Source organism: Eublepharis macularius, chromosome 2 (genome assembly GCF_028583425.1).
Source record: "Eublepharis macularius isolate TG4126 chromosome 2, MPM_Emac_v1.0, whole genome shotgun sequence".
Classification (NCBI taxonomy): Eukaryota; Metazoa; Chordata; class Lepidosauria; order Squamata; family Eublepharidae; genus Eublepharis; species Eublepharis macularius.
The window spans coordinates 172,340,146-172,484,324 of record NC_072791.1 but is presented as its reverse complement, the minus strand read 5'-3'; the positions used below and the strand labels follow the sequence as shown (position 1 = coordinate 172,484,324).

Below are 144,179 nucleotides of genomic sequence, written 5' to 3'. Positions count from 1 at the left end.
GTGAATCTACAGTGGTACAAGATACTGGTGTTGTGCCTTATGGCCATTGGTTTGTAGTAGTGGTACTGAGTGACTCAGCATACATAGACATTGGTGATACAATTCAGCAGAGGGATATACCTTTAGGATATTGTACAAGGATGACGATACAGATTGAAATAAATGCATATGTACATTTTAAAGCCTGCTTAATTTAACAGCTTTTCATATTCCTATGGGGATTTTTAAAATCATGGCATATTTTTGACCTCTTCGTTGCATGAATATCTCAAGAGAGTTGAGATCCATAGGTTAGATTTTTGTGCTTTTCAAATATAACAACGCATGTTATAATAAGCAATTGCATTATTATAATAGGAAGCGGCACTTAGAAACACCTAGGTGATTTTAATGTTTGGTTTCATAGACCATTAGTCTCAGTTTTGGAAAAGCAAGGAAGACCTTGAATAAAAAAAACCCAGCATTGTTCCTACTTCTGTTATTGTGGAGGGAGGAGAGAGGGAGAGAGAGAGAGAGAGAGAGAGAGAGAGAGAGAGAATAGGATATATAATAGTCTGTACTCTGAGCAAAGTACAGGAATATGGAAATGTATACAGTCCTTAATGTTTTGCAGTCCTTAATGTAAGTATGAGCTGACTGGTTATCTAGAAGGGTCAGCATGCATAACATCGATTTTGTCCCATTAGTATCAAGCTATTCTGGCAGGCTGCCATCAATCACAAAGGAAAATGATATATAAACCAGGGAATTAAGATAATGCAGAAGGCTCATAAAAATGGAGATTATTTGCACACAATGCAGATTTAGCTGTGGCATCTCATTCTGCCTGAAGCCTACAGGCCAGTCAACATTAACTCCTTTAATGATACGTTTGCCTTATATAGAAGTCTAGTTGCAAAGCAGACATAAATTTTCCTAGAGTTAAAATGGTTTAGCATGCTTGTGGTCACACATATACAGACTTTTCTTTGTGTTATGTATTAACCTTTTCTAGCATTAGTGTTCACTGAGTTCATTGGGATTTCTAAATCAAAATCGTGGCGGCGGCGGGGAGATTCACAGGAAAGCTCAATGTGTGGCCAGTGGTGGTGTTGTACAAAGACAGATCACTTTGACATAAGAGAAATTATATCCTATTCAATAGATAACCTATGCTTGGAGCAACAGGAAAACTTATGGAGTGTTCCTGACAAGATGAGAAGCATAGAGTCCGAGCAACTAAACTATGAATCAGAAATTACCATCAGACTCTGATCTGCAATGTAATATTACTGAGTCTACAGATAAAGACCAACTCAATAATGAATGTCCTAGAAGTACTTCAATATATGTTCACTACAGTTATTGAAATATCATGTTCAGCAGTTTCTAAGCCTTCCTTTAGAACAAACTAAAGTCACGTGATGTTAGGACAAGTCCACAAATTACCCTTTACTTATCACTGTTAAATAGAGGTAGGCACGGACCGGGAAAAACCCATGGGCTATGGGTCCGTGGTCCATGGCGTTTCATGGACCCACAGACCACGAACTTTTCACAGTCCTGCCCTGTTTGCAAACCAACCAGTTTGTCAGTCTGGGAAGGTGCCGGAAGTGTTTTAACCCCCACTTGCTGCAGCTGACTGGAGCAACGCTAAACGCTCCGCCTTGTTCCAGACAGCTTGCCAGCATCTTGCACGGCAGGGAAACAGCCCTTCAAGTGCCAGCTGGCCCATGGAGGGGGGATCACTCCTTTGCGGGGCAGCTGCCATTTAATGCACAGCAGAGAAATGGCCCTTTCTGGGCTTCACTGTGCAAGCGGCAGGGAAAGGGCCTTTTAAACTCCAGCTAGCCCATGGTGCCAGGCGCTATAGGACATCCTGGCTAGACCACAAGAGGGTCTAAGCCCTCAAGTGCCGCCGCTTTGGCATTTGCAGTGGCTGGCAGGTGGCAGTGAATGCCAGCACCTGCACCACCAGAAGGATGACCCAGGTAAGTGGGGTGGTGGTGGGAGGGCAGGCACCCTTTAAAGGCCCTGAAGCTTCCCAAAGCAATGTGAATGGCTTCGGGAAGCTTTGATTCAGTATTTCTGAATCAGAATCATCATACTGGCCCAGATTCAGAAATACCAAATCTTTACGAATCAGACCAGGTTCAGGGTTCTTTTCCGAACCAGGAACCCGAAGCGCACACCCCTACTGATCATAAGTAGGACTGTATTAAGCTGTGTGTATTTTTAATAACAACAACAACAATAATAATATTCAATTTATATACGGCCCTTCAGGACAACTTAATGCCCACTCAGAGTAGTTTACAAAGTGTGTTATTATTATCTTCACAACAATCACCCTGTGAGGTGGGTGGGGCTGATTTAGCTCCTAGAAGCTGTGACTGACCCAAGGTCACCCAGCTGTCTTCAAGTGGAGGAGTGGGGAATCAAACCCAGTTCTCCAGATTAGAGTCCCGCTGCTCTTAACCACTACACCAAACTGTCTCTCTGTATTTCAAAACAGAAATTTTGCTCTCTATATTTTACAGAAAGCATTCAAGCAATGGAACTGCAATGCAGATCAAATCCATTTTTAATGTCTTAAAGTAAATCAAACCTTTCTCAAGATGAGCTCTGGTTCATACAAGATGTTTGTGAAGAAACTGACCACTTTGCTCAAAAAAGTTAGGCTTGCCTTGATCAGAGTCTATATGAATTGTAGGTAAATAATATCAGGTTGAGAACGAGTGATTCCACACACGTTGGATAATGCACTTCCAATCCTCTTTATAGATCATTTGGAATGGATTTTTTTGTGTGCGGAACAAAAAATCCACCTCAAACGATTGATAAAGTGCATTGAAAGTGCATTATCCAACGTGTGCGGAATCAGCCATGATTTCCCCCAAAGCCTGCTTTGCAGCTGCTGCTAATGAGGGGTCTTCAACTATGAAAGGACCCAACTAATTAGGCTCATCTAGCCCAACTGCATTTCCAAGGACCAGAGTAGTATGAGCTCACCACAAGAATATGTGAGTTGACATAGCTGCAGAATGTTAACTTATATGTCATTGAGGTGCGCTGATTGGTCACTGAGATCTTCTGTGATTGCTATGCCCTTGGGACATAAAATGGAAATTCTGCTATTGATTTTGCTCTTAGCCATGCCTTGTTCTGTGGGACCTCTTTGAGGCAACATTTGGACTAAAACTGTCTTTGTGCCCTGGTCTCTGAAACTTGTTGCTGACTTAGAACGTTGTGTTACAGCTGTAAAGTGCATCCTGGCTTACAACAGCAAATATTCTGCCAGGGTAAGACTAGTTATATCTTTATTGTTTTATCTGTTCTTTTTGCACACTTTCCAACTATAGTCTTTTATGCATAATTTTAATAAACAAAAATACTCTTCATAACTGTGTGGTGATTCCTTGGTTCTTGGCTACAACCTAAACCAGTGCCTGGCTGGTTTGGCCATAGCTGACTCTCAGGTAGAGTCCAGTAAAGCCAGGGGCTTGTTTTTCCCAGCTGCCTTGCTGGAACTTAGGGAGAAAGGTGGCAAACCACGACTAGACATGGGCACAAACCAAAAAAATTTCTCGAATTTGCGGTTCATGGTTTGGTGCCGCCGCCAATCCCAAGGTCGCGAACTGCAACTAACATTTTCCGTTGCTGAACTGGTTTGCGGTTCATGGTTCGTGGGGCTCAGAACGGCCCCCATTGCACTTAGAGAGCCCATATTCTCAAGGAGTGTTTTGCAGGCTCTCCTACAGCCATCACCCAAGTTTGGACAAGATTGCAAAAGGGATCTTGGAGTTATACCCTCTCCAATCCAAGGCCCCCAGGAAACTCCCACAAAAATCCAATTTCAATTATACTCTCAGTCTCTCCCCGCAAAGGCTAGCAAGTGGCAAGCAACAGCTCTGTCACACTCCACTGCTCGCTGAAAGTGAAACCCAGCCTGGGAGCCCATGGCTATTTATAAGCACAGGTCCCATTGAGCAATGCAGGAGGTCTGTGTTTGGCCATCAGAGCTGCCTATCAGGGTTTGCAGGGATGAGATTGGAGTGCCCATGGCTACAGAACACCCCCTTCCCCCTCCCTCCCCTGGGTGTCTTCTCCCAACTTGTAACCGCTTTGCAGCTCTGTGGTTGGAAGGAAGACCTGCCGATCGAGGTAAGCTGGGCTTCGATTCGGGTTTCCAGGGCGACAGAAGGAGCGCAGACAGAGTTTAGGCATTCCCCTGGCTCCGTTGCCAGGGGAATTGATTGCTGGCGCCTGACTGTCTGGCTTCCCGAACCACGGCCGAACACACTGAACCAGGCTTCTTCCGAACGCAGGTTCATTGGATGAGGACAATCACGAACTGCCGGATTGCGATCACGCAGTCGCCAATTTCGTGGGTTTTTGAAGTTCGTAATGCGGTTCGTGCCCATCTCTACCCACGACCCCCCCTCCCAGTGTCCTCAGGGATGTTCTGTAGGACTGGGACTTTAATCCCCAGGTCTGCTGACTCCCCTTGGCCCTGTGCACCCCTGTTTATTTCCTTATGTGCTCTACATTTTTTAAACATAATAATCATAGCGGTCTATACACTCTATGCAAACTATGAGTTCCTTTAGCCATATCATGTCTCCAATGGTAACTATCTCAACATGTGGACAGGAGATGTGTATCAGAGAATGTTGTTTTGGAGATTGGGAACATGCCATGGGGTGGTGTTAAAAGGATTCTCTCTCCCCTCCATAGTTTGCCATGATGCTGGAATTAATCAAGCTGCATGGAGCATTAATGAGGAAATGCTTCTAATCCATGGTCTGGAGTGAATTTGGAACACTTGGTTTGGAGGCAAGTGGTAGCCTATTCCATAGTTGGCCTCTTTTGAATATCAGGGCAAACCATTAAAGGAAGGGGGAAATCTGAACATGAGATGGAAAAAGGAGGAAGTCTGCAAGCTCATGGCACATTCCCAACAACTAAGCCTTTGTTCAGAGACTGATTTTTGTGGTTTCTGAGTTGAGCCATTTTGTGTTAAATGTATGAAAATTCAATCTATGGCTATTACAACTCATTCAATGATTTAATCATTCAAAGTGATGAGCATGTGTGTAAAGCAACCCAGAGTGTAAAATTTACACTTTATATATAACAAAGCCACAACTTTTTTGAAAAAGGAAAAGCAGCCCTAGGAGTTTTGAATTTTGATTGAGGACCTAAGAAAGACAAGCATTTGACCATGCCTTATTAGCAATTTTCTGCTCAAAATTCCTCCACGCTATTTCCCCTTTCTTCAGTGTTATGTTTGTTTGCAAGGTTAATTGCGTATCTGGGTTCCCATCAGGGACAGAGCTTGTGAATGGGCCATTTTTAGTGGAAAAACAGCTAGTTAAGCATATTCTTTCATTTCTCAATGCAAGTTCTCGGCCTCATAAAATTGCTTTTCAGGCCCCCCCCCCCAACTTTATGAACTTTATTATAGACACTTGTGTATAATGTGTGGTTTGCCCATGAGAATCCTTAATATTGACTCTTGAGCCAATCAACTCTTTCACCACAGTTCATCTTTAGAAAGTATACAGCTGAGCCTCCAAAAGTTGTCACTAAGTGCTAGATTGAGACTTTCAAAATAATTTGACAGATGCCAGCCCATTTTAGGTGCATTGTTTACAGATTTAGTGCTCTCACCATATGAGAATATAATGACATTCTTAACTCCTATATGGAGATTTTTTTTCTCCCAGTTGTGTTATTGCATCTTAGTTGATTGGTTCTTGATATACAAATCTGCATAAGAACGGTATGTTTGTTTCTCAATTACCATACAACATGGGATTCCCTAGGCTCTGAATGGTTCACAAAGATTATTAATTTTCCATTGTCTTCATATTTGTTTCTCAATAGCTGTGCTGTGCATATGCAAATATATCCTAATTGGCTTCTCTAATCTCCCTATTCTGACTGGCTTTTTTTCTCTAGCATTCTAAAATTAATTGACAGGGGCAATAAATCCAGTTTCATTTCTCTCTTCTTCTGAGTGGAGACTTACAAAATGCAGTTGAAATCTCATAACCTTAGTGGTTCAGTTTTATCAGTCTGACAGTAAACTAAGCTGAATTACACTTTCTAAGCCTGTTGTCTTCAATAGATCTAAGATAAAAGTATAAGAACATAAAAAGAGCCCTAAAAGATCATTAAAAGGACTATATGTTTCCAACAGTGGTCAGACAGGTGTCTCTGGTAAATTCACGAGCAGGGCATGAAAGTAACAGCTCTGTCTTATTGTTCATTCCATAAGAGCTGGTATTCAGAAGCATGCTGCCACTCGAAAAGGGAGGCTCCGGTTGGCTAAGAATATTTGTGCAAGCTTCCACCATCTTAAAAGTGGCATTTTAGAAACTGGTTTGTTGCCCCAAGTCTGTAGGGGGTATTGACCATCTACCCCCCCATATATGAACAACCACACATGGTTAAGCCACACCTCCACCTCCGTCAGATGTTATATGGTTTTTATACGGTGAGCAGGTGTTTTATTAGAAAGCTGTATTAATTTATTGTGATTTTATCTTGCATGTTTTATCTTCTGTTGTAACCTGCCCTGAGCCCACTTGCGGGGAGGGTGAGATATAAATATAATAAATAATAATTAAGAAGATGTAAATAGGAATGTGGTCTCTAATGCAAAACATCCTGCAGCATATCCAATACCTTTATTTTTTTTTTACATACATAATATGTGGTTTGGAAGTAGAATTAATTTCAGTGGAATGCAGTTCTATCTGTTAAGAATGGAATGCAAGATTTCAGTTCTGAGTTTAACAGTACACACTCCCAAATTCTCTGAATCTTGAGAAATTCTGTGGTCAGTTCCCTTTAGAGAAGAGAGAACTGCAAACTTCTGTAGGGTTGCTTAGAGGAAAAAAAGCCCTATCCTTTTAATAGAAGTTTAATGGGATGTTAGTTACCATGTGATGCTATTTATCTCGTTGCCATGAAAAGCTTTAATTACACATTAAGCCTTTATTAAAGGGACAAAGCAGACCTTTTGGCAACCCTAAACTTCAGGTATTTTGGTAGCATTTGCTTTATTTTCCAGCAGAGGGGAAGTGGCGCTGCTACAGGATCACCTCTGCAGATCTCTGGTGGGTACTTCAATAGTCCATCTTCCATTAATTTCTCCCCATGAAAGAAACATCCACAGTAGTTATGGACCACTACTTTTTTTTCTTAATTACAAAGCCTGGCTCCAGTCTCTTTTGGGAAAATCCATTTCAATGCCAGGGATTACTTCTAAGAAGATATTCTTAGGATCAGTCTGTAAACTATGCATTGATATTGCTGAGAACGAGGATAGCCCATAATAGGGCTGCAGCCTTTAACAGCAGCCCAACATCCAGACTTGCTTTCAGACCAAAGTAAAACCATGTGTTTTTTTTTAATGATTCACAGACTGAATCCTAGCTTGCCTTGACAAACTCTAGTTTTAGATGTTTCTCTGTCCCCTAAACACATTATTCCAGGTTGCATTGCAGTCAAGCAGCACCCGATTGAGGGAAAGCTTTCTTTTTGTTCATTGGCATTACTTCAGCACCAGAAATCCAAGCACATTTCCCTGGCCTGTTCCTTACCAAATCAGAAGTTATCCAGTTAAATTGTACCATACATGTTAATGCACACACTTTCCAATGGTCTTACAAAAGAGCTCCCCTGCCAGAGTTTCATCCCATATTTCTGGGGATGTGTCCCTGGGAAAACTGCCTACAGCTTGCAGCACACTTCCTTGCCAGCCCCCGCCCCCCCTCAGTGGGAAATAGGGCAAAACTGAGGTTTGGTGCTCATGGCAGCTGCACCACTATGTTTGGTGGATCATCTGGTCAAGCAGCTCTGTCTTGCAGGATTAAAACACTATGCAGCAGTAGCAGTAGTAGCACTAGATTGATCAGGTGTAGTAGCACAGCCAGGTTCCCTTGCTGGGGGACCCAGCAGCCCTCTCCAGGCCCCAGGCTTTGAGATCAAGATGGCAAAAGGCAAGGTCATGCCAGGGCCAAGCACAGAACAAAATAGCCAAGGGCCGACATTCTAGTTGAATGCCACTCCAAGTGCAAATGCATAGCTAACTGAACCAATCTTTATCCCCAAAAGCCTGGCAACAGGGCTAGGGAAATTGACTAATCAAAATATCTCAGTGACTTAAGGGCTTGGTCCTCTATAGCTGAACCAAACCCTCTCTAGCTCACACCAGCATCCTTCCTCAAGTGAAAACCAAGGTGGCTCCAGATAAGCTAATAAGATGAAATGTTACATGGCCATGATGGCCCTGGGTACCTCTTCTCCCCTCCTTAGCAATTTGAAGGGAGCCGTGCACCTATGACTGCTAACACCGACAAGCTTTGAAAGGGCACTGAGGATGAAACTAAATTTTTCTCGCAGGCACAGATCAAAAGACTGCACATCTGATCAAGCAGGCATAACTATTGGCATGTTAGGCCCAAAGCAGGCCTGTTCACCTCACACCTTGCTCAGTACCTTGCTGTGCTGTGAATGGCTCGTCCTGTCTCCCCATGCCCTCTGGGAGCAGTTTTCAAATGCACATGGGCCATAGTCGACAGAATGAGAGAAGAACCCAAATCCTCGGCTCCCTTGGACCATCATTCTGTTCAAACAACATAAGGTTAACTCAAATGTTCATGAATTTGATGGTTGTTGGGGGTTTTCCGGGCTGTATTGCCGTGGTCTTGGCATTGTAGTTCCTGACGTTTCGCCAGCAGCTGTGGCTGGCATCTTCAGAGGTGTAGCACCAAAAGACAGAGATCTCTCAGTGTCACAGTGTGGAAAAGATGTAGGTCATTTGTATCTACTCAGGAGGGGTGGGGTTGAGCTGAGTCATTCTGTAAGAGTTTCCCAGGGTGTGGAATGCTAATGGTGGGAGGCTTCACTGTATCCTGAGGAGGTTCTTTTGCACATGGATTGGTGCTTGATGTGCTAATCTTCTCTGCAGGGCTATTGTCGGGTGTGGAGTGTTTTGTTGGCCTGGTGTTTTTCAGAACTGGAGCCCATGCTCTGTTCATTCTTAAGGTTTCTTCTTTCCTGTTGAAGTTTTGCTTATGCTTGTGAATTTCAATGGCTTCCCTGTGCAGTTTGACAAAGTAGTTGGAAGCCTTATTCCATCATTGTCTGACAACCAGTTACTTCCAATGGGACAACGAATTCTATGAACAGATGGATGGGGTGGCCATGGGGAGCCCACTCAGCCCAGTTATAGCAAACTTCTACATGGAACATTTTGAAAAAACAGCTCTAGAATCAGCACCCCACAAACCCAGTGTATGGTTCCGGTTTGTGGATGATACATTCATCATTTGGAGCCATGGGGAGGAAGAATTGAGGGAGTTTTTGAATCATCTCAACAACATCCACCTGAACATACAATTCACAATGGAGAAAGAAAGTGAGGGAAAACTCTCATTCCTGGATACCTTGGTCATCCGCAAAGCAAACTTTCAGTTAGGTCACAAGGTCTACAGGAAACCAACTCACACTGATCGGTACTTACACAAAAACTCCAATCACCACCCCTGACAGAAAAGAGGCATAATGAAAACATTAGTGGATCGTGCAAGACGGATATGTGAGCCTCCTCAGGATACAGTGAAGCCTCCCACCATTAGCATTCCACACCCTGGGAAACTCTTACAGAATGACTCAGCTCAACCCCACCCCTCCTGAGTAGATACAAATGACCTACATCTTTTCCACACTGTGACACTGAGAGATCTCTGTCTTTTGGTGCTACACCTCTGAAGATGCCAGCCACAGCTGCTGGCGAAACGTCAGGAACTACAATGCCAAGACCACGGCAATACAGCCCGGAAAACCCCCAACAACCATCGTTCTCCGGCCGTGAAAGCCTTCGACAATACATCGTTCATGAATTTGTTTATTAATAAATCCAAACTTTTAAAGAAAAGTAACATATTTTTATTTGTTGCTTTTTAAGGTCAACAAATTAAGACCTAAGCAGCCAGAGATCATAGTGCTGTGAAACCATTTCCACTTTCAGCTCAGAGCCAATGTGGTATAGTGGTTAGAATATCAGACTAGGTTATGGGAGATCCGGGTTCAAATCCCCATCTGTCAGGGAAGCTGGCTGGGTGACCTTGGTCCAGTCATACACTCTCAGCCTAACCTACCTCACAGAGTTTTTGCTGTGAGAAGAAAATAGAGGAGAAGGGAGTGATGCGTTAAGCCCTTCTGTCTAAATGGAGCGAAAAATGTGGTGTACATATCTCAGAAAATATATTTTTAAAACACTGTAAATATACATTTTCTTGTCAGCATCTAATCTGTATTCTGAATTGTTTGACAATTTGCCTTCCAGTTTCTGAACTTCCATTGTGTTCTGCGTTGAGGAAATAAAACAAGCCCTTACTAGGGTTGCCAAGTCCTCTTACCCTCCTGGTGGGAGGAGGGAACACTGCACTCACCTTTTCAGATTCCTCATGTGCATGCTTCCCATGGGCACAATGACATCACTTCCAGGAGTGATGGCATTGTCCCTGTGGGGACTGTGCCTGCTGCTTGCTGGCCCAGGAGGTTTTCTGCCTCCAGGGCTCATTCCCTAACGTCTTTTCCCTCCGCTGGCCAGGTGAGTGGTGGCAGGGGGAAGAAGGTGAGAGCAGGAGATCCCCCACCTCAACTAGGGGACTGGCAGCCCTAGCCCTCACAAGTGCCAGTATGTAGAACTGAGTTTTGAAGTCCTCTTTTATGTATGACAACAAGGAAAACTTGCTTACAAGTGTGTGCAGTGAATGTACTTAAAGCACAATTTCTTTATTTTAGCAAGCAAGCCTTTATTGGCATATATAAAATATAAAATTGCTTGCTTGCTTCTTTATTTACCTCCACCTTTTTCTTCAACAATGTCTCAAAACAGCTTATGTCATTCTTTTTTCACCCATTTCATCCTCACATCAGTCTTCTGAGGTAGATTAGGCTAAGAGTGTGTGACTGGCCCACAGTCACCCAACAAGCTTCCATGTGTTCTGACTCTGGTCAGGCCTGATTCAGATATAGGTGTGCACTTAAGAAGCCCTAAGCATCTTAGTTAGCTTTCCTATATCAAATCATATAACTCCTGGCAGGAGGTATGCCACAAATGACATTGTAGGTTTGTTACCAGGCATAGTATACAGGTAAATTTAATTATAGAATTTCTACTTTCATTCTAAGCCTTTAGAATAACATGATTATTCGGGATTCTTAATATTAGCTAAATCAGCAGAAAAACATACCATCCATTATAACTACATAGATGATTAAAAGAGAACAATTACTTGAGTCCAAGAAAGTACCTCACCCTCAGAGATAAGCAGTTCATTGGCAAGGACCACCCTTCTAGGAAGAAGCTCCTGATCAAGCTCTCATGTTTATAGGGTTTCAGAACCATCTCCTAACAATAACGAACTGTCCTGCTTGATAACAGCTCACATTCTTAGCTAAACAATTACCTCATAATTTCAAACACCATACAAAGGGATCTATTTTTGAAACATCTTCTTAATATATATATGTATAAATGGTTAGTTCATTCTTGCTACTTTTACATCCATCATTTGGCTCAGCTAATACATCCATCCTTGAAGCATATCTTTACTTCTGTGAAATTGGACATTCCTGTCATTCTCAGATGATCTCTGCACCTGAGCTTCAACTCATGGTATCTATAAATACGGGTTAGAGGGCTCTTCTAATCTACACAAGGCCATACAACTGTGTTACTCCTTTGTTTCATGCTCCTCTCCAAGGTTGTTCTGTTCTGGGCCTCCAGATTCCCTTTGTGGCTCGTCTAGATGTGAGGCCAGGCTAGTCCTGTTTCTGTGTGTAAAGACTTTGATCTTTTTGGTCAAATCCAAGAACACTACCCCTATATTTCTAGCTATATCTGTGGCATATAGTAGAGTGAAGATTTGAATTTGTGCCTCGCAGATCCTAGTCTGACACTTTCTACCCACTATACCAAACCGTGGTTTTCAATGTGATATGAAAATTTTATCAGTCAGAATGGCTGGAGCAGCAACATTTGTTAGCTGAATTGCCTCAAAGTTATGGGAATTAATAGGCAATGGGCATATATTATGGGATAATAACCTGTGCATACCAGGGTCGGAGTTTCCAGAGCACGCACAGTGAAGAAGGAGACTAATACTTTAAAATGAATCACAGTTTTTACTTGAGAACCTTTAAGCTTACAGGGTCCAAGAATCACACATTCAATACAGAACTAGGAAATCAGAGGGAGGAAAGGGTATAGAGACAGTTGCATTAGTAGTAAAGATAGTTGGTGGGCAATACATTACCTGTCTGTCGAGATGCAGAGATTTGGCAGTGAGGAGCAGAATGCCTAGTGGAGTGACCAGCACTACATGAGGTGGGATGGAGTGGGAGTGAGATCTTGAGGGCGTCCAAGCATCTGACTAGTGACCAGAAAGAGTGGTCTTAAATAGTCAATTTCTATCCCGAGGCAAGACTCAGGGTGGGCTCCATGCCTTGTAAGTGGTTCTCAGGCAATTTAACAAAAGTAATTAATGTGCTGTTTTAGTCGGACATAAGGAATCCAGGGTGGACACTTTGGAATCTAATGTTTGTTTTTGTGACACCTCAGAAGGGACAAAAGGGCAAGGAGGAAGGATAGGTGGGGGATGATTGGATTTTCCGATAGTCCATAGCTTGATGGGTTGGAGCAATTATCTTGATACAAGATTAACAGAGTCCAGAGGCATCTTGCTTCACATCTTTGTCTTTGGCCAGACAATGACATCTACATACAAAGAGGCACACCTAGCAAGTGGTTCGTGACAAGAGCGCTGGCATGTTATGGCTCCCACAGGAAAACAGTTGTCCTATTTGTCTTCCTTTTAAACTGTTTCTGGAACACAGCTTCTCCTGGGAGTTCTGGTCCACTACTGGTCCCGGTTCCAGTAGGGATCTCAGCAGTGACTGGCATCTCGGCAAGCAGGCACATTGATCTGGGTTCAGAGTGGCTACTCCAGAGTGGTCCCAGGGAGGGTTGCTTGTGGGCACTGACTGAGGGGGTGCCCTGCCAGTCCCATGACGTTCCCTTTCCGTGCATAGGATTGGCCTCAGTGCCAAGTTGTGCACAGTTCATATAACGTCAATGTCCAGGTTTCTTTGAGGGGGTTCCAGGCAACACATAAATTTTAAAAAAATTCTTGTTAGGTGGATTTCATCAGCAAGCCTTGGATAACATATCCAGCAAATGTCTGCAGCCCCTTACTACTAGTACAGCCCTAAGAAGAATTATGCCCTTCTAAGCCCACTGAAATCAATGGGTTTAGAATGGTATAACTCTGTTTAAGATTGCACCATGGATCAAAGCAGGCTGCATTTTTCTTCGATGCTCTGTAAACCAATTATTTTAAAGGTTCCAGAATAATGTCAGTCTACCTGCTTGAGTTGATACTTCTTTTCTTTTGCTGTATTTTAAAACCATCACTCCCAAATTCCTTTAACATATCCTTTCTAGCATAGAAGAGCTATGTTAATAATCTTAACATGTCCTGCTCAGTTAATATTTTAACCAACTTTCATCTGTTTCATAAGTGGCCAGAGAAATAAAGTTTGCATTTAATGTCTTTGAATGTGAGCTCATCAGCTTCAGCTTATCACCTCCACAGGACATAATAGAGTCACTCTAAAAGAATCCATCAACTTAGGTGCTTTGATCTCTGCAGACTCTGATTATGAACCTATAGGATTAAACATTCAATTCAGTGCAAGAAGACTCTGTGAAATTTTTTCATCACTGATGGCAAAGTATTGAATTTCATACTGTTATTGTTGGAGGGCGGTGGGGGTTTTTTGTTGTTGTTTTTTGCCAATTAACTGCATGGAACTTCTGGAAAAGATCTATTTCTTTGAATTTTCTGTCTTGCGCAAATACTCTTTGCTTGAATGATACATTGCATGCCAGCCAAAGGAAGTGAAGAAATTATTGCTAATGGGTACCTTGTACTTTGCGCCTTGTTAGCTTCTGTAGTTGAACTTGCATATCCATCTCAGTAATTATAAAGCCTTTCAGCCTTCACTTCAAAAATCAGGTAATAACATTTGCTTTGAAATAGGGTGGAAGAAGATGGTGCTCTTTGGATACTTTAGAGAAAAGGCTTCTGCTGTGTCACTCCCAGAGGGACATTTTTTTTTAAAAAAATACATGCTTCTCATCTATAATATGGCAGGGACAGAGTGTGTAACACATTCTACTTTGTGGTTCAGAAGACTGATATTTTATAATTCTCTAGTCCGAAGATCACATTGGGTTTTAAGAAACATGGCTAATTTGGGCTGAATCCACATGTACCTGCATAGCACTAAACTGTCGGAATGCCAGCGTCTTCCTGGCGTGATTTCTGACATCATCGCACCACGAGAGCAGCATCGTGGCGCGATGATGTCAGAAATCGCACTAGGAAGACGCTGGCATTCCGACAGTTTAGCGCTATGCTGGAACATGTGGATTCAGCCTAAATCTTAAGCTGTGTTCATCCATGACATGTGCCCTGCTTTTCTTTCCATCATTTCACTACCCACTGCTAGTCTCATAGTAACCAAGAAGTATGAAAGAACCGGAGTTCCCCATGTGGCACCTGTGGGCATAGGATTGCGGTGCTTCCTGCCACTATGCAACTGGCTGACAGGGGAGGAAATATTGGGAAACTAGGAGGAAGACAGACAGCATTCTGATGTGCATTCCTTATTCACTTAGAAGTGACATCAGCACATCACCAGGAGACACTAGGGATGCTGTGGTAGTTTTGCCAAGAAGCCAGAGCATCAGTGTCCCCTATCAATGTGTTGATGTCACTTCCTGGCCTATGGGGAGTGATGTCAGAGTGTTACCAGCAATGTAGTGACATCACTGGTGTGTGCCCTCCCCAACTTGACAAGTCCTCCCTCTCTCTGGCTGTATACCTTCATACATTTATAGGGCAAATACTAGTTCACCAGGGCCATTTCAGGATGAGAAAATGAAGTATACCTTCATGCACGCAAACAAAAGTAACCACAAAGGTTCTTTTCCTATTAACACTGCAATTTTTTTCACAATAACCATTTCAAAAAACTGCAGATGCATATAATGTGCTTTTTTTAAAAATGGCAACTGGAATGACAGGGAGGTAGCAGCGCGACAGCTGGATCTTGCAAAGAATCAGTACAAACTCTCAGCTTTCTTTTTATTGCTGGGAATCATGAACATTTCAAACAACTGAGGTTCTGACAATAAGAAATGGGTTTAAAAGCTGTTCCATACAAGAAAGGTATCATCTTTGTTTAATGACTGAATTACAATGCTAATCTTATTTTTAGTGTGTATAATAGACATTGTGTATTCCGTGTCTGTTTGGTCTCCAAGCACATGAAACTGGGCTTGGATATTCAAAGACCAGCAAACAATAGTCTTTCATAATCATGCTAATGAAGTTGCTAATGCAAAGCCCGTGAAACGGCAGTCTCCCCAAGAAAACACTGCAGCTGTCTTTTAAGGCAGAATAAGACCATTCTTTAAAATGCAATTGCAAAATTAATTGTGTATTGTGAATTTTAAACATTGAATCTGGAGGACCCAAATCAGAACAGTGTTTATTACATACCTTTCTGTCAGAAGGAAAAAAACCCTAAACCATAGGGTTCCTCATCCAATTAATATTTTGTATAATAAATTCTAAAAATGGAATCTCCCTAGTATTCTGGCTGTGTGTGACAAAGCGAGGAGTAAAAATAGATTATTAGTTGTTCTAACTCTTTATCCTGTATTAATTTACATAATTATGAATGACATGCCTTCATCTCATTAAAGGATTAGTTATTTATCTACATATTTATATCCTCTTATATCCCCAATAGAGACCCAAAGCACCTCACAACATGAGAGATTAAGCATTTTCCCAGCCTTAGATGCCCATAGATTCCATTTGCCCTGTTGGGCATTCCAATGGCTGATATGGGTTCTCATATTGTTGCCTCAGCAGAACAAATAGTAGTTCTCAAGGACCACGTTTGGCTTAAAGTCTCCCCTTCCCTCACACTGAAGCTCTAATCTGAACCCCTCTCCCACCAAGTACTTTTAATGGAAAAAACACTGGGAGGTCCATTCATAGAACAGTCATGTCTGATTTGGCCCATAGCCAGTGAATGCTTGATTGCCTTCTTGGGAGCAGCAAGTAATTTCTTTAGCATTTATTGCCCCCCCCTCCTTGCAATGCACATCTTTAAGCCTTAAGCATCTTCTGTACTACAATCTTATGCTTAAGTACACTAATCTACTAAGATTTAGTGGTGTGAACTTTATAGCCTTTGTGGTGGAACAGCCCCTCTGACCTATGGGCACCGCTCTATTCTACCCTCATAGGTGTCTAGTAAACAGCAATCATCTGAGTCTCGGCTCAGTGATATGCCACACTCCAAGCTTTCCTGAGCCACTGAGGGGTATTCCCTCCCTCTTTTGGTCCTGGCTTTTATAGGAATAACCCTCTGAGAGGACTAGTATTCCCAGCTCCCCTTCCCTGCTAAAGCTCTGCTTTGTCCCTGCATCTCCTGCTATCCAGCAACTGGTTGCCACAGGGGCAGCTTACTGCATTTGCACCCTACTGGAGAATCAGTGATTTGCCAACAGACTGTCCTTCTCCTGGTGCCTTTTTTCAATGGCAATAAAATATCTACATGAATACTCTCAGCACGGCATCAGATTGAGCAAGGAATCCAAGTGGAAGGTATAAACTCACAATTCCTCTACCCCCTCTCTCTGTACTTGCACTAGCTGATCTTATCCTAAAGCAGGCTCTTTAATTTAAAAGTTAGGTGTTCTTGAAGTCTTTGTTCAGGCAGACAGCCCTCTGTCTTCTCCACATGGCAATGACAGCCTTCAGCTCCAATTATGAGTGCTCCTTCTCTCTAGATGGACTCAGCCAGTCTTTTACATCCATACCAAAGGGTTTTATTATCTCTATTTGCTCACCCATCTTGTGGATCAAAGAAGTCTTTCCCGAAATCTTCAAGAAGATATATTCTAGCCTCTTTCACCTCCCAAATCTTTGTCCCATTTTAGGCATCAGCATCTAGCTGGATGTATGAGCTGACCATTTCATTATCTCCTGAAGGGAGGCCATTAGCATTTCTGATGCATTGCTGGGTGAGGCTTGAGAGCAACTGACTCCTACCTGTTCTTTCCTATGACAGAAAAAAGAATTTTTAACAACTAAAGGTGAAAGTTTTGTACAGCCCAACCCCCAAATTACATTTTATTTTTCAACAGTCTTAAAAAAAATTCCCATACTTTTACTTCTAGATTTGTTACCCTATGACATCCTTTATTAACAAAGTTCTGTTGGGAAAAGAGCATGCAGACCACTTGAGCTGCACAGAATTTCTTTTTCTGGCATTAAAACAGAAGTGAAAATGGCATCCGGGGTTTACATACAAACCAAGTAAGATTAATATACAGAGTAAGCATTAAATATTTTACTCAGTCCATTAGTATGACCCAGTTACCTGAATACTTCATCCAATACTTCATGCCAAGAAAAAAAATCAACAGAATTAGAGGGAAACAAACCAATCTCTTATTGTTTATGTCTAACCAAATTTTAAATTTTACTGAACAAACATATATGTACAAGAAATATAAAAGATCCCTTTTAGTAAAAGAGCAGAGTCCCAAGACCCATTCATTTTTTATATGGTGAAGCTGTCACAAAATGACTTTTTATCTGGAATAAATTCCCTCCACTCAAGAAATCATTCCAGTGGCCTCCTCATCTCTTCTACAAGAATTCTGCATAGTTTTCAAAGGGAATGAGAAACCTGGGGAGAAAACAAATCACTTCCTTTGGATTCTCTTCCCTCCAATTTGGCTTATCTGTTGGATAGTGTTAAAAGTTCTCTTCCCCCTTAAATATCATAGTGAAAAGCAGGGCGTTTTTTCAATGGGAACGGCAGTGGAACGGAGTTCTGGTACCTCTTGAAAATGGTCACATAGCCTGACCTCCAGACAGAGGGGAGTTTAGATTGCCCTCTGCACTGCTGGCATGGAGTGAAATCTAAACTCCCCTCTGTCTGGAGATCAAAGGGTGGGGCCACCGGCCAGTGACCATTTTCACTGAGGGCAATTTAAACTTTAAAAAACTCCCCCCTTGTTCCAGACGACCCAAAGTGTGGTCCTGAGTTCCACCACTGAGTTCCACCACCTCTTTTCCCAGAAAAAAAACCCTGTTGAAAAGTAATCATATGTGAATTTATCTGGAGCTCTCCAAAGCATTTGGGATGGATCCCACCACGGAAGAGAAGTTTTACTTGCACAATTCCCTTTGCACAAGAGCTACTGTAAGATCAAGCACTGATTTTTCACTTCCGATCAGTGTTGATAATTAAAAACCAAACGCTATTTGATGCAGTCATTACATTTAATTTGAAGGTTCAATCTGATTATATTTAAGAAGATAATTATAAGAGGTTGATGATAAATGCAAGACAAGACACAGTCAAGTTGACTTAGAACAAGAGCTTAGAACAAATAACCAGTGCTTGTAGAGAGAGTGTTAGAAAAGCTAAAGCTCAGTATGAACTTAGGCTAGCAACAGATGCTAAAAACAACAAAAAAGGGTTCTTTGCTTATGTTCAAAGTAAGAAAAAGAGCAAGGACATGGTAGGCCCATTGCAGGGACAGGAAAGTGAAATTGTAACAGGAGATGAAGAGAGGGCAGAACTGCTCAATTCCTACTTTTCCTCAGTCTTCTCCTGTGAAGGAAATGGTGCTCAGCATGGCAATAACAGAACACATGATGGGAGAAGGGAGTTACAGCCTAAGATTGGCATAGGGCTAGTACATAAACATCTAGGTTATTTAAATGAAATTAAATCCTCAGGGCCAGATGAATTGCAGCCAAGGGTACTAAAAGAACTCATAGATGTAATTTCTAAGCCTCGGTCCATCATTTTTGAGAATTCTTAGTGAACAGGTGAGGTGCCAGAAGACTGGAGGCAGACAAATGTTGTCCCCATCTTCAAAAAGGGGGAAAAGGAGGATCCGGGAAACTATTGACCCGTTAGCTTGATATCTATACCTGTAAAAGTTTTAGAACAAATCATCAGTCAGTCCTTGAGCATTTAGAAAGGATGGCTGTGATTACTAAGAGCCAGCATGGGTTTCTCAAGAACAAGTCATGAAAGACTAACCTTATCTCTTAACAACGACAACAACATTCAGTTTATATACCACCCTTCAGGACAACTTAACGCCCACTCAAAGTCATTATTATCCCCACAACAATCCCCCCGTGAGGTGAGTGGGACTGAGAGAGCTCTGAGAAGCTGTGACTGACCCAAGGTCACGCAGCTGGCTTCAAGTGGAGGAGCAGGGAATCAAACCAGGTTCTCTAGACTCTTTTGATAAGGTTCCACGTAATATCCTTGTTGACAAGTTGGTAAAATGTGGTTTGGATCCTATTACTGTTACATGGATCTGTAGCTGGTTGACAGATCACACCTAAAGAGTGCTTGTGAATGGTTCATCATCCTCTTGGAGTGCCTCAGGGATCGGTCCTGGGACCTGTTCTGTTCAACATTTTTATAAATTATTTGGATGAAGGAATAGAGGGAATGCTTATTAAATTTGCAGATGATACTAAATTGAGAGGGGTAGCAAATACGGTAGAAAAAATGACTCCCCAAGGTTCAATCTCTTTGAAACTTGGGGGGGGGTGTCTTTAGATGACAGTTAGCGGAAGGTCCCCTGATAATTTTGTAGATTTATTTTGTAAAATGTCACCCCCATCTCCCTGGATAGCCCCCATAGTTTTCCCCATAGGTAATAATGGAGATCGGAGGTGGGAGGAGACAAACAGGCAGGAAAGAGTTGATTCTGGCTGACAGCAAGAAATGCTGCTGTGACTCCCAAAGTGGGGATTGCCTAACCCCCCTTTGCATAGATGCCCTCCTTCCTGGTGGGCTGAAGCACAAGATCTCAGCAGAAGTGTGGAACCCCTGTTTTTTAGCCCCCCCCCCCAATACATCCAATAGAGTAAACAAGTCTCCCTGTCAGAAAAGCTGCAGAGGAAGGTTTGAGCATGCATGAAAAGGTGCATCATGGGATACCATCTCTCGTCTGGGAGGAATGGGGAAGAAACATGTGCCAGTCCAAGCACGAGATCGAGTGTAGATCGAGTGCAGTGTGGCTGTGGTGTGCAAATGAACAAGAAAGCAACAGGAAAACATGTGTAAATGCGTTCACGTGTCTTATGCATGTAATTTGTCTCGTGCAGTTTGGTTCTGAGAGTTCTACTCTTTTCTCAGATCTCACAGGAGTAAGCCATCACCTTTGAACTTAAAAAAGATTTATAATTGAAACTAATTTTAATAAAGAGATTCAGTTGGTGGTATTATTTATTTCAAATTACAACTGGGGCAGAGAACAGGTTTGCATTGTGTTGCCTGTCTCTCATTGGCATTGCAACTTCTTTCAAGTTTATTCTGCATTTCCTCATGTTATTCTTGCTCTGGCATTTTTCTTCTGGAATTTTTTTTGTTTAAATCTCTAAAACCACTACTGAAATACCCCTATAGTGTCCAATAAAGTTTTGAAAAACTGAAATGGACTTTAGCTTCAAGTGATGTTAAATATTCAGTGACAGAACAAGAGATTTAAAATCTGCCTTTATTCAAAATCTATGGGAGTGTAATGCTAACACAGCTTACTATCTTATAAAAGTGAGTATGGTCATCAGGGGACCATCCTTTTATCTTAGATATTGTTTCTTCAGTACTATTTCTACATTCAGTGGTGGAATTCACCATCATCCTTAGTGAGGCACTTGAGAGGTTCACAAGATCACTTTTATATATTAAAGAATGAGCATATTTAACATCAGTCACCCACTTTTTCAAACACAGCTGAAATGCTAATTTATACATGAACATATTTTTAATACATTAACATTCAAATAAGGCAATAAGACAATTTCTTTCTATGAGGCCTTGAATATGTGACAGTCCTAGTTGTATAGACAAAATAGAAAGAGATGGTGTAATTTAAAGTTGGTTTCATATTAAAATATGGGGATGCAGACCTTTGTTCATAAGATGAATAGAATCATAGGGCTGGAAGGGACTTCTAGGGTCACCTAGTCCAACCCCCTGCACAATGCAGGAAATTCACAACTACCCCCCCAACTGCCCCAGTGACCCCTGCTCCATGCCCAGAAGATGGCAAAACACCTCAGGATCCCTAACCAAACTGGATTGTGGAAAATTGCTACCTGACCCCAAGGTGGTGATTGGCATTACCCTGGGCATGTAAAAAGGGTCACGAGAACTAAGTACTGATGTAACCCATTCTTCCCTCCCCCTCATGATCTGCCCAAGTTCACAGAATCAGCATTGCTGTCAGATGGCCATCTAGCCTCTGCTTAAAAACCTCCAAAGGAGGAGAGCCCACCACCTCTTGAGGAAGCCTGTTCCACTGAGGGACCGCTCTGTTAGGAAGTTCTTCATAATGTTTAGCTGAAAACTCTTTTAATTTCAAGGTGTTGGTTCTGGTCCAAACTTCTGGGGCAGCTGAAAACAACTCTGCACCATCCTCTATATGACAGCCCTTCAAGTACTTGAACGCGGTTATCATATCACCTCTCAGTTGTCTCCTCTCCAAGCTAAACATACCAAGCTCTTTCAACCTTTCCTCATAGGACTTGGTCTCCAGACCCTTCACCATCTTCGTTGCCCTACTCTGGACATGTTCCAGCTTGTCTATATCTTTCTGAAAATGTGGTGCCCAAAACTGAACACAATACTCTAAGTGCAGTCTAATCAGAGCAGGGTAGAGCAATGCCATTACTTCACATGTTCTGGACATGCTTCTGTTGATACAGCCCAAAATCACATTTGCCTTTTTAGTTACATCACACTGCTGACTTTTGTTCAGTGTACGGTCTACTAAGTCCCCTACATCCTTTTTGCACATTCCAAGACAAGTCTCCCCCGTCCTATAATTATGCATTTGATTTTTCCTACCTAAATGCAGAACTTTATATTTATCTGTTGAAATTCATTTTATTTTATCTCACTTTTTCAGCCTGTCAAGATCATCCAGTATCCTTACTCTGTCTTTGACTGTATTTGCTATCCCTCCCAATGTAGTATCATCTGCAAATTTAATAAGCATTCCCTCTAGTCCTTCATCCAAATCATTTATAAAAATGTTGAACAGGACAGGTCCCAGGACTGATCCCTGAGGAACTCAACTTGTCGCTCTTCTCCAAGAGGATGAGGACCATTAACTAGCACTTTTTGGGTGCGATCTGTCAACCAGTTACAGATCCACAGATTCCAGCATGTTTGTGTGATAGAGTCATCTTTAATAGCACTAGTGGATGGTCTCCAGCTGCAGATAATAGGGAAAATTCATCCCAGTTAATTCTATTAGTTCTGTCTAATTTATTTGATAAGGTTGACTATAAGAACATCTTGTTGAACTATCTACAGTCAAGTTTTTTTTGGAGTGACTAGCACCACTTCCACCACCATCCTTTTTTTTTTTATCAGATCAGAGGCAGGGAATTCCTTCTGAAAAGATGATTGAATATTTTGGGACATACACATTTTGGTGTTTTGTCTGATAAAAACAAAAGAACCCTAATGGATCTATCTACTCCAGTGTCCTGTTTCCCATGTGGCCAACCAGAACCTTCTCTCAGCTTGTCTTGGTTTATAACCTCAAGAGAAAGAACTTATTCCTGGACAGGCAGAAGACCATTACACTGACCAGACACCCACCACTTCGGTCCCATAGGGACATAACCATATTACAGTCTGTGTGATGCACTGGGTAACCTGGGCTGAATCCATACACCCGCGGAGCATCCCGGCGTTGCACTAAATGTTCGCTAAACACCCGGAAGTGTAGCATCTTTCTAGCAGGATTTCTGAATCATGCTAGAAAGACGCTACACTTTTGGGTGTTTGGCGAACATTTAGCGCAACGCCGGGATGCTCCGCGGGTGTGTGAATTCAGCCCTGATCTCCTTGCTGGCTTCTTACTTTCATAGGTAATTTATTTTATAGAGCTTTTTTAAAAGTATATGCTAAGATTGTTGAAAGTATCAGCTAAGATTTTTAAAAGCCCATGACAGGAACAGAGAGAAGCATTTGACTGCCTTATGAAACAAACAATAACCAGTACTCTACCATGGTGTCATTTCCAGGTGCAAAGTAGGAAGAATGCCTGGACATCACTAGCTGCCTATTTGTTTCTGGATGCAATGCGAGGCGCTGGTTTTAAACTTTAAAGCCTGGGACCCACATATTTGAAGTCCATTATCCTTTTATAGATGTAATGGCCAATGTAGAACTGCCTGGCATCTCCTTGGTGACTTCTTTTCTGGAGATGTATATGGCATTTTTAAGATCAATAGTCTTCTGTGCAATGGCACTTACCAGTCCAAAGAAGTACATAGGAAACCTTCTTTGTTTGGGTTTTAGAAACTGCGCAATGCAGCCTTGTTTCTGAGAGCTTTTGGTACCTATGTTCTACATTTATTGAGCGTTGTTGTTGTTGAACATCATTTCTGTGGAGTTCATTGGCTGATGTGTTGTGCCGATGTACTTGGAGTGACTGGACGTTATGGAGCTTTATTATTTTATTGTGGTCTTCTAGTCTTTTCATTGCTTTGTCTTATTGTTATATTTCATAATATTTTGGAAGTATCTTCATGAAGGGCATAAATTGCTAAAATAAGTAAATAAAAATCCCCCATATTATCAGCCCTCGCAAAAGGAATCCTTGGATGGCTTCCATGCCCATTTTCCTATAGCTAATAGTTTAATTCGCCCAACTTACTCAGCGGTCTACTTATAAAATAATAATAAAACACCCATGGTCAGTTCCAGGTTTTGGACAGGTGGGCAGAGAGTGCCAAGGGACCTCCCTCTGTACATCACCCGCCCCCCACCTGGTTCCAGCTCCTGCCACTCACTTGCATGTTTCCTATCTTCCTGTGTGTCCTTCCTCTGATCACAAGCCCTCCCACAAGCTACACATACAGCCACCAACATTGCCTACATGACCTTCTCTTGACTGCGCTTGATGATGTTGTTGATGGGGAGGATTACTGCCAGGGCCACCAGGAATGCTGTCACCATGCACCACCCACATGTCCTTCACCAAGATGATAGGCAGCATATACAGCTGGGAATGCTTGCAGAATGCTTGCAAGTTAGCAGTTGGGGAAGGGTGCATGGGTATGCAGCAGGGAAGGCCTACAGTTGAAGGTAATGGTCAGGAATATTACACTACATACAGCTGAGGACTAATGAGGGAGGGGGAAGTTCAGTATTAATACCTCACTGGAAATATCTTTGCCTTTGGAGCTTTTGGCTTCTGTAGCACTGTGCCCAATGACGAATGGCAGATTTGGTCTGTCATTTTGCAAAACCAATCCAGCAATCAAAACTGTGGGCTGAGTTAGGCAAAGAATGTGTTTCATTTACTAAGCTATCATGTGACCCTGAATATACAGATTGAATGAATATGAAATTGGATTTCCTAGAGACTCTGAAGAGTTAATCAAATTGTTTGTTTATAATAAAAATGTGGACTGAACTGACGGCCAACTTCTTCAGCATTTGACAGAACTCTTCAACTTTTCAGATAGCTCCCTCAGTCCCCAGAGGGATTTTAAAAGATCCTTTCTTTTTTATGTTCATATTAAGTAATTATTTATAGATTTCTTGTTACCTGGCAACCTCTGAAAGAACTCTTTTGGAAAAGGAGCTCAGCAGAATTGGTGCCTATTGAACATCTAGCACACAGTTCCTTTCCCCATTGTAAATAAGACCTCTTCTTGAATAATATGTGGAACAGAAAAGGATTTCTCCAGCTCACATCTGGAGGCTATTCGCAAGTGAAAAATTCAGCAAAACACTTATAAATAAAAACATTTTTTTAAAAAAAATTCAGTCTGGGACAAATTTTCAGTGCTAACTCATTGCCAGGGGAGACTTACTGTTTTCCTTTTAAAAATGAGCAATGATATTTTATTTTTGAAGAGTATTTTAGTCCTTATTAAAAGAAACCAAGATGCCTTGCTGATTGCTCTGGGGAAAGTCAATTAACTGGGTAGTAGTAATGAATGTTTGTTCATGTTTCACTGTATCTCAAGAGGAGCATTATGCAGAAGTGTATTCACTCCTGAAATATGAAGATGAAGTTAGAGTGACACTGTCATACAATGGGCAAATCTCCTTAAAGAATATCCATTTCATCCTAAGGGTCATTGTACCTGCTTCCTTAACATTTCCTCAAATCAACTTGTTTTTATCCATTGAATTTCTTCCCTTCTACAGAACTGTACTGGAGAAATGTGATTCTCTTAAATATAAAAATCTCACTTTGATTCCCTTCCTCACTATATTAGAATGTGATGTAATTACCCCTGCCCAATAGCCCAACATTCCCTACTGTTTCCATTTCTTTGTCCTTTCTTGCTTCTTCATCACTGCTTTCTTCATTTCTTCCCATTGTCTCAATTCCTATCTCCTATTTGCTGCTTGGCAACTCTCCCATCTCTCTTGTTCTTTTCTCCTTGCTATACCTGTATTTGTTTCTTCCCGTCCCGTTTATCTGGTGTCACTTGCTCAATTGCCCAGTTCTTACCAGCTGCTCCTGTTGCCTTTCTAGCACTTTTGCCTTTCCCCTCCCCTTCTGTAATATTTTTCCATGTAAATAGTTTGTGTTTTCTTTCTGCTGGTTACTGTGGAAGTTTGGAATGTACGTTGCTATGGTTTAAAATGTAGCCCTCTAAAGAGGGGGCATGAATGGATGAGTTAAGTATGCTTTGACTGGATGGTAGCTCTGCCCAAGGCACAGAGTGAAGTGGAGTTTAGTCAGAGTATTGAGGGAGTCAGTCAGGTTTAGTCAGGCTGTGTGGAAGTCCTATGCTATAAGTCAAAATGAGAGGCAGCAAAAATCTAAGAGAACACTAAGTAAATCATGGAGGCAGCAATATATAGATCACATAAAAGGGGGCAAAATGCCCCAGGTCTTGGCTTTAGCAGTGGGATATTGAGGTGAGGGGAAAAGAAAAGAAAGATATTGTTGGGAAGAGCACAGACACAAGAAAAAAAACCCAGAGTTTCTGGGAATGAAGAAAGACTGTATAGAGTTGGGAATCCCTCATGAAGGAAAATCTGTAGAGACTTTAAAGGTGTCCTGAGAGTACAGCACCACGTATTGGGGTACAGTAAAGTAGGAACTTCAGCAAGTTCTGAGATCATTTCTACATTCCCAGAGTACACAGAGGCTCTGAAAGAGTAGAATAGATTAAGAGCTCTGGAGCTACAAGAGAAGTTTAGGCTTAAGTAGCAATAGAAAAAAAATAGAAAAAGAAAAAAAGAAACAGTCTTGAGAAAATGCTCTCCTTTTTGTGATATATACACAAACATAGACATTCTTTACTTTTAGGGCTTTTTGTTTTTAGCCTCAATTTTATTTTATTTTTAAGTTTGCATAATTTCTGCAAACTTGGGTTTTCCTGAGTGACCCTGCTGATGTAGATTTTTTTGATCCACAAAATTTTTGATGGCATTCTTGCATATTAAATATAGCATAAAGCAAAAATGGACAGTTTAATGCAATTCTCCTTTGCAAACAGCCCCTCTCAGTGGGGCTTCCAGCTTTTGAGGCCCTTACTCACAATAAAAATGAAAAAACATGAGAAGTGAATAAGGTATTACAAAAAGACACCAAGATGTCAGAATGGGCAATAGAGCTAGAAAGACAGAAAGATCAGCACTTTCTGTTTCCTTACTTTGTTCTGCTACTGTCCCTTTGTTGTCTAGATTACTATTCTCGGGGAACTTTCTTACAGTCAACCCTCCTGTTTCTCCCTTTTTTGTCTAACCTCCACGAAGGCAAGATGTGCTGTCAACAAACTTTCTCTCTGTGTGTTATGTGTTGTCAAGTCACATCCAATTTATGGCAACCCTATGAATGAAAGACCTCCAAAACATTCTATCATTAACAGATTTGCTCAGATGTTGCAAACTGGAGGACATGGCTTCCTTTATTGAGTCAAGCCATCTCATTTTGGGTTGTCCTCTTTTCCAAGTGCCTTCAACTTTTCCTAGCATTATTGCTACGCAGTTATGGCATTCCTGTACAAATAAAAGCCTTCTATTTCCTAAATTAACAAGCCTTATGTGGACTTTGTTCCAAAATAGCATGGCAATTCCCCTGTGCAAAAACAGGCTCTTGTTTTCAATCTGAATATTTTTGTACGTTAAATTTATCAAATGTCAAAAATTAACAAATGTCTAAATCTGAGGTCCACTTTGAACTTGACCCCCAGACTAAATGTCCCTCCTGCCCCCCCCCCCCGGATCTGCTTGCAAATGTTGTTTTTAGTTAACTTTTCCCCACAGCTATGCTTGACAAAAAAATCCAGCTATTAGGAAGCCGGTCTGAAGGGAATTCTCAGGAGAACATGGCATGGGTTGGTAAAGCCAAGCTCTTTTCCTTCTTATTCCTGCCCAGGTCCTGACCACGCATTCCTGTTCTCTCAGCAAAAGTATATTTGAGAAACAGCCATTTGCTGAGATAACACCTAGTTCTGTCTTCAGATGTGGAAAGCCAGCAGGTTTTCCCATAAATGGCATGCTCTACATGGATAAATCAGCTCAATGGATACACAAAACCCACACAGTAGACCCCCTCCCATACACACACAATAGATATTGTGCTTGTACAATTGAACAGACAGTAAGTGCTAAAAAACCTTTTGTGCTGATCTGTTCCTAACCAAGTACCTGATATTTGTGTGATTTATGAATACTTACTTTTATTATCAGATATAATTGCAGTTCCTTAAGGAAAAATTAGATGGAGTTGTTGAATTTAAATGCCAATTGAAAACTGGCTGATGGCCATTTTTAAACTCCAACTCACTGTCAGGCTAAGTGGAAAATTCAAAATAAACAAGTAAATAAAGTCTAGTTAGGTATAAGCTTGTTTATTTGTGCCTTAGGTGAGTTCTGGGGGTCAAGTTATGTAAATTAAAATGTTGTGCTCTGCCCTGAGCCTGCTCGGCAGGGAGGGCGGACTAAAAATCTAATATAGTAAATAAATAAATAAATAAATAAATAAATAAATAAATAAATAAATAAATAAATAAATAAATAAATAAATAAATAAATAAAATTCTTACTCCAGAAGATCTTTGAGTAAAGCTGACTTCCTTAACTTGGTCAAATGGGATAAACCTGGAATGCCGTCTTAATGCAAGAGCAATGAAGTACAAATGATACCTTGAGATTTTTTTTGTTCAATTTATAGAACACAATCATGAACACAAATACTGGAATTTTAGATCCTTCTATACTTCCACGTAATTTCAGTGCTAATGAGAAAAATTAATTCTTGCAGAGTTTTGCAGCCATTTTCTCTGAAGGATGGCTCCCACCAAGCAAGGTAGAAAAGTACTAATTCACAGCAAATGCAGTGGCAACAGCTGCTAGAATACATGCTATATCTAAAAATTTGGCATCCGCTTGCCTTGCTACTATCGTTGTTATATCCAATGTAAATTACAGAGGCAGATGTATCATAATCTAGCAACTTGTTCTTAAGTGAGGCATTGAACAAGTGTTTCACATCTGTTTTATTAGCCCTGTTATTGTTTTACTACTAGAAGTATTACACAATAGAAAAGATTAGTGAATATTGGAAATGCATCATGTTGTCTTTCAGACCTTTGTAAATGAGCACTATACTCAAGTTAAAGTTCATTTATACCTCATAACAATGCAAGATAATCAATCCTTTGCACAACTGAAGAGTCAAGCTAATGGTTGCAATCAAAAGAAGTACTATTTACATAGGTGCTTCCAGACTCAAATCTTGCTCTTCTATGGCAGACCAAACAGCTTCCCTCCTACTGAATCATCTGTGAGTTACTGTGATTACTTTGGGAATGTTAAGAATAGGTGGAGAGCATAAGCACAAAAAGATGCCGTTGGAGGCACAGCCATCTACAAAATAGTTGCCATCATGGGAGCCTCATATTTAAATAGTTGTTCATTTTTTGGCATTTTATATATTTCACAACTTGTTTTAAGCATATCATGTGTTAGCATTTTTTATTTTTATTCTATTATAGCTAGAGGCTTTAAAAGCTGCAAGTGGTCCATGGTCTCTGGGCTTCTGAGATGGTTTGCTGCCATGGATTGGTTGCCAATCACAAAATACTAGGAGACTTCAAACCAAATATCCTCCTGTGATGGAGGAAGCTGTGTCAAAATGAGGGCTCCCTGCTCTTCTCCCTGTCAAGGACCCCAGGAAGTCCCCAGTTACAAGGGGAGTCTGTCCGGGAACTGCTTGCCCCCAAACCAGTAGGCTGCCACCAGATCCCTACTAAGACCTTACACTGGAGTTGGGGACCCCGGCCTCCATCATATCAGACTTAGGAAGTCAGCAGAGCAGAGTCTCTGACAGTTACAAAGGTAACAATGGGCCAAATTGTCCTAGGCACTATTTCAGATTGAAACGCAAACCAATGAATTGCCACACAAATGTAAAAATATAGTTTATATATTAATAAGTAAAATACAAAAGCTAGACAGTGTTTATAGCAGGATAATGAAATAACAAAGACTAATTAGCCGAAACGTAAACATACCTGACAGAATTTTTTGTCAGTGTAACACAAAGTTCAGCATCAGAGTTTCCAGGAATCAATGTATGATTGTAAATCCAAGTAGCCTACAGAAGAGCCATGTCTAAACCACAAACTCAAAAAAAAAAGAGCATAACTAACTGAATCATGATTTATTCCATTTTGGCCAGCAACATGGGGTGACTTGAGGAACCAATCAGAGCCTGCCAATAATGTGTGGAGATGACCTAGTTGGTAATTCCAATTTGAGAATTCCTGGAGATGTTGGGATGGAGCCTAGAAGGGTAAGAAGGGGCAGGATCTCATTAGGGTATGAAGCCAAAGAGTTCACCGTCCAAATTTTTTCCAGGAGAACTGAACTCTATGTCCTGGAGATCAGGTGTAATTCTGAGAGATCTCCAGCCACTATCTGTAGGCTGACAACCTGACCCTATGCAGCTGAGTCATGCCTTCTCAACAGGTTACTGGCTCCCTTGAGAACTAGGTTCAGAAGTTAATTGGATGAAATGTTTCTTTGGCCTTGGGCCCCTCAACTCCCCCTGTAGCAGTTTCAATGTTTGCACCTGTAGGTGATAATAAGCCTTGAGATGTCTCTGGAAATGAGCTCATTCTTTTTCATTAATGTTTATTCCGAAGTCTTGGAGACTGTTGTCAGGCAGGATTAACTTTTACTGTAACTTGGGCCCAAAGCAGACCTAATTCTTCGCACTCCCCTCAATTCATCTGAAGCTCCTTTTACTCCAATGGGATGGAGGAAAGCCAGGACTGGCTCTTTGCTTTGGGAAAGGAAATGCTTTGGGATAGATGGAAATGGTTGTCAAGATGGTGCCCATGAGTGCCAAGTCAGGAATCAGTGCTTGCTTATTCCTGCCAAAGAGGCTAGTTTTTTTCTCATTACAACAACTGCTGGTCACTTGAGCAATGGGAACTACTGTAGCAAAATATATCTAATAGAAAAGCCATAATAAATATATTAAGGTGCCATCAGGCTCGAATTTTGAGCGGTATATTCATGTTTCTTTTCTACACATGCAAATCACTTTTTGGATTGCTGCCATAATGCCAAAATGTGTTCAGCTCAACTAAACATGTGATACGTATTTTTTATAAGTTTTCTGGATTACCTAGTCTAGTTACTCTCAGGGTCCCTGTTTGCTTGTTTTCAAACCTGAAACTTTAATGAGCAGTACCAGATGAACTGCCTGTTTTTGTACACATAGACATCTCTCAGATGGAAACATCCCATGGTAGAAGATACCTGTTTAGCTTATGTATTTATTTCAAACAGTCGCATTCCATCTTGATGTAACCTTGAGGCCATTCAACAGCATAATTTTAAAAACCTCAACATCATTCATAAAATCACTAAAATTAAAGAATGGTAATTAGTAAAAAAAATAGCAAGTCAATTAACAATCCAGTCCCTCCCTTTCCCTCCCCTCCCTCTCCTCACAAATAAGCTCTAAAGCCACCCCTCTGGCACACAAAAGCTTGTTTCAACAGATGGGCCTTGCCCAACTTGCTGAATACTATTATCAGCAACAGAATATCATTATCAGCAACTCTTTCCAACTCCTGGGGCCAGTACTGAGAAAGCTGTTAAAAGACAAACATTGTGGCATGGCAATGGGATATCTCATAGCAACACCACACCAGGCTTTCCTGTAACACAGAAAATGAGCTCTGTCACATTCTACAGTGCAGAGTCACCTTTCAGGGCTGTTACGAATCACCAGGCAGACTCCCTGCCCTCCATCACCAGCCATCAAACCATTCCGAAATGTCTTATGGAAACACCTCTTATGAGTAACAAAATTCAAGGTACTCTTTACCACTTCATATGTTAAAACTAATAGATAAATTATGGGGTCTTCTCACAGCAGTTTTGAAATTATCCAAACATGTCTACCATATCTTTTTTCATTGCTGTGTTCAGATGGAGTATTTTGAAAAATATGTCCTTTGCAGGTAAGCATGTTAGTAAGTGATACAAAGTGATACTTTGTAAACTGCTCTGAGTGGGCATTAAGTTTTGGGCATTTTGAAAAATATGTCCTTTGCAGGTAAGCATGTTAGTAAGTGATACAAAGTGATACTTTGTAAACTGCTCTGAGTGGGCATTAAGTTGTCCTGAAGGGCGGTATATACATCAAATTGATGATGATGATATTACCATTTAAAAAAGGGAGTGGAGATTTAGTGAAAAGCAGTCTCACTCTATCCATGCCCTGTGGAAATTATATGCCAAGCAAAGAGTAGCCACGCAATCCTGAACAGTTATTCCTTCTAAGCCCAATTAAGTGTCACTTCAATGCATTTGGAAGGGTGAAACTCTGGTTAGGGATGCCCTGTGAGTGAGCAACAGCTTTTAAGAGGCAGTTCAGTGACCTCCAACAGATGGCATCCGGGCTTTTTTTCAGCAGGAACGCGGTGGAACGGAGTTCTGGAACCTCTTGAAAATGGTCACATAGCCGGTGGCCCTGCCCCCTGCTCTCCAGACAGAGGGGAATTTAGATTGCCCTCCGCGCCGCCGAGCAGTGCAGAGGGCAATCTAAACTCCCCTCTGTCTGGAGATCAGGGGGCAGGGCCACCAGCCATGTGACCATTTTCTCCAAGGGCAACCCACTGAGTTCCACTACCTCTTTTCCCAGAAAAAAAGCCCTGGATGGCATTATCTTGCTCTGTGTTTCTTGAGCTGTGGGATGACTAGTGATTCTGAAATGTTGAACTATCAAAATACTATTCTCTCACCCCATTTTTTTTGTTACTTCTTTCTTTCATGTTCAACATCTTGGGCAACAGAGACTGCTGATACTATCTCCTCCCCAGAGCAGACTTGCTTAATTTTTTTTAAAAAGCAGATCATCACATCTGTCAATAATGGATTTCAAAGCCAAAATCCATGCAAAACCATTTATTAAGCCCAACGCCTCAAAAGGGTGGATGTTAAAAAAATTAAAAGGTGGCCAAGATCTTTCAGGCCATGATCCCAAGGCCTTTTCAAATGATTTGCTGACTTTAGTGGTTACATGGTACAGCTATAGAGCTGCCAAGCCCCCAGTCAGGGTGAGGGATTCCTTGCCCCAAGCTCCTGTTGGGTTTTTTTTTTAACCTAGTAGTGTTGCAGACATGATGGAATCACTTTGAGGGAAAACTTGGGTGATGGCATGTAGCTCTAGGAATCATGGAAAACTCTATGGTTTTATTTTATTAAATATCTCTGAGAAGCTTTAGAGGGAAGGGCAACACACCACAGCACTTTTAATTGCATCAGAGCTAAGCTCCAGGAGAGAGAGAGCCCTTCTCTCATGCCTACGGCAAACACTCTTAATTTAAACAGATTTAAAGGCAAACCACCACCACATGTCAGCTTTGGCCCCATGCTACCTTACATGCAATAGACCAAATTCCAAAGTTGGTTGGCTGTAGTGTGATCTCCCTTTCCCAATGCCATCCCACACTGCAAAAATATTTGCAATGAAGTGCTATTTGAGAAACACAAAAACTTCTTGGACGTGTGGTGGAAATGATTGCATGGTTCTTTCCTCAATGGCTTTCATTAAATATCTAAACGGTTGAAGCAACTGTTGCTAAATTTCAAGCTCTAGTGCCTATACAAGGGCAGCTCTTCCATTATGGGCTGAAGAGCAGTGCCCCCAAAGGAAAGGTGCCAAGAAGAAACAGCTGAATCATCTTGTCCATTTGTCTTGATTGTCCAAAATAAACCTGCAATTTAAACTCAAAACTGCAGGCAAGCGAGGGGAGGAGATATATTTCCTGTTGTTTGTTAGCAAATGGATGTATATTTGTTGTCTTTCCTTTGTCTATCAGGCATGAAAAGTTTTAGGTCTCATCTTTGTGTAGAGGGTGTGTTATAGCCCTGATAAAGAAGCCATGTCTCCATGAGTGAGTAAACAGTAATAGATGTTTTCCAAAGGGTATTAAAAGACCCCTCCTTAATAATATAGAGGAGGAAAGACTGGTTTTGCTCAATTCCTCTTCCTGACTGCAGCTTCCCATGCTGTGTGGCATTTTGTTCATGTGGGCCTCCTGACTGTTGGCATTGTTGGGGGTGGGTGACAAAAGGAGCTGCTAGGCAAAAGGGAAAGCGGAAAAGATCCTCTTCTGCAAACTCTTTGCACAGGCAGCTTACAGGATCCAACCTATCTTGATTAGGAAGCCTTAAAAACCAAAGTTCTGATTGCATCTTAGATCAGCTAGTCTACGTCCTATGATGGCCTGATCTCCCTGCATCATCCATTTTGCACTCTCCATTTACACAGGTAAAATAGGGTTGCACTTACCCGTAACTGTTGTTCATCGAATAGTCTTCTGTGGAGGTGCACATTAGCAATCACGTGTTGCTCAGAAACTGTGGATTACCAGAATTATTGTGAGAACAATCCAGGAAAAATTAATGTGGCAAAAAGACAATTTATTCCATACAATGCCATCTTAGTGTTCAGTTCAAACCACAAACTGTTTTGTCCAGCTGAAAACACAAATCCTTGCAGCATGGTGAATAATTGCATACAATTAAAGCCTAGAGTGCAATTTTGGGCATTACAAAAGAACCTCTCTCACACAGCTATTTAAAAGGTCCATTACAAAAATTTGTGCTCATTATGAAATGTCAGTTTCCAATTTCGTCCACAGGGCTCCTTTTCACTTCCAATTTGGGTGCTTCTTTCTTTTCATAACTATAGTCAAAAAGCTAAGGACCAGGGAAAGAAACCAAGAATGTGATGCCCGAGGGCATTTTTAAAATTTGACTCAAATCTACAAATCTCTTACATCGCAGTAGTGTTATAAGTCAGAGGTTTTACTCTGGTATAATTGGTGTGAGTAGTACAGCTTTAGAGTATTTAAAATGTACTTACAAGCCCCTCCTTAGGAGGTTCTTTTGTCCAAGTGGTTCACACTGTAGGACTAAATAATTAAGAAAATAATTACAGCTCTCAACAAAGGTCTTGCAAACAAGCAAAGCTGCTTTCATGCTGGAAGATAATAAATGTCACTTTATCTGAAACCTACATGACGCGCTAGCACAGTTAAGTCTCTTGTTCTGTGCCCTGGCTAACCAGTGTAAAAAAAAAATGATTATCCTACACTCAATAATACATAGTTTTAAAGGTCAGCTAAATTTGTGCTTCTTGAGAAAATGCTTTACAGCTTCTAAAAGGTACGTTTAATTTACCAGGTGATTGCTTTCCACAACCTTAAAAGAAACAACTTATTGCAAGATGGAGGGGGTAGAAAAATGACTTAAAAGAAACCAGGAGGAAATATGTTTATATAGTCTTCAGTAAGAATTTCAGTTGCCAGCATCCCAAGTAACCAAATACATTCATCTCAATTTTCAGTTGGTCAGATGGTTATTTTATTATTTGTTTGCTTGCTGTTAGAGGCATGCATAGAGGAAATTTCCATTTCCGTTTCAGATTTAGGGCTTCTGAACAAACTCTATTCTGTTATTGGTTTATTCCCGGTGGGCTGGTACCAGTTTGGATCTAATCCATTTGGGTTTTCTCATCATGTGTTTTGGCCCATTGAGCATGTGCAAGGCATGTGCTGGCTGTGCAGATGCACACGTATGCTATTCTTTTCAAAGGGGATTGGGAAAGTGAAGCTCTGAAGTAGCTGGTTTTGCACTTAAAGGCACAATTGTAAGCAGTCGGCCTGGCCTCCGCCATTTTAATATGGTTGCTTGTGATATTAAAATATCACCAGGCCTCTGGATTTAAAATGGCTGCTGTATTGCCACCAGAGAGCCTCTAACAGTTTCTGAATCCCACCCGGGAGAACACGGCATGCATGGAATGCTGCACAGGAATGCGGAGTGATTAAGAGGTGATTGGATTTGCAGTCCCGCCAGCCCCATAAGAGTCCAGTGCAACAAAGGTCTCACAGAGTCATCCCCACTTAACACATTCCTTTCCCTTCTTCCGTGATGAGATCTCCTGTCCTTGATTGAGGAGCTAATCAAATGACATTCATAAGTATATACAGTTGTTCCTGGGAAAGTACAGGCCCCACCTAAATTCCATCAACTTAGCTCCGGTGGAATTCTCTAACAAACTATCCCTTTTGTACAGCACTAGAACATGTTTTGCATTTGCTTTCACACACCTCGGCAGCTACCAATCAAGGTACTCAAACCTTTTGTCAAACCCAGGAACTGACTGTTGAAGCCTTTGTTCTAATGGCTAGGTGGGCTCTTCCACCTCAGGGCACATTTTACCTGTAAAGGTAGAGCCCTGACCTCATTCAAATCGTGCACGCTTCCTGAGAGCCAAGCTACAAGTGACACCTTACACAGGCTGGACACTAGTCAGCTTCCCTCAAGTTTTAATGGGAAATGTAGGTGTCCTGGTTTTACAGCTTGGCTCTCCATTACAGCTGCAAGACCAGGATGCCTACATTTCCCATCAAAACTTGAGGGAAGCTGACAAGTGTCCAACCTGTGTCAGGCGTCACTTGTAGCTTGGCTCTGAGTCCAAGCACTGCTCCCTTAGGGTCACTTCCCTAAGCCTCTCTCTCATCATACACACTTCAGGATCCACAAGCGCTGTTCCCTTGAGGTTTACCCTAAGCCTCTTGCTCTCTTGGCCAAGGACGTTGGCCATTTGAAGCAACTCTCTTCTCCCGCAGACTGGACCCCCCCCCCTCTTCAGGATAGGTAGATATATTTGCTCCCTCTCTCTCTCTATTCCCAATTTCTGGCATGCCATTTTGTTCTTAATAAAAGTTATTGTTGGCCTCATTTGCTTTTTAGGGAAGGGACCTGGTAGAAATTGGTGATAGATCCCTGTGGTTGCCGGCCTCTTGCATAGCCATTCCCCTTGCTTGCTAAATCCCCCACAGATCATTTTATTGCAAGAAGACCAATTCTGGTAACATCAGAATCACACAGAAAACAGCCCTCCCTCCAAATCATTGACCCACTGAATTTGAGCACACACACAACAAGGATTGACATTTATGGACCCCAAAGAATGCTTGAGGAAAAGCATCAAGCTGAGTGTTAGATGAATGTATATGCACACACTGTTCTTTTGGGTGGTGGGGGGAGGTTGGGGAAATGAGGCTTTATTTGTGCATAATCACAAACAGCAAATTTGTTATTAACCATTAGTCCTCCTTCTTAGTCCAAAAACATATTGATCCAATGAGTTTCTTGTCAAGCACAAAACACACACAACAATGGATGCAGAAGAAGTTGAGTGTCAAGGAATACACACAATGGCAGGAAACTTGCTGGCAAAGTGGTGGCAGTGGGCCAGCACCCAACCAGGTGAGTGCTCCATTGCCAACCAGCACAGCGCAGTGAATTTTTAAAAAAATCCTGCTTTATAATTGTGCCAATAAATTACCTTTGTGTCCTGCTGTTACCTATTGATATCATGTTTCCCTGCATTTTATAGTTGCTTTCCCACGACGAGGGGCAAATCTTACTTTTCATTGCTCAGGAGGAGCCACCTGCCACAATTGATACAGGTGGATCTGACTGAGCTCCGTTCTCAGCTCTTATCTTTGAACTTCAGAACCGAAAAGCCCAGAAAGAGCATGGTAGAGCTCTTCCCAGGCTTCAAAATTAAGAGTGCAGTGTCCCCAATAAAGGCTTTATCTCAAGCTCAGATTTTTTGTCACAGTGGACCTGCTGTCACACTGGACAGACCTGCTGGAACTGTGCTTGGCACTTCACTCAATGCCCTCTGCCTCTGTGCACCTCTTTGTTCTTTGAAAGTTATTGTGTTTTTGACCTGGGTAGACCATGCATACCACATTACCATGATCCTTTGTGTTTGGCCCTTGATCTATCTCTGACTTGACACTGGAACATAATGTTTACACACATACCCAAAAGATGATAGAGCACTGGCAGAGAAATGTTGGAGGGTGCTGCATGCCATCAACATGGGTGTCAGTGTTGTGTTTCACTCATAGTCTCCTACACCAGTGATTTCTCTCCCTCTTAAAACAGTCCACTGAAGTGAGATTGAGACCAGGGTGGTGGTGTCCTTTGGTTTTGTTAAAGGAATCTTGAGGGAATGAGGAATGACCCTCTTTCTTTTCTCTTTTTTTCTACTGTCCAGAGTCGGCCCTGTCTGCTCCAGATTGGGCCATAACCGCCACCCCCTGAGCCTGTGGAAGGTCGGGCGAGATCCCCTTCCCCACAGCCCCAGCCTCACTTACCTGCTGGAAACCAAGAGAGGAAGCTGGGAGAGGAGGAGCGCTGCGGGATCCAAGGGCTGGTGGGGAAAGGAGCCAAGGCAGAAATGCCACCAGGCCAAGACCCAGCAGGCAGGGCCCACCACATCGTTGAGCAGTGCGGGATCCCGGCCGCAAGCAGCAGGCCCCAACAAGCAGCAGAGTGGCACAGCAGCACAGCTAGCTGGGTGGCCATCAGAGTTCCCGGTGCCACCATCAGTTCCAGACCACCAGAGGCCAACCAGGGAGTGAGTCCCAGTGGGAGGGCCAGGAGGCCCCAAAAGAGGGTGGGCCACTCTGGGCACCGCGGCTCTTGCCTGACTGGCTGAGAAGCCCTAGGGGAGGAACTCTGGTATGATGGGCAGGGGCTAGGCCAATCTCCTGGAGGATTCCTAGGTGGGAAGGGGGTAAGGAACAGGCAAGTAATGAGGGAGGAGGGCGGATTAGCTGGCCATCACGGGAGGGGTGGATGGGTGTTGTAAAAGGGAGAGTTCCCCGGGAAGCTGGGGAGGAGAAGGTGGGCATGAGTTGGCTAGAGAGAGTGTGCAGGTTCATGACCCAGTGGGCAGGAGGAGGGGCTTGGTAACATAACCCCCCCAGCCCAGTCTGAGGCTGAGGGAACTCTCCCGGTCGGATGCCCGGGAAGACAGCGGAGAGTGGCAGTCAAGTGGTGGGCAGGCCAGCAGCTCACATCTACCAATAAAGTTGGGAGACCAGACAAGTTGCCCAGTCATCATTTTCCAACAAATGGGTAACCTAGAGTTTAAAAATGAAAGACAAGAAGCCAAAGCCACAGTCTCAATAAAGAAAAGGAAGGGAGCCCAGTCTTTAACCAGAATACTGATCTGGAAAGACTTTGGTGTCTGGGTGGAACTGTGCAGGGTGCAGAACCTTGCTTATCTCTGCTCTTTTAACAATGGATTCACAGTTTTAATTGGGCCCCAGAGAAGATGATAGAGTCTTTTCTTTGCATCTTGCAAAAATCAGATAGGTCAGTGAAGTAATGCCACGCTTTAGCTGCAATGGCTAGATGAACAATAAGAACTTGAACAGTAGTTTGGCCCCAAAATAGAAATTGAAAGGCAGGCATAAGCAGCATATTGCTATTGCAACAAAAAAAAATGAATTGGAGAATGAAGTAATGCTCTTGATGGATACATCAAGCAATATTGAGGGCATAATGTTCTGCTACCCTCCTTTAGTTTCTTTCAAACTGGCCATGAAATTCAACTGAAGTGCATCTTGACAATCTGGTGATGCATATTGTCATATGTTGGCAACACTCTCCTGCCACAGGTTTCAAAGAGAATTCCTGTTTGAATAGACTCTATTTTGAGCTAAGTTGGAGGCAAGTAAAACACCCAGGCACCACAAAATAAGCAGTTCAATATGAGACCATGTTAATATCATGTAGAGTTAATAAAATCATGACTTCCAGGTCCGAGGAATGGGCTCTTTGGGAAAGACTGTTTGCTTTGATCAAAGCGACAAATAGGGCTTGGAAAAACAGCCATGATTACATCATCACAAAACAATAGCCCAGTTGAAAGGCATAAGCTGCCTCACTGAGGTGAAGAAAAACAAAAAAAAATTATGAACCCACAGAAGCAGGAAAATTATTGGAATAAGCTATATTGCCTTGAGTTCTGCACCTCTGTGCTCATGCCGAGAAAACATCTAAATGTCACATATTATTTAAAGATAATCTTGGCTTCTTCGGCATGAGATTTTACCATGAACTTGGAGAGTTTCTAGCTTGCTTTAAATTATCTACAGCTTAGTAGAAACAAAATCAGAGGCTATGTCTCTACCCAGCAGTCAAGCTCTTCCTATATGTGTGTGTGTGTCTGCATGCGTGCATGTGCATGCACAAGAATTACATTAATAGATTGGGTTCCAAGCTGAAGATTTCTGAACCATTTGGCATGCTATGTGATGAATGGAAGAGAAGAATTAAGAAACTGAGATGCAGCTACATGGTTCTTGCACAAAAAACATGACTCTGAAGACATTCAAACATCATTTTACTTAATGTGTTGCAGATCAGAGATGGGCACGAACTGCATTATGAACTTCAAAAACCCACAAAATTGGTGATCGTGTGATCGCAATCTGGCGGTTCATGATCATCCATGGCCAACGAACCAGCGTTTCGGAGAGGCCTGGTTCGGCGTGTTCGACTGTAGTTCGGGAAGCCAGACAGTCAGGCACCAGCAATCAATTCCCCTGGCAATGGAGCCGGGGGAATGCCTGAACTCTGTCTGCACTCCTTCTGTCGCCCTGGAAACCCGAATTGAAGCCCAGCTTACCTTGATTGGCAGGTCTTCCTTCCAACCACGGAGCTGCAAAGCAGTTACAAGTTGGGAGAAGACATCCAGGGGAGGGAGGGGGAAGGGGGTGTTCTGTAGCCATGGGCACTCCAATCTCATCCCTGCAAACCCTGATAGGCAGCTCTGACGGCCAAACACAGACCTCCTGCTTTGCTCAATGGGACCTGTGCTTATAAATAGCCGTGGGCTCCCAGGCTGGGTTTCACTTTCAACGAGCAGTGGAGTGGGACAGAGCTCTTGCTTGCCAATTGCTAGCCTTTGGGGAGAGAGACTGGGAGTATAATTCATCTTGGATTTTTGTGGGAGTTTCTTGGGGGCCTTGGATTGGAGAGGGTATAACTCAAAGATCCCTTTTGCAATCTTGTCCAAACTTGAATGATGGCTGTAGGAGAGCTTGCAAAACATTCCCCGGGAATATGGGCTCTCTAAGTGCAACGGGGGCCGTTCCGCACCCCACGAACCGCAAACCAGTTCAGCAACAGAAAATGTTTGTTGCAGTTCGCGACCTCGGGATCATTGGTGGCACCAAACCGTGAATCACTGGTTCGTTAAATTTTTTTGGTTTGTGCCCATGTCTATTGCAGACCAACAAATTTTACTATTCTTAAGTTCTTACATGAATACACCATTTGCTAGTCAATATCACAAGCGGAACAGTGGCTTTCTAGTGTAGCCTGTTTCCTGGACCTTAGGAGAGGATGCAGTGGCATTATCATAGGGACTTTAAGTCCTTTATTTTTTAATTTCCTGGTTATTACAAATGATGACCCAACTTCAAAATAAAGTCAGGCATGTGGTCTGTTAGATTCCTTTATTGGGACCATTTCACAGATGATACAACACAAGCCCAGGTTTATTCACACAACAGGCAGATGCAGCCAATATCAGCTTCCTGATATGCATGCCTGTACGATGCCCCTTTGACACATACTAGGTTGAACCTCACCAGTTTTTCCATTAGTGAGAGAAGGAGGAAGGGCCCCTAATCACTTCCAAAAAGAGATTATGGGTCCAGAGTGGACAGAAACTACTTGGTTCAAGAGTTGCAATGAGGAAAACAATTAAGTGAGAGAGAGCCATCCCTGCCCCTCCAAAAATCCCAAACCTGGTAGAATCCAATCCACCTTCTGCCAATTTTAGACGTATGCCTAAGATATTTCAACTAAAAAGTAGTGGGTGAAGTGGTTATACTAGAACATACAGAATATGGCTGATTATTTTAATTACTTGGACATGTTTACTAGTGAGGAATATCTCTGGGGTAATTCAATTCACATTCCTGTAGGGCAGAGTTTCCCAACCATTTTTCCATGAAGGAACCCCTAAATTAATTTTTCATATCCCCTACCTATGAAAATGATTACAGGCCTGAAAAAGTTGATGGCAGGGAGTGCAATTCAATTATTTTATTATTTTATTAATTTATTTATTTATTTTATCGTATTTGTATTCCGCCCTCCCCGCAAGCAGGCTCAGGGTGGATAGCAGCATTAAAAACATTTAAAATATTTAAAAGCATCATACAAAAATATAAAATTAGCAGCACTCTGTTGTAATTTGTGTTGTGTTAATGCTCTGTAACAATACAAAATGAACAAAAATGCAATACAACTAAATATAATCTTAATAAGCACAATATTTTGAAAGATAGTTGGAATTTTTTGTGATATTTGGGAATATTTGAAATTTCCTGTTATAAATGTGTTATTTTTAATGAACATGAATTTTTAATTGTATTTTTAATATGTTGTTATCCACCCTGAGCCCGCTCGCAGGGAATGGGATTTCCTGTATACCTAAATCATGCTTGACAGATGCTTGGACCTTTTTTTTTTAAAGGTATTATTTTACTACAGTCTTAGAAAACCTTCAGCAGCTGACTGCTGTAATACATTGCCACTTCTGTATGCAAGAACTTCAAACTTCTCAGTGCCATTCCAGTATACCACTCAAGCAAATGCATATGTGAACATTACCTGAAAGGGTAACTATTATTATCTTCTCAGTATCCAAGAATCCATTCTTGTCACTAGCAATCTTTATTCTAAATGTCTAAATGAACTACTTGCCAAGTGAATGCACCTTTTTCAACTCCCTCAATTACACTCAAAGCAAGTTTCTAATTGAATCACTTTGATGGTCATTGTTGAACTGTGTGTCAAGCACCTTCATTGCAGCCACATTCCACAGGACTAGGCCTCTTTGATTATGGTTGTTCTGGTGGTCAGCATCTCAACTGCTTCCCACGGTTTTTATAAATTAGTAGAAAACCAATCTAAAGGGGATAGTCTCCAATGTGCAATGCCAAAAGGGAGGACACAAAATCCCAAGACACTATAAAGTCTTAACTCAACAATCACGAACCACAATCAGTATTATTTTACAAAAATAGAAATTCATTGATAAACCAACACCTTTTACAATACTTATCCGACCGACATCATATTAATGAAACTAGTCCACCAAAAGTCCTTCTTATATATATCTCATTGTGTTTTTTCTTTTTTCTTCTTTCAGGCAAGGAGACGCCATGACCACCCGGATGCCTTACGATGGTCACTGGTGTTCCTAAACGGACAAGCTGCTCCCCAAAGGTGCTTCCTGGAGGGTTGGCAATGGGTGCGTCGACATTGGCTATATCCCGTTTTGCTATCCTTGCTTCTTCACCAGCCTTATCACAGTGCAGTTTTATCTTTCATGAACAAATTTAATGCATTAAGTCAGCTTCTTCCATGCGGCAATACAGCTCAACCTGTAGAAGCTGACTCACCCAAATGGCAGAGCCAGCAGATGCTGCAGGAAAAGCATTGTAATAATGAAAAAAAAACCCCAGTATGGATGCAAAATGCAAAATCGGTATGGATGCAAAATGGATACATTTGAACCTCTTGACAAATGATCGGCCCTGTTTGCAACTGGGGAGCAGGACATGTGATTCCCCAAGCATGCCTAGAAAAAAAATTCTCTTAAAAAATCCATATGACTAGTATAGCAAATTCTCTTAAGGAGGCAGCAACAGTACCTGATTCCCTTCCATTGCAGTGGCCCACAACATGATGTATTTTGTTTGTGAGGCTCTCCTAATCCCCAGAGAGGATTTTTGGAACAAACAGCAGTCTGCTTGTGAACAGGAATGGCAGGAATGGATCAACTCCATCAACACGTTTTGCACATTTTCCCACTCAGTCATACTCTATGTCATATTCCTTCAAGTTTTTTAAATCAATAATTTTTATTGATTTTTAATATAAAGTATGCAGTTCAATTGAGATAAAACAACAAAGAAATTTTGTGTATAGGAAAGAACATATGTTGGTTCAAAATAGTTATGAATAGGTACAGTTGGTTCTTTTTTAAGTGTAAGTTTTATTTTTTATTGCTGTTGTGATCTGCAAGGTACTCTTCCTGGGAGGGCATTGTAGAACCTGCCTTTGTTCTTCAATAAAGATCAAGAACAGTGTAGAACTATAATATTTTGAATACAAGGTGACTGAACAAATGAATCAAATCTAAATTCTTTTAGTGCATATTAGGATCTTATAATCAATGCATCTTGCAAAGGTTGTCCATTTATCTAAGGTATATCCATTTATCTTCATATATGTATCCTCCCTGTAAGATAGCAGGATTTGAGTCCAGTGGCACCTTAGAGACCATGATTTTTAGAGAGTAAGCTTTCAAGAGTCAGAGCTCCTTTCTTCAAACACAAGTAGGAATGGCGATCCCTGAGCTTTTATATCTCAAGTGGATGGGGTGTTACAAGGAAGGGCATCAAGATGTAAAGGTACAATGCAGCTTGATTAGATGGGAGAGGTATAATAAAGGAAGATATCAGGAAGTAAAGGTGTAATGCTACTTGATTAGAGAACAAAATAGCATCTATAGTGAGATAAGAGTCTCTATTTAGTCCCAGTAGAGTTGCCAGGTCCCCTTACCCTCCCAGTGGGAGGTTCCTCTCATGCACACTCTTGATGGTGATGCACTGACATCACTTCCAGGAGGGATGTCATCATGCAGGCTGCAGCAGAGCTCCTATGCTTTGCATCAGGCTGATTCTTAAAGAATCGGACTGTTTGGGGCCGAAATCAGCCCGGCTTAAAATGTGAGAGCACTCCTGCGGCCTGCACAATAACATCACTCCTGGAAGTACATCATCACGCCTGGCCAGGTGTGCACCCTGTAAGGCCTGTTCCCCCACCTTTCCCCCCTGCCAGCCAGCTGAGTGGTGGTGGGGTGGAGGCTAGGAACTGAGGACCCCCCTTCCCCACTGGAGGACTGGCAACCTTAAGCCCCAGGGGGAGGGGTTCATAAAATCATAAAGTTGGAAGGGATCTCCTAGGTTAACTAGTCCAACCCCTGCACAATGCAGGAAATTCACAATTACCTCACCCCTCCCATATACACTCAGTTACCCCTGCTCCATGCCCAGAAGATGGTGGAAACCACAAAAGAAGGCAAAACACCAGCAATGTTAAGCACTAATAACAGTAAATAAATATATGTACACGCAATATATTCAGTCAAAGTTGTACAGTAAAGAACGAGTCAAATAAACGAGGCAAGTATACACTCATTACAGTCAGTTAACAGTCCGAAGAAATTACAGATGGTTGGACCATATGGACTGAAAGGAACAGCACTTCAGAGGTAAATTCAAAAAGGAGCAATGCCCAATCAAACAAGAAGTTCCTCAGTCCCGAAGAATCCAAGTACAAGGTGCCCAGAAGACATAAATAAACAAAGTCACCCCGCCCGGTCTTCCTCAGGGGCGGATAAGCGTCAGAATACTGGTGAAAACATGTGGCATTAATGTACAAACATAAACACTGCGTTAACACTAAAGTTAAAATACTGTACAAAACACGTACTCACCAGTGAAAATACTTGTGATAGCACCAAAGAATCAACGGTCCATAATGGCAATCCAGCACACCTGAGATACTAGCCCATGGGATTTAAATATAGTCGCCTAATTAACCACTTAAAGGGACATGCCAAAAAAACAGGGCGAGGGGGGAAACCCCAAGTAAGTGAAGATGGCAAAATGCTCAGGATACCTAGCCAAACGCCTGGGGAAAATTGTCACCTGGTTCCATTGTTCTGAATCTGTGAATGAACTCCATGTCAGCAATCTCAAGTTACGATCTCCCCTTTAAGTATCTCTGTTTGAGGACAGCCACTTTTAGGTCAGCAGTGGAGTGTCCTAGAAGATTAAAATGTTCTTCCACTGGTAACCTGGATGCCCACCTAAAACTATCCTCTTTCTATGTTGTTATCTATTCCCAGCTGTAGCATAACACATGTTGTGATGCAGCAAACATGAAGCAAAATTGTGATGATGTTGTGGGTAGGTGTAGACAACTGCTATTCCTTAGGTAGCTATGGCCCTTATCATACAGCCTTTGCAAACCATTTTGCCTAGTAGATTTTTATGCCATTTCAGACACAAACAGTTTGGCTGCCAGTTGCTAATTGATTTTGTTTACCTTTTCAGACAAATCCCATTTGCAACTCAGGGTTGAGCCATTTTTTTAAAAAAAACCCCTTTCCCCCCTATTCTCAGTTTTTCAATGTTTCCCATTCACTGTTAGAAATGTCTGTAGATGTCACTGTGACACTGAGGGCCAAGCTACACATGATGAATGACACTTGAACGGCAAGTGGATTGAGTGGAGGGCAAGTGAACAGGGAGAAATACACTTGCCGTTCAAGTGTCATTCGTCGTGTGTAGCTTGGCCCTGAGAGATCTCTGTCTTTTGGTGCTACACCTCTGAAGATGCCAGCCACAGCTGCTGGCGAAACGTCAGGAACTACAATGCCAAGACCATGGCAATACAGCCCGGAAAACCCACAACAACCATCGTTCTCCGGCCGTGAAAGCCTTCGACAATACAATGTCTGTAGAGCTTCTGAAAGTGTCACCTTTTTATTTTCCAACCAATTCCAATACATTCTTTTTGAATGTATATAGAATTAGCACTATAGTGTTATAGCATTGTAAGAATAGGTGCTGCAGGTTCTTTGAATTCCTAGCTTTCATTTTTTTAAGTAAGTCTCACCTCTTCTGTTGCAGAGATATGACTTTTCCCTTATATCTCCACAAGAGATGGGGCTAGAGACTTACTTTTTTTAGAAAAATGAAAGCTGGGAATTCAGAAAATTTGCTACAGCAATCTTTACAACTCCATAGCACTATAGTGATATTTTTGTGCCAACTTAAAAAAAAAAGATTGTAAAGGCCCTAGTGGCCCAGGAAGGAGGGGTAGCCACTTCCAGTGCCAAAAAATTGGCTCTGTTTGAAATGGCCACAATGATACAAATATGGTTCATAAATGGATGCATATCTCTTTACACAAAGCCCACTTTACATGAAGTCGGGGCAAGAATTGATAACAATGGGGCTAAAATGGAAATGTGAAAAGGGCCTAAGATTGCTCTTATTCACCCACAGTTAATAGCTATTAACATGTTTTTGCTGTTTTGCTAATACAAATGACAAAAAAATCTGTCTTGCTAGGGCTATATAGGGGCAACTTTTGCCCGTGTGACTTTATCTTAAGGAATGAGGCTTCCAACTCAAAACTTCCTTGCTTTTGAGCTTAATATGTGTGCATTGCATAAGTTTCTACTGAAGTATGATCAAGCCAGAAGGAAAGTGTGCTTGATATAGCACAGCATTCGAATGAAATCTGAGCATTAAAATTTGGATCTTCAAAGATCTGTGCTGAAATGTAATTTCATTTCCCAGTGCTTCAGCATCCTTGTTCTTGTTGCACCCTATCTTACAAGGTTACTCCATCTTTCCTGAATTTAAGGCAAATGAGCTGATGGAATAAAGATAGACTCTTAAGTATTAGATGACGATGATAGCAGCAGACAATCTGGTATGACTGGGAAACCTTCAGACCCTTGAATGAAGACATGGAACTGTTCTGTGCTAAGACAGAAATCAGCAAAGAAATCTTATGAAACCATTTTTAAAGTAGTTAATAATGTTTTTAAATAAACTACCAAGACTAAAAAGAGCATCAAAGCAGAACTTTTTCATAGTACTACCCAGTCAAAAATAGCAAACAATTTTGTATCTTACAGACTGATTACGTCATGACTTAATGAGCAGCTACAAAAAAAGACATAATAGTAATAGGAGAAAGATGTAATTTGCCATCCTGATAGAATTTGAAATTCTATATACTAAAATAACATCCACATAAAAAAGACTTATCTAATATATTTAAAAGAATCTAAACTGATCATAACCTCCCCCCCCGCCCCCAGTAATTTACATATGTTTCTTCATAAAAAGAAATCAGGTCAATGGAATTATGACAGTTATTTCAACAGATAGCGTTAAAATACAAATTATGAACTTCAATAAACCCTTGATGAGAAAATAATTCACATGTATGCATGAAGTTGCTGTCAGACAATTGAGTCTATTTATTTGCTTTATTTATACACTGCATTTTTCTCCAGTGTGAACCTAAAGAGATTTACATTGTTCTCTCCATTTTGTCAAGGCTGCTGACAAAGGCGGTCTTAGATTTGGTTTTGAGGACTCTGAGGTTTGTTGTCTTTGGAGATTTTATGTTTTTATTATGTTGTACTTTATAAGCTGTCAAGAGCAGCTTCTCTGGAGAGGTCGCATGAAAATATTCTAAATATATAAAAATATTAAATGTTTGTCAGTGGCTCTCCGGGGTCTCAGGTGAAGGTCCTTCATGTCACTTACCACCTGATTGTTTTAACTAGAAATGCCAAGGATTGAAGCTGGGACTTTTCGCATGCCAAGCAGATAATCTACCATGGAACCACGGCTTCCTCCCCAAACCAGCACTACTTCCTTTAATTTCGTATTTGTAACAACGGTCTTCATACTCTTTCTAAAAAATTGTCAAATTCTTACAACTGCACCTGTTGCACTCATAGGTAGCCTCCCCCTGTTACAATACAACAGTTCTCACCAAAAGAGAGGGAGAAGTAACCTTGTCATAGGACTCCTCCCTACATCCACATATCTGCTTTGAAGTAAAAAAGAAATCTATAGGTGACTTGATTAAGGATCTCCTAGTATTGCATCCTGTTTGCCCTGAGGCACTTGTAGTTTAAATTCTGGGTACACATACATCTTCTTCAGAAGGTGAAAACATAGCTTGTGATTTTTGTTGGGTGGGGGGGAGGCATGAGACAATAGAATGCAACAGCTACTCTGACTGGACAAATGTTTAACCGGTTAAGAGGACATTTGCTATTGAGTTATCCTAAACCAAGACGTATTTGAATCACAATTTATAGTTGCATATTTAGGTTTTGGAATATGAGAGGGATCAGTATTTTTGCAGAACACAAAACAGTGTTGATTAATGTTCAAAACATATGGCCATTTTACACATCACTTAGATGCAAACCAAAGAAGGTTACCACTCCATGAGCGGTAGACAATCAGAGTTCCATGACACCTGCACAATGTAGCATTTCAAACATGGGTTTCAGATGGGTAGCCATGTTGGCCTGCAGCTGAATAGCAAGATTCAAATCCAGTGGCACCTTAAAGACCAGCATGATTTTCAGGGTATAAACTTTTGAGAGTTAAAGTTCCTTCCATCAGATATCATCTATGAAGGGAGCTTTGACTCTGACAAAAGGAGCCTTGATTCTCAAAAGATTATATGAAAATCGTGTTAGTCTTTAAGGTGCTACTGGACCCCAAACGTGGGTGTATTATCTTCAGCTTTTACATTTTAAGTGTATAGTTTTAACATCTTTGGCATAAATCTAAAATATAATATTTGAACTAGTCTTGAGATTCTTGTAGCTGGAGGATGAGGCAGATAAGGGCTGCTGTAGCAAAGTGGTTAAGTGGCTAGGCTCTGAGCCAGTGCTCTGCTGGTTCAACTCCCACTACTGCCATGAACTCTGCAAGTGGCCTTGGGTAAACCACTCCTCTCAGCCCCAGCTCCCCAGCTTTACTGTGGGGAAAATAATAACACTGCCTTTGTTCACAGCTCTGAGTGTGGCACTAATCTGTCCAGAAGGGTGGTATATAAGCACAGTGTTGTTGTTTTATTAGAGCACAAAATACCAATGTTTCTGATAGACTGCAATGTCAAAAAGTAACTGAGTTTTCTTGTACACCCAAGTACCTATGCTATCTACAAAGATATTTCCTTAACCATGCTTCATTATTACAGCAACTTCCACTTATTTCAGATCAAGTATTGTATCATAACTTCTTCCCCCTATGTTGTACAGCTGTCTGGAAAGAGTTCTTGAAGAAAACAAGGTATACTTTAAGGGCATAAATCAGCTAGTAAAACATTGTGTGTGTCTGAAACTACACAAGTAGTTATTTAAAAAAAGGCTCTGTTGATGGGAGCAATACCCTGTTCTGGTTTCTATGGAAGGCATCTAGAAGATTCATGATATATTTACCAGTCATATAGTAGCAGCCACAGGTGGCAGTTTCAGTAACTAGCCAGGGGAAAGCTGTCTGACATAAAGCCCAAGAGCCTGATCAGGACTGATGGCATTGCTGATTCAGCTCAGACTACAGTGTCACACTCCACAGAAGTTACTGAACTATCTTTGGAACTGGGAAGCAATTTAACTTCATCATGGAGGTGTCAGGTAATGCAGGGAGTAAAGGAAGCTGGGGGCCCAGTGAACAGAGGAAGTGAATGTGGAATTTGGAAGAGAGGAGATTTTGATGGCAAGAATATTTAGGCTGGAAAGACGGGGGCCATCTTTGTGACCCAAGAGGGTTTTTAAGAGCAAGCAGTCACATATAGAACAGAGCAGTATGGTTCCCACTCTGTTTTCTGGAGTTCTTTGAATGAGAATCAATTTGCGTCTTTTATTTACCTGTAGGTGGGATACAAGATACAGGTTGGGCAAAACATTTGCAAAGAATGAACTGTTTTCCTTTGTGGTTAAGCTTATTTCTGAAAAATGCCAATACAATTTTTAAAGTACTCTTGCTACACTGAACAAAATATACTCTAGGACACATCTTTACCTCTCATCTTCAAGATATTTTATAAGTATGAACTGCAATATATTGATATTGATTGCAATACTTGAAAGGGTTTTCAAACATTTTTGTGGTTGCATTCTTCAGGTGCTCCATTTACAAAACCAAACAAACAGGCTGGTTTTCCACAACTGTTGTTTCAACTTCTTGTCAGCAGTAGCTAGCAAAATATGAAATTTAGCAAGAAAACCACAGTACATGAGGGACTGACCCTATAGCAAAATGTACATGATGTCCTGGGAGCAGCAATCTATAAAATATCTTTTTACACTAGTTTCATGAGGTCATGGGGAGGGGTATGAATGACAACTTTCAGCTGGAAAAAATACTGCTACTTTCATTATTGGAATAAGCCATACATGCAGAATCATTTAGGCAACATGATGCTTCTCATGCTTTCTCATGCCTTGCTGAGGTGATCAACCTCTTCCCCTTCCTTTTTTCTCAGGTTCTTGGGTATCGCAACAGACACTCTATTCCACCAGCATGTTTTCTTATTACCTACAAGTTTCAGTTATCCGATAAGATCAAGTATCAGATGTTACAGGAAGAAATGTAGATACACAATACAAATGATGGATCAGAAGCTTGTTTTTATGTTCTCATTCCATCATATGAAAAAATATTTCTCCCTCTTCTACTCACCAACAAAATAATCCCATATTTTAAAAAACACACTCTCTCTACCTGTAAGGGGGCAGCTCAGTCCCTTCCATTGCCATGTATTGATACTGGTGTGAATACTATCTGATCATCCTTTGTTAGGCTGATGGCATGCTAACAGTCCAGGATGATTGTTTGATATTTCATCAATGGGCACTAATGTCCTGATTGCTGGAGATCTGTCTCTAGCTCTTAAAAAGCGATAACCATCAGAGTTTGGGAAGGTGACCCCCTTGGATTAGTATGAAGGAACAGAGAAAGAACTTGTTGCCAGTAGTTCATATGAATTTACAGATAATGAGACAAAGATTTGGTGTTGTGTGTTGGCTAAAAGTGAAGCAGGTTTTTTATTTTTTTATTTTTATTTTTAACCCACCCTCCCCGCAAGCAGGCTCAGGCCGAGGTACAACATTGATTAAAATACAACTTAAAATCAGTCATAAAAACAGCAACAGATAAAATACTGTACCTCTTTTGAGTATGCCTTAGAGTAAAGGATTCTCTCTGGAATTCTGATACTCTCTATATGAGTGTTTATTTGCTTCCATGACGTTCTTCTTGGCTTTTTGGAAATAAGATAAATATTAAAAAGGTGTCATTAGTATGTGGAATGATTTTATTTGAATGAGATTGAACCCTGAAGCAATATCATCATACGAGGGAAGCATGTAATAATGCAAATTGTGACACAGGTAACAGCCAATTAGTAACCAATTCTGAACAACTACAGAATTAGGACTACAGGAAAAGTTTACCTGTACGAGTCTTTGCAAGTTTAAAAGAGAAGAAACCAGGCAGTCTTCCTGGGACAGGGAGCTTCAAAGGCACCACTAAGAAAGAAAGTGGTGGGGGCACCACTAAGACAGTCTTGTCCTGGTTGTTGACTAACCTGATCTACTTATTTCAGACATGCGGGAGTATAGAAAGGCAATCTTAAACTGTGGTCAGGAAAAACTCATATATGGGTTCGGTTTCGTTTTCCCGGCCATGTCGGACGCTCCTCTCCTCAGGTCCGGGAGGAAACGTCTGAGCAGCCTGACCGGGCAGTTGACTTGCGAGGGTTAACCCCCAGGACTCCCAGTGAGGGAGTCAGGGTCCGGAGCGCGGCGGGAAGAACCCCCTGAAAGCAATGCAGGGGGTAAATTGCCCGTTTGCTCCAACGGAGGCCGGCAGACTTGCGCAGCACATCGCGTGCCGCTGGGCCATGGAGAACGGCAATAAGCAGATTTAAGGTGAAAACCTGTAAGTAAGTGAATCCCTTCTGATTTCTAAGCGTATGCGAAGGATTGGTGGGAGTTGAAGCTAAGAAGGCGCGGATTTCTTCCCCTTCACAGAGTTTCGGAACTTAGCTGGCGCCCCCCCCCTAAGATGGCGACGAAAAAGCAGAGCCCTGCGATGAGTAAATCGATGATGGTGATGTTACAGGGGAAGGGGGAAACCCTGGAAGAGATGGTCAGACGAGCGGTCTTTGAAGCTATGCAGCCCTTTGTAGCGAAGTTAAATGAAATGGGGCAAAAGGTTGATTCAGTGGAAAGCGAAGTGAAAACCATTAAAGAAACAGCGTCTGGAGCAGAGCAATCTGCACGTGAAAACGTAGTACTCATGAAAGCAACAAGTAAAGAAGTGAAGCTCTTGGAGAATCAAATAATAGGATTACAAGTGGACCGTGCCCAAACGGTACTGCGTCTTCAGAATGTAAAAGAGGAGCAAAGTGAAAATTTAAAAGATTTGGTGTCGGAACTTTTGGAGTAATTCGCAAAGGCAACTAAAGAAGAGTTAAAAAGCGATACTTTGGAAGTCCGTCGGACATCTTCAAAATATGTAACGAAGCATCAGCTGCCTCGCGAGATTATTATTGACTTTTCATCTAAGAAGACTTGGGACACCATCTTATATAATTCGTATAATGTGGACTTGGACTATCTGGGCAATGTTAAGATATTGAAGGACGTTCCATTTTTGGCTTGTAAAAGAAGATTTAAGTATAAAAGACTTGCGGCTTTCCTGAGGAAATGTGATGTAAAATACAAATGGTTGTTTCCGGAAGGCATCTGGTTCAGATACAAGGATCAAACCTACAAGATAACATCGGATGTACAGCTGAGAGACTTTTTGTTTAACCATCAGGAGTCTCAGCAAGAAGAAAGTTCAAAGTCTGAAGGGGAGAGTGGGGGGGAGGAGGGAACAAGCGCAGCTATTTTAGCTGCGCAGAGAGAACTGAGACCGAGACGCAGGGGAGGGGGGGGGAGAAGACCTGATCCTGAATGTAGTCTGTATTTTATAAGATCTACCAATCTGATAGCATATTAGAAAGTTAACTTTAAAGAAAAATTGCAGTATGAAGGGAATACAAGACATGTAGATGTAGTGTGTGTTTTCTGTTTATATGTTGCTTTCCCCTTTTCCCCAGTCCTCTTCTTTCCTATATATTTTTGTAGTTCATTGTAGTTTTTTATGTTAGAAATTAATAATAATAAAAAGGAAAAACTCATATATTCTGTTCTTGCAATTAAGTGTTCTAATAGCAGGCATTTTAACAGTGAAATCCTAAGTGGAGTTACTCCAGTCTAAGCCCACTGAAATCATAGCACAGCAAATCATAGCATAATGATGCCATAGCATCATTAGCTTACAGCAGCCTTAGCACTTTCCCAGAAATCTTCCTTTCCAAATATCCCTTTTCCATATTTGGCCATTACTGAAGGCTGCCTTAAATGTCCTGCATTTCCAGTTAGGGAACGCTTGAACAGCCACTTGCTAAGCACATGCTCTGTTCTCTGATTGCAAGCATGAAGAAGATGTTTTCATGGGCTGTTCAGGAGCATTTTGAGCCTGTTTATTGGTTTTCTGTTCATGTAGTCAAACAGTGCAATCAGCATGTTCATGTAGTCATATAGTGCAACCATGCTTGCTGTTCTCACACAGCCCAATGCAAGTCCTAGTTTCTTCTTTACCCCATCGTCCAGTCCTCCTTGCTTTCCATTCTGCAGCCATCACATAAACAATCTTGGTGTATAAGACTGGGTTACCACTGAGTTTATTTTGCACATGTGCATTGTTGCAAAGCCCTATGGGAGTCATAGTATCTCCTCCTCCACATTTAGTTACCTGACCCATCCATTCATGATTTTTCTGGAGAATCAACTTCACTTACTGCACAGATGCCAAAGCAGCTTACAAGGAAGAAGAAAATGAAGCTCAAGTACCACAACCACTGCACAGCCATGACATTGTTCAGCAACTGTTCAAAGCGGATGGCAGACAGATCTGAGGCTTGAGATAGGAGTGATTGCAATTTAACACATTATGTTTTTCTGTCATACCCATTTGCCACAAAGTTTGTGACATCCCTATTTCCAGTATAGAAAGCACTTTTCTGTGTAGGAAAAAGTGAGGGAACTATGCATAGATTGTCTCTCAGGCCAATCACGTGTGATCCTGTTTTAGTAAACGTCCAACTGCATGCCAGAATGTCTGCGTGATACAGAGATTTCTGAGTCCTCTCAAACAGGGTACAAAGTCTTCTCTGTGAGGCTACTGCTCAGCTCAGACATCAGATGAGACAATGAGTTAACTACAGTTAGTCTGTAAAACCAGGATATAGCTTGCAGTTGCTTATTAAATAATTGCATTCCTCAGCATATGAAGACTACATCACCTGCATTCTGTACTCCTTTTACAGAGACCCAGCTAATATTCTACAAGGGCAGTGCTGGGGAACAAGCCAAGGTCAAACCAGAATGTCTACATTCATACATCACGCAGAAGTGTAGTTAATAGTAATCATCATTACAAACCAACTTTAAAACCTGAGTTCAGTTCCTGGTTTGATGAACTGTGACTAGGGTTTCCAGGTCCCCCAGCCCTCCTGGGGGGAGGTGGGGGACCTGGAATCTACCTGGTCTGTCATCCTTTGTGCACTTATGTGCAAAGTGCACACATGCTTCCGAGCCACGGTCACCCTTGGAGTGCTCCCATGCTCTGTGGGGGCCAGATCAGGCCGCTGCGGAGCAGGGGAGTGCTCCTGTGCTCCCACAGTGGCCTGATCCGGCCGAATCTGGGCTGATTCGGGCCTGAATCAGCCCAGATTGGGCCGAATCAGACCCGTGGGAGTGCGCCGTGCTGCCCAGGAGCGTGTCCCTGGGAGGTCCATGCCTCCTCTACCGGCCAGGTAAGCAGGGGGCAGGGGGTGGATGGGGGGCCAGGGGAATCCCCGTTCCCAGTGGGGGACTGGCAACCCTAACTGTAACTAACCGTAGTTAATGGAGCGGTCTGTATTTGTGTGATCATAGAAAGCACACTTAATTTGTTAATTAATTAATTATTTAAAGCCCAAGTGCATGTAATGACTGAATCAAGCCAATTTCATTTTTTTCCTTAAAAGGCAATCACTTTATTTTTACAGTGATTCCAAATTATGTCAATGCATTGAGATAGCTTCCTTCTTACGCTTAATATAATTCAAAATGATTCCACTGCTGCAAGTTTGCCCTAAAGCAGCAGATGTTGGCCCCTCTTCCAAAGTTTTTCCATGTAGTGATAGTCTTATGGGCATTATGCTGCTGTAAAGAAGACATTGGGAATAGGGGTGCTAGTGGGGAGAAGAGAGAGGAGGCCTTCTGCTGTTGTACTTGATCTCCAGCTGTTGAAGTGACCTTTAGGGTCCACAAGCATCTGGCAGGACTTAGCCCAAAGAGCAAATTTAGGACTAAAGTGGCACAAAAGATTAGTATTCCACTTGATAAGGTTATTTTTTGGCCTACAAATAATTGGCATCATGATGAGGTATAGAAATTAAAAATTAGACATAGAGTGCTTAATTCATATGAGCCTCTGCTCTGGAAATGTGGTTTCCATCTATCAAGAGGAATATCATGTTATTCTAACATTAAATAATTATGCAGTTCACACGTGCACACACACAAATGATATCTTGACTCTTTTTTGGTGCCTCTGTTCCTGCTTATGAATTTCAAGTCCCATTTTGATCATTTCCACCTGCAATTTACAGGCAAGCAGCCAGTTCTTCAGTGGTTTTTGAGACCAAGCCAGAGGCTCCTGCACTAATATGCATTTGCTTCTGCTTCTGCCAGGCCATATCCTCCGATACCAACATGGCTCTGCAGTGACAGCAATGAAGATAAACCACCCCTTGTTGTATTGGCACGCACATACACACACACACAAACAAACAAACAAAAGAATTACTGGCTGAAAACTGCCCCAGTTCTAAATCGCTAAAAGACTTACCTTTTTTAGGGGTAATGCATCTCCCTTGCTGCCACCAGAGAGACATCAATATTAAAGGGCCTGGTCCAGCCATAGCAGTAGATGCATTACTCCTGGCATCACCAATAGGGACTCATTAAAAACTTTGGGAAGCCAGGCAGCAGTAGAGGAGAAGTAAGAATAGTGGAGCAGAATACAAAGCATTTGTGGTGGGGGCTTAGGCTTGGCTGAAGGCAATCTGTCCAGGATTCCATCTTCAAGCTTCATTAACATCTTCTGCGAAACAATTAATAACCAGATTAGCTTTCTGCCACTCCTTGTCATGTGTAGACTTCAAAGTGATTCTTGTCCTTTTTTTAAAAAGTCATCATCCTGGCCTATTTGTATACATTCAGAAACACCATTTGCTAGATGGCACTGTCTTCAGGTGTGTTGATTAGATAAAAATCTGTCTGCAGCATATGGTTGTCATTTTATAATTGGATAGGGCTTCTGAGCATTTCACCGACTGCATAATAGGAAGAAATATTGCAGGCAAAACTTCCTTCATCCCTACATATCCAAAGCAAGAATGTTTGCTGAGGTTCTCCCTTCTATCTAAGCAGCTTTCAATGAGGGCAGTCAGGGGTGTACCAACCTGTAGTGAATCTAGTGATCCTGCTCAGTTTGTAAATGCATTGTTTATTTAAAAGAATGGACTATCTTGATCATCTGTAATGAACATGAGAGCTTGGGCTGAACTGTACCATAAAAGGAAAGTTTGGAAGCAGGTGGATGCCCAGAAACACATTGGCAGGCTCCATGGCACCCATGGCTCTGCACTGGGGATCGCTGCCCTGGACGAAGAGAATTCACCGAACCCTCTTCCTGCTCTACACTTCCATTTTTAAATGTGTTTTTAAGCTTTGTTTAATTGCTTTAATGATGCATTTTTGGTTGGTTTCAATGGTTTTTAGAGTAATTTTTGGTATATGTTTTTAATCTGTTTGTTGCCTACATGGCCCTGATGAGGGCAGAAAGGCAGGTGTGACGGAATGGGCTTTTAATAACTTTTTATTTCTGAATTTTTAACAATAATAATACAAGAATAATAGGATTCAAAATATGAATACTATATACATGGATTGCAGTGCAATCCTAAGGGGAGGGTGGAAAGGTCATAGAAGAGGACTAAGGCTTACATGGGTGCAACTTGCACTTACGTGGACTTAACCCCCTTCTGCCAGCGGGTGGGGAGGCACGCTACCGTATTATTGTACGGGCTGCCGCCTGTGGCCACACTGGGTAACTGAACAAAGGCGTGAGGCACAAGTCCCTGCGCTGGTGCAGGAGGGGGCGGGGTGGGGGAGGGCTGTGAGTTAGTTTGCTTCCTAAGCTGCCTCAGGCCTGGGAATACCCCCTGCAGTGGTGAAAACTTACACCTAGGAAAAAGGCAGCATAGCCCATAGGCGCTCATTGAACAGGAGAAATCAGGCCCCTCGCCCAGCGCCCAGCCCATGAGGCCTGATGGAGCATAGGATGACAACTACTGCAGGGACCAATCCACATGCATTCCTGTGGTGGGCAAGCCCCCCTTCACGTGCTCAATCAGCAGCCCAGGAACCCTACAAAAATTCTGGTTGGGCTGCCCATGAACCCAGGTAAGTGGGGAGGCAGCCAGAGGCTCTGCCCAGCAGCCTCTTGCTGTGGGAACTTAGTGCGAGGTGAGAGAGTGGGTGCTCATGGTGGTGGGCAACAAGTGCACTGAAGGGACCTAGCAGAAAATAGGGAGCACTTTGCATTCACTCAAGGGAAGAATAGCAAAGTCCAGAATGTCTGACTAACAACTGCCCAAGTCCCCTTGCAGGTTATCTGACTCTGGAGTCTGGGCGTGGGAAGGGGTGAGGGAGCACTGACAGGTAGATCACAACTCATCTGGGAGACCAAGGAGCATGGCTGTTTCAGCTCCTGGTGAAACACTCCTGGAGTGCCATTCAGGTCCAACCCAGGGAGCAGTTACACAAGGCAGCCCGCATCGCAACCTTGCCCCTGTGAGGGCAGGATAAGGAATGGATTTTGCGGCTCTTGACTGCTGTGTAAACTGCCTTTGCTCCCTTTCCAGCCGAGGAACATTGGCAAGACACATGTCCAGACGACCTCTTCAGCTTTTCCAGTTTAATAAAATCTGTGTTGAAAAACAACAAACTGTTCGTCTGTTTGCTTGCTTGCTTGCTTGCTTGCTTGCTTGATGATGATAGTAGCCCCCCAACTCCCTGTAGGGATGTCTCTTCACACATCCAAGTAAATGATTCCTGGCTCAGGGCTGGGATGGATGGGGTGGGCTCTGCTGCCAGAAGGAGCAGGTGTCCAGTGGCGCCTTGCGGCCCTGTCCAGCTTCCCTACCCCCTTCCCCCCTCAATGTAACTTCAGGCAGTGGGATGGGAATTGTAGTGTGGCCCATGGTGGGGTGGGTGTGGGTCCCACTGAAGACTCTCATTCTCTGACAGAGACAGAGTTTCTGGCATCTGATAAGCCAGGCAAATGACCACTGCATGCAGGGAAGGGGGAAGTGGAGTGACATCTTGGGGTCTCTGGGGCTCCTCCTCTGGGAGGATGGACTATCATCCATTTTGCTGTTTATGGAGGCAGGGATGGACTTGGGAAATATGGTGTGTGTGTGGCCAACAGCCCCCAGAGCAGTTTCTCTGGTCCCACAGGCCACCAGTCCACTCTCAGGGGCGTCACCCCAGGACTGGATCATGGCTCTCGAGCTCCAACCCACATTCTCCTTGCATCTTTGTGATTCAGTGATGTGTTCAAATGGAGCTACCACGTCTGAGGGCACCTGTCCCTCCCATCACCTCCAATGGGCCTTCTGGTGTCTCATGTGGTTTCCAATGGGCATTCCTGTCACTCATTGGAGAACCCACCCCCCTGCATCTCTGGGACCTGGGGGCTGATCCCAAGTGCTGCAGGCTGCGAGGGCGGCCCTTGCTGGGTTCTGTCACCTTTCTGGGCTTGCTTTTCAGGGAGGGAGTGCATCTTCCTTGGGGCAGCAGTGGCAGTGGTGGTGGCATTTGTGAGTGAGCGGTGTTTCTGCCACAAGCCAGCTTTTCTTGGGAATGGTGCACCCTGTCTGCACCATCAGTATCCCACCCCTTTAAGTAGGTACATTAATTGTATTCCATAAGTTCAACAGTATTGTTTCTGGATTGTGTTGTATTGTATAACCTATTCATTTTCTATAGTGGTAATAACTTTTTCCCAATACACTTGGATCTTTGGGCACGTCCACCAACAATGTAAGAACATGGTTGTTTGTACACAATGTTTCCAGCATCTAGAATCTTTACTTGTCTTTCTTTAAAAAAGCTTTAATAAAGTTAGATACCACATATAGATTTTATAGGTTTGACACTTAATATTTACAGATTTAGAGGTAAATAAACTAGATCAGAATGGACTTTTAAATGAAAGGTTTACTAAGTGTAACTCCCAGAGAGTGGAAGAGAAAGGGCTAAAAACTGCCTGAAGGGAGAATTATTTTAATAAAATTTTATTGGTGGGTATCACATCTTATACAATTTCACATTATTTCACAATATCATTAATTGTCCAATACATATTTATTTACTCATTATCCCCAATTCTGTCTATTTCCTATACCCCCCCCTAATCTCCCTTTCCATAATTGACTTCCAACAGCTTTGTATCCCCCCCCCCAACTACTCCTTGTTTACTTATATCCCCTACCACTTTTATCTTTATAATCCCCTTTATCCACCGGTAAAGATATTTTTAACTTCTCATTTTAATAATTCTCCAACGACCATAGCTTTCCCCTTAGGTCCCATTTTTTCTCTAAATAGTTTTTAACTTTCCCCCAAGTCTTCACGAATTCTTCAGGGTCTTCTTCCTTCAATTTGCGTGTCATTTTGTCCATTTCCGCCACATTCATAATCTTCTGAATCCACTCTTCTACTTCTTGTATTTCTTCCTTTTCCCAATACTGCGCATATAATATTCTTGCTGCTGTCGTCATATAAAAAATCAACACTCTATCATTACAGTCATATTTTTCTAAATTCAAACATAATAATAACACCTCTGGATTTAAATTAATTTTCTTTTGTAAAATTTCTGACATTAACTCTACTATTTTTGACCAAAAAGCCTTAGCTTTATCACATATCCACCACATATGGTAAAAGGAACCTTCATGCAGTTTACATTTCCAACATTTATCCGACATTCGACTTTTGTTGATCGCTAATTTCTTGGGAGTCAAATACCGCCTATACATCATTTTAAACACATTTTCTCTTATTGTAATACAAGTTGATATTTTCATAGTATGTTTCCACAAATACTCCCATGCCTCAATCCCAGTATCTCGGTTACAGTTTATTGCCCACTTGACCATCTGAACCTTCACTGTTTCCTCTTCCGTAAACCATTTTAAAAAGAGTTTATAAATTCTTGCAATCATTTTCTTCCCTCCTTCTAACAATATTTCTTCAATTTCAGAGTTCTTGTTTCTAAAATCTGTCTTTCTACGGTCCATCTCATATAAACCTTTAATTTGCATATATTGAAACCAACCGTATCGAAAGGGCAATTCTTCGTTCAATTTGATCCAATGTCTTCCAGCCTGGTCTGTTTTTAAAATGTCTTTGTATGCAACCCACTCCTCACCTTTATATACCAGCTCTGGATTTACAACTTCTGCTGGTATAATCCACAGTGGTGTTTCTTCACTCATATATATTTCTTATATTTTGTCCACGTCTTAAAGAGGCTTTGTCTCACAAAATGATGTTGAAACATTGCATCAGCTTTAACTTTGTCGTACCATAGATAGGCATGCCATCCAAACAAATTATTATGTCCCTCTAATATTAACAATTTATGATTTTTCAATATCATCCAGTCCCTTAGCCACGTAAAGCACACTGCATCATGATATAATTGTAAACTTGGCAACTGCATGCCCCCTCTTTCTTTTGCATCAAATAACACTTTCATCTTGACCCTGGGCTTCTTGCCTGCCCCTACAAACTCCGATATCTTCCTCTGCCATTTCTGGAATTCCTTTTGATCCTTGACTATTGGGATTGTTTGTAGTAAAAATATCATTCTTGCCAACACATTCATTTTGATTACTGCAATCCTCCCTAGCCATGACAAATTTAACTTATTCCATTTTATCATGTGTTTCTCTATTTCTGTCCACAGTTTTTCATAGTTATTCTTAAAGAGATCAATGTTCTTTGCTGTTATTTCTATTCCCAAATATCTCATTTTTTGAACTACTTCACAATCTATTATTTCTAGATAGATTGAAGGGAGAATTATTGACAGGCTGCTCCCCTCTCTCTGTGATTGGCCAGTGAGAAGGTAACAATTGGTGCTGACAGAATTGTTGAAGGAGTTGAAGTCAGGAGTCTGACAAGGAGGAGCAGTCTAGTAATCCTCTGTGTGAAGAAAAGAAAAAGGGAAAGTTTGCCCTAATTGGGACAGCTTTAGGTTTAAAGTAGCCTTTAGTTAAAGTACTTAAGTGTGGAAGCCAGCACTGATTTATATAGGCAAGTTAGAACTGGTGGGGGCAGGGGAGGTGTTGTTGGCAGAGGAAGTGGGTAGTAAAAGGAGACTCCCCGTCAGTCAAATGATCAGGGTTATGTCTTTTGGAGAATAATTCCTGCCCAGTGTCTAAAAAGGGGCCTTTGGCTCTGAGGAGGACCCTGAGTAAAGGGAAAAGAGTGTTGTATTGAAGTCAGAACACCTAAGCTGTAAAATGAAATCTAAGAAGAAACTTTGTTAAACCTAAGTAACCTAAGTCTGAAACTACCAACCTCTCACTTTTAAGATCTGTAACTATTGAAACTAAGCTTTAGGAAGATAATTGTGTCTAATGCTTGTAAAGTATTCTGTTCTACAATCAAAAGTTACCTCAGCTTTTCTTTCCTTGCCTACCTATTTACCAATCCTGCCTGTTTAATAAACCTGCTGTTTCCTTTGGAACTTTACTCAGCCTCTTGTGACATTTCATTTAATGATGTGGGCTATGGATTCTCCTCTACCATATATTTGGACTGGGATATAAACCAAAAATATGTATGTTTTAAAGTGTGAGGCAAAAGGAACTTAAGATTATGCCCAGAGACATGCTACCAGAGGCTGCCCGGCCACAGCAAGCAATCTTGACCATTTTGGAGGGGAAATCTGCCTCACAGTGGAGTGAGCAGGGCTTACATCATAACAGGATATAAAGTTTGTAAATAAATAATAAAATAAATAAATCTGTGATTGAGTAGCTGGGATTCTTACCAATCTGGACAATCACAGAGCATCAGTAATAGCAACGTGGGGCCAATCTTTTATGAGTGGCAACTGAGTTTCATATTTTTGTACACTAGTATTCCCAAAAGTGAACAAAAACACATGCAAAATGAAATATTAGAATGTCTCTGTGTGGCTTATTTTTGTCCTACTACAGAAGCAAATATTCAGTTATTGGTCTCCCAACTCAGTTGGGTATATCAAGCAGCCATTCTTATGAGTATGAATCTCTGGAATCTAATATATCATATGCCACTTGTACAATAAATAATAATTATGCTAATGTACAACATATTTCTTGAAAATCAGTTCTTAGACTCTTGGCCATAGCTCTTAAAAAACATTGGTGTTCTGCATCAGCATCAGTACAAAACTTCTGAGCCAGTTGTGGCATTGCTTGCTTGGGCCTGATAGTAATCACTTTGAAAACAGAGAGCTGGATCCTGTAACCCACAAACAGAAAGTACAAATGGATGTTGATCTTTCCTGCATTTCCCTCCCCAAGCAGCACATGAAAAAGTTGACTCTGGGAGTTAGATGGGCCTCATGGACAAAATATCATGGGGAGGGGGGCTGCAATGATGAAGTAGAATCAGGCAGAATCTCCCCTACCTCCCTCTTCCGCCATCACATGCTCTTGCACCAGCGGAAGCACCACTGACAGAAGAGGTAATTTTACATACTTTTCCTAATTCCTCTCTTCACTGCAACCTCTGTGTCCTGTATCATCTCTGGATCCATGGCATCAGCTGTTTGATGGGAAAGGGGAGGGTTGGTGAGGGGCAAGCAGAAAAGATCCACTTCAATGAGTACTGTTGCTTCTTGCACCCAGGATGTCATACTGTAAGATCTAGTAATATAACATGTTGGTTGTAGCATGGTCATTGCAATAAAACATGTTCATTGTGTGAGGATGTTCTTAGTTTGTTCCAGACTTATTTGTTTTAACATTGGTGTAATATTGTGTGCATGCTGTGAAGAGTTGTGGCTTGCCTCTCTAGTGTCTAGACAAAGATTTTTACCTTCTAATTTTAAAAAAATGTATTTCTGAGCTTTCTTTGGAAGAAAGTTGGTATTTCTGCTGAGGGATAAGTCACTGTGTGTTATCAAATACCTGAAGCTTGCCTCTTATTGTGTAAACCAATGATTTACATTTGCATAGTATAATGATAGGTTTCACTCTTCACTGCTAACACTTTGATTCTAATTAGCCAACTAACAGTGCAATCCTAAGCAGAGTTACACCAGTCTAAGCCCATTGATTTCAATGGGCTTAGACTGGAATAACTCTTCTTAAGATTGCACTGTAAGTGTAGCAAATAGTACAGCATCAATATAGTACAGCCTTCCAACAAAGAACTCGTCTACCACCAATTCAAGTAATTAATCAGATTTTAGAGAAGGATCATCTGCACGTCACTGGGAAATTACTACACAGTGGCAATGAGGTGAAGGGAATTTTTTTAGTAACAACCCCCACCCCCATTGTTCTCCTGTACATCAATTTTTTTACAAGGGAAAAATATAGATAAGTTCACTGTAGTAGCTTGAGAATTGTTAGTAGTGTTACCACAATTATTAAATCAATTCAAATGCCATAGTCTATATTTCAGTATAGTAAGTATTACTAAGAACTGACCAAGATAACTGATTTTATTTATTTATTTATGTTTGTTTATATCATATTTGTATTCTGCCCTCCCCACAAGCAGGCTCAGGGCGGATAACAACATTAAGAACGTTTAAAACATTCCATATTAAAACATTTAAAAACATCATACAAAAATAGCAGCACTCTTTTTTCTGATGGCGGCATGACTATAGCAGCAGCTTAAAAACAGTGGTGGGCAGCTTTCACAGGGAGGGGGGTAGATGTTGTATCCTCCAGCCAGAAGAGGCTCAGCCTCAGCCATAAACCTGGCAGAACAGCTCTGTCTTACAGGACTGGTGGAAAGATAGTAGATCCTGCCAGGCCCCGGTCTCAGTAGACAGAGCGTTCCACCAGGTAGGAGCCAGGACTGAGAAAGCTCATTATGTAATTTTCATTCTTTAGGCCAAGGTGAAAAAGAAAAAGAAAACTTCCCATTTGAAAGATTGCTAATAATATAATACATATTTAAGGACTGCAAGTGGGGGTCGGGAGATGAACTGTTAGCAAATTTCCCATTCCAGGATACTATAAGTTCTTCTTCAGGATTTCAGTGGACTAATTTCCCCATTACATTTTGTTCCCCCATTCCTCCACTTACTGAGTCTCAATGGATCTAAACATTCCAAATCTCTCAGAAGTCAGAGCAAGCTCAATCCTCGTTAGGCTGGGCTTTTAGATTTCCCCCCAAAATATTATTTTTCTGCATACCAAGGGGACTTGTGTGCGGGTGGCTGCATTTCTTTGCTCCAGAGATAGGCACTCAACTTCACTATTAGAAAGGCCTGTGAAGAACAAAAAGTAAAGGGATGATAAAAGGGGGCACATCCTCCTGGCCCAAAGCTTTCCCTCTGGAATACTATAAGCTCTTATTGGCTTGAGTTTATTGTATCTCTTGTACCTCTCCCCACATTAATTGGAACGCATCAAGCCTCAACATTCTGCACTGCCAAGGAGTCTGTTTTTTTTCAAAACAAATTTGCAATAGAACATTGTTCTACGTGAATTGTGAATATGATGCGGGTGCAAAAACCTCTCATGTTCATGGGTAACCTTTTTCACTCCCTTCAGTATAAGCACTCAGCCATCAAATTCTGAGCGAAAGGAAATTATTATATTTATTCACCACAAAAAGGTATCCCATCCTTACATGCTAGATACAGATAGTGCTGCTGCAGGCTGGAACTCCTGTTGGCTGTTTTTAAAGATTTGTGTTCTGCCACCAGAAAGGAGGCACACAGATTTCAAAACATAAGAAAACTGAACAAAAATCAGACTGGGCACTTAGGAGCTGTTCTTTTAAAGGTCTAAATGAGTTCTTCTGGACTTTAGTAGTAGAGCAGGAAGGACTTGCCTTGGCCTTTTAGAGAGTCAATGTGGCGTAGTGGATCTGGGAGATTCAGGTTCAAATCCCTACACTACCATGAAAACTTGGTGGAGGACCTTCAGCCAATCATACACTTCAGCCTAGCCTATCTCAAAGGGTTATTGTGAAGACAAAATGGAGGCAAGGAGAACAATGTAAACTGCTTAAGGACATAACTGGAGAGAAAGATGGGGGATAAATAGAGTAAATAAATAAATAATAAAGGTTAAAATAAATCTGGCACCTTGATCTGGAATTAGGCTTGGCAACTTCCAGGTGGGGCCTAGTGACTTCCAGATGACAGATTAGCTCACCTGGTGGAAATGGCTGCTTTGGAGGGTGGACTCTATGGCATTATACCCTGCTGAGGTCCCTCCCCTCCCCAAACCAATCCTCCCCTGGCTCTATCCACAAATTCCCATGAATTTCCCATCCTGGACTTGTAGGGTTAGCAGACTTCAGGTGGAAACCGGAGATCTCCCAGAATTACAACTCAACTTGGGGCTACAGAGAGCAGTTCCCTTGGAGAAAATGGATGCTTTGGAGAGTGAACTCTATGAAATCTGCTGAAATCCCTCCTCTCTTCAAACCCTGCCCTACCCAGGCTCCACTTCCAAATCTCCAGGAGTTTCCCAACTTGGAGCTGGCAATTCTATGGACTTGGGAACCCTATCTGTCATGTAGACAAGTGTAACACCTGCTCATACTGTGTGAGATCATCTTGCAATTTAGACAATATACAAAATAAACCCAGACAGAGAGCCGAAACTGACGTGACGAGATACCTAGGTTCAACTCTTGTTCTCTTACCTCAGGGTTTGTCAGGAAGTGTAGGTGTCCTTGCAGCTTAAAGTTTAGCATTTACAGAGCAGCAGGGAGGGAAGTGCAGGCGTGGGGTGCCTTTCCTCCCGCTCTCGGGGTGAATCGCGGCATTTTCCTTTCCCTGCTTACACAGATTATTGCTTCATCTCCCCCCCCTCACCCAGCCTGGCCCCTGCAGAGTGATGCCTGGCTGCATCAGGACAGCCAGGAGGAAAGGCGCTCAGAGCATCTCCCCCCCTCGCTCGCATGGCCCCTGCCCAAAGCCACATGGCCCAGAGCTGCATAGCCCAGCGTGCTCTGCCTTTACCCCGATTGCACGGACCGTCGCTCCACCCACCCCTTGCCCAGCCCTGCAAAGTGACAGCAAGCTATGCAGCTCTGAGCCACGCCAGCTTCAGGTGGGGGCCATGCAAGCGGGGGGGGGGAGATGCAGCAATGCTCTGGGCACCTTTCCTCCTGCTCTCCCAGTGCAGCCTGGCGTCGCTCTGCGGGGGCTGGGCGAGGGCATCGCTGCATCTTCTCCCTCGCTCGCCTGGCCCCCACCTGAAGCCGTGCGGCTTGGAGCTGCATAAACTTTAAGCTGCAAGGATGCCTACACTTCCCGACAAACCTTGAGGTAAGAGAACACGAGTTGAACCAAGGTATCTCATCACATCTGTTTCGGCTCAGAGTTACTATTTCTTGGAAGGACATCTATGTGGATTTTATGTAAGATAACTTGGTAACAGCTCATTTTTGTCCCCTGTGCTTTTGAAAACTTCTGAGACAATGCAATTAACAGGGCCTTAATAATGTCTGCATGTATATACCTCTGAAAATCAGTTTTATCTTCATTTCCACTGTTCTGTCCTGGATTATTTGAGCGTCTGACATCTGCCTCTGTTGGTAAGACCTTTGTATGGGTCTGCAATCCACAAAGGACTTTTAGCAGATAATTTAAAATCACATAGAACATTCAGATTTGTGCTTAAAAGGTCAGCCTGCTTTGCTGATTAACTCTAGAACCAAGGTCAAGAACCCATTTTTTGTATAGGTAATGTCATTTTTTTTCAGGGGAGGGTAAGATTTAAAAGGCTGAATTGTAATTGCACATGAATGTATGTGCAATGAATGTATGTATACAACCATAGCTCCCTCTACTGGCTAATTGAGAGTAAATGTATCATGAGGGAAACTATCATTAAGGAAAGATGCAGGGGATTAAAAGTCTGACTTTTTGGAAGAAGGCTTCACATATAGTGTGAATTCAATATCTCACTTGCGTCCATTAGCTCTTACTGTTGACATGTTCAATGCTGCCTGAAAGGTTTGGAGTTCAACGCAAGCTAATTAACGTGAAATGTTTTTGCAACTTCTTGAAGGAAAGGATAGATAACAAAACCACCAAGTAGGAAATTATAGGGAATAAAAGGAATAGGTTTCAAATCTGATTTAACAGGCAGTTTTGCATGGACTGTAAAAAAAAAGAAAATTGAGTACAAATATAAACATAGAACGGTTCATGATCGTATGCTAATTGTAAGTATAAAGTTATAGATTCAGATCTAGTTATACATGGCTTATTTTTGTTTTGTAAAAATAGCCTTTTCGTATTATTCTTAAAAGCCTACTGGGGAGTGTACAAAATCTCAAAACTCACTTTAATAAACATATTAAAGAGAACACAAATAGCAGCATTACCATAATAAAAATCCATAGCTGCGCCTGCTACCATAACTCCCATTAGAATCAAAACCTCTCTCAAGAAAAATTTCCATGGGCTATGCAAGCAGGAGACAAATTTAGGCAATGTACAAGCAGAATGAAAATTAGTCTTAGATGAAACATCTTGAATATACATGTAAAAAGAAGTAGTTTTTTGAGCAGAAACATTTTTAATTTTTTAAATTATGAGTAGACATGGGCACGAACCAAAAAAATTTAATGAACCAGCGGTTCGCAGTTCGGTGCTGACGACGATCCCAAGGTCGTGAACCACAAAGAATATTTTCCATTGCCGAACCAGTTTGCGGTTTACGGGCGCGGAATGGCCCCCGTGGTACTCAAAGAGCCCATATTCCTGGGGAATCTTTTGCAGGTTCTCCTACAGCCATCAACTAAGTTTGGACAAGATTGCAAAAAGGATCTTGGAGTTATACCCTCTCCAATCCAAGGCCCACAGGAAACTCCCACTCGACACAATTAGAGCCACCGGTTGATGTTGGCCCGGTGTACAGAAGGTGGGTGTTGACGTGGGCATTGACGGCGGGCACCGGGCCTGGCGGCCATGGGGAGGCGGCAACGAGCCACCTCCCCTTGAGTGGGTGGGGGGTCTGGCTGCCCACCAGCAGCACCCCCATGTGCCTGCCCGCCAGGCCAAAGAAGAGCGCGCTGGCATTCCCAGCGTGGGTGGGAGAGGACAAGTCATTCGGACAGGGACCTGATCCTCCAGCAAGCGAGGGTCCTCACCCAAGGGTCCCACTGAGGAACAGTGTGGCAGCAGCTGACAGCACCCACCTTCCTGCCTTTGCGGAAAGGACGGGAGGGAGAGGAGATGTCATTTGGAGGGGAAGTGGGAAGATCCACCAACAGCTGCGAGGCCTCCTCCGAAGCTCCCACTGAGCTACTCTGTGGTGGCAGCCAACAGTACCCACCTTCCTGCCTTGCCAGAAAGGACGGGAGGGAGAGGAGATGTCATTTGGAGGGGTCGGAGTGCTCCAGAGAGGGACAGGTTGAAAGAGGGTCTGTGAAGTCGGAAGATCCCAACAGCCATGAGGCCTCCTCTGAGGATCCCACTGAGGAACTCTGTGGCAGCAGCCAGCATCAACCACCTTCTTGCCTTTGTGGAAAGGATGGAATAGGACAGGACCGGAGAGGTCGTTGGGAGGGGACTGAGTGTTCAGCAGAGGGTGAGGTGAGAAGAGGGACTGTGTACTTGTGTGGGAGAGGAGGGCTGAGCCTGAGGCTTCCTGGCCACATTGCACAGCAGGACTGGGAGGGAGGGACCCCACACCCACCCTGAAGGAGTGCGCAGACTGCTGTGGCAGAGGCTTGTCTGCTCCCCCTGTATCACAGTGGAGGCTGTCGCCAGCATCACTTACCTTCCTGCCATCGCAGAAAGGACGTGACTGGTCGTGGTGGCATTACCCATTCCCCCCTGCTCAGAGGGGGCAGCTGGTGCCCATGGAAAGGTAGGGTACTGTGCGGTGCCACACTAACACCAGCAACAGCAGCAGAGCTGTTCCTCGTGCCCAAAAGCAGCATCAGCTGGCTGCACCACACCTTCCTGCCTTCGTGGAAAGGACGGGATGGGAAAGACAGGAGAGGTTGGGAGGCATCTGCGCAGATCCAGAGAGGGAGAGATGTGAAAAGGGAATGGGAACTTGTCTGGGAGAGGAGGGCAAAGGGTCACCAGCCATGGAAGCAGCCCCGAGAACTGAGGGAGGCTTGAGCCTGCTGTGGACAAGCTGGGCCGGCTACAACCCCAAGGTGGCTCAGAGCCCGGGTAGGTCCAGGTCCACGGGAGGGTGCCCCAGTAGGTTGAGGTTCACCTTGGTGAACGTCAACATGTCCACCAGGTCTGAGTGCAGATGTGCACAGTGGGGATGGAGGAGGTCTCCCAGGTGGGAAAACACCCGCTCGCCCTGCACACTGATGGGAGGGCAGGACAGCATGTTAGTGGCGATGATGGACAGGTCCGGCCATAGGTCAGATTTCCTTGCCCAATACTGCAACAGGTTGGCATGGGGGGGCTCGGTGGGCTCAGAAAGGTACTCGCGCACCATGGCCCCCGCCGAGTCCTCCACTGAGAGGGATGCACCTGCCGTGCAGCGGCCAACCATGCAGCCCACCAACGAGGCCCAGAGATCGAATGTGGCCGTTGGGGTGGCTCTTCCCTGGTGTGGCTTTCTTCCCACCTCCTCCACCGCCTGCCCCTTGCCACTGCCCAGTTCCTTCTCTCCTGCCCTCTGTCTGGAAACGGAGCACTGCTCTGTGGAGCGATGCTGCCCTTGATGCGGGGGTCACAGAGGGAGGCCAGTTGGTACAGCAACGCAGGCCTGAATCCTCTGGACAAAGTCCCGGACCCTGGGGAGCAGCTCTTGCCCTTGCTGGAGCTCCTGGGCCAGAAACTGGTCGAGGCCATGGATCAGAGGGAGGACCTGACCCAGGCTGGCCTGGTAGGAGCACAAGAGCTCTGTGGCATCCTTGAAGGGTTTCAGAATCTGGGACATCTGGGCAAGGACTCTCCAGTCCATGGAGATGAGGCTCAACTCCTCTCCCCTCCTCAGCACATCTGAAGAGGACAGGATGTCTTGCAATGCACCCTTCTGCTCCACCAGATGACATATCATGTCATAGGTGGCGTTCCAGTGGGTTCGGCAGGTCCTGAAAGAGTTAGCGCTTGGGGTCCCCTGCCTCCCCCTGCCGCTGGAACAGCTCGCGGGAAGAGTTTATGCAGCAGGAGAAGTGGGAAGCAATGCAATGGCAGCTGTCCAGCAGATTGCACGTCCGCAAGGTTCTCTCATCCCAGCTGTCCCTCAGCTTGCTCCCCAGCCCGAGCACATCCCGCATCATGAGGTGCAGCTTGTGCACCATGCACACCAGGCCGGGGAGGGATGCCTCTTTCAGGGCTGCCAACATGTTGGCTCCCGCGTCCATCACCATGAAGCCACAGACAAACCCTTCCACCTTGGACGTCCACTCCCTCTGAGCCACCTTGATGGTGGTGGCAATGTTCTTCCCGGTGTGGACCTCGTCCATCCCCTGGGCCTGAAGAAGAACCGCCCTGTAGCCTGGGGTCAAGCTGGGCACCTTTTTACAGCTGCCAGGTCTTGGCCTGGGGAGGTGGAAGTCCTCTGGTTGCCACCAGTGGGCGGTAATGGTAAGGAACCCGTGATGGCAGCCGCTCCACAGGTCAGCCGTGAAGTGCATTGTTCTGCCTTGGGCAGCTGACAGGTCTCTGTGCACCATGTCTCGCACTGCCTCATACAGGGCGGGCACAACTCGATGCCCAATGGTGCGCTGTGACGGCATGGAGAACCATGGGGCAAAGTGCTGGAGCAGCACTTGGAAGCCCATGCCCTCCACGACCGATAGGGGGAAGGCTTGCAGGGCAACTGTCTGTGCCACCACATGAACGCCCGCCTCCTGAGCCCTTGACCTCACCCTTTTCAGTGGCGCCACCCCTGACCCCGATGGAACAACTTCCCCCAGGGTGGCCTGCCTGACCCTTCCGCTCCCACCAGCCGCACCCTCGAGGCAAGGCTTCTTGCTTGGGGTGCATTCTGGAAACCCTCCCATCGATCCCGGATCAGACGAGCTGGTGGCCCTTGGTCTCCCCCCAACGGATGTTACACTGGCCGAGGACGGAGACCATAGGCTCAGGTGGTGCCTCTTCAGGTGCCTCTTCAGGGCCGTCAATGACAGGTGCTGCAGGTCATTTCCCCTGCGCACCAGGCCCTCACACACACAGGACCGCACCACGCAGGGGTCACTAGGAAGGGACCGAAAGTGCCTCCAAACATTGAGGTTGGACCGTGGCCCACTAATGGTTCCATGGGAGGGAGGATGAAGGGTTGCTGCTGGATGTGCCACGGAGCTGGCAATGGAAGACGGAGTGATAGGTGGACTGCAGGCAGGGACAACAACACCAGTAGTTTGGGATGGGGACGGGATGGATGTTTCCTCAAACCCCAACCATTCCTCCAAGGATCCCTCGGCCTTCTCCTCCCCCCAAATTTTCAGGAGTTCCTCTTCCACCACTGGCAAGATCTCTTCAGCCTCCTCCACAGCCACAACTGGTGATTTTGGGGGAGTGGGAGTCTCTGCTGCTCCAGAGACGTGCACAGCACTGCTTCCTGTGCTGCAACTGGGACAATCTCTGCACTTCCCCCCATGACCACTCTTGTCCCCCACCCGAAGCCTCATTGTGCCAGAAAACAACAATTGAGAAGAAGAATGGAGATGACACTGTGAGCCCTCGGCAGTGGTGCCCACCGAGCTTGGCCCCAGGGCCTGGCAGCAGCCCTGGCACCAGAGGGAGGGAGGGACTAGAGCCCTAGCCCACCAATCCCACAGACCTGACCTGATCAGGCACTAATGTGAGCCCTCAGCCGAGCCGCCCACTGAGCTTGGCCCCAGGGCCTGACAGCAGCCGTGGCACCAGAGGGAGGGAGGGACTAGAGCCCTAGCCCACCACTCCCACAGACCTGAACAGATCAGGCTCTGATCAATAATCAATGTGAGCCCTCAGCCGAGGTGCCCACTGAGCTCTGGAACCAGAGGAGATAGATCCCTATCCCCCAAATCCAAGCTGAATTATACTCTCAGTCTCTCTCCCCAAAGGCTAGCAAGTGGCAAGCAAGAGCTCTGTCTCACTCCACTGCTCGCTGAAAGTGAAACCCATCCTGGGAGCCCATGGCTATTTATAAGCCCAGGTCCCATTGAGCAACGCAGGAGGTCTGTGTTTGGCTATCAGAGCTGCCTATCAGGGTTTCCAGGGATGAGATTGGAGTACATGGCTACAGAACATCCCCTTCCCCCTCCCTCCTCTGGGTGTCTTCTCGCAACTTGTAACCGCTTTGCAGCTCCATGGTTGGAAGGAAGACCTGCCGATCAAGGTAAGATGGGCTTCGATTCGGGTTTCCAGGGCAACAGGAGCACAGACAGAGTTCAGGCATTCCCCTGGCTCCGTTGCCAGGGGAATTGATTGCTGGTGCCTGAGTGTCTGGTTTCCCGAAGCGTGGCCAAACGCACCAAACCAGGCTTCTTCCGAATGCTGGTTCATTGGCCGTGGACGATCATGAACTGCCGGATTGCGATTGCGTGATCGCCATTTTCATGGGCTTTTGAAGTTCGTAATGCGGTTTGTGCCCATCTCTAATTATGAGATAAATAATAGACTTCCCTTATGTATTTTGATATATTATCTATTTGTTAAGTTATATTGGCTATGTAGAAATGGCTAAAGTATGTAATATTGAATATGTAGCAATGATGAAACCAATAATGTAGTTGTAAAACAAATTAGTTATGAAATTTGTAATTTAACATGTTGAATATAAATTAACCTTAATATAAGTATCATTGTATCTTATAGCCTCTTAAAAATTTTAATGATGTTGGGGAGAAATACTTTGTGTTTTATATGTTCTGTTATATACAATTATTTCTGATTTTCACAGTTATGATACACTCTCTGCTGCTCCAGAGTCCTGCACAGCACTGCTTCCCGTGCTGCAAACGGGACAATCTCTGCACTTCACCCCACAACCACTCTTGTCCCCCACCCGAAGCATCATTGTGCCAGCAAACAACAATTGAGAAAAATGGAGATGACACTATGAACCCTCAGTGTCCTCCCTTTTTTCCTTTCTGTATCCTCTTTTATTATTATTGTTTTTTAAAAATAAAAAATATATATTATTTTAAAAGAATAGAAAAATTTCCATGGGCTGAGGGGGACAGAGTTGTCTTCACTAGTCTCCTGAGAACCATAACTCAAGGGCTTGTCAAACTTTGCCAGGGAGCCTTAGTGTTCCTGATGAGGTCCTTAGGGCCAAACTTCATACTATGCTGATAATCTGTGTCCTTCAGTCTACACACAAAAAGCCCTAGGGAGAGGAGGACAGGGCAATGGGCATGGGGGCTAACTCTTCTCCAATTAAAAGTACCCCTTCCCCATACTGCTTGTAACACCAATAGAGAAATCTGGGAGTGGCCAATTGTGATCAAGGAAATGGGGGGGGGGGTTGACACCCTTTTCCTCAGCTCCTTGCCCCTGATCAACATCATGCCCCCCACAATCTCTGCTGCTTTTTGAGGCTAACTTATACTGGGGTACCAGATCATTGATCTCTTTTGTTGATCCCAATTAAAATTACTTGAACGTAAATTCAAGTCTTCCTGTGTCTTCTATTTACTCCATCTGTGTTTTACTTGGCAATTACACATATACATCACAGTAAAAAAACACGAAAGTAATGATGTTTTTTACTGCAAACTAAATAAATTCTATATTTCCTGTTTAACTGAAAGCACTGTGAAAGTTTATAAAAGTTCACACCAAGCAGTTTCATTTTAAAGTCAATACTATTTATTTTAAGAGTAAATGTCTTATATCAAGTCTATATATCAAAATAAACAGAATACAGAGTATATGCAAAAGAAGGGCAGGTGGAGGCAATGGGGAAAGCCCTAGAGTTTTCCCCAAAGAGACAATCATATTTATTTTGGAATTATTCAAGTTATCCTGCGGTTTCCTTATTTTGAAAAACTGCTTGATTCACAGGACATAATGATGAGCATGTTCAGCCCTGCATGCATGTCTTCATTACTGAATGAAAATCAGAAGGGAATGCAGGTTTTTTTTCTTGTTCAGATAGGTAAGCCGACCTTTTGATATATTTGCATTTATATAAACTGTGGCATTCTGCGTCAGTAAGTAATAATTGAGACACTAGTTTCACCAAGGAAAAGAAGTTTAAAGTTATACACACATGTTAGGCATCATTTCTGTGGCTGTACAGCTTTTGAACCTACTGTGGGTCATAGCATACTTCATTTGGATTTTTACAAAAATGAAATTCATACAATAGATTGTCATGGCTACCTAAAGTGGCTTTTCACTATTCTAAGTCCATTGAATTCTAAAAACATTGACAAGGATAACTGTGCTTAGGATGGTACTGAAACTCTTATAAGTTGAGCTTCTTTGCTTTTGAATGAGCTATCGGTATGTCTTCCTTCCTGGTTCAGAAATGGACTGACATTTTATTTATCCATTACTATATGCCTCTGCTTATCACCTTGAAGGAATGAATTTACAGAACATGAATGCAAATCTTTCCATTTGACCTTGAATATGAAGGGTTTTTTTAACAGATCAGCAGTGCAAGAGCACTGTTAATTTAATACAATTAAAATATACAGTAAAATGATGTAAGATTAAAATTAATAGAGTATATCAGTATCAAGCTGAGAATTGGATTATGCTTCCATATCTACAAAATCGTAACGAACTGGAGAAAGTGTACCTTAATAGAATGAAATGACTATAAAAACCCATATACTGCTGATTGTTTAAGCACAACTGCAGGTGGCCAGCAATTAATTTTCAAATCATACTGTTGGACCTAATTGATAAACTCATTGTATTATATGAGATCATCCACCCTGACAGATGAAACCTAAGAGTCAGCATTAACGAAACATCAGAAGGTAGAAACATTTCATGGTGGACAGTTCTTAGCATAGAGTATGTTAACATTTGAACAAGAACAATATCTGAATTAATATTGATGTGACAATCTAGTACCCAGTGTTGAAATAACTGGATAAAATACTTGCATCAGTTTGCTACAGACACACACCATTTCAGTGACCTTTGACTGTGATGGCCTCTGGTAGTTTTTGTTCTGTGAAGAGGACACAGTGACCTTGAGTTTTTTTTGCATTTATGAATGACATCAAGAAGCCTTTTGGTTTTGACTATGAGTTTTCTGTTGAGAGCCAAGACTAGAAGCATCTGATTGTTATGGAATGTCATAGAAAAAATTGAGATAAACTTCTTAGGTTAAAAGTGTATATGAAGTAGGATCATAATGGAGGGGAGAGAGAAGCATGGAAGAAACATGGAATATTGGAGAGAAAGAACACACTAGTAGAGGAGAGAGCTTTTGTTCCCCAGCCGGACGACTTCCAGCTGGGGATCATGGAGATCTGAAGTGACTCAGGGAGCTGAGTCATCCGGGTTGCTGTTTTTGGGCTAGTGGGATGCTTTGATCACCCACAGCCCCCCAATTTCAGGTAGAAATTGGGCAAGGATGCTCGATAGCCCTAAGAGGGTGTGATCTCAGCAGAGGGGGGGTTCTGAATCAAGGATTCTCCATCTGCTTTGAAGATCCCCTCCCTGAGGGGCGGCTAATATCTCTGCAGCAACTTTTGGAGTCATTTAATTGGCATAGGATCTTCATACCCAAGCTTCAGAAACAGATTTTAACCAGAAGGGAGCTAAAGAGACAGTGAGTACAACCCTAGGAGAGTGAGAGAGAGTAAAGATCACTATCTACCCTAACGGACTTAATTTCAAAGACTGTTCAAAGTTCAAAGACTGTTCAGTTCAAAGACTGAAACATTTTAAAGTAAAGAGACAAATTCCTAAAGCAAAAGGCATTAAAAAGTGGCGGGAAGTGAAGAAAGTGATTTTAATGACTTAAACAGCTTAAAAAGAGCAAAAAGAACTTTTGTTTTGCATACCTGCGGTTTGGGAGATAACGATGCGAGAGGGAGAGTGTGGGAAGAGGCTGAAACATCGTGAGAAGTGAACTGCCTGTAATTGCCTGCAATACAAGTGAGTGGTGGCTAGAAGGGCAGGAAGACGGCAGGAACAGAGGAATAAAAACAAAGCAGAACAAGAGACCAGAAGAGGAAGCGGAAGTTAGCCATTTTGAGTGTGGGAAGGGCAGAAGGCTTCAGAAGGCTTCAGTATAGAGAAAGTGTACCTGATATTTTAAAGAAGAAGCGGAATACGCCATTTTGGACAAGGGAAAAGTTGAGGGCAACCATAGAGAGTACCATTGAGAAAAAACGCCCGGCATTTTGAAAGTTTGCAAAAGATTAAATTATTTTTCCTCTTTCCTGTTTATATTATTGGACTTAATTAATTAAGTAAAATAAAATAGAAAAGACAGAGCTGAGAAAGAGAGCCGATTCGTGGGGTCCCAAGGCAAGTCCAATGGCAGGGGAAAAGGACAAAGAGTGGCAGGCAGCGATTGAAAGTTTAGACAAAAAAATAACAGAAGGCAATAAGGAAACAAATGAGACTATACAAAAAACACAAGAAATGGTCCAGGAATTACAGAAGCAAGTGAAAGACTTGCAATTGAATTTAGTTAAAGAGATCAAAGAGGCAATAAAATCAGAGGTTGCAGAATTGGCAAAGAGTATTGATGAAATAAGAACAGAGCTCCAAACTACAAAACAAAAAATGCAAGAGGTGGAGGAGAAAACGGAGAGTATAAGAGCAGAGGCAGCGGGAGTGAGTGATAGAGTTGTTGTAATGGAATGCAGAGCTATGGAAAAACAGCTTCATTTTCGAGGTATTCCAGAGGTAATGGCTGGATCTGCATTGAAACAAGTCACTAAAATAATTGCAGAATTTTTAAGTAAAGAGCAGGAAGAGGTGGCTGCCAGCCTAGACATTGCTTACAGAGTTAATTCCATGTATGCAGAGCAAAAAAACTTGCCAAGAGATGTTATTGTCCAGTTATCCACCAAGAGAATGAGGGAGGAGATTATCAGAAAGCATTATGAATCCCCACTGGTACTTGAAGGGAAGTGTGTTCAAATTATGAAGGAGTTACCGAGATCAGTGTTGCAGGACAGAAAAAAATACAGAGACCTGACTCAAAAATTAAAAACAATGAATATAAGATACAGATGGGAAATTCCAGAAGGGTTGAGCTTCGAGTTTCAATCTGTGAGGCGAGTCATCAAATCAAGACATGCAATGGATGTGTTTTTGACAGAATTTGAAAAGGACTTACCAAAATCAACTAGACTGTAATTATGGAATACAAATTAATATCATGGAATGTAAATGGACTTAATTCACCTTCAAAGAGAAAAGCAATATTTCATTGGTTGGCCAAACAAAAATGTAATGTGATTTGTCTACAAGAAACCCATATAAGAGAACAGGATGTAAAATACTTACAAAATAAAAAATTAGGGAAGCAATTTGTGGCAACAACTAAGCAAAAGAAAAGAGGGATTGTGTTATATATTAAAGAAGAATTGCAACCAAAATTGATTTTTAATGATAAGGAGGGGAGATATTTGGCTGTGGAATTTGATTGTAATGCCAAAAAAGCCCTGATTGTGAGAATATATGCACCAAACGGGGCGAAAGAACAATTTTTTGATGAAATTAAGGATCGACTTGGACAGATGACATATGATCAAGTGATTGTGACGGGGGATTTTAATGGAGTGGTAGATCCACAAGTTGATAAAACAACGAATTTGATAAGAAACAAAGGAGGTAAGCTCCCAAAATCCTTTTTTGAATTTCAAAGACAGGAAGGTTTAGAGGATGCATGGAGGAAACAGAATCTGAGTGCTAAGCAATATACTTTTTTTTCAGCAAGACATCAATCTTTTTTAAGAATTGACATGATTTGGGTATCAAAAGAGCTTGCTGTATGTACAAAAGAAACGGATATCTTGCCAAAAATTAGTTCAGACCATAATCCTGTGTTTTGGAAATTTGGAACGAGAGGGGAAAAAAGGAGATGGAGAATAAATGAGGATTTGTTAAGTAGTCATGTTAATGTGGATGTTCTTAAGAAAGAGACTAAAAGCTTTATACAGTACAATGTGGAACAAGGAGTGGCAATTTATAAAGTATGGGATGTGTATAAAGCTGTAATTCGGGGAGGTTTTATGGACTTAAATACCAAAGATAAGAAAAACAAAGAGTTGAGGTTGAAAGAAATTCAAGAAAAAATCAAATTTAAAGAGCAGCAATTAAAGAAAAGACCGGGTAAAAAGAAAATACAACAGGAAATTAAAATATTGCAGGAACAAATAAGATCAATGGAAAATAAGGAGGTGGAATGGGAGTTGAAAAGGCTGAAACAAAAATCATTTGAAGGAGCTAACAAACCAGAGAAATATTTAGCGTGGCAGTTAAAGAAGAAAAGAGAAAAACAAATAATTAGTAAGATCATGGAAGACGGGAAATAACTGTTTGATCAAAATTCAATAGAGAGGGCTTTTTAAAAATATTATGCAAAGTTGTATCAGAAGAAAATAATTGATAAGAATTCAATAGAGGATTATTTTCAAACGTTGACTTTACCAACGGTGCCCAAGAAATTGAGAGACAAATTAAATGCTGAAATAACAACGTTAGAAATTGTGGAAGCGATACAAGCTACAAAGATGGGAAAGGCGCCAGGACCAGATGGCCTTACAGCAAAATTTTATGAAGTAATGGCAGAAGATTTGAAAGAGTTGCTGCAAAAAGTGATGAATGCAATTTTAAAAGGTGATGATCTGCCGGAAACGTGGAATGAAGCTAATATTACATTAATACCAAAAGAAACACAAATTCAACCAATGTAAAAAATTATAGACCAGTATCTTTAACAAACAATGACTACAAGATTTTTGTGAAAATATTGGCTGAAAGGCTGAAGGCCTGGCTGGTTGAGTTTGTAGGGGAGGAGCAGGCAGGCTTTCTACCAGATAGGCAGATAAAAGACAACCTGAGGACGGTATTGAATGCGATAGAATATTATGATAAAAATCCAGGAAAACAAGTTGGTTTCTTCTTTGTGGATGCTGAAAAAGCGTTTGACAATTTGAACTGGGATTTTATGTTTGCAATGATGGAAAAAGTACAGATGGGTAAGATGTTTACTCAAGCAGTTAAGGCGATATATAAGAATCAATCTGCAGCCATAGTTGTCAACCGAGAAATAACAAAAAAGCTGGACATAAGAAAGGGAACAAGACAAGGATGTCCACTCTCTCCACTGTTATTCGTGATGGTGTTGGAAATTTTACTTAGACAAATATGAGAAGACGATGAAATTAAAGGTTTGAAGATTAAAGGATATACATACAAGGTGAGGGCCTTTGCAGACGATGTGATGGTGATAGTGGAGGACCCTCTTCAAAATATGCCAAGGTTAATGGACAAGATAAAAGAGTTTGGAGACCTGGCAGGATTTTATATAAATAGAAAGAAATCTAAACTGCTTTGTAAGAATATGTCTAAGCAAGAACAACAAGAGTTAATGAGGATAACAGATTGTGAAATGGTTCATAAAACAAGATATCTAGGTATTGAGTTGACTGCAAAAAATATTGATTTATTTAAAAACAATTATGAAAAGCTTTAGCAGCAAATAGACAGAGACATGACGGTGTGGAATAAGTTAAACTTATCATGGTTGGGTCGTATTGCTGCAGTTAAGATGAATGTGTTACCAAGAATAATGTTTTTAATGCGGACAATTCCAATTGTGATAGATAATAAGAAATTTGAAAAATGGCAAAGAAAAATTTTAACCTTTGTGTGGGCAGGAAAAAAGCCTAGAGTGAAGATGAAGGTGTTATATGATGCAAAGGAAAGAGGAGGACTCCAACTACCAAATTTGAAACTATATCATGAAGCCATATGCTTAGTTTGGGTGAGGGATTGGATGTTGTTAGAAAATCATAAATTATTGACATTGGAAGGGCACAATAAAACCTTTGGATGGCATGCATATTTATGGTATGGAAAGAGTAAGGCTGATGCAATGTTTTTGCATCATTTTGTGAGGCGGAGTCTATTTGCAGTATGGACTAAATGCAATCGATATTTGAATGAAAGAACACCAATGTGGATTGTACCTACAGAGGTTGTGAATCCAAGAACTGACTATGAAGGAGCAGAGTGGATGACATATCAGAACATTCTTAGAGTGGATCAGAATTTATACAATATTAAAAATAATGATGAATTGCCATTTCAATATGGGTGGTTTCAATATATGCAGATAAAAGATTTGTATGACACTGATCAGAGGAAAGTAGGGTTTAGAGTGGAAAATTCAGAATTGGAACAATGTCTACTGCAAGGGGGGGAATTGATATCTAAAGTATATAAAATTTTGTTGAAATGGTTTACAGAAGATGAGACAGTAAAAGTTCAAATGGTAAAGTGGGCAATAAACTGTAATAAGGATATATTGATGGAAGCTTGGGAGAAATTGTGGAAAAATACTATAAAGATATCAACATGTACCACAATAAGAGGAAATGTGTATAAAATGATTTATAGATGGTATCTCGTGCCAAAAAAGCTAGCCAATGGAAATAGTCAGATGTCAGATAAATGTTGGAAATGTGGAAAGCATGAGGGTTCCTTTTATCATATGTGGTGGACGTGTGAAAAAGCTAAGCATTTCTGGGGGGAAATAGTAGACGCTATGTCAGATAAGAAAAAAGTTGTTAGAAACCCAGAATTGTTATTGTTATGTATAAACCTAGAAGACTTTGACAAAATGGACAGGATAATGGTATTTTATATGACTACGGCGGCTAGGATAATTTATGCACAGCTGTGGAAGACAAAAGAGATACTATCGGTGGAAGATTGGATTTTAAAAATATTGAGCTTGGCTGAAATGGATAAACTTACAAGGAAACTTCGAGAGGAAGATATGGAAGAGTATATAATAAGGTGGGAGAAATTTAAGAACTATATAGAAAAAAAGTGGGACATTAAAGGGAAGGTGTGGTCTTTGGATACTTTCTGAGGGGAGGATAGTGTTCTGTTACTTTGAATTAATATAGAGATAGTAATCATTATATTATATTAGAGGTAAAAAATCTAGTTTGTGATAATATACCATTTTATTGATGTATGTAGGTACAATATGTTATAATTTACTAGGTTATAACGTCATGAATTGAATAACAATATAAAGGATATTAATAAATTTGAACATTATAGATATGTGTAATAGTGCTATCCAAAGATATGCAATGGTATAAAATATATTACTATGACCCATTCTTAGAATGTAGTATATAGCTATTAATATAGGGGGCATATTATATTGTAGGTTATTGGATACTATTGATAGACAGTACTAAAATATATGGAATGTTAGATAATGGTATTTATCATTAGATAGGTATTATTTTATATAGAGTTTAGTTTTGTTAAGATTTTATCTAAGAGGTAATAAAGGGAATGGAAAACTGTCGGAAGTCAATGGAAAAGGGGGGGAAAGGGTGGGGGTATTATAATATGATGGAAAGTTAACTGTGTATGTTTTTATATTTGTATAATGACCCATCCAATATATATAAATATTTTTTTAAGTAGAGGAGAGAGCTTTGGCTACTATACATTGTATGGACATGTACTCACAAGTTTGTACATTTTTTTAAGTGTATTTCTTGAACATCTTTTAAAATATTTAACAAGCTGGTACCTACAAGACTTCCCCATCCATGGGGACCCCCATAATTGTTAACCCCTAAAGTTTTTCTAACTAGACTGGCAGAGGCCTCGATAAAATCTCATTTGATATGAAATGGAGGAAGAGGCTGAAACTGGCAGGAATCCCCCTTTGCACTCTAAAAAAGGAGCAGCCCACCTGCTGGAATGCTATATGGGGTACATTGCTAAAAGACCTTTTTTCTCAAACCTCTACAGTTCCCTCATGGTGGTGGAGAGTACCTTCAAGTCACAACTGCCTTATGGCAACCCCTGGCAAGGTTTACATGGCAAGAGACTAAGAGCCAAGCTACAAGAAATTAATTACACAAGGAGGAGCACGTGAACAGAGTCACAATGTTAGCTGGGAAGCTGAGTTTTAAAAGAGATCGGAAAGCTTTGTCAATTTCTTCTCTCTACAGAGCCAGGGAGATGGCTGCTCAGAGGGTTTGTTAATTTCTTCTTTGCCTCCTGAAGACTCTTGTCAGTTTCACCTCCCCTTATAAGAGGTGAAAAGGAAATAAACCTTCTGAGCAGATCTGTAGAGAGGGGAAATTGACAAACCTTCTGATCTCTTTTAAAACTCAGCTTCTTGGCTAACATTGTGACTCCCTTCATGTGCTCCTCCTCCTGTAATGCGTCTCTTATAGCTTAGCTCTAACAGAGATGGTTTGCCATAGCCTGCCTCCACAGCCCTGGTCTTCATTGGAAGTCTCCATCTAATTACTAACCAGGGCAGAATCTGCTTAGCTTCTGAGATCTGACGAGATCAGGCTAACCTGGGCTATCTAAGCCAGGGCAAAGCTCCTTCATACCCTAGATATAAATAATTGACTCAAGCTTGCTGACAAACTCCCTCAATTCCTCAACATAATCAAGAGCCCAAGATGGTACTCTGGGCAGGTAACCTTAGTCATACCATAGCATATAACTTATAGAATGCCATGCCCATATTTGGAGTTCCTTCTTCCCCTCAAAACTTTCACCTCCCCCCAAAACTTTCAATTCAAAATCTGCCAATATATATACAAGGGCATTCCAGCTCCTCCAGTTTTGTAGTTGGTTTCTGGATCCTACCCATTACCACAACCTCACACTCCTTTACTCTTGCTGAAATCACCAAACCTACCTTGGACCTCACTGGCCACAAATCATCGCTGGTCTTTTGGATCTAAGCCCAAGGATTAGTTTACTCTTGATAAACTCACTGAGTTTTCCGCTCCTTTAAACCCTGGACCTACTTTTCATCACCCACTCCTGGACTGGGCTCTTGCCCATATTTTCTCTTCAGAATTGGGCTTCTGTATTTTCTCTCTCCCTTTTATTTTCTCAAAGCACCACTGGCTTGTCTGACTGCTAGCTAGCCAGTCCCCCCTTTCCAGTTTTCCTCCAATAAATGACAGCTCCCAGGCAGGTAGGCTTATATAAAGGTTTTGCATTTGTTTATTGTAGTGTCATTCTGCTACTCTATTTTTCCTTTTTGAATACTGTTAGGGGAATAAAGATCTCTCTTAAGACCTAGTTTCTCCTCACTCTTTTGGAGCGCTGCCCCAAATTGGAATCCTGATGCACACAGACAGAAGACCGCAAAAGATTATTGCCCTGGTGATGCATGTGTAATGGATGCTTTGCACATTATAACCCCTGCTTGGGCACCTATTTGGGTAACACAAACATGGTTAGGAATGGTTCCCTTTTTTGCAGTGAAGTTTAAGCAGAGCTAGTCCAGAGAACAGCCTTTTCAAACAGGGCTGTTAATTCTGGCAACTGCATTTTCTCAGAAAGGCACAGTAACCATGCTTAAGCATGTTAACCTCCACAGAACAGGAAGATGTCAAGGTAATACAGCACATTCACTTGGTTTTGTTTATACTGGTGTTTCCCATCCTGACTATCATAACGTGTGAAGATATGTCTAAACAATGCCTGGTGCACTTCACTATGCTTAGGTATATGTATATTGCATACATATTTTATTGTGTTTATTTGAGAGACTCTTGGTGTGCTCACAGAAAAAAAAATGTGAGCCATACCAAGCATGAATTGATTCTAACAACATGCAGCTGAACACAATATTTAGCCATTATTTTGTGTTAGAGTTTGAAGTTGTATTTCTCCATTCGAATAGTCACATTAGGCACATTAATTTTATTCATTTCTAGTTCACGAGAGGGTAAAATATCTTATCATAGCATAGCAAGTCATAACTTTTCCATAAATGTGCATTAGGATTTAAATGGCATGAGTATGATTTTATAGATTTGAGATGTGCTATGTACTTTTTAAACAGCAACTTCAGGAAGTGTCGGTATGAGCAAAGTCCTTAATCTGTGCTACATTAGAATCCATCTCCTTCTTTGTTACCTGAAACATGTGAAATGGCTTCATTTCAGTTCAGTATCACAAAGATGCCAATAGCTACTTTCAGCAAAAAATGATTTCTTAAATCTCTTCTGTGCAATAGAAGCATTCACAGTACCATAATGCAGATTTAATTAGAACCCGTGCTTGGGCACACCCACAGTGCCTAGGCATAGCTTCTAATTCAAGGACATAAGGCAGAGTTCAAGGTGTGCTGCAGTCCAATTATATATATATCAAAGTACGCACAGGGTATTGTCAAATAATGCAGAGCTGCAGCACTCTCCCAACTTTAGTGATTCTGTTTCAAGTGAAATATCACGTTTCAGACAGCTAACACTACAGTGCACTAAAATCCCACCAAATGTTATTGCAGTGTGTACAATCAGAGAAAATGAAGTTGTGTTACCTCTGTTTGTCATCTGTTTTAGGGTTTCCACCTGGCTAGTTTTTGACTGATGGTTGTTTTTGTGTATTATGACCTACTCATGGGGTTATTTTTCTAAAAAGGGTAGTAGTCCTATTATTTTAAATGTTTTTATGTTTTTTGTGAACACAAAAACAGCAACAAGTTCAGAACTGTGGTATGCCCTGCATAAACTGTTCATATTCTTCTAAAAATATAGGTGATCTGTGTTCCGTTCTGTGTCATCTCCTAAATCTCTTAAACACCTACACTGGAGTCCCCCCACCTCCATTTTGCCTCATGTACTGTTACACATACTAATTGTATCACCCGCCAAAGTTGTAGCCTTGAGAAAAGCCAAACACCTTAATCAAGAATGTAAAGCCAGGGATAAGGGCATGTCTTGCAACCAAAGTCATATTCCAAGGACAGACTCAAGGGGTTCTGGAACCATGAATAGAACAAGGTGAAGAAAGAGCTGCAGAACAGGTGAAACAGCTGCCTTGGGAAGTTATTTATAGGAATCATGGGAAATGAGAAAACCATCAAAGGAAGAAGTTCATTATCATATATCCAGACAAAATAAACAACACACTTCCAAACAAGCTGCTGCTGCCGCCGCCACTGGGAGGTAGTCAGAGGCAGCCCTACCTCTGGAAGCAGCAGGGACATTTATTTAGCATCTGGCAAAGCTCCAACTCTCTCCTTGGTTGGGTCTGTTTTTTGTTTATTTGATGAAGTTAAGAGGCTGCATTTTGGTCTCATCCATTTCAACATGCAAAATGACTACTATGAAATATTTTAGTCTAAAAACTGGCCCACAATTTCCTTTGCTTTCTCCATCTTACTGAAACAATATGGCATTTTGAATTTGTTCCTTTCATTAAAAAAAGCCTCAAAGGAAAAAATATTGTCCAAGGGCAATAAAACACAGAAAATGTAATTTACTTCCCAAAGGGATTCATAAAGAATGAAGACCTTGAAATAAAAACAGATATAATTTGGAATTTAAGAAAGGGAATTTCTAGTAGGCTACTTCTCCATAATGACGATTCTGTAAAGCTGTCATCATTGCTTTAAATGCGTAGTCACTCTTCAGTGGTACTGGAACATCCATACCCCTACATTTTATTTTCCTCTGTGGCTACCACACTCCCATCACCAGAGGGCTTTTCAGGCTTTTAAAAATCAGTAACACACTTTGTTTCGTACTTTCAGGGGTCCTCCTTCTTGTTTATGCGTTTGTGTCCACATGTTTACGTGTATTATTAAAATACATTGTGATGGACAGGACCAGTTCTGGCTCCGACTCTCCAGAGTTACAGCCAATGAAAGCTGGTGGAAATGCTGGAGTTGGGAACAGTTGAAACCCATTTGGGAGTTAGTGAGAGGGGAGTTTAGGTTGTTGAAGGGTACCAGCAGAAATAGCTGGCTGTTGACACCTGTTATATGATAACCGTTCCGTCATAAGAGTGTGAGGGTTATAAGTTCAACTCTTAACAATGTAGCTACGGGCTTGAATTATTCACTCCTGTGTTACACATCTTGTAAATACATTTTTTGTCTGTTTTAAGCTTGGCTAGCTGGATGTTGGTGGCCGAGGGGCATTCTCTCTCTCTCTCTCTCTCTCTCTCTCTCTCTCTCTCTCTCTCTCTCACACACACACACACACACACACACACACACACACACACACACACACACACACACACACACACAGAGCCAATGAGCTTAATGGGTGAGGAGGTAATGAATATAGGGAACTGGGTGAGGAGGTAATGGGTGAGGAGGTAATGAATATAGGGAACTGGCTGCCTGTCTGGTAATTCCCTGGGAAGAAGAGAGAGGGGATCCTTTGCGGATTTGGGTCAGGACTCTCTCTGATAACTAGGGACTAGACAGGTGACAAACAGTGACTGACCTTAACTGCCTGTGAAGCCCAAACCTGGAAAAAGGATATTTAAAGATGAATAGCAGTGTGTAAAGGGGTCACATACACATATACACATTTGTATTTTAAATGTTTTAATGTGATGATTGTTTGCCACCTTGGGAACCTTAAATCAGGTGGAAAGGCAGCATACAAATGTTTTAAATAAAATAAATATTGCTTTAACATTGCAATGATGTTATAACTGTGTATTAACTGCCAGTTTTCTTTACAAAAACCAAATCTTTTGCCCTTTTGCTCATGGAGTTATGAGGAGAAATGTCCAGTCAGTACCTCTCGCCTTAGAACTCTGCAATCAAAACAGCAGGAGACATTTAAACTAGTTATAAAAATCTATTGCAGAAACGTAAATGATAGCAATACAGTTATTACCATTTTTTTAAAAAAGCTCAAAAAAAGCCTTCTAGCAAGGGAGAAAAAAACAGCAGGGTAGTAAGGAAAATGGCACTAGTGTAGGAAGGACTAGAAAAAAATGCACAAATTCTAACTCTTTTGACACTCAAAGGTGCTTTGACTGTAATGCTGCCAAGCTAGCTGGATGGGGAAAGCCTCCAAATTTGAGGTTTGATACAGCTGAAGAAAAATACTGTACTATGTAACAAACTTGGTTCAAAACCCATACAAACTACAAAACTGATGAAAAGGAAGAGAAGGTGTCAGGAGTCAGGGCAGGGAAACTATGCAAGAATTGCATAGCCCCTCTCGTGGGAGGGAGCAGTTTCTATAGCCTTTATTCCAAAGGCAACTTGGTTTTCCTTTAGCTAAGCCACCCCAAGAGCATAGTAGATATCCTATGCCCAATGAGAAGAAGAACCATTTATGTGAAGTAACAACATTCCTTGATAATTCAATAGAGTAGGATATCTTAGACTAGGATGTTTAGCTGTATGCCTCACAGTTCAGGTCAGATACCACTGAAAAACACCAAGAAACCAGAAGCCTACAGTATCTTGTTAATTATTCTCCTTCCAGATGACTTTTCCACAAAGGTATACATATACTACACACTGAAAAAAAATTCATAAACTGAGGAACTTGTCCCCATATAGTTCTTCTGCTGAAGCACACAAATAGCATTAAAGAAGTGGCTGCCTGCTTTAGTAATAAGTAGTTATTCCTTGAACAGGGACTAGGCTAAATGCAGGGTTGCCAGGTGTCTGGTTCTCCCCCCCACCCCCGACAGTCTGGTTCTCCCCCCCCACCCCCGACTGTCTGGGGAAACAGGATGAAATTACTAGACACCTGCATGCTGAGCTGGCTAGCTGGCCCAGCCTCCTATGCACTGGGGGAGCAGTTGCTCCAACTGCCTAGTCTGCTGGGTGCCAGGGGAGTGGTCAGCAAGCCCGCACACCAGTGATGATGTCACTTCTGGAAGTGATGTCATCATGCTGGGGCCAGGAGTGAAGACATAAAAAATAGGCAAGTGCCAGGCCCCCTTTCCTGTTTTTGGGAGGAAGCCATCTGGCAACCCTACCTGAATGCTGTAAGCTAGATGATCCAATGACCCTGGCTAGTATCTATAGAGCATCCAGGTATGAGTCTGTCACAAAGTATAGCTTAATCAGGCCTTATTCAGGAATTTCGTTCTAAAGGAACTTTCTTGAAAAGATCTTATCATGGACTTTGTGAAAGGCAGCTCCATTCTTTTATATTCTAGGGGTATCTAAGATTTCCATCTTCATTCTGAGGAAGAATTGTCCCAAGACGAGCAGGGAAAATGAATCTGCAACATATCCTAAAGCTCCTTCTCGAAGCAAGTCTAGACACCGATGGAGCAACTGGACCTAAAAGCAACAGAGAGGGCTGCACTGCTGACAATACTTTTATATCCCCTCATATCATCCCATTGAACAACCTCCCTTTTCCACCAGGCTAGAAGGTGAGCAGGAATTGGACACACGTAGTTAAGGTTGCAAATAAGGAACAAGGGTTCATGAGGATATCTGTTTCCTAGCAACTTTCCTTTGCTGCATAGACTGGGGGATTAGAGAAGGTAAGAGCACAAGGGCCCGCTCATTCTCTGCCACATTTATTAAAATATTTTATTTCCTACCTTTCCTTTTCGGTTCAGGACAGCTTACAATACTGAGATTAAAACATACAAAATACATTGAAACTTCATTACATCCGTCCTCCCAAATACCTGTAAACTTGATTAAAAGCTTCTAAAGATGGTGGTTCCCTAATCTCTTCAAGGAACACATTGCACAAGGCGGGAACTGCTTTAGAAAAGAAACGGGGTCTAGTAGGTGTCAAGCAGGCAACCCTGCTTGTGGGGGATAACCAAAAGGTGGCAACCACAGGATCAGTCTGGATTCATCGCAGGCAGAGATATCGCTGACAACATTAAAAAAACTCTCAGTCTTCTAGCCACCTGTAAGCAGAAAAAATACAATCGCTATTGTTATCTCTAGACATGGAAAAGGCCTTCAATTCACTAGAAATCAAGTATCTTCACTATATCATGGAACACATGGATTTTGGGGGTAATATAACGCGAGGTTTGTCCACAATCTACACTCATGCAAAGGTTGTCAAAGTCAATAACGTTTCCTCAGAAGACTAACTAGAGGCACTAGGCAGGGGTGTCCCCTCTCCTCTGCTCTTTGCTTTGGCACTAGAACCTTTAGCAGAAGTAATTCGTAACAATGACTCAATTCATGGTATTTGTTCAAATTCCCAGATATACAAAATAAGTCTTTTTGCAGACGATATGCTTCTTTATATAACTAATCCTGAAGAGACTCTATCTGCATTGGATGAGACTCTTGATTCCTTTGCACTAATAGCTGGGCTAAAGATCAACACTACGAAATCAATAATATTACCTATTAATGTCCCTCATGTAACAATACATAGGCTACAATCAATCTACAAATATCAATGGGTTAACAAATACTTACCATATCTTGGAGTGAATATTCCCACAAATTTGGACCATCTTATAAAATTCAACCATCTGTTGAAATTTAAAGATATTAAAAAAGATATTTTAACCTGGGTTAAGCAATCTTACTCCTGGTATGATAGATACCATTTAATCAAGGCTTTCATAATTCCTAAACTGATTTTCTTATTTTGGACTCTGTTAATAACAATTCCAAACAGCTTACTGAAAAACTGGCAAACTCTTTTTAACAATTTTCTTTGGAATTAAGAAAAGCCCAGGATTGCATTTAAAATAGTCAATCCAACAACAATGAAGGTTTTAGTTACCCCGACATCTCTCTATACTTAGAAGCCATTCAACTGGCTAAAATAACTCAAATCTTGGGTTACAAAGTAGATTATGCTTGGTCAAATATTTTAAATCTGTTGTGCAAGCCTTTAATGCTGCAGGAAGTTATATGATGTACACGTAAAGCATACCCAGGAAGTGTAAAAAATAATATACTATTAATGAATCTTCTATCTAGATGGGACAAATATAGATCCAAATTATTACCTATAATGTCCAGATTCTCTACTATCCACTCTCACTTGTGGTCTTGCAAAGCTCCTCAAAAGTCTGAGTTTAACAAGCACTTGATCCTAGATAATAAAAGACTGGTGGACATTGCCTCCTATAATGGCTTAGCAACGAAGCAAATTCTAGAGACCCACTTACAAAACCCAATTCCTTGGTTTTTATGTCTACAACTACAGCATGTAGCCAATCAAATCTAACAAAATTTATGCAAAGTCAAAAAACTCATCTTGAAATAATTTTGAATAACGAGACTAAGAGAAAAGGCATCATATCTAAGATCTATAGGATAATTCTAGAACTGTCAAAGCCAAAGTTTTATTCCTACCAGGAGAGCTGGCAGCATGATTGCAACACTGTCTTTAGCCATGATCAATGGAAAAGTATATGGTCCTCCAAAATTATGACCTCCCAAGTAATTAGTACCAAGCTTCAAACTTTCAAGATATTAACTCACTGGTATCTCACACCTCAAAGGTTGTTCGAGATACACCCAAATAGCTCACCTACCTGTTGGAGAGGTTGTGACGAGATCGGTACTTCTGTGCATTGCTGGTGGCAGTGTCCTAAGGTTATGGGTTTCTGGAAGGAAATACTCAACCACATAAAGAATATTACAGGATATGATCTCCAATTTAACCCACAGTTTATTTTTCTTGACTTCTGGCAAAACTCAAATATTCCATCAGTTAGATGTGAATTGATTGGCAGCTTATTGGTTGTGCCCAAAACATTACTAGCATAAAGATGGAATCATAAAACTCTTCCATCTATAGAGTAATGGCACATAAAAGTTTGGGACCAGTTCATTTTAGAGAAAATAACATCCAGTATATGTACGAGAATCAATCAATCTTTTACTTCATCCTTTTTTGATAAACGGAGGCCCTTCCTTGAATTTATCGCTAGTAAGGATCTCTCTCCTACAAATCACTTATATGGATGGTTTTGGAAAGTTAACTCTTTTGGTGTTTATTACAGTTAGTACAAGTTTGAAAACCTTGTAACTTAATGTTATAACGGTTCTACATAACATTATTATTGTTTCTCTTGTTCATTCTTTTTCTGTATTGGTGGCTATGTTTCTTAATAAAATTTATATATATATATATTAAAAAGGTGGCAACCAGAAGAGTGTAGTTGGCACACAGAGACATGATCATGAATCTGGAATACATATAAGAGCTTCCCACCATGTTCTCTTCAGACTTGATACCCCAGCCAATATGCTATGTATGTACAGCATGTTGGGACTTGCAAACATCCTGCTGTTCCTTGTGAGGGAAAGGGGGGGTCCAGAAAAAAGTGCCCCTTTTTATTTCTCCACAGAGTGGAAAGGAAAAGAAGGTGGTTCACTCAAAGGGGAAAAAATATTAATAAACAAACAAGAATTCCTGGCACACATTGCTTTTGCAGTGGAGAAAGGAGCATTAGAACAGGGAGATGCCCTTACCTTTCAGGGGCTTTGACTGTTTTTGGCTTTGCAGCCAAAGTTTGATGGGAAGGGCGACAAAGACCAGGGTATCCTCCACAGAAAGAATGATCATTACATGGCTGTCAATATTTTAAAGCTAATTTTTTTCTAGAGTAACATTTATCTTAGAAGTAGTAACTATATAGGCATGAAGAATTATTATTGTTCCAAGAAGTACAATTTAGTTTAGAAAAGTGTAAAATCAGATTTTATTACAGGATCAATGTCTATTTATATCATATGCTCTATAATTCATACTGTAGTAATTAACATTTTGAGACACTGATGTAATTATTTAATAATCTAAAACCTGTCAGTGATTTCACTTTTATATTTCATTCCCAACTGCTAAATAATGGTAAGAAAAATAATTTCTGGTTTTTGTTTTGTTTACAGGCTGACCTATCTGAACACATTTAAACGAATTCACTATAACAAGAGGGTGCAAATACTGGAACTTTTTACCAAGATGTGTACCATTTAACGGTATTACAGGATATACAGATAATGTTGAGCAAAATAAAATCTTTATTTCTTGAAAGGTCAACATATCTATCATTATCGTGTTGCATTTTTTAAAATACGGTTCCATCAGAGTTTTAAAAAATAGATTATGCTGTTTTTGTGTGAAGGAAAACCAAAGATGAGTTCCTTATCTGAATATTGTATTTTTGTCTTAATGGGTGATTGACAGTAGAATTAGCATTTTTTGTCCTTATACACACTGAAATTTTGCATCTGAAAGCAAAATTGGCCACATGAGACTACAACTATCCGTAATATTATTGTTCTAGAGCCTGTTTTAATTCCATATATAATTTTAAGGGTGGGATCTTACTAACAGTGATTTTGATGCAGCAAATAACTCTTCTGGACACACTAGCCTGTCTTCTAGTCTCAAACAGCTTAAACTTATTGGAGAAAAAGTTTTCTCTTGCCAATGGGCAGAACTTAATCCAAGGTCAAAAATATTTATTATAGCAAATCAAGCAAGTAATCCACTGAAGAAAGGCCACCATGTTGTTCTTGCTGAGCATGTGATATGCTTAATGACTCAACAACTCAACAACTTTTTTTTGGTGAACAACTCAACAACTTTTTTTTGGTGAACAAATCACGTTAAAAGTTTGGCAGGTTAATGATTGCCACTCATAACTGGGAACAGATATGATTATATTGAACAGTAGTTTCCTGGATACAAAGAGAATAAATCGAGTAAAGGTACTTCCTGTATTCGTCCAAATGTCATTTTTTTATCCTTTGCACTGATGTTACCAGATTCAAACAGAATTTTCTTCATTAAGCAGGAAAGAGGAATGTACAAGTTTATACTGTCACTTTATAAGGTAGATACATGGAAAACTTGAATCACAAGATTGGCTTAGGAACATTCAATTTTAAATATAATAAATGGTAGGATTTATACATATTAACTCCTGGTTTCTAGCCTTGAAAGGCATATTTTAAATTTTTTTTACCCATTTAGTGGTAAATATAATCTAAAATTCCACAGGAATGCCCACATCTTATACTAATGAATCCTATGAAGAGTTGCACCAATTCAAATTTACTGATTTCAATGGGCTTAGCCTACACAGAATCGTTCTGTTAGACTTCTGCTTAAGACCTGTGCCTCCTTCCTAATTTGATCTGTACTCTTCATATGTACTAGAATTCACTGTCAACCCAACTTGAAAATATGCTGCACAGTGTAGAACTATATCAACTGAACTTTTTAAAAATGCATTAATGGCAGCAATATATTATTTCCATAAAGATACAAACTTGTCCATTACTGCGATTTGTATTATACTCTGCTATTCAGACCTTTAGAATTATGACTGACCATTTCTGACAAATCACCATTCCAAGAAACTCCACAAGAGCCATTCCGGCACATGTAAAGGTCTTGCTCATGAGGAGGACTTTAGATTCCTCTCCACGCCTTTTTAAACAGCACTCTTTGCACTGCAATCTGCTTTAAGAACTTTCTTCTTACAAGATAGCTTGGACATTAAAGGGCTTTGTTGGGGAAAGAGGGAAACACACATCAAAAGCTTTCCTGAACATAAAGCACATACAAACTTCTGGGTCATAGAGCCAAAACTATACATCATGAGCAGTTCTGTCATTAGAAACCGACTGAAAATAAAATAAAAATCAAATGTGCCCATATAGATTTTTTTTTCTCAGCAAGTAGGGACACAGTTGAGATGAAAGCTGATGGTGGGGATTTGGAGCGGACAAACTGCAGAAAAGGGTTAAAAGCAGCGCTCTCCCTCCTGGCGATCTTCTACTTCTGATTTCATCTTCCTGCATTCAATTTCATAAAAGAATAAAGAGGCTGGAGAAACAATAATAGACCTGTTTGTCATATGTAGCCCATGAATTCCAGCGTAGAAGCTTTATTTCCTTTTTAACTATTGTCACTTGAACCAAAAGTATTGGCACATTTTAGAAAATCCTTGGTATCAAGTATCTTTGATTTACTTTTTATCTAATGTATGCACCAACTTTGATGTTTATTTTTTATAATAACATTTTTTATTAGGACCTAGTACATATTGAAGCACAAGGCACCCAAATTATTACAAGGTCTCATGTAGATAGAAGGGTATATGTAATGTTGGGAAACCATAATAACTTCTGTAATGAAGGTATTCAAATAATTAAAATTTCCTTCCTTTTTCTATTATTCAAGTAGTGCTTACATATCAGAAAATGTTTACTCATACCTATTGTAGGTTTCTGGTGTATTTTAGGTTTTTTCCATTTGAGAGCTTATACAAAGTTATAATCTAGAGACTTTTTACAGAATTTGAAAAGTATTTGTAAAAATATTGTCCAGCATTTTAACATATGAAAGCTTTTTAAAAAAAAAATCACTAGAACAGCATTCACTTTGTTGATTATGTCAAGTAATGTCACCAACTGAGTTCTATAAGGCAAGCTGGTTTCTTAAAAGGACTGGAATTTCCTGTAGTAGAGTCATTCTATAATGAAATTGATTCAAGGTTGGAATTTGGAAATTAAAAGGGGGTGGAAAGAAACATATTTTTAAGTTTCAAAAGAACTGAAACATTTAAAGGTTCAGAAGAGGCACTGAAACATGATTCCATGGGGACTTTCCAGAAGATTGTCTCTTCGCTGAGTTATCATTTCATCCTATACAATGAAGAAATGAATAAAAAATTAGTAGTATTAACAAATTACAATATGCAGTCCTTTGACTTCACAATGTACATGTTCTAATCACATTTCTGAATAATAAAAAGAATATTCAGTGCATTAATGCATTGCAACTTGCTTAGAATGTCAGTGTATTAAGGAAATAGAAACGAACATTACTGGAAATGGTATTTTTTCTGCTCAGGATATTCATGCAGCAGTATCTGGGAAAGCCTACCTGGCAATGTTAACAAGAATCACAACTGAATGCAGTTATCAGCAAATGTTTGCCTTTATAAACTCAGATTATCATGAAGGGCCCTCTCATAATTAATAAGAAAACTTTAAAAATGTTAAATGGAACCAAGATGACTGAAGGTGATGCTCAGATAAACCCTCTGAACTTTTGTTATAAACAATGGACTGTAACACCTATAAACTGATTATCATGTGCAACAGACATGCAGAAGAGAGAAATCAGTACATTCTGATATCTCAATATGTTTGCCATTTTATGTCTTCTTTGATGTATTATACAGACCTATTGCCTAAGAACAGCCACTCTCTCCATCTTCTTGAGAAACACTGTGCATTGCAATGAGACTTTCACATTGCTCACTTTCTTCCGGCGTTCTACAAAATGACACAAAGTTGTGAAACTATTTTGTTTAATTATGCAAAAAACCTATGTGCGCATACCCTACAAACTCTGTAGTGACAGAATGGAAACTATCTTGTGTTTCTATGGGCGATTGTCCAATAACTTTGTTCTAAAATATTTTAAGAATTCCAAGTAATTTTGTCCTTCTTCATTTTCCACTCCAAGCTTATTTGAGAAGGAAGATCAAGATGAAAAGAATTTAAGATTTCAAATTAAATGTTCCATATTCTATGAAGTCCAGCATAAATAGTTTGAGTTATAAATTACAATTATAATAAATTACCATGATTAATTTCAAAGGAGAGAGAGGGAGCTGCAGTGATGTTATCCTACCTTTGAATACGTTGCTTCCTGCAGAAAAATACAAAAACTCTTCTGATTCCAACCATCACAGGATCCCAGTTGTTGTAGTGACATAAAAGAGTTGCAATGAAAAATGAAAAAAATACAGGGATTGCCCCTGCAAAAAATAACCAAGAAAACGTAACCTGAAATTAGAACAAGAATATTTTGGTTTTTTAAAAAGTTCACTTTGTTTCTTTTGTAGCAAAAGCAGACTTATTTAAAACGCTTCCGTAGATGTGGCTGGATCTGTGGGTGGTTTTAACACATAAAATCTGGAGCAGGATAAATCATACTTGCACACTATTCAGGATAATTCCCAATGTTTTATCATACATCTATCTATAAGCAGAAAACGATACAGAAACAAGAATCAAACTATCATGAAGACTATGTTCTCTTCTTATTTATTTTATTTTACTTCATTTTCATCCTACCTTTCTCTTCAATAGGAACCCAAAGCAGTTTAACATCATACTCCTCTCCTCCATTTTTCCTCACAACAACCCTGTGAGGTAGGTTAGGCTGAGAGTATGTGACAAGCTCAAGATCACCCTGCAAGCTTCCATAGCAGAGTGGGGAATTGAACCTGGGTCACCCACATTCTAGTCTGTAACTCTAGCCACAGGCTGTCTGACACCATGATGGCTCATATTTAGCAGAGATTTATTTGGAAACTCTGGTGCAAAATACACATAAGTCTAACAAAGAATGTTCTCAAACAATGAAGAGGAAAAATGGGACATCAATTCAGGCACTTTTAAAAAACACATGAAAAGCTAGTCATTAAGTACAGTTTTTTGATTGCTGGATGCTGAAAGACAGGTAATATTACCTATGGATATCAAATATATTGTTCAGAAATGATGTCTTATCCCAGGTGTTTTGATCAGTGAATTCTCATGTCTGCAAAAATATTATCATTTGTGGTGCCCTGAAATGCCTTGCCATTTCCTCCTTTATCACAATTCTGCGTCTCTGAATTTCAGATGCAAACTGTATGGAAAGCTATAGTGGTCCTAACCCTTGATGTATGAGGTCCTCTTTTTAATTTTTTGAAGGACCTCTTCAAGTAATTTAGATTCCCTGATATAACAGCAGTTGTACTATTAGTATCGGTTGACTGAGAAAATACATAATGACAAAAAGATTAAAATGAGAATGCTTAATGTGCATATGGGTTCAGGGATCCTTTGCAATAACTCCATGGCTCCCGGGTTGGGAACTAATGCAGTAGAGTATAAATGCTGGATATTACAAGCTTTTTTAACTTGCCCCCAGGTGTGCACAAAAATAAAAAAAATTAAGATTTGATGGGAATTTTTAAAACTTTTTTTTAATGGGCGGGGGCAGGGGCAGAATCTCTGCTGTAATACTGAGAATTGTTTAGCATTGTTTATGAACATTCAAAAGCAAAAACAGTTGCAAGGCACTGCTGCTGGGCACCCAAGAGGAGAATGGCAGAGGTAACCAGTGGGGTGCTGGTGGTGGTAGGGAGGGTGAGCTAGCAAGGCAAGTGGAGGCAGAGTTGCTATGAGCAAACAGGTCTGCAGGCATGGCAGTGACAAGAGAAGCAGTGGGGTGGGTAAAAGAAATTCCACTGCTGGGTGACCCCAGCAGCAGGATGAAAAGGCAGGAAAAGAAAGAGAAAGTTGAAAAAAGGGGAAGGAAAGGGGTCAGCAGTGGTAGGCAGGCAGAAGAAAGGGGGGCGGGGAGAGGAAAGGAAAGGGATAGGATAAACAACATACCCTCAGAGTCTCATGGGTCTCCCACTTGCAAGTACTTGGGTTTTTTCCCCAAAATATTATAAGACTTATACAACAAAAATTGAAACATTTACTAGTTATTCCATTTTTTAAAATAGTGATATTGAAGAGCTAGAGAAGAACCTCAGAAAGGACTAATGTTAACAAAAAGTTGGAACCATAAAAGGCAGAAGGTATCATTTTAATATAGATTTCATTTATCATATTTTTTATAATGACTATAAATAACAACAGTGCTATGACACACCATGGTCTCGTTCCCCTTCTCTGTTCTGCAATAACCACCAAAATCATTTAAATCTACTTTGGTTTGATTCATCTTGGCCAGCTTTGCTTGACTTTTTCAATGACAATATGCTATTACAGCCATTTTTGGTTCCTGGATCTCAAGGTTGGGGGCAGGGTGGATTAAACACAAAGGAAAAACAATCATACTAAGGATCAAAAGCATTTCACCAGTGGGCACAGAGGGGGAAAGTGTGAATTATTTAATTTTAGGGTCTGAATTGTGTGAGTTTCTTGGAAATCAATCCAATGCCATTGTTATTGTTAAGAATGGTAGCTGAAACTGAATGCTAATCTCACACTATATCTGAAACATCTCACTTCAGAATGGAAGTGTCACAATGAGGCCAAATTCTACCAGCATTAAAAATGAATATCAAGAAGGGTTAACACTTCCATTGTGAAAGGAAAGATCTATCCTATTGTACACAATATTCATCACATAATTTCAGGTATTTCAAAAGCTTTCCTGCAGAGCCCCTGAAACACACAGTAATTTCATTTATCTGAATATCCACATATCCCTATGACCTCTGCATCTTTCTTTAAAATACAATTAAATTCAATAACTGCTTCCTGTTGCAGAAAGAATTTTTGAAAGTAATTTTGATTTTTTGACAACTATCAGTCTAGCTCAGTAATAACTGTACCCATGGGAGCACTTCTTCACAGTAGCATGTGAAGATTTGAGCAACAAAGGCCCCTACGGAACTAGGAACTATATCACAAAATATGAATAGTCCTTGGCAGTGGACTTTGTATGATTACAACATGGAGCTATAGGAATATTACAGTCCAAGACCATCATTCACAGAAGTATTTACTTCCATTTAAAAAACACCATAGCCTGCTTTCTCTCCTATTCTGTTGTCACTTAAAAACAATTAGTATTACAGAGTTTTCTATAAAACGTCAAACCTGGGAAGCCATTTTGGAGACCTTGGAAACAGGATTTTAAATAATCTCTTCCCCATAGTTTTTGGCATGCATAAAAATATGCCATATAACTTACCTGGCTAAACCTATATCATGTATAATCTTGCTAAGGATATGAAATGTCATATTTGAGAACCAAGTGATTTAGCAAGACAATCAAATAATACATCTGTGCATGTATTCCATATCCTGAGACTGTACTCCTTGCATAACTATAAGAAGCAGACTGGATGAGGAAGGGGAGGTGTCCAGAAATAAATGGTTCTTTATGATGCCCAGGGACAATCCATTCTTGCTGGACAAAGAGGGGCACTGCTCTTGAGAGGATAAGTCTGCAAGCAGACATAGCATCGTTTGGGAAAGGACAATGTACTTGACATTTTTCTTCATTTTTATAATTTCCACTAAGCTTTCTGTAACGATCTTTCGCTGTTACCTTGCTAGTCTTTTACAGATAAAAGGGGAAAGGTGCATTAGAGAAAAACAAAAAACAAAAGTAATTTTAATAATTAAATACAACTTGCATCTATCATAAATATAATAATTTTCCTTGTCTTGTGACACTGACCACAAATTATCTATCAGGATGCTAGTAGGGAGCAGAATTGTCATCAAAAAAGTGTACATTACCTTTTGCTTGCACATGTCAGCTATTATGGACAGAGGTATTGTAAGGCTCAGGGCAAGTGTGCCTATCAATGATGAGGTAAGAAAGCAGCCCCTAGAAAAATGTTAAAAAATAAATTATGTAAAAACACTTAAATAATTGTTAAGGTACATAAATTATTTTCATGAGCATATGCTCATGCATGGGCATGTTGCGGCCTCTAAAGTCATTTCTTAAGGCCAGGGGGATTATAAAATTAAGAATTAGTTATTAAAAATATTTCTAGCATTACTTATGACTAAATTACATAAAGTGTTAGGGATCCATAACTGGCTTCTCCAACATACACACTTTAGTCTCAGAAAGCAGCCATGGGGGACCCTATTATTGTGATTATTTAGAGGCACCTGATTTTTCCATGTTATCTGATTCATATGGTTATGAGGTTTTTATTCTATGTTTTAATTGTATATCTTTATTGGAAGCTGCCCTGAGCCTGAGCTCGAAGGAAGGGCGGGATATAAGCTGAATAAAATAAAATTGGACTGTGACACTGTGGAAGGAGTAACATTCTTTCACTTCCTGCCCTGTATCCCTAATCCTAATCAAAACTGGCCTCATTGGCTGCTTTTAGTTCCAGTAAGGAAAGACAATCAGGTACCCATATTATACCTACTTCCTCCAACCAGGGCTTAAAGCAACCTATTCTCAATGAGGGATAAGGCACAGGGGTGAAAAGTTAAACTCGCCCTTCCACTTTTTGAAGTTACATCAAATGTTGGGGAATATAGTCTCTGATCCTCAATGATGCATGTTGGCCCTTAACTACAGATATAATTCTAAGACTGATCAGAAAACAAAAAGTATTGAACACTAAGCTCAATGAAAATCTAATGATTTTCAAATTTATTCTAATTTTTTCACATTTGCACTCACCAGTTTCAGACAACCTGCTATAGGTTAATAACACTCAAATGAGTAGAAAAGAACAAGAGTCCAGCAGCACCTGTAAGACTAACAACATTTGTAGTAGGGCATGAGCTTTTGAGAGTCACAGTTCACATCTCCAGATGCCAGATATCTGAAGAAGTGAGCTGTGACTCGCAAAAGCTCATACTCTACCATAAATTTTGTTAGTCTTATAGGTGTTACTGGATCCTCGCTCTTTTTTACAGACTACAGACAGACTACAGACTACAGACAGACTAACACGGCTACCCGTCTTCATCTAACTCAAATTAGTGTTAATGTACATACTTCAGAGATGGCAACATTACTCTGGGACCTTGATACCAAAAATCTGAACACATAAAGAGGTTGCCAAGAAATCATTTCTAGCACATGAAAAAGTATGCTGTACGTTGTAAACTGCCTCAAGCACCAGACATGGTGGAGAGGTGATATATAAGTTGAATAAATAAAATAAAATAAATATATAGTCACAATATCAGTCCTTTGATATTATATCATAGTATTTATTTATTAAAATATTTGTATCTCACTTTATTCATACGTCAATGTATCTTACAAACCCAAATCATGAACTTTAGTTAATGGCAGAGTGGCTACCCTAAATCGGGGGACAATTAATAGGTGGCAACAGAAGATCAATAAACTTTACATGACAACATCTTGAATGGATGGCTCTGATTCAAAGCTGTGTACACATTTTGTTTTAATTGTTTATCCATGAAGATCTCATTAAACATATGTGATTTGATTCTCAATATACTGAATAGATCAAGATGGGTAGCAGTGTTAGTCTGTCTGTAGCAATAGAAAAGAGCAAAAGTCCAGTAACACCTATAAGACTAACAACTACTGGACTCTTGCTCTTTTCTACCAGTATACTGAATATATACCGAATAACTGCTTATTTGGTATTAACAGTATATATGAATTAGGGAATCTCGAAGAAATTTGGGATACCAATTAAGTCCATGCCGAGTTTATCTAGCAAATGCAGCTACAGCCTTTTAAAAGCTGGCTGGCTGCTCTTGCAAGCTCTTTTCTCCTCCACAACTTTCCAAGGCTTTCCTGGGCTTTTTTCTCCCAGAAGAGAGTGGAGTGATTTAATGAGTGAGTCCCCCCCCACCACCTTGGCAGGCTTCCCAGACTTCTCGGGTAATGGTTTGATGTTGGTTGTTGGTTCTGTTGAGCTTGGAAAATTGTCCTTCCTTGCTCTGTTTTGGATTTTTGACATTGGTTCTGTTGAGATTCTGTGGTTAGGGGTTGGTTCTGTTGTGCTTGCACTGGCCCTGGTTCTGTCTGCTTAGGTAACACTAGTTTTGTTCGTCTTGCAACTGTGTCTTCCCTTGCTTCAGTTTGGCTCTGCCGAGAGTCTCTCGGTTGACACTGGTTCTGCAGGGATTCCTGTTTTGACATTGGTTCTGGTGGGATTCTCTGGTTTGACATTGGTTCTCATGGGATTCTCTGGTGTAATGTTGGTCCCCTTGCTTCAGTTTGGTTCTGGCGAAATTCCCTTGCTCCAGTGTATTTGTTGAACTTGCTTTGGGACTGGTTTTTGGCCAGGGGTAGCCCCTTTACTTAAAGTTTCTTTGCCTGGAAAGCCTTGGAAATGTTTCCCCCATAGGAAACAATGGAGAGTGGCTGGGGGCACCTTGTTCAGGGGTCCCTAGAACTAGACCACTGGGTCCAATCTTTCTGAAACTTGGGTGGTCTTTAGTGGACAGGCGAGACTAGGTTCCCTGCAAATTTGGTGGAGTTTGCTTAAAAAATGTGCCCCCCCCTCCGGTCCTCTGGATAGTTTTCCCCATAGGGAATCATGCCTGGATATATTTGATATTCCCAGTTAAAACTGAATCTGAATTGATAATATGACCCAGATATCAGGAATACCACCAAATATTTATGGTATTCTCAAATACTGGATCCAAATAAAGCTGAATTATCTTTGCTGCACATCCTTGGATCTCATGCATTCCCTTCTACTGAGGCTACTATTACTGACAGTTGACTGACTGGAGAGGATAATATTACTATTATCCTCTCCAACCAGATATAAATACTAGCCAAGGACTTATATTGATAACAGAACATTATATGCAGCCACTGCAACACTATCATGCGCAAGTTTCATCCGTGGCTCTGTTCCAGCCTTCTGAGCAACAGCCATATGTTGCGGGTATCATAGTACTATTTTAGCCTTAAGAAAGCACAGCGCTATAAGGGAGGTGAGGTCTCATAAATCACTCTATGAACAACAAGGGATTCTTGGAAAACGCCACCTCAATAACCACTCACCCTAAACAAGCAAGTAAATAAAAATATGGCTGCCCTAATAAACAAACTAAGCACTGGCTAACATTACTCTCTTTAATAATTAACTCATGACAGTAGTGATGAAGATATGTAGGAACAATTTTTGCAATACTTAGAGTTAAATAGAAATAATCTTACTGACTCCTCCATTAAATCAAAACGCTACCTTATTTTGTGAACTCCCACCTCCAATAGTTAATAGCCTAATATGGAAAGCAATTTGTTAAATGTACATACCATAACCAAAGAAATTCAGACAGAACTGTTCCAATAAGGCCATTGATAACAATGCATGTAAGTACAAGTTTGCTGGGAAATTCAAATGCCTCAAATCCAGTATAATGGAGTAGGAAAAAACCTGGCCAGAGCAGCAGTAAATTAAACAAACCAACAAAACCTGCAAAATTCATAACAGAAAATGTTACTAAAGTAAACAAAACAGGGTACCACATGATTATTTTTCTTAAGCAACACTACTCAATTTAGTGTGTTTATTTTATTTTAATTTATCTTATTTATTGTCTGCCTTTCTCACAGAGACTCAAAGTAGGTTACAATTTGATCAATGGCTGGGTACTCAATAAACAACACGCAAAGAACGCGGAAGATAGCGTCTTCTTGCGAGAGTTTTGCGCGATGTCGCGCAAAACTCTTGCGAGAAGACACTATCTTCTGCGGTTTTTGAGCGATATTTTGCGATGTTGCGGCAGCAGGTAAGCCGTGTGAAAAGGGCCCTGCTGTTTACGATGTTTCAATAACCCAACAAAAGACAATGCAAGTAAGTAAAAAAGTTCTTTAAATTCGGCATAAACATTGCAAATTTTCTTGCTCTCGTTAATACTGTAACAGAAGCCAGGGAGTCTCTAGTGAATGCAGGTATTTTTCCCCCAATACTGGCTTTTTAATCGAGTCACCTTCTTAACTCAGTCTACAAAAGAAGGCTGTAATAAAGGACATACTTAGTACTATTTTAATTACCAATTACCAAAAGAGGATAAAATTGCTGTAAAATTGGGTGGGCTGGAGGGCATTAGAAGAAGGAAACTATATGATGTAGACCCCATTCAGGCACAATATCAAACAGCTGTGATTCCCTCACCATTTGTCAGCAAAAGTTTCTTCAGTCTGTAACTACAAACTATGGTTCACTTACAAACAGAATGAGACTTCCTTATGATGTGCCAAGGCATATTTTAGCAGCAAGTCTAAACTGTTTATGGCAGAAAGGCTATGCTTGTTCTTTGTTTATACCTGTATGTACACTTCATACAAAGCAAACCATTTTTTGCAAATCTTCAGGCCGGAGTAGCAACACCTTGTTACCAAGAAAAAAAATCCTTTAAATTCTGCTCTTACCAAAAAACATTGGTATATCAAGTTTGTCTTCTCTGTCTACTTTTCGTTTTATCATAACTATGTAGATTGCATAGAGCATAGCTCCTATGAGAGACCACAGGGAACCTGAAGAAGAGGGAGGAGAAAAAACCAAGCATGCCTCATTCTGTTAAAATATCATTTCTATGTTTATTAATTACATTTTTTAAGTTAACTATTATTAAGGTTCTTAAAACTCGCAAGATTAGAGCCTATTATAATTTTGTTCAAATTAATACTTACACTTAATTATACAGATCATTATTATGCAAAAGAAACTATTTTCATGAAAAGTCACTGCCCCAAACTCATTCATCACCAGTTTGAAAATACCCCCAACTTCCAAAAAAGTTAATACTGTGTGAATATATTGCAGACACACACTAAAGATTGCAACCCTATGCACAATTACCTGGGAGTAAAGCCCACTGAACACAATAAGACTTAATTCTAAATAAGCATGCATAAGATTGTGCATGAAATGTACTAATTATCAAACTGGTGGACTGTGGTCTAGCCTCTAGGATAGTAAGATGGATAGGGAACTGGCTGGATAACTACACCTAAAGAGTAGTTGTCAATGGCCTCACATCTGACTGGAGGGAGATGTCCAGTGGAGTACTACAAGGCTTGGTTCTAGACCCAGTGTTTTTCAACATTTTTATAAATGACCTAGGCAAGGGTGTGAAGGGATTACTCATTAAATTTGCAGATGGCACCAAACCAGAAGGAGTAGCAAACAACCTTGAAGATAGAGATAGAGTTCAACGAGTTCTGAACATGCTGGAAAAAGTGGACAAATTCAAGTAAGATGCGACCTAACATGGGGTGGAAATACACGTTACTAAGTATCTGTGGACGTGTCCCCCCGCCCCTCCAACTTTTCATGCACTCGCTCACACAGTCACGCTTTGCTCCACATGAATACAGTCATACATTCGATATCAGTTCCTCCTCAACTGCTAAAATCATCCCAAGTTTCCCTCACCTCCCACATCCAACCATTGAAATGCAGGTCTTGACAGTTTCTCACACCTTAAAGAAATGTAAATTGGCAAGTCAAAGGAGTCTAGGGTACTTGTTCTTGCAGTGAAAACAGAGCTGAATTGGTGCTCTGCCCTCCAGACACACTTGCAGATGCAATCACACAAGGGGAGCTCCCATGAAAGCAACATTCACGTGCGCTGAGCAAGAACAGCCTGCATGTGAATTGAGGACCACACATAAAATCCTGCACTTGAGAATCCCCAGGTAATCTGCAACATGTATTTCCACTCCTGGACAAATGCAAGGTTCTCCACCTAGGGAACAAAAATGCAAGGCACGCGTGCTGGATGAGGGATACACTTCTGAGTTGCAAAACAGAAAAGAGTCCAGTAGCACCTTTAAGACTAACCAACTTTACTGTAGCATAAGCTTTCGAGAATCACAGTTCTCTTCGTCAGATGCATCTGACAAAGAGAACTGTGATTTATTGTCGAAGGCTTTCACGGCCGGAGAACGATGGTTGTTGTGGGTTTTCCGGGCTGTATTGCCGTGGTCTTGGCATTGTAGTTCCTGACGTTTCGCCAGCAGCTGTGGCTAGCATCTTTATTTCTTCATGGCATCTTCATCTTCATGGCATCTTCGATTGCACTTATTAATCAGATTTTCCCAGAGGATGTAACAGCCTTATTCCACCATTGTCTGACAACCAGTTACTTCCAATGGGACAACGAATTCTATGAACAGATGGATGGGGTGGCCATGGGGAGCCCACTCAGCCCAGTTATAGCAAACTTCTACATGGAACATTTTGAAAAAACAGCTCTAGAATCAGCACCCCACAAGCCTAGTGTATGGTTCCGGTTTGTGGATGATACATTTATCATTTGGAGCCATGGGGAGGAAGAATTGATGGGGTTTTTGAATCATCTCAACAACATCCACCTGAACATACAATTCACAATGGAGAAAGAAATCGAGGGAAAACTCCCATTCCTGGATACCTTGGTCATCCGCAAAGCAAACTTTCAGTTAGGTCACAAGGTCTACAGGAAACCAACTCACACTGATCGGTACTTACACAAAAACTCCAATCACCACCCCCGACAGAAAAGAGGCATAATGAAAACATTAGTGGATCGTGCAAGACGGATATGTGAGCCGCACTTTCTCAATGAGGAAATTAATCATCTAAACCACGCACTTCAGGCAACTGGCTACTCCAGAAATGAAATCCGAAGAGCAATCAAACCCAGGATGAATCAAACAACCAAGGAAAAACAGTCTCCTACAGGAAAAGTGTTTTTGCCATATATCAAAGGAATTACTGATCAGATGGGAAAGCTTATGAAAAAGCATAACCTTCAAGCAGTATTCAGACCCACCCGAAAAATACAACAGATGATACGATCAGCAAAAGACAGTAGAGACCCCCTCACCTCTGCAGGAGTATACCGTATACCCTGCAGCTGTGGACAAGTTTACATCGGGACCACAAAGCGTAGCATCCAGACAAGAATAAAAGAACATGAAAGACACTGCAGACTTGGACAACCTGAAAAATCAGCAGTGGCTGAACATAGCCTAACGCAAACAGGGCACAGTATCTTATTCCAGGACACCAAAATACTGGACAACACTTCCAACTACTTTGTCAGACTGCACAGGGAAGCCATTGAAATTCACAAACATAAGCAAAACTTCAACAGGAAAGAAGAAACCTTAAGAACGAACAGAGCATGGTTTCCAGTTCTGAAAAACACCAGGCTAACAAAACATTCTATCCCCGACAATAGCCCTGCAGAGAAGATTAGCACATCAAGTACCAATCCATATGCAAAAGAACCTCCTCAGGATACAGTGAAGCCTCCCGCCATTAGCATTCCACACCCTGGGAAACTCTTACAGGATGACTCAGCTCAACCCCACCCCTCCTGAGTAGATACAAATGACCTACATCTTTTCCACACTGTGACACTGAGAGATCTCTGTCTTTTGGTGCTACACCTCTGGAGATGCCAGCCACAGCTGCTGGCGAAACGTCAGGAACTACAATGCCAAGACCACGGCAATACAGCCCGGAAAACCCACAACAACCATAGAACTGTGATTCTTGAAAGCTTATGCTACAGTAAAGTTGGTTAGTCTTAAAGGTGCTATTGGACTCTTTTCTGTTTTGCTACTACAGACTAACACGGCTAATTCCTCTGGACTTCTGGGTTGCAGTGTGTGTGAAACAAGATCTTGGGATAGGGATGGATGGATAGCTAAATATCAGCAGTCAGTGTAATGCAGCAGCAAAAAAGGCTAATGCAATCTTGGGGTGTATCTACAAAAGCATAACAGGATGTCACTGACCCACTATATATCACATTGGCCATACCCCATCTGGAGTACTGTGTGCAGTTCTGGAGGCCTCACTTCAAAAAGGAAGGGGAAAAATTGGAACAGGTGCAGAGGACAGCAACCAGGATGATCAGGGGCCTGGAGACCAATCCATATGAGAAAAGACTGAGAGACCTGGGAATGTCCAGAGGAGGTTGAGGGAAGACATGACTGCTCTCTTTAAGTATTTAAAAGGCTGACACTTCTCTATATGAGATATCTTAGATGAGGATGCTCAAGTGTAGGTAGACACAGTGTTAGCCAGGAAGCACAGCATCACCTCTCTACACGAGGGTAGTGTAAAAAGACAGACCTGGTGGAGATCACTCCTCAGAGGGTTTGTTAATTTCATCTTCACCTCCCCAAAGGTTAAACTACGCTTCCTGGCTAACACTTGAGCGTCCTTGTGTAAGAAGTCTTCTGTAGAGAGACTCTTAGACAAGGGAAGGGAGCGGTTCCTTTTGGCGACAGAGGATAGGATTCAAACCAATGGGTTTATATTACAGTTGGGAAGGTCCTGGCTGGATATTAGGAAAAACTTCTTCACATTAAGAGTAATTGAGCAGTGGAATTGGATGTGGTGGGTTCCCTCTCACTGGCAGTCTTCGAGAAGCGGCTGGACAAATATTTGTCAGGGATGCTTTAGGCTGTTCCTGCATTGGGCAGGGGGTTGGACCAGATGGTCTGTAAATCCCCTTCCAATCTATGATTCTACAATATGTTTTGTTGGAATTACTAAAGGCTATACCAAATGTATTCACAGTATAGGATTTTTGTAAAATATACCTATTCCAGCAGATTTATCAGATCCAGAGAGATTCACAAGAACAACACCTCCAATGCTATTTGAGGGAAATAAAGTATGATTAGAAACAATTTCTACACAGAAAACACTTAGGACTAGTTGATGATATAAAACTACATACTCATTTAGTATTAATGTTTCCTTCTCTGCATTTCTCTAAATCAATTAACATAAACTAGAAGGATTGACTATATTTTGAAAGAGTAAATTATCTGTTTGTTAATGGATTATTTGTTAATGAATTACCAAAAGGAAGACAACAGAATACGTAGTCTGTAAACGTGTTTGTAATCCAAGGTAAAAACAAGAAATAGTGTGAAAGCAAATCAGGGTAAAGGGAGGTTTCTTAAAAAGGCACCTAGATGTAAAAATCATCACCATCCTACAGAAGTCTCTCCATATCAAGAGAACAGAGAAATCTGTCTATATCTTCTTTGCCCTCAATTGAGCACAAAAAAAGAATAAAAACTAGCCACTAATGAGTGTGGCAGGATGGAGGAGAGATAATCCATACAGGTTTGTTTATAAGCAGTAAAATACATGATGTTTGGGCTTGGTACCTTTTTTGATAATTGAGGAACACACAAGTTCTTTTTGTAATGCACATACAGCTCTTTGGTTTCCATAGCTTTGATCAATACAGATCAGAACAAGCAGCTCAGGTGCCCGGATTTCAAAATGTTGGGGGCAGAGTAGCTGGTCGTTCATGATTGCACTGCTGCAAATTTCTCTTACAATCATCAAATTCAATAATTTCACCTGGCCCATTAACATCAGCAAATAGTTCAGAGTAGGGTTCTGTGACAATTCTAAACCAGGGTGATAGAACAGGGGAACAGTGGACAGTTAGAGCACAGCAGCTGTCAGAACAGTAGTAACACTTGAGCAGTTTTCCACCACAGTGGCACATGATCTGCAGAATCTAAAAATACTGACAAGACCTTCACAACTAAATCCAACCACCTAAAGGAATATAAAACAACTCTTGCCTGTGGTTGAGAAGAAGATTGGAGATTAAGGAGTCTATATTCCTACCTTAAAATGACAGCTAACAATTTTGAAAGGGTAAACCTGTCTCCACTGTTACTTGGAAACACTGCAGCTAGGATTAAGGTAAAAAGTCCTGAGAAAAGGAAAAGAAGATTCTATTACAATCTTGAATATACAAGCAGCAACATACTAGCACATTATACAGTGAAAAAATAAATGTATGAGATAAGCTTAGTCAATTGAAAAGTACTTAGTTACTACTATCAAAAAAATATAATTAAATAGTATGGTTTCAGGTAATTCAGTATTTATGCTGTGTATCTCAAACTGAATCTTCTCCCAAAATATTTATTTTTCAAATGAGGAACGGCTCTATTTTAAACTCTTAACTTGCTTATATTAACCCAGAGTTTGATTCAAATCTCATCTGAATCTGCAGGTGGAAGTGCAGCAATTTTAGCTGAATAATGCCTTCCACAACATATCCCTCCCCCTAGTGCAAGCAGTGCTATTCCTCAGTGAAGTATCTTGAGGGACACAATGAGTTGCAGCAGGATGGGGAGTTTTACAGTACTTTGGATCCAAACTAAGCTGCTTTAACGTCCAAAGTGTGTGTACTCTCTCTCTCTCTCTCTCTCTCTAGTAAATATTTAACTCCTTGATGCTGATAATTTGTGCACACTACAGGTGATGTATTATTGGCATCCTCTGTTGTTCTAGTAGTTAAGTTACATTATTTCTCTTTGTATGTTGTGTCAACACTGGCTCAGCAAAAAGTTCCGTTGAAAGTATGATTGATAATTCATGGTATTCAGCATTTTAAACAGTAATACTTAAGGTGAACTTTTGGAGGTGCATCAAGTATAGGCCAGATCCTTTTCTTGATATGTACAGACAACGCAATACAACTTTAATGAGAAGGGGAATACAAAACAAAAAAAGGACGGCACATATTTTGGTTTGGTACTCAATTTATAATTTTTCTTAAAAAGAGAGCTTTACTCTTCCCATAAAAAGTAGATCTTGTGAGTACTTACAACAGAAATAAACTAGCCCATTCATCACAGTAAAACAGGGGTGAATGAGAGGGCCCAGCTTAGGATGTTACCACTTGCACACTATCTGAAAGCATTCTGCAGGATAATGTGTTTAAGAAACCTTTGCTAAGCAGTCTTGGCCTGCAGTTGCTTGGACATTCTCATTTAATTCAGTGGGGCTTCCAAAACACACTTGCTTACAATAGTTTTGTTAAAACAAAACAATCAACAGAAGAAATCAGTTCGCAGATCACTGGGATATTAGTAATCCGGCATGCAAGTGTTGTTTTTCACTATTTTGTATATGTAACATTAACTTAGCTGACAGTATATGTATATGGTGTAATGGTAATGGACCAGGATCTGAGACACCCAGGTTTGAATCCCCAATCTGCCATGAAAACTTGTTCAGTACCTTCTATACTATACCTTCATATACTATCAGCCTAACCTACTTCACATGCCTGTAGTGAGGCTAAAGTGGAGGCTAGGAAAACACTGTAAGCCATCTTGGTGTATAACAAAGTAAATAAATAAATAAATGTGTATGATGAATAGAGGATGTAATTACTAGAAAGTGCTGACACTAAAGTTGTGACTATACAGAATTGTCTGAAGCATTTCAAGATGTACACTTGAAGACATTGTGTACTGCCCACATAAATTGTACCAATTCAATAAAAACCTTTAAAATCAATAAACTTAAAAATGCAGAAAATAAGTAATTACTTTAATTTCAAGTTCAACAACATATGTTTGAGACAGAGTTTATAGAAAATTAAATTCTGAAAATATACTCACTTTCCAATTAAGAGAACCTCCCCCATGTCAAAATCTGGACTAAAAGACAAGGAGTTCTCATAGCAGAAGTAAATCTTGGGATACTATATGCAGCATTGCCTCACATATGCATTCTAGATTTCTCTCAATTTACTGATTGGCAACTGAAAACACCAATCAACTTGTCCGGGGATGAGCCTCCCCTCCCTCCTCGCCGCCGCCCCCCCCAGCCCCACGGGCCCCAAAACTCACCCAGCCGGGGCAGGCGCGGCGGCGGACGGGCGCGGCCGCGGCAGTCGGCTCGGCGGACGGGCGGAATGCCGTTGCGGCGCCGCGGAGGCGGCGGCGGCAGCAACCCGGGCGGGAGGAAACGCCCCGGGGGAGGCAAACCGGCAGGCTGGGCGGCCGCCGGGGCGGACGCCGCCGGGGCAGACGGCCCCAATGCAGTGGCGGCGACGGCGGCAGAGGCGAGGCGGCGCAGCCGCGAGGCCCGCGCTTGCGAGGCCGAGCCTCGCCCGGGGCCGCGAGGCAGCGAGGGGGTGGGAACCGGCCCCGGCGGCGGCAGGCGATAGGCCAGCCCGCCCGCCCACCAGGGAAACGGGGGAATGGCGCCCAATGGTAGCTGGGAGGCGGGAGGAGGGAACACCGGGCTTCCCACCCCGGAAAGGCTGGAGGTAGGTGTTGCTGCCGGCATTGGGGCAGATAATGAGCCTCACCTGGGGCGCTGGCAATTGGGGAGCGGGGCGGGGCTGCCCCTAGCGAGGGAGGGGATAAAAGGGGTCAGAGGCTTCCTGGCCAGGGAGGAGAAACAGGGAGGCTGTCCTGAGGGAAGGACCATCCCTGGGCCCAGAGGCTGTGCTTGCCTGTTGCCAGACACGGTTTAACAGCCCTGGGGCCATCTGAGGCCAATCCAAAGGGAAGCTGAGACCCCTGGAGCCAGCGTACAGGCCGCCTGCCCGGCCTAGGTAGCAGCGGGACACCCCCCCCGGACCCGCCGGCTGCGCAGACCGCACCCCCGCCACGACGGACCCGACGGACGCGGCGCCCCCTGCTGACGGAGAAACTCACAACGTGGTGGAGAATGCAGGCATTCGACCGCTAGTGAAGCGCCTCCCCTACTTACCCACGCCTGCGGGGTGGGCCAGCAGCCGGTCTTTCCTCCGTCCGCCAACGTTTCCGGGACCCACCACCGCACCGCCCACACCCACGACAGCTATGGACCAGGGTGGAGGAGGCGGAGGGGCAGCGCCTGCCAACCCCAGCGGCTCGTTTGACTTTGCCCAGTTCAGGCAGTGGATGGCCGAGCAACAAGGTCGCCTGTTGCGCGACATAACCTCGCAGCAGACGGAGCAGCAGGGGCAGATTCTGCAGGACATCGTGGCCCAACAGTGCGACACCCAGGCAGCCCTCCTCCGGGATGTCTGCCGCACCTTAAGGGACGCCCAAGGAGGCGCCGGGGCCCCGGCTGGCCCGGAGGGCCCCCACAGGGCCGCCCCGTTCCAACTCACCAAGCTGGGGCCAGAAGATGATGTGGACGCGTTCCTGGAAACCTTCGAGCGCACCGCGGAGGCTGCCCAGTGGCCCCCCGCCCAGTGGGCCTTCATTCTCGGACCCTACCTGACCGGGGAAGCCCAGGCAGCGCTCAAGGCCCTCCCAAAGGAGGAGGCGGCCGACTACGCGAGGCTGAAAGAGGCCATTCTGGACCGCTACGCCATCACCCCCGACACGTACCGCCAGAGGTTCCGGGCCCTGAGCTATAACAAGGGTGATCGGCCACGGGGGTTCGTAACCACCCTCCGGGACCTGGCCTACCGATGGCTCAAGCCAGAGACGCCGGGCGAGAAGGCCATCACGGATCAGGTCGTCCTGGAGCAACTCCTGAACGTTCTGCCCGCCAAGGGACGATACTGGGTGGCCTGTAGCAAGCCGGCCGATCTCAAGGAAGCCACGGCCCTGCTGGAAAATTTCATGGCGGCAGAGCCGAGGGAGCCCAACAAGGACGGAGCTACACCGGGGCGCGACAGCCGATCCGCAGGGAGGGCCCGGGTAGGGCCCCGTGGACCCCTGGGGGCTGACTCCGCTGCCCTACCCCCCACCGGGGCCAAACCTAACAGCGGCGGAATCCCGCCCCGCTGGCCGCGACCACCACCACCCAACGTGAAGGCCCCCGGCGGCCCGGCCCCTGCCAGCACTGCCGACCGAGGGCCCTGCTTTCGCTGCGGACAGCGGGGCCACCTGATGAGGGACTGCCCCCTAATGGAGTGCGATGCGGGGTGGGAGGAAGCCCTGCCCCTGGCCACCCGCGCGGTCCGGCCCCCGCCCCTACTGGTCATCATTGAAATTGCGGGCCGGCGGCTGTCGGCACTCCTAGATAGCGGCAGTTCCGTCTCGATGATACGGACCAGGCTCTTGCCCGAAGGCCTGCCCGTCGTGCGGCGCACGTCCGTCGCGTGCCTCCACGGACACGCAGAAGAGTACCCGGTGGTGCGAGTTCCGGTGCGCTACCAAGGACAGGAGTGGGAGTTGGAGCTCGCCCGAGTACCCGCGCTCCCCTACCCGGTACTGCTGGGCTGAGATGCGCCAGGCCTGGAGGTGCGGTTGCAGACCTCGCCAGCGGAAGCCCTCCCCGCCGCCACTGACCCCGGGCCCCGTGCCGGGACCTCGGCGTCGCCTGATGAACCCTCGCCACCATCCTGGGGTGCCGATCCCGCCTTCCGGGAGGCCCAGGCGACTGATGCTACCCTCGAGTCCCTCCGAGACGCCGTGGTGGTAAGTGAGGGGTGCGTCCGGGACGGGCGGAGGGCTGGCCGCTACCCCCGAATTGTCAAGGAAACGGGCCTCTGGTACAGGCTGACTGCCAGTCGGGGGGTTGAGACCCGGCAGTTGCTGGTCCCGCAGGCCTTCCGGGTCTCCGTCCTCTCCTACGCCCACGACCACGCCTGGGCTGGCCATCAGGGGGCCAATAATACGTTGGCCCGGGTCCTGGCCCACTTCTTCTGGCCGTCCGTGGCTGCTGACGTCAAGGCCTTCTGCCGCTCCTGCCCGGTGTGCCAGCGAGCCTCCACCCGACCGGCCCCCAAAGCCCCCTTGATGCCCCTGCCGCTCGTACAGACCCCCTTCGACCACCTGGCCATGGACTTCGTGGGGCCACTGCCACGTACGGCCCGCGGCTGCCGGTTCCTACTGGTCTTGGTCGACTACGCCACCCGCTATCCCGAGGCGATTCCCCTGCGGTCCATGCAGGCAGCCGGCGTCGCTAGAGCACTGATGCGGTTCTTCGCCCACGTGGGGTTGCCCCGGGAAATCCTCACCGACTGCGGGACGCCCTTCACGGCCTCCTTGACGCGACAGCTCTGCTCAACCCTTGGCATCCGCCAGATCTTTACGTCCATCTATCACCCGCAGACAGACGGCTTGGTGGAGCGCCTCAACCAGACCATCAAAGCCATGTTGCGGAAGCTGGCACGGGACAAGCCGAACCAATGGGACCTTCTGGTCGATCCCCTCCTCTTCGCCCTGCAGGAGACCCCTCAGGCATCCACCGGCTACGCCCCCTTCGAGCTGTTGTACGGCCGGCGGCCACGAGGCATCCTGGGGGTGGTCGAAGAACAATGGGCGACCCCCCCGAGACGACCCCGCAACAGCGGCTCCGGACTACGTGCAGGAGCTGAAGGAGCGCCTCCAGCTCGCCCGGGAGACGGCTCAACGCAACCTGGCTGAGGCCCAGGAGGCCCAAAAAGAGCGCTATGACAAGGGAGCCCGGCTACGCACCTTCCAGGAAGGCGACAAGGTCCTGGTCAACCGGCGAGTCTTTGGCCCGCAACAAGTCGGGGACCCCTGGAGGGGCCCCTTTACAATCACCCGGGTGCTGGGCCCTCTGACGTATCTGGTCCAGTGGGGCCCCTCGCGGCGACAAGCCAAGAGGCTGCACGTCAATGACATCAAGGCGTGGCGGGAGCGGGAGCCGCAGGCGTGTCAACTCACTGCCGACCCCCTGGAGCCCGCCGATGGAAACCTGCCCTGGACCCCCCGGGGGGGCCCCCCAGAGGCCCCCACGCTAGACCCGGCGCTCCTCCCGGAACAGCGTGAGCAGGTGGAACAGTTGCTGAGGGACTTCCCCCACAGCTTCTCACGAATCCCGGGATGCACCACGACGGTGACCCACGCCATACCTACCCCGCCGGGGCGGGTGGTCCGGGCACCCTGGCGGCCCTTGCCCCGGAAGCAGTGGGATGAAGTGGACCGTGAGGTAGCTGACATGCTCCAGCTCGGGGTTATCGAGCCCTCCCGCAGCCCATGGAGGAGCCCTGTGGTGCTAGTGCCGAAGCCCGACGGGTCCGTCCGCTTCTGCATTGACTTCCGGGAAGTCAACCGCATCGCGCAGTTTGATGCCTACCCCATGCCGCGGGCGGAAACCCTCATCGACCAACTGGGCACCGCCCGATATCTAACAGCCCTGGATCTGATGAAGGGCTATTGGCAAGTGCCCATGGCGGAAGGTGACAAGGAGAAGACGGCCTTCGCCACGCCCCAGGGGCTGTTCCAATTTCGCATGATGCCCTTCGGGCTACACGGGGCGGCCACCACCTTCCAGCGGCTGGTGGACACGGCACTAGCCCAGTGCCAGGGGTTTACCGCCGCCTACATTGACGACATTCTCGTCTTCAGCCCCGACTGGCCCTCCCACATGCAACACCTTCGCCGGGTTCTGCAAGCCCTGGATGCCGCCGGCCTACGGGCAAACCCGCAGAAGAGCCGGGTGGGCTTCCAGGAGGTCAAATACCTGGGATTCATAGTCGGCCGTGGCGTGCTGAGACCAGTCCCCGAGAAAGTGGCCACGCTGGAGGACTGTCCCCGTCCGGCCACCAAGAAGCAGCTCCGACGCTTCCTGGGATTGGTCAGATATTACAGCAAGTTCATCCCGAACTTCGCATCCCGGGCCAGCCCCCTGACAGATCTCCTCCGGAAAGGACTGCCTGCCAAGCTCCCCTGGACGGCGACGGCCGATGAGGCCTTCCGGACGCTCCGGGTGGCCCTGTCCAGCGCCCCGGTCCTCCACAATCCCAACTTCAATGAGCCTTTCGTCGTCCATACCGATGCCTCTGACACGGGGCTCGGAGCCGTGCTCTCTCAGGAAATCGACGGGGTGGAACGGCCAGTCCTCTTCCTAAGTCGCAAGTTGCAGAAGGCCGAGCGGCAGTATGCCACGGTGGAGAAGGAGGCCTTGGCCGTCAAGTGGGCGGTGGGGGCCCTCCAGTATTACCTCACCAATAACCCCTTCACCCTGGTTACGGACCACGCCCCCCTCTTGTGGATGGCGCGAATGAAGGACCACAATGCCCGCATACTTAGATGGTATATGTCGCTCTTACCTTTCAGTTTTGTGACGAGACACCGACCAGGGCACCTGCACCAGAACGCCGACTTCCTGTCAAGAATGCACGAGGAAGACCAACCAGCATCTGGGAGCAAAAGGGGGAGGGCGTGTCCGGGGATGAGCCTCCCCTCCCTCCTCGCCGCCGCCCCCCCCCGGCCCCACGGGCCCCAAAACTCACCCAGCCGGGGCAGGCGCGGCGGCGGACGGGCGCGGCCGCGGCAGTCGGCTCGGCGGACGGGCGGAACGCCGTTGCGGCGCCGCGGAGGAGGCGGCGGTGGCAGCAACCCGGGCGGGAGGAAACGCCCCGGGGGAGGCAAACCGGCAGGCTGGGCGGACGCCGGGGCGGACGCTGCCGGGGCAGACGGCCCCAATGCAGTGGCGGCGACGGCGGCAGAGGCGAGGCGGCGCAGCCGCGAGGCCCGCGCTTGCGAGGCCGAGCCTCGCCCAGGGCCGCGAGGCAGCGAGGGGGTGGGAACCGGCCCCGGCGGCGGCAGGCGATAGGCCAGCCCGCCCGCCCACCAGGGAAACGGGGGAATGGCACCCAATGGTAGCTGGGAGGCGGGAGGAGGGAACACCGGGCTTCCCACCCCGGAAAGGCTGGAGGCAGGTGTTGCTGCCGGCATTGGGGCAGATAATGAGCCTCACCTGGGGCGCTGGCAATTGGGGAGCGGGGCGGGGCTGCCCCTAGCGAGGGAGGGGATAAAAGGGGTCAGAGGCTCCCTGGCCAGGGAGGAGAAACAGGGAGGCTGTCCTGAGGGAAGGACCATCCCTGGGCCCAGAGGCTGTGCTTGCCTGTTGCCAGACACGGTTTAACAGCCCTGGGGCCATCTGAGGCCAATCCAAAGGGAAGCTGAGACCCCTGGAGCCAGCGTACAGGCCGCCTGCCCGGCCTAGGTAGCAGCGGGACACCCCCCCCGGACCCGCCGGCTGCGCAGACCGCACCCCCGCCACGACGGACCCGGCGCCCCCTGCTGACGGAGAAACTCACACAACTATTGCATTTGAAGTAGGGATGTACAATTTGGGTTCAAAATTTGGCTAAAATACCAAATTTTACATGATTCGGGGAAGCGGAAAGGGAGAGGGGAGTGTGAGTGGCCAATCTTTGCAGCAGCTCCCCTTCTCTGGCCAATGGGATTCTCAAGAAGGAGATTGCCTTTTTTAAACTGTGGCAAGGAGTTAAATTAGTAGGCTTGCCTCAGTCATTGTCCATTTTGTCTGGCCTGGAGATTCGAGAGACACTTCCTGCTTGTTGTTGCTGTTGGCTTTCTCTCCTAGCCTGCTCTGGACTGAGACTGGATCCTGTTTCCCAGTGAGTGGAGTGGATTCCTGGCTGGTTGCTACCCGGTTTGAGAGTCATAGACTCAGTGTTTTCTCTCAGGGGTGGGGGAAGGTTGGCTTGGTGTCTGGGAGAGGGGCAGGGGTGGGGGAAGGGAAAAGGTTTTGTTTAGGTTGCATTTTAAAAACTGCTTTTTCCCCGGGGGGGGGGGGAGCCTTTGGTTGGGCTTTTGTGTAGGGGGGCTTTGATTTCTGGCTTTTGAAATTGGTTATATTTACTGTTCATTTTGCTGTTCATATTTACTGTTCATTTTGCAGGGGATTGTTTTCCCCTGTTGCTGGGCTTTCTTTACAGGAGTTTGGTTGGTGTTTTTTGCTGTGTTCTGCTTTCTGTTGGCACAGAAGGTTGGTTTGGCCAGGTGTTCAATTGTTGTTGGTTGTTCTTCTTTGGGGGAGGGGGGTGTTTGTTGGAGTGCTCAGTTTGTTAACTTAACCTAGTGGTGTTTGGGTGTACTTTTTGAGTATCCTGAGAATGTTGTGAAGTGTGAACTTTTAAAAAGTGTTTTTAAGATAGGTTAGTTGTAGGTTTTCCCTATAGGGAATAATGGAGATTGGAGTTAGCTGGGGGCACCTTCTTAGGGGGGCATAAAATAGTCCTCCATGGTCCAATCTTCATGAAATAAGGAGAGTCATTAGAGGACAGTTAAGAGTAGTTCCTCTGCAAATTTGGTGAAATTTGGTGATAACATGACCCCTCCATGACCAGAAATTTCTGAATTGAGTTTCCCATAGGAAACAATGGCTGATTTTTACCACATTTGCTCTGTATCACCAAACCGAACTGGAGAATGAATTTGGTATTCCTTGAATTCTGAATTTTTTTTCCAGTCTGGTATTACTGAATCAAATCAACCAAATTTTTTTCCTGTGCCCACCCCTAATTTGAAGCAACATTAGATGATACACAAGTTTCAAATTTTTGTTTAGCAACTGCTTCTTCTTAAGTGCTATGGACATTTCTGCACACTTGGCATGTTCTTAATTTTCTTAGCAGTTGATCCCGAAGCATTAGAATCAGCGTGGGCATGGTTCTTCTGTGTGTCTGCCCTCCCCTTGCGTTTTTACAGTTATAGAGTCTGCTAATTTTGTTCTGTACATGCCTTAAATAACCAGGATTTTGAAGTGAGGATGTTGTCATCATTGGAGGCATCATCAGTGACATCATAACACACACACACACACACACACACACCTTTTTTATGCACACTTATGTTATATTAATATAAGGGCTGAATTTTTTAAAAAGATAGAAAATGAACACTTGGGGAAATCTTTGAATGGAGAAGCCTAAAAGAGGAGCAGCTCCACCACCCATACCTGAGCCTCGCCCCGGCTGACCCAGAGCTAAGAAGTGGAGACAGGCACCAGCAGGTCAAACCAACCTCTGTTGGGATGAAGCCTGAAGCAGCAATGGCTATGTGCTTTTCAAACCATGCTGCTTTTTCCTGTGGCCACTCCCCTCCCCAGGATTCTTGCAATTTTTTTTTTTAAAAATGCCATCTTCATAGTGTTATATCGAACTACTGTTGTAAAAATACATGCAGCAGATTTTCTGAATTTCCAGCTTTCACTTTTTAAAAAGTCTCTAGCCCCTTCCATTGCAGAGATATAAGGGAAAAAGCATATCTGCTCAACGGACTGAGCTAGAGACTTACTTTTTTAAAATGAAAGCTGGGAATTTAGAGAATCTGCTGCATACATCATAACAACAGTAGGTTGATATAATGTTATGAAAATGATTAAAATATATAGAAAAACAAAAAAATATGCACATGGGAAAAATCTACTTAAAATCAGCTTCCAGAAGAAGATTGGGGTAAAAGTGGACTCAAAAGAACTGGGGAAAAAACAGGAAATCAAAAACAAAAAAAATGAAAACTGAAGGGAAAAAAATATATGTGGAAATTGGGGGATAAATTGAAGCAGTATGAAGTCAGAACCAGTGGGGAAAAACCTTGCAGAAAACCCCTATGCTTCTTAAAGATACATTTAATGAAATAACTTAAGCAACTGCAATAGTTTAATTTTGTCAGTAGTCTGAATATATCATTTATTCTTACCAGAAGTTGAAGACAGAATGTTAACTATAGCCACTTGGGTGTCTGACAATGCTTCTTGATATGAGAAGTTTGCCAAGAACCACTAGGAGATTAAACAATAAATGTTAATATAATAGTTGGAATTTTCATCCTGTGATTTTTAATTTCCACACTTTGTTAAAACACACACACATCATAAAAGTCCAGAGCTATACCAATAATATATCTATTTTTAGCTTATATTAGGGGACAAGAAAATAAAATCAACATAAAATAGAAAACAATTTGGACCATGAATATACAAACATTGGTCTTTTTGGCTTTAAAATTTACCAGGATGCTTTGGAAATAGTAACTTTTTATGTACATCCAGACTGAAATCATTTTGTTACTTTTTATGACTGTTGCACCAAATTATGAACAAGTTATTTATGCTTAAATCTCATTGAAATATATTACTTAGTTCCAAAGAAGCTGTGCCACTGATTTCAGTAAGTTTTAAAGTAGGACTCTATATTATGACCTCTTTAAATGTGATATAAGATTATTTCTCTTTAAACTGAAACATAAAATAGATTACTACACCATACCTGAGCATCACAGAAATGAAAAAGATACAAAGTTCCTCATATCATATGTAATTTTATTGTAGATACCATAAGTGAAATTTTGCTACTGCTGTGCTAATAATGGATACACTGTACTGTCACATCTACACTTGAAACGGAACAAATAACATTTAAAGTATAAAAGATCTATTGCGTTTTGCATTCTCACCTTTAGTTTTGAACTTATTTTATCTAGAGGACAGTTCACAGTTGGAAACTTTAATCTGCCTGATTGAAACTGGCCACCACATTTTAATTAATGAAAGTTAAGTATATATGTTTTTAAGGCCATTGTGATGCATTGCTGTAAGAGGTTAAAATATTAAATGATTTTTCCTTCAAACAATTAGAAAGTGTTTTAGTTAAAATGTAAATGTACTGACACTTCATCAAATCTCAAAAGTCTGAGATTTTGCTACCTTGCACATTTATTTAATTTTAAACAATTAATATCTTGTCAAATAATTAACTGGTGAATATCCACAGAAGTTACCACTTTCTGAGTTGAATTTCAAAGTTTTAAAAAAAATTAGTTCAACCCATACTTTTTAAACAAACATTTTAAGAGTGTTGGGCTACTATGTTGAATATTTAAGATATACAAAGAATATGAATAGGGATAAAACTTTTTAAAATATCTGAGTTTCAGTATTTTTTATTCAAAACGATATTCAATAAAGAATAGGAAACATACCACAAAGCAAAAGAAAAAGCTGATTTTGGCTACTTGAGATGCAGTAAGCTTCCCTACAGCTTTTAATATAGACTCTTGCTCCTTAAGTGTTGGATAAGACATACGAGACAGCTTTGCTTCCAATGCATGGCTTGATGGGAGTTGTCGAATTTCCATAATATTACTAAATCTTACACGAGGCTTTTTGGGAGCTTTAGGGGGAGGGGAAAAAAGAGAAGTGATATGTTATATGTATTATACTAGAAAAGAAAAATAGTTTCCAAATTTATGGCCTGACTTGTATTGTCCAAATGACATTTCAAAGCATATACCCATGTTTCACTAGTTTGTATTACTAGCATTTATTAATGCTAGATCCAAAGTTTGCTAGTATCAGAAGTATAGCTATACATTTAATGCAATTTCTTAAGAAGCAGAAAATGAAAGATGCAATTTAGATGTTTTCTTATCAAATGCATTCACTGTACTCAGGAAACACACCATACTTCCTGGTTGTAAAGGCAGCTGCTTATCTTTCATAAATTTAGTACTCAGAAGAACCTCCCCCCCTCTAAAAAAATCTGATGTTACATTTTTGCCTAAAAACCTCTGACCTATCTTAGGTATGGCTACTACACCATCTTGTGGTAAACCAATAGAAGGCTTACGTAAGCCACTAGTTTATAACTTAATTATTTCTAGTTCTAGGTGTTTAATTCCTAAAAAAGCAGCCCTAGCAATTATAAGTTCCCAGATTTGAGGTTACAACTTTTACTCTTCAAAAGCATACATACAAGGAAGGAACTCAATGCAAATAAGGGTCCTCAAATAATGTGCTCTGTGCTTCAATAGTCCAAAAAGAGATGTCATTACAATGTTTATATTAATATGATAATTCTTTGACTAAGGGCTATTTCTTTGTTTATGAATATATCAAAATCATCTACATTATAAAACTTTGAATGCTTTAATTTGAAATAAGCACTATCATGTTTTAGGACATAAGTGAAGCACAAGACTAAGTTATTGGGCACAGTAAAAAAGCTACCACCTGTGCTCTCATTCAGTGTTAAACAAAATTTGTACATTGAAGTTTTGAAGAATTTACTTACGTTTTTCAGCATCATCGTTAGTGCAGCTGCTTTTTTCATTTGGCAAGTCATGAAACTTTACAGGAACATATAAAGGTTCACTCTGAAAGGCATAAACAGCTCCCAGTTGACAAAACTAAAAATTTACTAAACTTGCTATCTTATAATAAATCTATTAGGAAAAGATTGATAGTAATAAATCATACCGTAGTTAGAAACTGAAGGGATTTATCAATTTATTTGCTTTCATGGGAATATCATATATTTGAACTGTACATGTTTTAAAGATCACTCTGCAAACATAGGACTGTACAAGGTTTACATAGCAACTACCCATGTTACTTGGTATTCCTTCCCCCCAGCAGCTATCCTTGGGGTCACAGGAACCACATGAATTCAGCAGGGATAGTCAGAGGGGATAGAGAAGGAGGGAGAATCATTCCCCTGTCTCTTGTAAGAGCAATAAAGATGGAAGAGAAAGGAGGGGGAGATTTCACCTCCTTTCCCCTCCCCACTGCAGCCTCCTGATTCATGTGTTGGGACCAGGGCTTTTTTTCAGTGGGAACGCGGTGGAAAGGAGTTCCGGCACCTCTTGAAAATGGTCACATGGCCTGTGGCCCTGCCCCCTGATCTCCAGACAGCTGGCATGGGGGGCAATCTAAACTCCCCTCTGTCTGGAGATCAGAGGGCGGGGCAACCGGCCATGTGACCATTTTCACCAAGGGCGATTTAAACTTTAAAAAACTCCCCCCTCGTTCCAGTTGACCCAAAGTGACATCATTGTGCAGTCCTGAGTGCCACCACCTCTTTTCCCAGAAAAAAGCCCTGGTTGGGACTCACATCACATTAAGGAATCTATGAATTGCAAGGCAGGGGTGGGGAGCAGGTGTAAGAAACCAGGCGTTTTGAACTTACGGCTTCCTGGTTGTATTTTTTTAACTGGCCGTGCCTAATTCTAACCAACATGCAATGCTAGCTTGCACCCAGTATAACTGACAATGTGTTTCTTATTAGTAGCTGATCTTTGTTTTATGGAATTGCTAGGCTGAATGCATTAAAGTATAGGTCAGTGATTCTGGGGGTCACTGCATCCCCTTGGAAGGCCATGAAAAGATAAGCTACAACAAACAGATGAGTCTACTCCAATATTTGCAGTGAACACATGCTACAAGATACTTTCCCAGTTTTCTCTTTGGCCAAAGTTTCCACTTCTGTATTTAGCCAAATATGCTGTTTTTGGCAATGTTGAAGAATCAGTTTCTGGGGTCACGCCAGAACAGGCATCAGCAGCGAGGGACAACAATCACACATACCCATTTCACTGAACTGCCTCCTCCTGCTAATCAGCTGGGGATGGGTGGGCAGAGGCTGGAATTGCTGGAATATTGCCCACCATAAGTAGGCACCTGGCAAGCCTGTGACAGGGGTGCTGGAGATAGTCCTCGGTTAATCTCCAAATCAATACACATTACCTTCACAAGGACAGTGGCACTGGACTGTGTTGGAATTTTCCCATAAAAAAAAAATTAGTGCCTGCTCATGCCACCCCAACCCACCACAGTAGATTATGCTGAGAGTGGATGACTGACTCATGATTCCCCATTCTTGGCAGTCATGATTTGAACCTGGGTCTCCCTGATCATTAGGTGGCTTCTGCTGAATAGTAGTGAGTCATCAAGTGGTCACCACCACTGTGACTAGGTAAGTTATACAAGTTGTGTAGTAGTAGTGAGCTGCCCGGTGGCTGCTGCCAGACCCTGCCCTGGTGAGTTCTTCTGCCAGGGCATGGGGAAAGGCAATAGGGGTAGCCTGAAAGGCCAAAACAGCCCTGGAAAAACGGCCCTGCCTCTTCCTGACAGAAACCAAGGCTTGAGGGCCGATAATACTTGTGGTTGCCTAGCAACACCAACAATGATCACGAGGAAGGCATTTGTTTCTCAAAGCTATACGAGGTGCTTCTAGTATTTGGAGGATTAACTCCTCAATGTATTTTTTGTTTGTTTAGATTTCAGATCCTTCTGCAAACCTGGGCCTTTTCTCAAATTTGTAGAAAGATTTGTCTCATCTGCCCATGCCCCCAATTTCTGGCTTCAAGTATTGGGCCAATTGAAAATTAGATATATTGATGTTGACTGACTCTATTAATGAATTATTGAGTTAAATCACAAGTTCAGTGGAATTCCAAGTATTTCTGTTCTTTCGTAATTCCCATCCCTGCAAGTTTTTCTGTTTCCAGAACAGATGTACCTTAATAAAAAGGTGACAAACTAGGTTGCATTTGCACTGCTAGGCTACACCTTCATGTGAGGCTGCCATAAGAGTGCTGCACAGATATGCTATCCAACTGAGCATCGATGTGCTTTTTGCACTGACAATTCTAAAATAGATATATTCACTCTAAGAAAAGATTTTGGAGGTCGTAGATGGCCTTCTTTCTTATAGATGAGCTCTCCTTCCAAGTGTCTGTCTACTGCCCAGACCTGCAAGTTCTTGGGAGCAGTTCCAACTATATGGAATGCTCTCTGTGAAAATGTAGAGGATTCCATGTTAGCTTCCAGATATGATGAAAGGCTGTCCTGCTTAGACAGGAGTTTGGATTGTATTATGAGTGGATAAGAGTGGTAGCGAGCTATTATTCTTAACTTAATGTTTGAATAAGTAATTTAAATTTTAGCCACCAATTCATTTAATTAAAAGAACCTTATTCAACTGCTCACATACCTTCAATATTTTTCTATGATCAAACTTAACATATCCTACTGAACTTGAAAAATGTGTGCTCAAAGAACATATACAATTTTATTTCACAACGCTTATTCTTATTCAAACGATTATTATATGCCTTATCCAGGCTTCTGTGAGTTTTAAGACATGCTAACTAACAGTACAACAGATATTAACAAAAGTTTCACTGAATCACATCAAAGTTAGAGACCTTACCAGAGAACTATTTACAGCATTGTCAGTTGTACATGCAGCAAAATAACCTTCAGCATCTGCAAACTAATTAGAGATGTAATACTTAAAATTGAACTATGACAATACTACCAGCAGGTAGACTAAAAATGGAAAGCTTGTTTTTACTAATAGACGTTTGTGAACCATTAGCAGTATTCAGGCAACAAATAGTTTTTTGACTCAAGACTTACACCCCTACCTCCAGGGCAACTGGCTAGCCCCTGTGTGAAACAGGATGCTGATGTTCCACTGGTCTGATCCAGCAGGGCTCTTCTTGCATTTGTCTGCCCTCACTTCTGGCCTCAGTTACAACACTTAATTCCAAAAAGAGGTGAGACAAGCGTTTAGGTACCTCAGCCCATATATGAAAGGGAACTTGTGAAAGGTTGCCAGCTGCATCCATCAACCAATTATCCTTCCTGGAATAAGCTGCATGACAGCCTGAAGGGAACAGCAGTCTCATGGACAGCCAAACACAAATATACCTAATTTGTCCATCAGGTACAAGTTGAATTTGAGAATAAACAAAAATTGTAATTTAAGTATTTTGTTCCACTAACACAAATTTAAATGGAATAGAAGCTATTCAGACAGCACCCTAGGGAACTCCAGCTGGTTATGAACTACCTCAGTGTTATTTCCTAGTTAAGATATGGAAAGCATGATATTGGGTTCGAGGAAGAATTAATTCAGCACGACTATATTTTAACAATAGAAATATTTTAAAAGAATGACTGTAGAGTGACTTAAGAAAAATACTCTCTCAGAGACATTTCCCAACACATCTTTTTAATAGGCCAATAAAAATATTTCAAAAGACGAATAACATAACAAAAAAGATAAACCACATGTCCAAGTACTGATTCTAGGCATAGATTAAATTTTATATCATTTATTCCATTTCAATTCCACTAAGATGCATTAGCACTACAATTACCACTTCTGTTTATGCAGTGATTCACTTTGAAATGTTACACTAATGAAAGCATTATTTCACTAAATGAACATCTGGGGATTTAGCTTATGTTAGTTTATGCAAGCTTTCCCCCCCAAACATATGCTTTGATTTTGTGTAATTTGCCGAAGCCACAATGTTGGGAAAATTATTAAACTGAAAGACACTTACAAAAGCTGCATGTCTGCCACGAAACCCACGTGTGCACTGTTGCCTCCATGGTTTCCAAACAATAAATCCCAAGAGATAAAGAACAAACATGGATGTTTTTGCAAATGTGCTGAAAAATGGTTTATTGTAGTTTTTGAAAACGTACTGTGAAGGAAGGGAGAAAAAGGTAACCATCATTAATAAAATAAGGTATATCCTATAACTGGTAAGGCTTTACTACTCTGCTGTTCTGTGCCACAAGAAAATTACAGTCAGCAGCTCATCATTCATAAACTTACAGAACAAAACACACAGCAAAGAAGGGGAAACTGTGGATTTACAGATTAGGAAACAGCATACAAGCTTTGCATATAAATGTCACATTCTTGAATCACTAGCTCCCAACTTTACAAGCCCTGATACACAAAGAGTAAAACGACAGAGATTTAAGTGAGCCAGAACATGGCTTTATCACATTTTCAAACAATACAAAGCTTGCAGTAGAATATGGCTGTAGTAGCTACTGGCCCCTGCAACTGATCCACTCTGGATCCAAGGAGATGGGGGCAGACAGAAGCTAAGAACTTCCTGGGGTTCAGCTGAGGCCCAGTCTTCTAGCTCCCGACTGGGGAAGGGTGAGTTGGAACACCTTTCTTCCCTAGCACAAGATTTAACCAACAATGTTCCACAGTGTTGTGTGTTATCAGCCATGCTATTTAATATCTATACAAGGTCACTGACCAAGTTATATATTTCTTACACTAAGCATCAAGAACTCCCCACCACTGATCAAGGCCATTGACTTTCTGCTTGATCAAGCAGCCAGGACCCAAGGTGAGACTTAATTCAAAACAAGACAGAGGTTTCCATGTTGGGAAATTCTACCCTAAACAATGTAACATAACTAAGCACTAAAACTTTGCCTTTTAGGCTTTGCTATTTCAAAACTGGATTTTTTGCTGACATTAAGAAGCAGGACTGGAAAGATTAACTATATTTAATTATCATTCACATCAATGTCAGGAAAGGCCCCTGGCTGAGTAAGAAATGCAGGTTGTTGAGTATGAATATTTATCCGGTATCAGTCTGCCAGGTTCTAGCAAGCAAGCTAATGTACATACATTTACTGAGAGGGCATTAACTGTAACCTATTATCACAGAGTAATGTTACATTAAAGTCATACTACTACCACATTGCAAAATAATACTTACTGCTGTAAGTTCAGATGAAGCAACCCAAATCACATCAACAAGAAGAAGAATGACAATTCCAAGAGCCATCCGTCTACGCTGTGTGGGAGAACTGCTTTGCGAGCTCATTCGGTTCATGATAAAAACCCACACCATCTGTAATCTATTGTACAATATCAGTACAAGTTAGTTTTTTAATTGCACTGCTAATGGGTTTCTACAGGGTGGGGCAGATACTCAAATATTAGGAAGCTAAATTTTAAATTAATAGCTAATCTGCACATGAAAAATCTTGCATTATTCAATAAAGATATTCATCTTAACTATGCAACAGTGACATAGCTATTTCTCCACTATTCAAGTTAGCATTTTCATTGACTATGTATGTTTATCTATAGTGAGTTAACACAATGATGGTGTGGACCAAGATTACAGCTAAGTCCGTATGTCATTGCAATGGCAGTGTGGAATGTTCAACTGTATAGTGAAATAATGATCAACTATTTAAAATATTTGTTAGAACTATTTACAAAAAAAGATTATACCATGATAAATTAAAAGAAAAACACAATCTGATGTAATTGAACAATGAAATAACTGAGTCATTGACTTGGATCCACTGGTGATTTCTATTCACAGAGCATGAGTTCTGCCTCCTTCCATTGGAGCCCAAACTGCCTCCCTTTCTGGAAGGTCTGCTGTGGGAGGTGGGAAATGGTGGAAATTTGTTCCCTCTTCCATCACTGCAAATATGCCATGGGATCCAACCCACTGGCTAGTGTCCAACAATAATACAGAGTAGCACCTATCACAAGCCGCCGCCGCCTGAACCTCCGGGGCATTGAGGAAGGCCAGAGCTGCCTCCTCCGGCTCTTCCTGCCCCTCAAATGGCTGCGACGTGCCAGCGCCACAGCAGCAATTTGAGGGGCAGGAGGGCCTTCTCCGCCTCCTCTGGCCCTGCCTGCCCTTCAAATGGCCGCTGTGGCGCCAGCGCACCACGGCCATTTGAGGGGCAGGAAGGGCCAGAGGAGGCTGCTCCGGCGTTCCCCAACACTTCACAGGCTTAGGCAGCGGCAGTGGCTGCCAACAAGGTAGGTGGGGTGGGTGGGGGTGGGATGATGTTTAAAGGGCCCCGCTGCTGTTTGGAAGCAATGGTGGGGCCCTTTAAACTCAGCCCCGAAGATTTCCGAAAGCTTCAGAAAGCTATGATTCGAGATTTCCGAATCGGGGCCAGCATGCCCCTATTCTGGATATCCAGAATCTTTCCGGATTGGCTCCGCTTCGGGTATTTTTACCCAAAGCGAATACCGAACCACACAGCCCTAGTTGGGATGTGATGCAGCACTTTGCAGGTTTTAATCTCACTACTGCCACGAGCTCAGTAGGTGGTCTTGGGTAAGCCACTCCTCTCAGCCCCAGCTCCCCAGCTGCACTGAAGGGATAACAACACCACTCTGAATGGACCTGTCCAGAAGAATGGTATACAAATGAACTGTTATTATTATTATTTTTAACAAACAGCCTACAGTGGAAGTGTTCACCATCAGCTACCTTCTAATACTGCACCAAAGAAACTGAAAGCTCCCTGCGACTGCATTAAACACTAGAAGATACTTCAGGTAACTCTTACATCCTTTCTAGTTTGACATAAGAATCTGAATGGGCTGTTCTACTTTGTTACACTGATAATATTACATAGGAACAAGGTAACTATTAGAGAGCACAACTGCTTTACAATACTAGTCATACCTGCTCTGTAACCTTTTTAATGTTGAATGTAAAAACTGGAACTGGATGAGCTTCATGCCATCACGTTAAGATGAAGTCTGTCCCCTGAAATATAAAGAAATAAATGGTGATGAAACCTACATGTGTTTCTAACTTTGTGGTAGCTTCAATATACACATATCGGCTTATTCTTTAAATCACATTATTCACCATTTTCCAGAATCTGCACCCCAACAAAGTCAACAGCATATCCAGCACAGTAAAGACAACCACCACCATGCAACGTGTCAAGGCAACACAGCTGCACACAAATACAGGCTGTTATTGAATAAACATTAATTGGATATCTTCAATCTGCTGTCACTAACTGAATATCAGCTATTCTTAACTAAACATTTATTATTTACTGAATATCTACAACATCTATCTGCTGCTATTAATTTAATATCTGTTGCTTGCTACTAATTATTGCTGCATTAATTAATTAGAACATTTATTTTGACTAAAGATCAGCTATTGATAACAAAGTTTGATAACATTTTGTGGCTTGATAGAACAATGGAAGAATATGTGAATGAATGGTCTCAAGTTTACTCTGAGTTCTATGCTTCAACAGAATTTTTATAAGATGATGTATTGGTGGTATATGTAGGGCTCATTTTGAGGGGGAATGCGGAGGAATGCAGTTCCAGCAGTTCTCCAAAGAGGTCACATATCAGGTGGCCTTGCCTACCTGACTCTCGGCCATTTTGGGCCTGTTTCGGCCCGGACTGGGCCTCTGATGGGTGGTGGATCACTCTCCTGCTCAGCAGCAGCCCGATCCTGACCATTTTGGGCCCCTTTTCACCATTTTGGGCCCAATTTCAGCCCTGAATGGCCAGGATTGGGTCCAAAACAGCCAGGATAGGTGATGCCAGGGGTGTGTGGCACATGCAAATCAGTTATGCTAATGACACACTTCCGGTGATGTCAGGGGACGTGGCATATGCTGATGAGTTATGCTAATGAGTTGTGCTAATGAGTTCCTCCAGCTCTTTTTCTACTAAATGATCCCTGGGTATATGTCTCAAGAAAAATTAGCTAAAATGTATAAAAATATTTTAAATAAGTGTGAACAGCATGAAAGGACATTTTATCATCTTTGGTGGACTTGTAACAAAGACAAAAAAAATTGGACTGAAATTCACATGTTAATACAGAAAATCTTGAAGATTAATATATAATTTAGACCAGAAGATTTTTTGTTAGGTCTAATGTACCGACTGCTAGAAAATAGACACGGTATTTTATATTCTTATATATGACAATGGCAGCAAGGCTACTATATGCTTAAAAATGGAAGAAGTCTGATATTGCCTACAATAGAGGAGTGGATTGTGAAGATGATGGAGTTAGCTGAGATGGCTAAACTTACTGCTTTGATCAGAGAGAAGACATTGTCCACATTTATAACAAACTGGAAACCTCTTATTGACTTTGTGTGTGAAACCTAAAAAAATGAACTGATAATTTGTGGTTTTGAAGTATGTGTGTGTGGGGGGGAGGACTATAGAAAAAAATGAGAAGCTTTATTCTGATAACAAGAGTACAAGTGTGAATTTTGTAATTATGCTGATATCTGTTGTAGAGAAAACAGAAAGTGTTTCCTATATATTTATCTTTAAAAAATGTCAAATTTCCTGGATGGATTTGACGAAGGTGAAGTTATTATAAGGGAATACAGCAATGGTTATATGAACATACTGAAAGGACCTATCAAGTAAGAGACAAAGGGATTTTAAAAGAAAACTGTATATACGTTCTGCCATATGAATGAAAAGGAATACAGAATCTGACAAGATTGGGAACATACTCCAGAACAGATTCACTTTTTCACTTTGCCTAGTGTGCTGCTGAAGATACTATATTACTGAAAGCATTCACATCACACCATAAAATATGAATGGAGAAATAAACCATACTATTTTGCCAGGGAATTAAATATGTTACTCAGAGAAAGAAATATTAAGAGGGGGGGAAAGACAGAGAATTACAAGCCTTTCCTAAATTCATCTCACAAGAAATCTAGATGGAAACAAAGAAAGAACTGAAAGTTTGTATAAGCAACGGCTCCCAGACTCACCTGGGGGACTGGATTGTGGGCGTTGCGGGGGAGGCAAGTGGGGAGATGGCATGGTGGCTGCCATGTTGTGGGGGGGCGGGGAAAGACCAGGGACCAGGGGTCACGCCCAGGTTCATCCGGTGCAGCCCCTGGCCTGGGAAGCTAGCCCCCACCCTTCAGCACTTGGCCCATGGCAGCATCACGCCCAGCCCTCCCTTTTGTCACAACTTTGGAGTGAGTAGGCTGCGTATTGGGCATTGGGCACTGATCCGTTTGGGGGGGAAACAGGGCCCTCAGGCTCAGTTTCCTTATTATGGGGATCCCCATAAGGGGTCTGGGGAGTGAGGAATGGCTGGTGCATGCCCAGTCGGGGGCTGGCAGTCCACCTCACTCCCAAGTGGCAAGGGATGGTTCACAGTGGGGTGTACATCCACGTGGCATCCCACTGTGTACACCCATGTGGCATCCCAGTGACTCTCATTCCATGGTTACCCCCTCAGCATGGGTCTGAGGGGGTGTGTGGGTCATTGGCTTGGCAGACAGGTCAGCCAATGCTCGGATCTGTGCCCTATGCGCGCCTTTGCTCCCTGAGCTGTAATCTCAATAAAGTTGCAGCCTCTTTACCTCCAGTACTGTGTCTGTGTGTTCTGTCACCATGCCTCCTCCCCACTGTCCTCCCCCACTCAGCACTCGCCTGCAACAGGTACATTTATAGCAATTTCCACATCACAGCAGAAGAAAAGATTTTTGTAATTAAAAGATTTGACAGCCGAGATAAAGAAATTGGACACACAACGTTAAAAATTCTATGAAGGAAATTATGGATGAGTGGGAAGGAATAGAAAATGTAGAAACTAAACTGTTATGTAGAAAAAAACATGATTGTCACTGAGCCTTTAGAAAAGATGGACACATTAGATAAAATGCACATGTCTAGGCTGGTGACAAGAAGTACACATAAAAAGGAGAATTCTTTATTGTAAGTCTACAAGATGATACAAATGCAAAATTAAAGAGTGGAACAAAAATTTTATTTAAAAAAAATGTGTGACAGGGAAGCCCCAGGTTCACACAAGGAAGTTTTATAAACGAATGAAACCTCCCACCAGTCATTCTGTTAGGGATTTTGTTTGTTAAACTTCACATATATGACAGAAGGGATTTAAAGACTAAAAAAGGTGTGTGCATATGTACACACACAAGACTTGGATTTTATCAAACATATATAGAAACTCTGATGCTTGTGTTAAAGTAAAGGAAGAACAACATTCCCAAAATCCTGGGGAGAAGCAAAAATCGTAGTGATTTCTAAGGAAGGCAAGAAGCCACTGACAAAAGAAACGTAGAGTCCAATTTCTTCATTAAACTAGGAGTAATAAACCACAACTAAAGTCCTAATGAGCAGGATGAATAAACATTCCCCCCCCCCCCCAAGATGTATGTACAGGCCAGACCAGTTTTATTAAATGAAGAAGTAAGTAGGTAATATATATGATCAACAGTACTAATATCAGTGGGGTATGTACTGGGTTTTACTGATACCAAAAAAAACATCTGACAAAGAAATTCAAATTGGATTTAGGAACAGATTTTATTAAAGGGATTAAACATATGTATGATGCACATACACATTTAATACACACACAGGCAAGAGTAGCAGTAAATGCTATACTGTCAATATAAATGCAATAAGAATTTTTTATTCATGAAAGAATGTGAGAGACTATGTCCTTTACTGCTCTTCATGTATGCAATAGGAGGGAGGAAAATAGTGAAAAGAACATCTTTATTGAAATATGCCTTTTCTCTTTGAGTTCCAGATGGTTCATGCAGCTTGGGCATGGCCAGAGGTGTGAGCTGTTGGGCGCCAAAGAGCTCTTAGCCTGGGGTTCGCAGCCTCCCATCTTTGAACAAAGCAACCAATGAGAGCAGGGCCAGATCAAGAATAGTTTTTGGTATCTTTGGTTGCCCTTTTATAACTTTTCCAGAACCGCCCCCCACCCCCGCAATCACCCAGCTGGGATCACACAAGTAGCAGGTGGCAATGTCAGCCCCTTTCTTCACCCAGCTGGGATCAGGATCAGAGCAGGTGGCAATGCCCACCCACCCCTTCACCCAGCTAGGATCAACAGCAAAGCAGGTGTCAACGCCAGCCCCCTGCCTTCACCCAGCTGGGATCAGGAACGGAGAAGGTGGCAATGCCCGCCCCGCCTTCACCCAGCTAGGATCAGCAGCGGAGCAGGTGGCAATGCTGCCCCCCTCCCATATTCACCCAGATGGGATCAAGAGCGGTGCAGGTTGCCATGCCTTCCCCCTGCCTTCACCCAGCTGGGATCAGGAGCAGAGAGGTGGAAATACCCGCCCCCCCCAACCTTCACTCACCTGCGATCAACGATCAGGTGACAATGCCCACCCCTGCCCTCACCTAGCTGGGATCAGGTGCGCAGCAGGAGGCAATCCCTGCCCCTCTTCACCCAGCCGGAATCAGGTGTGGAGCAGGAGGCAATGCCCGCCCCCCCTTCACCCGGCTGGGATCAGTAGCAGAGCAGGTGGCAATGCCTTCTCCCTTTCACCCAGTTGGAATCAGGCATAGAGCAGGAAGCAATCTCCGCCCCCCTTCACCCAGCTGGGATCAGAAGCAGAGCAGGTGGCAATGCCTTCCCCCCTTTACCTGGCCAGAATCAGGTATGAAGCAGGAAGCAATCCCCACCCCACCCCTTCACCCAGCTGGGATCAGTAGCGGAGAACAATGCCTTCCCCACTTCACCTGGCTGGAATCAGGCATGGAGCAGGAAGCAATCCCCATCCCCCTTCACCCAACTGGGATCAGAAGCGGAGTAGGTGGTAACGCCCGCCCCCCCCTTCACCTGGCCAGGATCAGGAGCAAAACAGGTGACAATGTCTGCCACCACCTTCACCCGGCCGGGATCAGGAAGAAACAATGCCCGCCCGCCCCTTTCTAGAGCCCGTGGTATTTTTTCCCACAACGGGCTTTGTTACTAGTAGATCTATATAATACTGGCTGTTTAGTTTTCAATCCGTTTCCTAATAACCCTTAGCACATAATTTGCCTTTTTCATGGCAACTAGTCATTGAAGTGACACTTTCTTTGAACTACTCAGCATGAACCAAAGATTCCTTGTCAATCACTGCCACTTCAGACTCCATCTACATTTGGATTTTCTGTCCTTATGTGCACCTCTTTAAACTTGCACTGAAGTTCATTTGTTCATCCAGTATGGACGAATCTTTCTGGAGCTCTTTACAATCTGTTTTGATCTTTATATATTCATTAACTGGCTATCATCTACAAACCTGATCACCTTGAATTCCACATCATTTATTAATAAAATAACACTAGCATCAATAATAATCCTTGCATAAATCCACTGTTTACTTCCCATCACTGTTCATTTACTACTCTGTTTTCTGTCATTTGAACAGTTTTTAACCCAAGAAACGACCTGTCCCCTTATCCCATGACTGCTAAATGTACTTAGGGGTCTTTGGTGAGGGTTTTTACACAAAGGTTTTGTGGAAGTACAAATATGCAATGCCTTGCAGATCTCTTCCGACCATGGGCCCTCTCAAAGTACCACAACAGAAGAAATATTTCTTTAAGATATGGTATATAATAGCCATGGGAAAATTAGCACAGTGTGCTTGAAATTAGACCTAATACTGAAAGTTTCATGAATGAAGCTCCCCAGCTTCCCCTTTCCGTGAAAATAGCAAGGGTGTATGGGTACCTGGACCAGGGCCATGGTTGATACCTCAATGAACAAGCAAGTTCACAAATGAGAAGGTGGTCCTTTAAAAAATCCTGCTCTCAGGATGTTTAGGGATTCACAGATCAAAACTCATTAATTCTGCACATTATTAGAATTAGAAGTATTGATTTCTATAGTTCTGTAGGTGAGTGAGTGCTCCACTGTATTTCAGTGGTTTTTCATATTACAACCCACATCTAATGTCATGGCCCAGTCTGAGAGTGAGGTCTCCTCTGGAGAAGAGGAGCCTCATGTAGCCAGCCAGGACTCCTTGGGAGAAGAGGAGCCCTGTGTAGCCAGCCCTAGCCCTGATTCAGCAGAAGCCAGCAATCAGGAGCAACAGCTGCTGGCTGATCAGAGCTTGCAGCCAACAGCTGAGAAACCAGCACCCTCTAGCTCCAACACCACAGGGGAAGCTCAGCCAGAGACTTCTACAGGTGCAGCGCAGCCAAGAGCCTCCCCCCCCCCCAGGTTCACCCACGCCCAAGGAACGCCGCAGGCAGCGCCAGAGACTGGAACTGCAGGAGAGACGGCGCAGTGCTCGCCTCTTGAGCCAACGCCAGCTGCTGGAGAGTGACGATGAGTAGCGTCAGGATGGAGCCCCAGCAGCTGGCTGAAAACCACGCCTGGCTATAAGAGCCAGTCTGGAAGAACTGCCGGGCGTGGAAGCAACGTGTCTACTGCCTGCAACCACTCCGTGCCCCGTGCCTGCTTTTGGACCTGACACTACCGGTAAATGACCTTGGATTGTACCTGACCTTGCTCTTGGACTCTGGACTCACTCCTGGCGTTATCTCGTGCTCTGACCACCGGTTTGACCTGGCTTTTGCTCTTGGAACTCCCCTCAGACTCTGGCATTAAGGTTTGGACTTGAACCACCCTGCTTGGGCTGGCCCAGCCCGTGAAATCTAAACAATGTACTTTTCAGGACCGAATTACAAAGTAAAATCCTTCCTGGTCTTTTAAGCCATTTGTGAGAACAATGTGACCCACTTTCAAGTCTCGATCCGCAGTTTGAAAACCAGTGCTAGAATAATTGAGAAGACTATATATTCGAGAATACAAATAATTTTTTAAAAATTCAGATCTATTAAAGTAAATATTCCTTATTAATGCAGCAGAGGCTTTTGTGTTCTCTCAAAAACAAAACACGACAATACTACTGTTCCATTCCTTTTGAAGAGGACTTTAATTACCCTGAAAATGCATGCACCATCTATCATTGCCCTAGGTGCATCTATATTATATGTCTGATGTTGCCACTCAGCATTTTGTGCAATCAGTATTAGCTTCATCATGTATTAATTATAGTTGTATACATTACATTAATTCAAAACAGTGTTTTAGAATAAATGAGATTCCATGATTTATTGGCATACAAACTCCTGATTTTCTTTATGCCAGTAATGTACAGCACATGGGCTAGATAGGAGAAAATTTACTAGTTCTTGGGCTGAATGAGAAATATGACAATGTGGGCTCACTAATTTTCTTTTTTAAAAAACAAAACACCAATCTCAAACAACATAGATTCACCTCAAATAGGGCTGCTTGAGTGAATTTAGCATTCAGTTTTCAAAAGGGAATCCATTCCACAACTATAATGCTATGTGTTTTGAGTCCACCCTCTCAAACCACAGAAGTACACATTCTTAAACTAGAATCCAGAGCAACGTGTATACGTGTTCTGCAAACATGGGATTTTTCTGCTCATGCCTTTCAATGGTAATTTCCAATGCTGCCACCCCACCCACCTGTGTAAATATTGGGGGTCATTTGAAACAGCACCCCACAAGAAACATAATGCTGATACTGGAAGAAAGATATTGGAAGAAAGAGTCCCCATATCAGTGCATGTACCCGTTTACTCTATATCTTGGCCACAGATACCTTGGAAAGTAGAAAAAACGAGGGACGGTTGGGAGAAAGAATAAAAGATGCTAACACCTTGCCTTTGGTTATTTGGCAACATTATATAAGCTAATTCCAACATTTTAACCAATTATTTTTAATAAATATGTAATAAAATTTGTAGAGTGAATACATATTCTTGAAAAAGTAGTTACATAATACAACTACCCTTACCTTTGGACTTCATTAGTGTCAGACGTATCTCATGGAAGATGATTTTGAGTTACATCTTCGGACATTTTCTGAAAAAAATTCAAAAAGAAATTGATCTTTAGCAACTCTGATGCTTTGCAGTATTTTAGAACTTAGCATTTTGCTCACTATTACGACCCTTTCATTACAAGATTATTCTAACTAAGATATTATAGTTTAAGAAAAAGTGAAGGTGTTTGATTCTCCAATCCTCTGCTTGAAGCTGGGTGACCTTGGGTCAGTCACAGCTTCTCAGAGCTCTCTCAGCCCCATCTACTTCACAGGGTGATTGTTGTGGGGATAATAATAGCATACATTGTAAACTGCTCTGAATGGGAGGTGTCATCCTGAAGGGTGGTATATAAATTGAATGTTGTTATTATTATTATAGCAAGATGCCATTGCTTAGTGGTATACACTGCACACAAAAGGTCCCTCCCAGGTTTAATTCCAGGCACCCCCAGTTAAAAAGGTAGATAAAGTGAAAGACTTCCATCCAAGACCCTGAAGAACTACTGACAATCAAGCAGACATAAGACTCAATATAAAACCCAACTTCATGTGTTCATGCTCAGACATGTGGAAATTATACAACATGTTTATTGGAATGTCTGTACGGATTGTATGAACTCACACTTTGTAATCTGCGTTGACTCTCAGTGAGAAAGGTAGATTATAAGTAATTTAAATAATAAATAAATGTCTTTTACATCCTGATCCTGAGTGACGAGGAGAGCAGAGAGAATCTGCACAACCTACATAAGTGATGTAGTGCTATATTTATGTCCATTCAGAGAACCAGATCACTCATACAAGTAGGAAAAAGTGATGGTCAACTGTCCATGTTCCACAAAAGAAGCAAACAGGTAGGATGGCAGAAGTTTCAAAATATATATATTCAATTCAGATACTTTACAAGCTCCAAAAGATTTTATTGACTAGCATTTCTAATACAAAAGTCTAATTCTTTATTCCTAGCACTATGCAAGCTACCTTCTACACAATAATTTTTAGCACATGATTGGCAAGGATATGTACAAAATAAAGTAAAACAGAACAACAGCGCCATATATCAACAACAGTGCCATATATCAAAGGAATTACTGATCAGATGGGAAAGCTTATGAAAAAGCATAACCTCCAAGCAGTATTCAGACCCACCCGAAAAATACAACAGATGCTACGATCAGCAAAAGACAGTAGAGACCCCCTCACCTCTGCAAGAGTATACCGTATACCCTGCAGCTGTGGACAAGTTTACATCGGGACCACAAAGCGTAGCATCCAGACAAGAATAAAAGAACATGAAAGACACTGCAGACTTGGACAACCTGAAAAATCAGCAGTGGCTGAACATAGCCTAACTAAAACAGGGCACAGTATCTTATTCCAGGACACCAAAATACTGGACAACACTTCCAACTACTTTGTCAGACTGCACAGGGAAGCCATTGAAATTCACAAGCATAAGGAAAACTTCAACAGGAAAGAAGAAACCTTAAGAATGAACAGAGCATGGTTTCCAGTTCTGAAAAACACCAGGCTAAGAAAACACTCCACACCCGACAATAGCCCTGCAGAGAAGATTAGCACATCAAGCACCAATCCATATGCAAAAGAACCTCCTCAGGATACAGTGAAGCCTCCCTCCATTAGCATTCCACACCCTGGGAAACTCTTACAGGATGACTCAGCTCAGTCCCACCCCTCCTGAGTAGATATAAATGACCTGCCACATCTTTTCCACACTGTGACACTGAGAGATCTCTATCTTTTGGTGCTACACCTCTGAAGATGCCAGCCACAGCTGCTGGCGAAACGTCAGGAACTACAATGCCAAGACCACGGCAATACAGCCCGGAAAACCCACAACAACCATCGTTCTCCGGCCGTGAAAGCCTTCGACAATACAACAGCGCCTGTTCTGACATAATCACCGTGAAGAACAAGGCCAGTTAGAAGATCTAATTCTGAATATGATTTAAATACCTAGAATCTGATTAACAATGCTTCTGTTTGTACTAAGAATGATGCCCTTTTCATTCCTAACCAAAAAATGAAAACTCCAGAGTACAAAATGAAAATGGCCATTCTTGTTAGGTTCCAAGAATAACTTGTACCATCCCAATTCCCATGAAACATGAGAAACATCAGTAAAGCACTGCACTGATAATGCAAACAGTTTCATTATTTTTTTTTAAATGTAGAAGATATTTTTCTATATGGGTAAATGACTGATAAACTATGGAAAGAATGGATAGGAAGATATGACTTCTATGCTTAAGTTATTTTATTTATTTTACTTCATTTATACCCTATCTTTCTTCCCAACAAGGACCCAAAGCAACTTACATTGTTCTCCTCTGATCCATTTTATCCTCACAATAACCCTGTGAGGTAGGTTAGGCCGAGACTGCGTGAGTAGCCCAAGGTCAACCAGCAAGCTTTCATGGCAGAGTGGGGATTTGAACCTGGGTCTCCCAGTTCCTATTCCAACACTCTAGATAAGTCCAGACATATTAAAACCTGAGTTTGCTGTCCTACCTTTATTCTTTATGCAACCTCATCCTATCAATGGGATTCATTTGCTTTAAAATGTGAATTGTTTATTTATTTTTACAGATCACCTTGAGAACAACTGTAACTGAAAGACAGTCTATAAAGTTTTCAGCAAATATGCATCAATACAGATATAAATTTTCCACATACTCTGAAATCATAAGGGGGGATTTTCTCTTTTCCTCAGGTGTAGCAAGCAGACAGAGGGTTATGTTTTTGAGAACTAGAGTATCTATAATGCTGAATACACCTTGGTTTGTTATTAAAACCAAAACTTATTTTACTACTGAGAACAAAATTTGCACCACTCACAATTCGGCATATAAAATTGAACTACTCAATATATTTATAAAACATAGAAGTATATATATATATTTATTTTGTTCACAGTTGCCCAAGACCTGCCCACCCTATGCTACCTAAGCATATGTATCAGTTTCAAATGGCAAAATGGGCTTTGCAGTTCCTTTCCCCACCTCCTTCTAACTTCATCTTCCATCAAGAAAGGGCAAGAAGCTGCTTGTTTTCATGTCTGTGAATCTCTCTACACAAGACATCTTACACAGGGATGCTCCTGTGACTTACTTTCTGTGTGGTCTTATATTCAGGTGTACTGTTTCCCTAGCTATGCATGTGTATTCACAATGATAGAACAAGTGAAAGATCTTTCACTTGATCCTACTCATGTAAGATGTCTTGTGTAGAGAGACTCTGTGTAAGGTTGCAAGTGAAAAGGTTGACCAAGAAGACAGACGTAAGATTCTGACTTCTATTATCTCTAAACTAGACCAAAGCTACTAAAGTCAGGCAATAATCACCAAGCAGGCAGTAATTTCCTGCATTTTCCTCCAATGAGAATAGTAACACTGTAAGTGTACAAAATGCATCTTGTATTTAATAAACAACAACGGTAATAACTACACTTGTACACCACTCTCCTGGACAGATTAGTGTCCCACTCAGAGCGGCAAACAAAGTCAGAGTATTATTATCCCCACAATACAGCTGGGGATAAGATGAACGGCTTGGGTGTTGTATTCCTCTACTATAAATACAGAAATTACCATAATCTAATACTGCAGACAGTCCTACATAAAATCATCATACTACACAGAAAGCATTTTGAATGAGCAAAAATCTTTAAAATATTTTCACATTCTAAAGAAGAAAACACTTCATATGATGTTTTTCCAATGTTCCCCCAAATTTTCAATTTCCCATTGGGGGAGTACACATCAGTCAATTAATCAGAGTTGATTCCCAAGAATGCACACAAGTGCAGCCTCAGTCTTTTGATTCCATGACATACTCTGTCATGGTACCTCAGCATCAGTAGACAGCCTTTATCTTGGCCTCTATCTGCTTTTAATTCTATGAGCAGCATGTTTCTATTACCGATTGACTTGCTCTGTGTGCTCAGATCAGCTCCCTTTAATATATTACACAAACTGTAACATTATATAAAGGTTGTATTTTAAATATAACATACAATGGGATGATAAAATGGAGATGGGAGCTGCAATGGAAACCACTCTGGGTCCCCATTAGGGAGCTAATGAATAAAAATACTTTCTCAGAATACAATATGGCAGAACTGGGGATGAAGAGACAGATAACAGAAGCATGGACTGCACTTCATGATGAAAGCAAAGTGTGTTGTATGCAGCCTCTTGCACCACAACATGACACAAAGACAAGATACTATTATACTATTTGCTGAAGTAAAATAGTGCTGTCTTGGAAACAAAACATGGCATACACAAACCAGCACACAGACTTGAACTGCAGGTATGCAGCCTGACCTAACCCTTCAAATATACCTCCTTCCTTTTTACAAGAAACACTCAGACAACCATCTCATGAAATATACTCTTTCAACCACACTCTGTCAACCTAACCTACCTCATAAGGTTGTTGGGAGAACAAAACGGATGCAGAGAGAACCTTGTATACATACGGCCCTGAGATCCCTGGGAATACAACAGTGTAATTATCCAATTCATAGGTACCAGTGTGTAAGGGGAAAAATCCAAACCCTGGGTGCAAAACAAATCCTACTTGTTACGTTTAGAGTTAAAAGCAGCTTTGCTCTTTTAAAAACCTGCCTTAAGAGGAGATCTGAGGGTCAAAAGAAAAGTGGAATTTTTTAAAAAAACAGGATCTTGGACAATCACGCGCACACATGGGGGATTGGGAAAGCGTGAGTGTTTACATGGTACATAAAAATTATATCTACAGCAACGTAAATACAGACAGACACACGGGGAGGACAAGGAGAATCACGCTCCTGAATACACCTCGCACAGCGCGAGAGAACGTGGCTTCCTCCTCCCACTCACTCGGCTGCAAAAAAGGAAGTAAAGGAGGATTTAAAGCCAACACTCACGGGTTCACCGAAGTCTACCTGGTGGTGTCACGATTACCCCACTACACAACTGGCGGAAGGCACGAACCTCCGTTCCTAATAAACAACGCGGCGTGAGTGGAGCTGAATAAAAGTTTATTTACACACGTTACTGGCCGAGATGGCGGCAAGAAGAGTTTATCGCTAACCTTTCCCATAAGGAGGAGGAGGAGAAGACATCACCAACTACCGCCTCTCCCCTCGAATCCTGTCTTCCCACCTTCCCTCCTTTACCACTCCGGAGACACTGCAGGGGCGACCACCTGGCACAGCGGTGGAGCGAGGGTGGTGGCGTGGAAAGCGCTTGACAGGGAGCTGCTGGAATCGCAGAGGCGCCTCCTCAGCGGGGCTGGAAAGCAGGAACAGCCCGCGTTTGTATACTCAGTGTAAGGCAAGCGAGTACCTGAGTCGCGTCTCGTCCTGGCTTTATTACCGGCGCCAGCCTCAAAAGCGGCGGCAGCCCCAACCGTCCCGCTCCTTCGCCACAGCCACAGCTGACTCGTCGCCGGACTAGCCCGCTCGCCTGGGCCGTCGTGAATCGATCGCCGAACAATCTACTCTCCCCGGTGGTCCTCGATTCGCTCGGTCCTCGATTCGCCACCTCTCACTGCCGCCGATTTCTCTTTCTCGCGCACGCGCAATTTTAAGAGCGTCCTATTAGGAGAGGCTGATGAAGGGGGAAAGTCACGCTGGGGAGAGGAGTCACGAGTGAATGCTTGCTTATGAGTCATTGGAAGGGGAAGGTTGATATTTTAGGGATTGTTCTTCTTTTTACTAAAATAGAGCGGAGGGGGGAAAGGCATATAAATAAATTTATAGGTGCAATTCTGTGTACGGGTGTATTATTCCCAAAACACTTGTACACAGAATTGCAGCTATAAGCTTATTTCTTTCACGGAATACATTGGACACTTCTGAATGTTTGTATTATAAATTTCATTTGTATCCCACCTTTCTTGCATCATGACAGTCAAGGAAGCTTGCATTGGATTCCCAGATGACGTAAAAGTGCAAGCACTGAGTCATTACTGACCCATGGAGGGACGTCGCATCGCAACGTTCTTGGCAGACTTTTTCTTACGGGATGGTTTGCCATTGCCTTCCCCAGGAAACTGGGTACTCATTTTACTGACCTCGGAAGGATGGAAGGCTGAGTCAACCTTGAGTCGGCCACCTGAACCCGGTTTCCACCAGGATTGAGCTCAGGTTGTAAGCAGAGCTTGGGCTGCAGTCAAACCAGAATCCTGAATCTTTCTGTTTTAGTACGGACCAACACGACCATTTATTTGAAACTACCCATACTCTGTGACCTCAAGAAACTCAGCTAGGCTAAAGGCTGACCCAAAGTAGCTTACATCATGGAAGGATATCCCACCATAGTTTCTCCATGGTTCTTGAAATTTACAAATCAAATACTTGCTTGCATGAAAGATTTCAAGTAGTAGTAGTTTTCATGAGATATTTTAAAATTATGTTGAGGCTGTTTTTGTTTACCAAGGAACTATACTCTGAAATGCTTTGCAGTGTGATTATAGGGTTGCATGGTACACATAACTTTGATTTTAATTGGTAAGCAGCCTTTGGGGGAACTGCTTTTTTCTATTTCATTATATGCACATAATGGAGATACCATTTCCAAAAAAGAAAGATTTGAATAACAAATGTGTAGAAAATGAGCATAGAAACTTTGATTATACACGGGGGGGGGGGGGGTGCGTTCTTGCTTTAATCTCCCATCCAACTAACATCTTCTGTAAACAAACCAGGAAGTAATGTTAA

General features: G+C 42.3%; 1 protein-coding gene across 2 annotated transcripts; it reads right to left on the bottom strand.

The window, feature by feature from the left end:
- Nucleotides 1-92,463: 92,463 nt before the first annotated feature.
- On the bottom strand, nucleotides 92,464-142,985 carry SLC35F5 (solute carrier family 35 member F5). 2 transcript variants are annotated; one of them, XM_054971176.1, is made up of 17 exons: nucleotides 142,804-142,984; nucleotides 137,420-137,487; nucleotides 129,485-129,568; nucleotides 127,757-127,898; nucleotides 126,566-126,709; nucleotides 125,422-125,484; nucleotides 122,503-122,584; nucleotides 121,412-121,602; nucleotides 120,131-120,212; nucleotides 109,584-109,671; nucleotides 108,530-108,585; nucleotides 104,357-104,461; nucleotides 103,238-103,397; nucleotides 99,742-99,832; nucleotides 96,116-96,270; nucleotides 95,663-95,754; nucleotides 92,464-95,118 (listed from the first exon to the last, which is right to left on the bottom strand). In XM_054971176.1, the coding sequence occupies exons 3-16, from the start codon at nucleotides 129,538-129,540 to the stop codon at nucleotides 95,670-95,672; spliced, it is 1,500 nt and encodes a 499-aa protein (XP_054827151.1). In that variant the 5' UTR covers nucleotides 129,541-129,568; nucleotides 137,420-137,487; nucleotides 142,804-142,984; the 3' UTR covers nucleotides 92,464-95,118; nucleotides 95,663-95,669. The 2 variants fall into 2 exon arrangements, with proteins under 2 accessions (XP_054827151.1, XP_054827152.1); XM_054971177.1 differs by lacking the exon at nucleotides 125,422-125,484 and having other exon boundaries at nucleotides 142,804-142,985.
- Nucleotides 142,986-144,179: the final 1,194 nt, after the last annotated feature.

Excerpts from the sequence above, each read along its gene's own strand:
- SLC35F5 (XM_054971176.1), bottom strand. The coding sequence starts at position 129,540 with ATGAAGCTCATCCAGTTCCAGTTTTTACATTCAACATTAAAAAGGTTA. Across the intron at positions 104,462-108,529 it reads TGATAAATCTGCTGGAATAG|GTTCCCTGTGGTCTCTCATA; the intron begins GTATATTTTACA and ends CCTCTTCTTCAG. Across the intron at positions 103,398-104,356 it reads TGATATACCAATGTTTTTTG|GTTTTGTTGGTTTGTTTAAT; the intron begins GTAAGAGCAGAA and ends TGAATTTTGCAG.